The 130,440-nt window shown below is 42.5% G+C and overlaps 4 protein-coding genes across 4 annotated transcripts; all 4 read left to right on the plus strand.

The window, feature by feature from the left end:
* Positions 1 to 15,113: 15,113 nt before the first annotated feature.
* Positions 15,114 to 15,674, plus strand: LOC123230547 (zinc finger protein 2 homolog). The gene has a single exon (XM_044656678.1). It carries the CDS (start codon positions 15,114 to 15,116, stop codon positions 15,672 to 15,674), a length of 561 nt encoding a protein of 186 aa, XP_044512613.1.
* A 19,333-nt stretch (positions 15,675 to 35,007) lies between these two features.
* LOC123232500 (vomeronasal type-2 receptor 26-like) lies at positions 35,008 to 72,862 on the plus strand. The gene is made up of 6 exons (XM_044658950.1): positions 35,008 to 35,087; positions 37,113 to 37,404; positions 51,079 to 51,882; positions 64,647 to 64,874; positions 65,987 to 66,110; positions 71,940 to 72,862. Exons 1-6 carry the CDS (start codon positions 35,008 to 35,010, stop codon positions 72,860 to 72,862), a joined length of 2,451 nt encoding a protein of 816 aa, XP_044514885.1.
* A 25,086-nt stretch (positions 72,863 to 97,948) lies between these two features.
* LOC123230548 (zinc finger protein 471-like) lies at positions 97,949 to 99,514 on the plus strand. Its single transcript, XM_044656679.1, has 2 exons — positions 97,949 to 98,744; positions 99,477 to 99,514. The coding sequence occupies exons 1-2, from the start codon at positions 97,949 to 97,951 to the stop codon at positions 99,512 to 99,514; spliced, it is 834 nt and encodes a 277-aa protein (XP_044512614.1).
* A 19,178-nt stretch (positions 99,515 to 118,692) lies between these two features.
* Positions 118,693 to 119,933, plus strand: LOC123232501 (protein FAM81A-like). Its single transcript, XM_044658951.1, has one exon. The coding sequence runs from the start codon at positions 118,693 to 118,695 to the stop codon at positions 119,824 to 119,826; it is 1,134 nt and encodes a 377-aa protein (XP_044514886.1). The 3' UTR covers positions 119,827 to 119,933.
* Positions 119,934 to 130,440: the final 10,507 nt, after the last annotated feature.

Genomic DNA, 130,440 nt, shown 5'->3' on the forward strand with positions numbered 1-130,440 from the left:
AAGGTATTAAAATCTTCAAGGTTGTACACAATTATCAAGATAGAATAAAAACTTAAGGCATGTGATTCTATAGTTGAGATGGCAAATCCAGTACACATAAGGCTTATGGGCTTTTTACAACTTAAAAAAATGTGTAAGATGTTCATAAATGGTACAGATAACAGAATTATATTAGGGCAGCTGGGGCAGGAGAGCAGGAGTCAGAGGAAAGAGTCAGCAGCAGCAGGCAGGGCACTGGCATTCAGGGGTAAGGGGGTCAGCGTTGGCAGGAACAGTTAGGGGTCATCAGCAGAGGCAGCAGCAGGTATCCAGCACTGGAACAGCCTAGTGGGAGATGGGATGGGCACTGGGGGGCAGGAAAAAGCTAGGGACCCAGGGAGGGTCTGGCGGGACAGGCTTGAACTGGCTCAAGCAGCTTCCGAGGTAATCGGAAAAACAAACTGCTGCTATCAGCAAAAACACGGCATTCAAAGCCCATTTCCTCTTTCCCTGAACAGCAGCCCCGTGGCTGGGGAGAACAGGGAGAAGAGAAAGAGCAAAACCAAAAACTCCAAAATGGCAAGAGCAGGTCCATAGCTCTGGAGAGGATTTTAAATGCTCTCAGAGTTTCATGGCTTCATAGGTTATCAGAAAAATTAAGTCCAATTTCCAAACTTCTGGTTGCCAAAACTGTTAAGAATAATATTGATACAGATGGATATATGCAATAATATATTAATGGTTTATGGTTACCCATATTGATAATTAAGCAGGCCACGTGCCTGATAAGATCTAATTCAAATCGCCCGCCATTACTTTCTGCCCACCTGGCTGCTTTATATGAAAGAGAGCGTCTCCCAATCACATCAGGAGTCTCATACATAATTCTGTCTACGTAATCACACTTCCTACTTAAGAGGAATCATGGGAAACGTAGTTATCAAGTCCTCTAAAGGGCCACAGGAAGTTTATATCATGGACCTCAATATTAAGGCTCAATAAACCCCAAATTTCCAGTAACAGAGGGCAGTACTGGATGCTGTTTTACCTTGTCCTGACAGGACCCAGGAGTCCTGCCTCCCAGCCTTGGAGCCCCAGACTCCCCACCCCCAGCTCCTGCTCCCCCGCCCCTTGGGCAGCTTCAGTTTCAGGCACCCCCAGCAGGCCCTATTCAGGCTAAACAGGCAATAATGAGCAGAGAGAGGGCAGAGAGTGAAGAGGAGTTCAGGAGGGTCACCTCCGAGGCTGAATGGAGGCTGGCAGGAATTGAGAAGAGAGCCCAGGAGGCCAGCAGAGCCCCAGGAAGACCCTGTAGGCAGGGATGCAGGGCTGAGGGAGGAGGAGGGCCTTCCCCAAAAGGAGGATCACCCTCTGGCAAAGGGAGGTCAGGGGAGAGTGCTGGGCCTGCCATGGGGAGGGCCTGGATTCCAGTCTGCCATCAGACCCTTCCTGTGCTCTTGGCAGATTCCCCTTTTGTCTTTGAACCCCAAGCCTGGCCTGGCCCCCTGGAAGAGCTTTCTGGCTGGGGGATCTCCCCCTGGAGGTTGGCTGCACTGGGAGGTACCCCCATAACTCTCCCCCAGCCCAAGGGGGCCTCCAGCAGGTACTTGAAGACTTCTGGGATGGGAGAGCTCCCAGGGGGTCCTCCTGCTGTCCCTCCCCCTCCAGAGCAGGGCTTTGGCTTTGGGCCAGTTTCTCACCAGATTGGACCCACCTTGGCCTCTTGGCCACATCCAGGCCCTGTTCCCAGTTCTCCCCCTGCTCTTCTTTCCCCTCTGCTTTTTCCTCCACCCTCACCTGCACTGACCTCCCATGTAACCTGCCTAATTCTCCCGAAATGATTCAACACCTCCCCAACCCCTCTCTTTATGGGCCTCACATTCCCTCAGCTGCCCCCCCCATGGGGCACTACTTTCCCCCTGGAGGTCTTTGCTGCCCCCACCTCCCTCCGGCTGTATCTAGGCAGTCTGGGGGGAGGGGAAGGGTGGGGAGGGTCCCTGGGATGGTGGGGGAGGGAAGGAGAGGCTGAATGCAGGGGGAGGGGGGGTTCTCTCCTGCCCAGCCTGGTGGGGGGTGGCCCAGGGGGAATCCCAACCCTGGGGTGGAGTCTAGAGGTCAGGAAGGTGTCTAGGGGCAGAGAGGGGCCATTCCAGGTGCTCAGGGATTCCTGACCCAGGTGTCCTGACCCCCAGCTCCTGCTTAGAGGTTCCTCTGGGCTGCCCTCAGACCCTGCCCTCTGTGAGGATCCCTGAGCTCTGCCTTCCCAGCCCCTCCCTGGGCTCCCCTCCCCCTGCTTCCTGCTCCCCCTTCTGGCAGAGCCCTCAGGCTCTTTCCCTGTCAGGGGGTTTTGGGCTCTGCCTGGGCCCTCCCAAGGGGGATCCCAAGACCCTGCTGCCTCTTGGAGGTCTGAGAGGATGGGAGAAGGGAGGGGGCAGAAGAGGAGGAACAGAGGGAGGGGCTCATCTGCCACTCCAGACCCTCTTCTCTTCCCAAGCTGCCCCCCTTCTTGTAGCAGGCTCTCCCCTGAGGGCAGGCCTGGCCCTGGGTGCCTCCTGGGGCCCTTCAGCCTGTGGAGAGCCCTGTGGGGCAGCCTTGGGCCTGGGAAGAAAAGGAAAAACCTCTGCCCTCTGGGTCCCTTTTCCCTCCCCAGCTCAGTGCAGAGCTCCAGGGCCTGGCCAGGAGGGATGGGGCTGAGCCAGATCCTGAGCTGGGAGGGAGAACAGGGCAGCCATTGGCCCAGAGAGGGAGCCCAAAGGGAGTGAAGAAGATGGGATTTTCAACACTGGGGGAAAGAGGGGAGGGAGGGCCTCCGTAGGGGGCTCCAGGCTGGCTCCTGCTGCTCAGAAAGGCAGAGAAGTCAGACATTCCCTGGGCCAGGAGAGGCCTGTTGGGAAACTCTTTGGCTGGAGCTCCATTCAGGGGGCCATAAAGTGGGGGTAAAAGTGGAGGAGGGGCAGGACCCTGAGTGGGGAGACAAGGCCGGGAAAAGATGGAGGAGCTTCCCCAGAGGGACTCACTGGGGCTACTTTCCTGCCTCTCCAGGGAGCCTGGAGTCCCCGGGATGGCCTTGGAGAGGGACAGACTCCCAGCCCAGGTAAGTGCATTCCAGCCCCAGATGGAGTCCCATCAGGCAGGGAGGCCCTTCCTTGGCTCTGACACAAGATGGGCTGTGAAGCTTCTCCCTCCTTCCTGCTGGGCCATTTCTGTCCCCACATACCAGGCAGGAGGAACAGCCCTTCCTGGCTCTCTTCTCGGCTTTGGGAGGGATTCCTGGGCTCTCGGGCAGCTCAGACCCCCAGAGCTCCCCCCAGGCTGCCTCCCATGTTGGGTTTCTCCCCATCACAAGTGAGGGACGAGGATGGCCATTGAGTCCTTCTTCTTCCCTGTCTTTGCTCTCTGCTTGCCTGGCAACACTCGCACCCTCTTCCTCTGCTGCTTCTCACTGTTCTCTCCCGAGTCTGGTCTGCAGCAGAGCCTGAGGGTGTCCCCTGGTCGGTGCCATCCTCAGGGCAGACATTGTCCCCTGGTGCTGCTCCCTGGCTTCTGCCTCACGTCCTCGAGGCTTCCTGGGTCTCTCCAGCTCCTTCCTCCCCCTTCTTAGCCCAAGTCAGCCAGTCTGGAGGAACAGCCTGCTGTGTGCCTGGCACTGCTCAGCCCAAAGGAAGGGAGAAGCCATCGGCCACCCTCCAGGCCCCTCAGTCTGACCGAGGAGACCCCTCAGCAGCTGGGATGAAGGGAGGCGTTGTGGGAGGGAAGCTCTCAGGGTTCTGGGGGAGATCATGGGTTCCCTGAGGGGAGGATTTAGCTGGGACGTGAAGGAAGCTCCCAGGCCAGAGGCAGGAGGGAGAACCTTCCCTGCAGGGAGACAGGCAGCCCCTGGAAAGGCCCAGAGTCAGACCAGAGAAGGTCTTGGCCAAGGCTCAGCCAGGAGGCCAGTGTCCCTGGGTCAGAGGAGGAGGAGGGAGGTGTGAGGGGAGAGGAAGGGGCTGGAAGGTCAGTATGTGCCTGTGGAGCCTCTTGTAGGAATGGTCAGGGTCCTTTCCAGGGACAGACAGAATCAGGCAGCTGGGGAGGCCCCAGAGAGCTCCCCTGTGGCTTTTGTATCCCCTCCACAGTGTTACCCCTCCACTGGCCTTCTGCTGCTGAGCTCCCTGACCAAGAGAGAGTCCAAGGAGTTTGGGGGGGGGCCCAGGAAGGGCCTCACACAGAAATGGGGCCTTTTTCTCAGGAGAGGAGCTCTGAGTGTTCTTGAGCAGAGCTGTTTGTACCAGAGCCAGCAGCTGGCCACATTCCTTCTGTGTTCAGTAGAATTCCTCACCGGTCTAGTCCTTCCATTGTTGGACAGTCTGGAGAGTAAGGAGCGAGTTTGTGGAAGGCCTGGGAGTGTTCTGTGCAAATAGGGTGAGGGAGGTCCTGAGGGAGACATCCTGGCCTTGTCCATGAGAGATCCGGTTCAGTGGAAAAGAATGAGAATCAGACAGACTGGAGTGCTTCATGTTCTCCTAAAAATCTGCTTTCACCAATCTGGGTAATAACACTCTGGTGTAAATATTCTTATTCTCATCATTTAATAGTTGAGGAAACTTAGGCAAACAGAGGTTAAGGTTCTGTGCAGAAGTTTTTTTTTGTTTTGTTTTTGGTAACTGTCTCTGTCTCGAGTTTGGCTAAGCATTTGTGTCCTTGAACTGCAAAGTAAAACACCTCTGAGGCATCCTCTCACGCCTGTCATTTTGGCCATTGTGCCAGAAAAAGAAAATGATCACTTCAGAGATGTGTGAAAGCTGGGACACTCATGCATTGTTGGTGAAGTTGTCATCCATTGATGGGCCATTTTGAACTCTGCCCAAAAGGCTTTCAACCTGTGCATACCCTTTGATTTAGGCATGTATCCCAAAGATCCCTAACAAGGGGAAAAGAATCTATTTATACAAAGATATTTATATAACAGATCTTTTTGTGGCAGTAGAGAATTGAAAAGGGAGAGACATTCATTAATTGAGGAATTGCAAAACAAGTTGTAGTGTGTGATTATAGTGTAACCCTGTTGGGCTATGAGGAATAACAGGCAGGATCATTTCAGAGAAACCTGGGAAGACTTCCATGAACTGATGCAAAGTATGAGCAGAAGCAGGAGAACATTTTGTAGGCTAACAGCAACATGGTGTGGTCAGAAGCTGTGAATGACTCGGCTGTTCTTAGCAACTAACCCAGTGTTTTAAGACAATCCCAAAGGACTAGTGATGAGAAAAACCATCTCCTTCCAGAGAAAGAACTGGTAGACTCTGAATTCAGACCAAAACATGTTTCCCTTTTTTCCTTACTTTCATTTTCTTTGGTTTGAGATTTCTTCCACAAAATGAAAAATAAGGAAAAATATTTTACATGATTGCTCAGGTAAGTCTAGATCAGATTGCTCTCTCAGGGAGGGGGAATGGAGGGAGGAAGACTATTTGGAACTAAATTTTAAAAATGAATGTTAGAAATTATTTTTACCTGTAATTTGGGAGAAAATAAATTATTATTCTACATATATCACCCTGTAGCTGTGAGACATGCATGAGATGTTTCTCTCCTACCTTCTTATAGTGTGATCTTTAATATTTAGCTCACATTTCCTTAAACCATGTCTAGTAGAGTATGGTGTAGGCTTATACTCTGAGCCTCATTTCCTTCTAGGCTGCATTCCAGTTTTCTTAGCAGTTTTTACCAAATAAGGAATTTTCTCTCAAATTGCTTGTTTGCCTCTTGGCAGGAGGTATTCTCTTTCATCTGTTCCATTGCTTTATCTCCTTATCTTACCAATACCCCAGGTTTAGAATGACTGCTGACTTGTGATCTGGTCTGAGCTCTGGCAGTGCTGTTCCCCAGTTATCCTGGCTTCTTTTCATCATTTTCTGTGATATGGTTGATCTTTTGTTTTTCCCAAATGAATTTTGTTATGATTTTATCTAGCCCTGTCAGATAACCTCTCCCTCATGGCAAGAGGAGCAAAATTACATTTTTTTCCTGGATTATATTTTTGGATTTGATTCTCTAAGCATTCTGTTCAATCTGAAGCTGCTTCTGTGAGGTTTCACTAGAGAAATTTATATGGACTAAAGTATGGAGCTTCCTGTCTCTGAGGAGAGATGCCGAGGTTGACATGGTTGCTGTATGTAGAAAATCTCTGTTCTCAGTATTCCATGCAGCATGGTCTCAGCATTTCCTGTAGGGTATGTGAAGAAGCTGGGACAAGCCAGCCTTGTGCCATCTACTGAGCTGATTCCCTCTTGGGAAGGGAGGGAGGGCTTTGGGGGCAGCAAGAGGTAAATTGTGGAAACATTCTCCATCTTGTGACTCAGAGCTGGAGCTGGCTCAGTTCACTTCTGTTCAGTTGTGTGCCTTGTCCAAATTCTGTCTGGAGAGGAAAGTTTATTCAATGGGGAAAATTGGGAGAAAGCTGCATTACATTATGTGAACCTCTTCCTGCCTGGCTGGGAAGTTGGACCGCCTGTTTCTGCTGTTTAGAGATATTCAGCTACGGCCCGAGCTTAGGTTGACCAGAAATACAGTGAGATTCTGAGACTGATGGAAGGAGTTTTCTCCTAATTATACATCTCAGGCATGCAGTGGGTCTTATCTGCAATCTGGGTCCCTATTGATCAATCAGTTATTGTTTCTTTGGTCTTTTCATTGTTTACAGATATAGGGAAGGAGGGGGACCCCTTTTCAGGGAACTGCCTCTGTCCCTCTTCCCATCCGGACTTGGCAAGCCCCTAATTTTTTCTCCAGTTAGAAAGCAGATGATCCAACATTGGATTGTTTCCTTTGCATTCATTGGTCTTATTTCATTCATCTCTTTTAAGGTAAATAAGTCTCTTTTCCCCCTGATTTTGATGTCCAGCCCTAAGCCCAAGAAAGGGCCTGGTCCTTATTGGTCAGGCAGTTGGCATATATTGCTTTAATAAATTGATGTGCTCAGAAGAGCAGAGCTTTGATTCCTCAGACATTTCATCTTTCAATTGTCACAGTTTAACCTCTTTCTTTTCTTCTACTTTTGCCTGGAAATCTGGTCCCTGGGTCAAAGCTATCCCAGTGCTCCAAGTGCCACACTGGACACCCCCACTACAAGTTGCAGCCTCCCCACCTCGGGACAAATAGACTGCAGACATCAAGTCTCTCTGGCCTCAGTGTGAGTCCTCATCTCCCTTTACCCATGAGAACATTCATCAGTAGAACTGCCATCCACGTCAAGGTAGGGCCTCCACCCCCTCTCCATCTTCTCAGGCTTTGCCTTCTCCTCCATATCTCCTCCCCTGTATGCTCTTCTCTTTCCAAGACGATAGAGACCACCTCCTGAATCCTCCTCTCAGTCCTGTCTGCAGCCTTTGATGCTGTTGGCCCACTCTCTCCTCCTCGATATTCTCTTCTCTCCAGGTTTTTAAGAGATGGCTCTCTCTCCTGGTTTAGCTCCTACCTCTTTGACCTGTGATTCTCTGTCTTCTCTGCTGGCTCTTCCTCTAGATCTCGTAACAGTAGGGTTAGAGTGAGGGAGTTCCTCCAGTCCTCTCTTTGGCCCTTTACTCTTCCCCTTCTGGTCTTCTTTACTTGGTGATCTCATCAGCTACCAGGGCTACAAGCACCATCTCTCTGTTGATGAGTCTCAGATCTACATTTTCTGCCCCAATTTCTGTGCAGACTTTCAGTCTTTCATCTCAAATTTCCTTACAGGGATTTCACACTAGGTGACCAGTAGACGTTGTGAGTTTAGTGTGTCCCAAACACATTGTTCTCTCTCACCTAGACAGAACCCCCACCTTCTCGACAGCTGTATCCTCCTCATCCCTCAGGCTCAAAACCAAAGCCCCCCCCCCTTGACTCCTCACTGTCTCTTACCCACATATCCAATATGGCGCCAGGACTTGTCAGTTTCACCTTTGCAGTGTCTCTCCAATATGCCCCCTTCTGTCCTGTGTCACTGCCATCCTCCTGGTGGGGGACCACATCACCTCCCTCCTGGACTATTAAGACAACCTGCTGCTGGATCTGTCTGCCACAAGGCTCTTCCCACTCCAAGGCCTTCTCCATTCTTCCACCAGAGTGATTTTCCTATAGCTCAGTTCTTATCCTGTCACTCCCCTACTCCATAAACCCCAGTGGCTCCCTTGTTCCCTCCAGTATCAAATACAAAGCATTGTTTGGTGTTCAAAGCCCTCTTTCCCGTCTTATTCATTACTCCCCAGTTTGTATTCTTGGATCTAGGGAACCTGGCCTCCTGGATTCCTTTACCTGCAGACTTTTTGAAAAATCCTTTACTTTCTGTCTTAGAATTGATGGTAAGCATTTGTTGTAGGCAGAAGATGGCTAAGAGATAGGCCATTGGGGATAGGTGGCTTACCCACAGTCACATAGGTAGGAAGTGTCAGAGGTCATATTTGAACACAGGACCTTCTGTCTCTAATTGTAGTTCTCTATTCACAGAGTCACCTAAATGCCCCAAAATGGAAACAGTTTTGGTTTTTTTAACCCTTATATTCCATCTCAGGATCAGTTCCAAGATAGATGAGTGATGAGGACTAGGCAGTCAGAGACAAGTGACTTACCCAGGATCACACAGCTCAAAAGTGACTGAGGTCACATTTGAACCCAGGTCTTCTTGATTCCAGATCTGGTATTCTACCCACCATATGATCTGGCTGTGTCTAGTTCCAGGCATTTTCAATGACTTTATCTCATGTCTTAGAATATTTTCCCTCTACAGGAAACCTTCCCTCATCCCTCTTAGTCAAAGTACCTTCATTCTTTCCATTCTTCCCTATTTCTCCTAGACAGAGCTCACTTTGTGCCCATGTGTCTGTGTATTGTCTCCCTCCCCAACTGGGCTGTGAGCTCCTGGAGGGCAAGGACTGTCTTTTGCACTCTTGGGGAATCCCCAGAAGTGCAGAACAGGTGCTGAATGTAGAGGGAATGGAAATGACAGTTTGTGGTCCTTGAGATGCCCTGCATGTGTCTCCATCTTCTCTGTATCTACCTCCTCTTTTCCCCTGTGGTCTTGCAGCCCAACACAAGAAGCAACCTCCTGGAGCAGATGGGACGCCACAAAATTCTTCCCATGATCCCCTCTGTCTTCAGCTTTAGCCCTCCTGGATTTCCTCTTTCCTCCTTGTCTTTAGTTGTTAAAAGAATCCTCTTTCTGCTCTCTCTGATGTGCTTCTGCTGCTCGGGGTGTTCAAGAAGCAAATGATCTCTTCCTTTCATGATCTCTTTCTAAAAATACTGCAGACTCCTCTTCATTAGTGAACATCTACTGTTCTGTCCAACATTGTGAAGCTCCCATTTTCAGATGTTGGGAGTGAAATTTAACCAAAGTGTAAACTGAGGCAGCTCTCCAAGGAAGACCAGCAGGGGAATTCTGCCTGTCAATAAAAGAGCTCATAGGCTTGTCTCAGTTAATGCTCCAAACCCTAAGCAGAAGGCTAGATCTCTTTGATAGGGTTGGGGGAGCACAGAATAGAGAACAGACAGGGTAAGTGATGTCTGTCATAGGATGGAGGATCCGAGATCAGCTCAGCCTTCTCCAAGGATGGGTCACCCTGGGTGGCATCCTGGGTCCTCGAGCTCTCTGGAACACATTCTCTGCTTTCTCATGCCTTCCACAATGTTATAAGTAAACACTGATAAGGGGGGGGGGGGAGAAGGAGAAGAGAAGAGGAAGAAGAAGAACAACAACTCCTCCTCTTCCTCCTCCTCCTCCGCCACCGCCACACCACCACCACTGCCGCCTTTCTAGGACTCTATTCAGCTTGCTCAGAAACTCCTCGGCTTCCTTCAGAGCATCCTAGAGCTGCTTCTCTCAAGCCTCCATTGGGCTCTTACAGACTCAGCTTCTAGTGCTGGCTCTGACACTGACAATGGGCGGGACCTTTGGGCCCCTCCCTTCTCTGTGTGTCAGTTTCCTCCTGTAACTGACCAGAGGTGGGCTCTTCATTGTGATGTAACTTTCAGCCCTCTGTGCTCTGCCTTGGGCTGCTCTAGGAGGTGGTGACTTTCAAGGATGTGGCTGTGGACTTCACAAGGGAGGAGTGGCGCCTCTTGTCCCCTCCCCAGAAGGAGCTGTACAAGGAGGTGATGCTGGAGAATGCCCAGAACCTGCTCTCTGTGGGTAAGGAGCCTCTCCCTGCTGCCCAAGTCTGCCATCCAAGGGAATATCACTCTCAGCAGCAAGTGAGGTTGGGAGCAGTTTTCAGTCGTGAGGAAGGGAGGAGGGCTGGTATGCTGAGTCCCAGATCCAGGGCCCTCCTGCTGCCTGGTTCTCCTATAAAAGGACTTTGCATTGTGTAATGGGACCTTGGGGGCTCCCTTTGGTGCTCTTGAAGTCCAAGATCCAATGCATGTTGGAGAATCTCAGATGTGGAAGTAATGTCAGAGCTTATTCCATCTTGCCTCTCCCTGGCCTGGAATTGAGTCTCCCAAACCCATCTGGGAAAACTGTTCAGGAGGGTTTTCCTCCCACCCTCTTCCCCTTTAGGATGGATCTACTATTGGGGATCTTTTTCTCTTTAACCAGCATAAACTCGTATCTCACAACTCTTGGGTGTCCCCAAGAGAGATGGCTTGTCCTTAGTCTTCCTTCCTAGTGCCCTAAGGCTCCAGCAGAGCCAGTGAAGAAGGGAGGGAAGAGAAAAAGCGTTTATAACAACCTGCTCTTGGCCCAGGTCTCTGCCAAGGTTTTTCTCTGTAATATTCTGGCACTTCTTCCTCACCTTTATCTTCCTAATTCAGTGCCACAATTATCCCCATTTTACAGATGAGGAAATAGATTCAATTAAGTGACTTATTCTGAGGCACCCACATGGGAATTGTTTGTGGTGAAATGTAAACTGAGGCCTTCCTCCCCCTAATCCCAGGCCCATGCCCCCTCCCCTTCTAGCTACCTCTCATTTCCAGATAATGGAAAACTATGGACTGAGTCCAACCTTTTCTGAAGAAAATGACCTAGAACCTAACATTCTGGTTCCAGATTGGTTTCCCACAGTTCTTCCCTCTCTTCTCCATACCCTAAATTCTAGGGAGACTCTCCTCCAGGAGCCCCAGTAAGCCTCCCCCAAAGGCCCTGCTTGCCGTCCTCTGTGATTGTTAAGATGAATGGACTGGCTGAGAGACAGATTCAGGCACAATGAGGATTGTTGAGTTCCCCAGGAGAGGAGGCAGAGACTCCCTGAGAAAAGAGTCTCCAACACTCAGAGAGGCATCAGGGAGGGAGGAGCAGGCAGGGTGAAGGGACAGAAGCCAATCTCTCAAGGTCCCTGTGTCTGGGGCTTCAGACTGACCCAGAACACTGACCCTCTGACCCAGTTTGGCAGTTTAGGAGTTTCTGCCAGAATGGACAAGAACAGGATGGGAGAGGGAGGCTGTTGCTCATTCTCGGTCCCCCAGTAGGGTAACAGGCACATCCTACCCTGGGTTCCTACATTACAGACAATGAAGGGGGAGGGCATACTCCTATGGAAACCCCTTGGACAGAGTGAGTGGAATCACTGGATTTCCCCAACCTTTCCCTAAAGAGAACTCAGTGACAAGCTTCTCTCTATCCTCCCTGACTGATTCTCCCTTGCCCAGGGCTTCTAGCTCCCCCAGAAGACGTGTTCTCTTCTTTGGAGCTGAGGGAAGCCCCGAGGAAGCTGGAGCAAGAAGGCCTGAGGAGCTGCTGCCCAGGTGAGGGAGTGAAAAGGAGGTGTGGGAGACCTGGGGTGACCAGAGGCTTCTGTGTGCTCTATTGAAGCCAGGGCTAGATTTTGGGGCAGGAAAACCTGACTTGGAATTCTTTTTCAGAGGTTTTAGCAGGGACTCCCTGGGCTAGTCACTGATCTGCTGTGCCTCAATTTCCCTATATGTAAAATGAGACTGTTGGACTCCTTTTCCTATCCATTCCTTTCAATGGATTAGTCTGTGACCCTCTAAGACAGTGATGGGCAAACTACAGTCCGAGGGTCAGATGCAAATGTTCTACCCGGGTGCCACTGGCTCCTCCCCAGATCAATGGAGCCTCCTCCAATTAGCTACCCCCTCCGCCTCGGCTAGATATAATTATATTGGCCCGCCTAAAGTTTTTTTTTCCTTTCCTTTGACCCCCCTCTTTAAAAGTTTGCCCATCGCTGCTTTAAGAAGTCAGTGTTTGGGACTGAACTGCCTGGAAGTATCCTGCAGGTGCCAGAAGGGCGAACTTATCCTCTCTCAGCTCTTTAGTATCTAAAAATACGTACGAGGGCTTGTTCTGTGCTGGGTCCCAGGCTAAGTTTTGGGGGACATAAAGGGCTATAGTGGACATCCCCTGCCCTCATGGAGCTCACCTTTTGCAGAAGCAGATAGCAGCATGCCAACAGTTCTGTAGAAGCCATCTAGATCCCAGCTCCAGGGCAGCCAGTCAGGAGAGGGAAGGCTTTGGAGGGAAGGAGCACTAGAGGGGGTCTAATAGGGGGAGGTGGCCTGGGGCTTCAGGAGAACCAGACTGAGAATTCTGGGGGAAAGTATAGCTGAGAAAACAAGGGAGAGGCAGTGGCACAACTCACTGCAAATGGCCATCTCTAGTAGTTTAGCCCTAAACCGGAGGGCAGACATTGGACAGTATCTCATAGGGATGAAGAGATCCAGTGAGAGTGTTTGGGGAAATGATTTGTTGGTTCCCAGAGGAAGAGAGTCATTAGCTCAGTGTGGGAAAGGCTGAAGATGAAAGAACAGTGGGGGCCTTGCAGGGAGGAATAGATTGGCATAGATGAGGGATGAGATGGACTTCTTTGCCTATGGAAAGAGATCTTCTTTAGCTAGAAGAAGAATGACCTTTTCCTCTTATCCTGAGGCCAGCAAGGAAAAGGAGGCAGCTGAGCTGGGTGAGATGTGGAAGATAAGAGAGCTCTGCAGAGAGGTCCAGGTTTTGTTCAGTGTAATATTAAACTAAGTTCTCAGCTCAGAAGATGAGGCAGACAGTGGGAGGAAGCCATGAGGGAGAGCTGGAGACCCTCATGGAGACGGAAATGTTTGGAAGGCCCATGTCCTGGGTGTTAAAGGGAATCTATGAGGGAGACTTCACAGGATTGCCTTGCCATGGTGAAGACCCAGCTGAGGTCAGGGAGCCTCGATGTAGAGTGGAGCCAGGCAGCTGGTTTCCTGATTTTCCTTCTCTCCATTGACTTGCAACCCATGAGCAGGAGTTAAGACTGCTGCCTTCCTTGGAAGCAATCCAAGGCTAAGCTTTTTATAAATCATCAGCCCAGGCCCTTTCCTGGGCTCTGGGGCTCAGTCTTTGTCCTGGTCTTGGACAATCAGGTGACCACAGCACCTCACTTTAGGAAGATGAGAGCCTGGAGAGAAGCCTCTAGGATCTTCAGGATTGGATCTGCTCAAGTTCCAATGGAGTTACTGTTGTCTGCTGAGAAATAAGGGCAAGAGAGAGACAGAAATACAGCTGAGGCCAGAGCATGAATTTGCCTTCCAGGAGAGAGACCAGAATGCAAGGATCCTTGTAGAGGTTGAGCCCGATATAAGCCCTGGGCCCAGTCAATAAACATGTATTAAATAATAAATATATTCTAGGAAAGATGCTAAGCCCTTAGCATACAAAGGAAGGGAAACACCATTCTGGGCTGTTCTGGAGCTCACAATCTAGAACCCAGACATGGAGGTAGTTCAGAAAGAAGCACCAGATCCTTAATTTCACTCTGAGATGATCCTGGGAGAAAGGAGTGTTGGGGAATGGAAATGCATTTAATTCAACAGGGAAATCAGGAACTAGAGGAGTGAAGAGGACAGTTTAAGGAGGAAAGCAATCAAAGGAGGAAATAATCCAAATTCAAATGATAAAAATAAACGCCATTTACATATGGCCCCTATTATGTGTCATACACTTTATAAATGTTATCTTCTTTGATCCTCTTATGAACCTTGAGAGTCACTTGATATTATGTCCATGTTATAGTTGAGGAGCCTAAGACCAAAAGAGCTCCTGTGACTTGCCCAGGCTTAAAAGTTCTAGCAAGTTTCCGAGGTACAATGAGAGTGCACCACCATTTTTATTGGGATTTTAAAGAAGAATATCATGAAAATGCCAGTATCTGTATAATGTGGAAATAGGAAGAGAACTGTACAAGTTTTTTGCCCATTTCCTTACAAAAGGATCATGATCAACTTACTGTATGAGACATATATTTAAACATGGAAAATACCATGTTTTTGTTTAAATTGTATTTAGTAGAAGGATTTTATTTTAGTGAAAAGAGGCATTTAAAGAAAAGCAATGGCTTCTCTAAAGGGGTAGGGAACAGAATAAAATCTTTTATGTCTTGGATATATGCAAAAAAGAGTACTGAATTTCTTCATCTGATCTCAGATACTGAAACAAAAAATATGGTTGAAAGCAATCATGAAAGGAATTACACAATGCTTATAGGGAAGCTAGATGATAAATAATAGGAATATTTAGTCTACATGCCCCCAGTAATGTCATACCTATGAAGAGAGGATTGAATGTATAGACAATGAAAATGAAAGCAAGAAGATTGAAAGTGAATAATCTAGTACTGTGGACAGAGTATGCCCAGCCACAAGATTTGGTCTCGGCCGCCAGGATTTCAGGTCATGTCACTCATCCAGCCTTTCTGAGGTCATGGTCTGAGTTAGTAATGTAATGAAGCTAGTCTGTTCAAAATCTTAATTTGTTATGAAAAGCCAATGAAATCACATGGGATGCTCTTTGTTATTCAAATTGTTCTTTAGCTTTGAGGTAATGGCGTTTTAAAAAGATGGATTTTGCCCATTTAATTTGGAATATTTGTTACTGAGGAAATAGGATATAAAGCAATTTATGTTCTGACAGTTGAGAAAAGGAGATAGAGTTATATATGGGTATATGTCACTCTACATGTATGTTTTACTGTTTGTTTCTTTTAAAAGGAGAGATCAGAACTGAAATGAAAAAGAATCCAACAGAGATGAGCCCTTCTGTGGAAGAAATAGACCTACAAAGATTCATGAGTGATGATCCCAATAACTTTGCTTTCAGAGAATTCTGTGTTGTATCTCAACATTCATCTTATATTGAACATCAAAGAATGCAAACTGAGGAAACATCTAGTAAAAGTAATCAGAATGGAAAGACTTGTATGCACAGGGCCAGTCTTGCTGTACATCAGAGAATCCGCATTGGGAAGAAACCTTATGAATGCAACCAATGTGGAAAGATGTTCCGTCACAGTTCAAGTCTTGCTGTACATCAGAGAATCCACACTGGGGAGAAACCTTATGAATGCAACCAATGTGGAAAGATTTTTGGTCATAGTTCCAGTCTTGCTGTACATCAGAGAATCCACACTGGTGACAAACCTTATGAATGCAAGCAGTGTGGAAAGACATTCATTCAGAGCTCCCGCCTTGCTGTTCATCAGAGAGTCCACACTGGGGAGAAACCTTATGAATGCAAGCTTTGTGGAAAGACATACAATCAGAGCTCCAGTCTTGCTGTACATCAGAGAGTCCACACTGGGGAGAAACCTTATGAATGTAAGCAATGTGGAAAGACATTCAGTATCAGCTCCTGTCTTGCTGTTCATCAGAGAATCCATACAGGGGAGAAACCTTATAAATGCAAGCAATGTGGAAAGACATTCAGTCTGAGCTTCAGTCTTGCTTATCATCAGAGAATCCACACTGGTGAGGAACTTTAATATGGTACTGATACCTAAGCTAGGAAGCCCAAAAATTATAAACCAATTTCCTTAATGACTATTAATGCTGAAACCTTAAATAATAGATACTAGTATTAAAATAGGGAAATAGGCAGGTAAGTTTGCACATGATACAGGGTACAAACCAAGTGGCTCACAGAGCTTTAGGATGGAACTCAAGGAAAGATTTCCAAAAGGAGTGTCGGGGCAGCTGGGTAGCTCAGTGGATTGAGAGCCAGGCCTAGAGACAGGAAGTCCTAGGTTCAAATCTGGCCTCAGACACTTCCCAGCTGTGTGACCCTGGGCAAGTCACTTGACCCCCATTGCCTACCCTTACCACTCTTCTGCCTTGGAGCAAGGTGGAAGGTAAGGGTTTAAAAAAAAAGAAAAAAAGGAGTGTCAGGAAAGAATAAAAGAGGACTTGAAGCTTGAAGGGGGAGCTGAGTTCCTCTTTGGAACTTGGAGGGTGAGGAGATAACTGATTTCCTGGGAGAAGCTATTTCACCTGACAGTTGAGGTCCTCTCACCAGGTTTTCTCTCTGCTAGGTGGAGAATCCCAAATTGCAGATTATATAACATCATTGCAGGACAGGCTTAAGGAACTTCATTAAATGGGCTTAATCCAGCAAGTTGGACCTTTAGATTTTTCTCTGTACAATATAAATCCTAGAGATTTAGTATTTTTGAAACATTAAAGACATCTGCAACAGAGTGGTCCTTTCCAAGTTTTTCTAACTACTCACAGCTATAAAATCCCCTCCCCATATACATGACCCTTCAACAGTGTAAGTCTGAGTCACTTGGTCCCAATGAGTCTGGTCTGAAGAAATATTTGCAGGCAGTGAGCCTCCAGCCTCCCAGGGTGGGGAAGGGAGGTAGTGGAGAGATAAAAGAGACTGGCAGGAGCTCAGCCCCAGCTCTGGGGTCTTGGGGAGCAGAATGTTTACACTATGGCCTTGACTCCTGATGCTGCTCATTCTGCCACTGTGGTGAGTTTGGGGGTGATGAGGGGAGAAATGGGATTAAGCCAGGGATCTTGGCAGTGATGCCTTTGATTTGTCTGTCCTCTTGTTCTCAGGGGTCACTTCTCAGGTTGTGGTGACCCAGGAGCCGTCACCCTAACCAGCAGCTCCAGCATGGGGGCCATCCACTACCAGGCAGTATTCCCATTGGTTGCAGCAGAAACCTGGCCAGTCTCCCCAGAGACTTATTCATGATACCATCAATCTTAGTTCTGCTGTCCCTGCCCAGTTCTCAGGGTCTTGGGGATGAGGTAGTCCTCACCCTCATGGGAAGCCCAGCCTGAGGACGAGGCCGACTCTTACTGCACCCTGTGGTACAACAATGCAGCTCAGGCTCATCATGAGAGCTTCATGTGGGGAACTGGGACAAAAACCTCAGTTCCAGCTCATACCCAGTTTTAGAGTGCCAGGCTGGATTTGTGAGGACCAGGATTCTAATATGGCCTCAGATATTTGCTAACTGTATGACCCTGGACAAGTCACTTCCTCCCAATTGCTTAGCACTTACCATTCTTCTGTCTCAGAATTCATACTAAGGCAGAAGCCGAGGGTTAAAAAAATAAGAATGTCAGCATGCTGAGGGCAGATTCTCTTGCTTTTTTATTTGTATTCCTAGAACTTAGCATGGCCTCTGGAACAAAGTAGATGTTTAATAAATCTTGGCTTTTTTCCATCATTTTCATGATGTCTCTTCTCACAGTAAGTGGTTCTCACTCTAGGATGCCAAATAGAAACATGCTGGGTTCAGAGTTAGGGAGAATCTAGTACATTAGACCTCGAGTCAGGAAACTTGAAGTTCAAATCTTCTCTGATACTTACTAGTAATGGGAGGCCAGCTAAGTCTCTGCATCTGTTTCCTTGTCTGTAAAAGGAATGGCCGGGGGGGTTCCCCAGTATCTTGAAGGTCCCTCATACTCTTAAGTCTACCATCTTATAATGACCTGGGTTCAGATCCCATTTTCCTCTCATTCTTATTAGCTATGCAATCATGGATGGGGAAGCTGGAGCTCTTAATGGATAGAGTGCCAAACCTGGAGTCAGGAAGACTCAGCTTTTTAAGTTCAAATCCAATCTCAAATATTTGCTAGCTGTGTGACCCTGGGTAAGCCACTTAACCCTGTTAGGCTCAATTTCCTCATCCATAAAATGATCTGGAGAAGGAAATGGCAAACTCACTGTGTGACCTTGGATAAGTCACTTAACCTTGTTTGCCTCCATTTCTTTATCTATAGAAGGAGCTGGAGCAGGAAATGGCAAACCCTTCCAGCATCTTTGCCAAGAAAACTCCTAAGGGGTTCAGGAAGAACCGAACACAAGCCATCACAACCCCTCACAGGCAGCCCATTAAAACTCTCCATCTGGTGGGGCAACTGGATAGTTCAGTGGATTGAGAGCCAGGCCTAGAGACAGGAGGTCCTGGGTTCAAATGTGGCCTCATTCATTTCCCAGCTTTGTGACCCTGAGCAAGTCACTTGACCCCCATTGCCCCATCCTTGCCACTCTTCCACCTAGGAGCCAATACACAGAAGTTAAGGGTTTAAGAAAAAGTTTTTAAAAACCTCTCCATCTGGGCATCCTCACTTTCTAGGGGAGGGAATGTCACCCAGCTCCCATGAGACAAGGGATGGGACACCCTTTGCAGACTGAAAGCTTCCTGCAGTTGGGAACCTCAGGACGAGCATCCTGAGCTAACGCAGAGCAGAGGCTGATTGGTTTCTCTCCTCTTCACCCAGAGGAATGACACAGACTTCAGGACAACAATTAGAAATAAAAGGCCCAAATGCTGAGATGATCCTTTCTTTTCCTCAGTGAAAAAACCCAACAACACATTTGACTTACTGTCCCTGGGATGAGCTCAGGGACTCAAACGGCTGCCCCATTCTGAGCCCTTTTTATAGGAAATGAATTTGGGTGGAGGCCATTAATTATGAAAACCCGCTGTGCGTAATTACGATAATTACTCTGATCCTATAAACATCACAGCACCCTGAATAATTTAATGGGAATTGGGCTCTAGGAGAGAATGGAAACCAGCGATGAACCCAAGGAGGGAATGGGGAGAATAGAAGAGGAGACCTTGCTGGGGTTTACACTGCAATATTCATTCCCAGAACTCTGTGGGAGCTACTCAAAGCTAGAAGAGGCCACTCATTTCAGGGGTGATCGAGGACTTTATAGAGGAGGAAGCTGAAGATAAGACAGTCAATGCCTTCCCACAGTCATGCAGGGAAGAAGTGATGGATGTAGGAACTGAATTCAGGCCGTCTGATTCCAATCTTTCCTCTTTTGTTTTCTTTGTTTCTTTTTCATGGAAGAAATATTTTCTGATTTTGATCCTCAATAGCTGAGTGTTTGTTTTTTTAGAAAACTATACTGACAAGGATGGGGAAAGATTGATTATTTCCCAAAGGCCTGAAGAACTGAGAATACTGGCCAAAAGAACAAACCATGTGTCAGATCTACTCTAATAAAATGACATCTAACCTTCCATATGGTGCTTACTATCTGCCAAGTGTTTTATAATTATTATTTTATTTGATCTTCACAACTCTGGAAGGTCGATGTCATTTTTATCTCCATTTTACAGATGAAGAAATAGAGGCAAACTGTTTAAGTGATTTGTCCAGGATTACACAGCTAGGAACTGTTCTGAGGCTACATTTGAACAATACAGATCTTCCTTAGAAAAGTTTAAGGGTTAATAGATAGGATTCTGAAGTTGGAACTGGCAAGATGTGGGTTTGTATCCATCCCTTCCCCAGACACTGCTAGCAGTATGACCTTGGGAAAGTCTCTTACTCTCTCATCTCAGTTCCTCCAGAATACTGAATTGTCAGAATGTTATTAGCACCTAGTAACTCTTAACTATGGGTCTCCCACTGTAGCCACAGTGCTCCACTCACTTTGTTGGATAAACTGCCTCATGGAAATCAAGGTAAATGTCTTTAGCTTCGTCATGAGCAAAAACTCTACCAAGGAACACATCTCCGAACCCCCCACCCCAGCAAAAAAAAAAAATGTCTTAAAAAAGTGAAAATTATTCAAGAGGCTCCAACTTAAGGAAGAAAAATTGCTTCCAAGTAAGGTAGCAGTCTTCACTCCTGCTTATGGACTACAGGACAATGGAGAGAAGGAAAATCAGGAAACCAGCTGGCTGGCTCTACTCTACATTGAGGCTCCCTGATCTCAACTGGGTCCTCACCATAGCAAGATGGTCCTGTGACGTCTTCCTCATGGCATTCCCTTTGCCACGTACCACAGCAGCCTTCCAAATATTTCCCTGTTCTCCAGCTCTGCCTTATGGCTTTCTCCCACCCCCTGCCTCAACTTCTGTTATAACAAAAAAGGGTCCTAGGGAGATATAGGTATACAGTGATGTGAATGTATCTATGCACTCTCCCTAGTTGCAGATGATGGAGGAACACCAACCCCGATCACCCTTGATAGTTGTTGTAATTTCCCCTTTTCTCTAACAGTTGCCCAGGGAGGACCCCAAAAGGTTAGGTGGATGGGTAACCCTTTCAGGTCCAACTTGAGGTTGGATAAATTATTATAGGGATTTGATTTGCTTTGGATCACGTTTGAAATCTGACTGTGTTGACTCCCTTCCCAATGGTTGTGATAGAAAGACCACTCAGGAAGGTACTTGTTAAATACTCTTTATCTATAATCTATAATCAGGGAAAGGATAAACAGGATAAGGAATGGAGATTGGAGACCCTGATAATCTAATATCTATAACTAGTTGACAATCAGGACTGGAGGCTATTGATTTAGTAAAAGCTGGAGCTTTGTTTTCCACTACCCTTCTGGCCCAGCCTGGCCACAGCCAAGCCAGAGAATAGGAACTGCTATTTATGCAGCTGTGTTGGTGATGTTATTCTCTCAGCTTTTCACTATCAGTGTTTGGTGATGCACTAGCTCTCACAGTCTTCAGGAAATATTCAGATTCTTCCTACCCTCTTCTTCATAGACCTCCTAGCCTCCCTTCACCACCCAGAGCCCAAAGACCAAAAGACCAAAGACCCCTTCAAGTGGCTGTCAGGGGAATTTATACTGCCATGCCAACCAACGTTTGCCCCTGGCTCACGGCATCTGGGAACATTCTATGCCTTCCAACTGCCTCCCCTGTCATTCAAGTTGACATCCATCATTTCCCAGGATATGAATATAAAACTTCTCACTTGAGAACTTGGCCTCATATTCCACTGCACAAAAACTGAACCCTCTGCAGAACTCTCTTATCCTCCACATCTCGCCCACCTCAGTTGCCTCCTTTTCTTCTCTGGCCTCAGGATCAGAGGAAAAGATAATTCTTCTCCTAGCTAAAGAAAATCTCTTTTCATGAACAAAGAATCCGATTCCATCTCCCATCAAAGGCCGTCTATTCCTCCCTGAAGGCCCCCATTGTTCATCTTCAGCCTTTCTCCCACTAAGGAGCTAAGGACTCTCTTCTTCTGAGAACCAATAAACCATTTCTCCCCAGTGTTCCAAACACTCTCATTTGATCTCTTCTACCGGGGAGATACTGTCTGAATACAAGCAGTCTAGGTGAACATGGAGGACATTTTCCAAGCCCTCATACAACAAAAGGAAAGGCAGAAATACAACATGGAGGGCCTTGACCAAGAATCATCCAGAAGGTCAGTATCACTGGGTCAGAGACAGAGTAGAGTTCTTGTGGGAAAAACACACCCAAGTTCTTAAAAGAATCGCAGCCCAAAAAGGAGAGACTCAAATTCCATTCAATTTGTAAGAAAATAATTTTATTTGAAGAAGTAGTTTATGGTTGTATAATAGCTGGTGGAATAACCTTATGGATAATGGACAAGTCCAGGGACTAGTAGAGTAGCAGCTTCATATACAGAGTAGCAGCCACAAGTGTAAAAAAGCAGCTTCCCAGCTCTGTGGATTAGGATTGGCATATTTATTAGGTCCAGGGAGCTCGTCATCCCCCAATACAGAGAAATCTTTAGCTTTCCTGAAAACCCTGGAAGGGGGGGCAGGGCCAAATTCAGGTGAAGGTGTGTTTCAGGGTGTGATGTCATAGGGAATAAGGAGCATGTGCAACTTTGGGGGATTCTTCTGGAATGCCAGAGCCCCAGTAGCAGGCCCTTTGTGCCACATTGTCCACCCTGTCGACACTGGTCAGAGTGGGAGATGTCTCCCTGTCCTATGAGAACATGGGGTGGGGGATGTGGCACACTGGAGGACTGCAATAGGTAGTTAATGATGTTACAGTTCTAAGAACAAAATGAGTATTTCATACAACCAATTAGGCACAAAACTGACACCCAATACAGAATATTACAGATTCCACACTCAGAGTTGGTAACAACTATCTGCAATTCATTTTTGATGGATGCCAAAACTACAGGTTTAGTAGTTGATGTTCAACCAGGTTTAGTGAGAAATGGCACATTTCAGAGTCTGAGGGTCCCTTTCCTCACTATCCCTCAGTGCCTACTATGAGCCTACATCAGAGTGAAGGATAAAAAGTCTGGAAAGAGGGTTGGGGAATTCCCTATGATGAAGGGCAGGGCTTGGCAAGTAGAGGCAGGCAGAATCTTGAGGTCTTGACCCAGGGTACCATTGGAGGAAAAGGCCCATCCTGGGACTTCAGAGGCTGGGTAGATTGGGATTCTTAGGTCTGGGAAGATCCACCCAGAGTGGGCTGGATTTATGCGAGACCCTAAGGAGCTGAGATCACTCTACCTTTTGGAAACCATCTCTTCAGGTGCAGGTCCCAGGTATGTCTGGGCCAGGAACCCAGAAGACACCAGACTTCTGCTGTCCCACCTTTCCTGTGAGCCTCATTCTCCACTTCTTACTTCGTGGTGAGCATCTTCTGAGGCAATCTGGAACATGGCTCTCTCCTAGAACTAGCTACTGGCTATCCACATTCACATTCACATCCCAAATGCCACAGGGCACCATCCCCAGTTTTACCATTGAGTCACACTTTCCCTCCCCACATCGTCTATACCAGCTCAGGTGTCCTATATCCTTACCCCAGCTCTCAGTTAGAGGTTTGGTGATACTACTGCCTCCATTATGGCACTGTGAGTTCATGATTTCTGAAATTGGGAAGGGCCTGCCTCATTCTTTGGGTCCTCAGTAGGAAAGATCAGGATTGGTATTCAGAAAGTGGCAGCAACCATTTTAGTAAGACCCAGAGACAAGTAGTGAAAAGTGGAAAGGGTAAAACTTCTTTGCTTATTTTGTCAAATAATTTGTATACTATTAGGATTAGTTGTTCTTTAAATGTTTGATAGAATTCACTTGTGAATCCATCTGGCCCTGGGGGCTTTTTCTTAGGAAGGAGTTTTACCAAATTCCTTTTATGACACAAATATGATACTGATTCCAAAGCCAGGCAGACCAAAAACGAAGAAAGAAAACTATAGACCAATCTCCTTAATGAATATAGATGCAAAAATCTTAAATAGAATACTAGCAAAAATACTGCAGCAAGTGATTATGAGAATTATTCACTATGATCATGTGGGATTTATACCAGGAATGCAAAGATGGTTTAATATTAGGAAAAACCATCCACATAATTGACCATATCAACAAGCAAACCAACAGAAATCACAATTATCTCCATAGATGCAGAGAAGGCCTTTGACAAAATACAACACTCATTCTTGTTTAAAAATACTAGAAAGTATAGGAATAGAAGGGCCTTTCCTCAAAATAATAAATAGCATGTATTTAAAACCAATAGCAAGTATCATCTGCAATGGGAACAAGTTAGAAGCCTTCCCACTAAGATCAGGAGTGAAGCAAGGATGCCCATTATCACCTCTTTGATTCAATTTTGTACTAGAAACACTAGCAGTAGCAATTAGAGAAGAAAAGGAAATTTAAGGGATTAATGTAGGCAATGAGAAACTAAACTATCACTCTTTGCAGACAAGATGATGGTATATTTAAAGAACCTCAGAAAATCAACTAAAAGACTAGTGGAAAAAATTAACAATTTTAGTAAAGTTGCAAGATAAACCCATATAAATCATCAACATTTCTATATATTTCCAACAAAACTCAGCAGCAGGAGATAGAAAGAGAAACTCCACTTAAAGTAAAAATACTTAGGAATCTATCTGCCAAGACAAACACAGGAATTATAGGAACACAACTACAAAACACTTTCCACACAATTAAAACTAGATCTAAACTATTAGAAAAACATTAATTGCCCATGGGTGGGACGAGCTAACATAATAAAAATGACAATCCTACCCAAATTAATATACTTATTCAGTGCCGTACCTATCAAACTACCAAGAAACTTTTTTCTGAATTAGAAAAAACTACAACAAAGTTCATTTGGAAGAACAAAAGATAAAAAATATCAAGGGAAATAATGAAAAAAAATGTGAAGGAAGGTGGCCTAGCAGTACCAGATCTTAAACTGTTCTCTAAAGCAGTTGTCATCAAAACAATATGGTACTAGCTAAGAGACAGAAGGGAGGATCAATGAAATAGACTAAGGGTAAATGACCACAGTAACCTAGTGTTTGATAAACCCAAAGACCCCACTTTTAGGACAAGAACTCATTATTTGATAAAAACTGCTGGGAAAATTGGAAAACAGGATGGGGGAAAATAGGTTTAAATCAATATCTTAAACCCTATACCAAGATAAACTCAAAATGGGTAAATGACATAAATATAAAGAGTGAAATATAAAGAAATATATTTATATTTATAAGTACATAAATATAAATATAAATTTATAAATATAAATGTGTATATATATCTATATTTATAAATACATAAATATAAAGAGTGAAATAATAAATAAATTAGGTGGATATAGATTCAGATCTGTGGGAAAAGAAGGAATTTAAGACCAAGCAAGAGATAGAGAACATTGAAAAAGGTAAAATGAATGACTTTGATTACATCAAACTAAAAAGGTTTTGTACAAACAAAACCAATGCAACCAAAATTAGAAGGAAATCAAAAAACTAGGAGAACATTTTTATAAGAAAACTCTCTGAAAAAGGTTTAATTTCCCAAATATATAAGGAACTAAGTAAAATTGACAAAAAAAAAAAATCAAGCCATTCCCCAATCCACAAATGGTCAAGGGACATGAATAGGCAGTTTTCACATGATGAAATCAAAACTATCAATAAGCACATGAAAAAGTGTTCTAAATCCCTCCTGATTAGAGAAATGCAAACTAAAACAACTCTGAGGTACTACGTCACACCTAGCAGATTGGCCAAAAGTTAGCAAAGGAAATTTATAAATGTTGGAGGGGATGTGGCAAAATTGGGACACTAATATAGTGCCAGTGGAGTTGTGAATTAGTCCAACCATTCTGCAGGGCAATTTGGAACTATGCACAAAGGGCTTTAAATGACTGTCAGCCCTTTGATCCAGCCATAGCACTGCTGGGTTTGTACCCCAAAGAGATGGTAAGGAAAAAGATTTGTACAAAAATATTTAGAGCTGCACTCTTTCTGGTGGCAAAAAAAAATGGAAAATGAAGGGGGGTCACTTGACTGGGGAATGGCTGAAAAATTGTGGTATATGTTGGTGATGCAATATTATTGTGTTAAAAGGAATAAAGAAATGGAGGAATCCCATGTGAACTGGAATAACCTCCCAGAATTGATGCAGAGTGAAAGGAGCAGAACCAGGAGAACATTGTACACAGAACATTATATACATTGTGGTAAAATCGAATGTAACGGACTTCTGCACTAGCAGCAATGCAATGATCCAGGACAATCCTGAGGGATTTATGAAAAAGAATTTTACCCACATTCAAAGGAAGAACTGTGAGAGCAGAAACACAGAAGAAAAACAACTGCTTGAACACATGGGTTGATGTGGACATGATTTTTTAAACGACAACCCTAGTACAACTATCAATAATATGGAAATAGGTCTTGATCGCTGACACATGAAGAAACCAGTGGAAATGCGTATCAACTACAGGGGGGTTGGGGAGGGGAGAGAGTAACCATGTAATTCTGTAATTCGAGACAATGTTAACTTGGATGGACAGGAAATAGCTGAACGTTTTTCTGATGTTACTGTTTTAGCTCCTGTGTTGGACACTTTCCAACCTCCCAATAGTACTGAACCATACATGTCTGTAACTATTGGAGATCAGATTTATGATCTCGTCAATACGGGAACTAGTAAATTAGTTTTGCAAAGTTTTCCTGAGAATTGTAGAGCTTTTAGTACAATGGATGTAATTGGTGCTACAGGCATAACTCAGAAAGTAGCTAAATTGCAACCAAAAATGGTAACTTTAGGACCCCTTTCTATAGAACACACATTTTTGTGTGTTCCAGAATGAATGAATCTTTTGGTAAGTGATTTGTTATATAAATTATGGGTTACTATCCAATGTACTGAATCTGGTGATATTTCTTTACATCTCCCAGAGGAATCTTTGAAGGCCTTCCCATTGCTTTTTCTTGGATTCCAGCAGTACAGAGGATGACCTAAGTACTATCTATCCAATACCTGAGGACTTGTGGTCAAGATCATCCAAAGATATTGGGTTGCTAAAATCAGCTACTCCAGTCAGGGTGAGGACAAAGGAAGGACCAGTTCCTCGTGTGCCTCAATATCCCTTGACTAAGGAGGCAATAGATGGTATATGCCCAATAAATGAGTCCATAATCCAACAAGGGATAATAATACCATGCTTTTCTGAGTACAATACACCAATTTTGCCTATAAAGAAGCCAAAACCAGATGAAAATGCCGACCTCTTTACCGATATATTCAAGATCTAAGAGAGGTAAATTATTATGTCATCAAAACTCATCCAGTTGTTCCAAGTCCAGCTGCTATAATTGCTTCTATTCCAAGTCAGGATAGATGTCGAAATCTCTTTATCATCTCTGATAATCTGATAAGGACAGTTTAGTTGGTAAGGAAATAAGGACTGGACAAGGGAGTTGTCTTTTACCTCATGCTTCCAGCTCTGGCTCCAGGAGCATGGAGTTTACTATATATATTTCAAGACTCATTTAAAACAAAAGAACCCCCTGTAAACTTTGCAGATGCGCAGAAGTTACAAATTATATCACATCAAAACACAAAACATTGACTTCAGAATAGACCAAGGCCAAGGCTGAATTTTGACTGGCTTCTTATCAGAAAGCCAAGTTGGGTAGTATCCCTCTCAGGGTCAAATTGCCCCCACTGATTTTGGCCTTGGCTATACCAGGCAGCAGCATTCCTTGCTGTGTTAACCCTTTAAATTCAGGTTTGATAGGAACTTAAAGCTTTTCAATAAGGCCACAATACTTTTCAACAAGAAATCACAAGGATCACAAAAGGGGTCAAAAGAGGAGTCTCAGATTTTTATCTATTCTCTTATTGGCTTCCCACAGCTAGATATTTCACCATGGTAGATTTATGCTCTGTGTTTTTCTCGATACCAATTCATGAGGATTCTCAAAAGATATTTGCTTTCACTTGGGAGAAGACTTAGTGGACATGGACTTGTCTTCCACAGGGGTATACGGACTCACCTAGCCAGTTCTCTCAAATTCTAAATTGAGATGTAAAAACGATTAAATTTAAAGAGAGTAAATTGGTGCATTTTGTGGACAATATTCTTTTAGCATCCCCAAATGCAAAGGTATGTCTTAGGGATAGCAAGACTCTTTTGATTGAATTGTATAAAAGAGGACATAAAATCTGCAAGGCAAAATTACAATAGGTTTTACCTCGAGAACATCTCTTGGATTTGTATTGTCAGAGGATTCCAGAAGTATCACACAAAAGAGAATAGCTGATATACAGAAATTGAGTGCACCTAAAACTAAAAAAAACAACTTAGAGCTATTCTTGGAACTACTGGTTTCTATAGACACTAAACTCCTGGATATAGTGAGATCATTAAGTGTTTGACACATCTGACCAGGAATACAGAACCAGAACCTTTGAAACTGAACATCACTTAGCCTTAGATAAGCTGAAAGAAGCCATTTTATCTGCACCTGCGTTAGGAATCCCAAACTATGAGAAACCTTTTCAACTGTTTGTCAGCGAAACAAAAGGTATAGCTTCTGGTGTGTTGACACAGACTTTAGGACAAGTTATCGTCCAATTGGATATTTCAGCTGTCAATTAGGTTCAATAGCTACAGGGACAGTACCCTGTCTAAGGTGGGTAGCAGCAGCAGCTATGTTAGTCCAGAAGTCAGCTGATCTAGTTTTGGGATGTCCTTTAATGGTCTATTGCTCACATCATATAGAAGCACTAATGAGGAAGTTTTGTACTCAAGCATATTCAGAACAATGAATATCTAAGTATGAAATTATTCTTTTAGGTAGTGAGAACATTCAGTTGAAGAGATGTAGCATACTCAATCCAGCTACTCTTCTTCCAGATTTACCAAAGAACAGTGAGCCATTGCATGAATATGCTGAGGTAGTAGATCTTGTGGATATGCCTAGGATGGATTTAAAAGATACTCCACTTGAAAATCCAGACTTGATATTATTCACAGATGGTTCATCATATTTATGTAATGGAATCAGATGTACTGGAGCTGTAGTTGTCATAGAATTTGAGACACTGTGGTATGGTTCATTACCTAGCAATCTTAGTGCTCAAGTTGTGGAATTAGTGTCATTGAAGCAAGCCTGTCTTCTAGCTGAAGGTAAAAGTGTAAATATTTACACGGACTCTCGGTATGCATTTTCTGTTTTCCATGCAACAGGAACGATCTGGAAACAACGAGGTTTTATTACTGCATTGGGAAAACCAGTAGCTCATGTAGGAATAATAACTGAGTTGTTGGAAGCAATCCAAAAGCCAAAACAGCTGGCAATAATTCATTGTCAGAGTCATACTCGTGGTAGAGATTCAGTCTCTAAAGGAAATCACAGAGCTGATATCACTGTGAAGTATGCTGCCCAGAATGCTCCAATTTATGTAATGAATTTAACATCTATTGATTCTGATTATCTAGAAAAAGCTTATGTAGACTCAGATATCCAGAAATGGAAGGATAAATTTGGAGCTAGGAAAGAACATGGGATATGGATTGCTGATACAGGAAGACCATTGTTTCCAAAAGATTTGTATACCTATTTGTGTCAAGCCATCCACACAAAAGGTCATTCTGGTACACAAGCTGTTGTAGATTCCATCAGGAGACAATGGGTTGCTCCTAGAATAAGTACTGTTGCAAATAAGATCTGTAATAGGTGTTCAGTCTGCCAAAAGTTCAATAAAAGTGCATTCATAAAGAACAGTTTGGGTGGTAGGCCTTTAGCATATTGTCCATTTGAGAGTTTGCAGATTGATTATATCTGTAAGCCTAAAGCTGGAAGATACAAGTATTGTCTTGTGATAGTTGATAGATTAAGTGGCCTGAAGCTTTTCCATCAAATACCAATACAGCTAGCTTTGTGGTGAAAGTGTTACTCAAGGAAATTGTGCCTAGATTCAGTGTACCATTAACCATCGATTTGGATAAGGGATCTCATTTCACTCAGGATATTCTTAAAAGAGTCTATAAGAATCTAGGAATACCACCTAAATATCATGTTTCTTATCACCCACAAAGTTCAGGTCAGGTGGAGCGTATAAATAGGAAACTCAAGACTATGGTTGGAAAACTCTGTGCCGAAACTTATCTTAAATGGCCAGATATTCTTCTCATAGCTTTGTTTTACCTATGTACGAGACCAAGAGAGGATCTGTATATATCATTGTATGAGATGCTCTTTGGACATGCTCCACTACAAGCAAAAACTTGTAAGGCTATTTATGCATCACTCTTAGGAGGCAATTGCCAAATTGCTTCATATTTAAGTGCTTTACAGCAGAGGCTAAGAGAATTACAAGATATGGGAGTATTAATTCACTCTGGTCCATTGGGTTATTCTCTTCATAATTTTCAACCACGTGATATATGGTCTATGTGAAAAATTTTGCCAAAACATTGGCAACAGAACAAAATTGAGTAGGTCCCTATACAGTTGTATTAGTTGTACCATCTTCTGTAAAAGTTTTAGGTAGAGATTCGTGGTATCATTGTTCTCATATTAAATTAGCACATGGTATAGATACTGAAAATGTAGAAATTATTAATAATGAAGAAGGAGAAGGAGAGGAGGAGGAGGAGGAAGAGGAAGAAGAAGAAGGAGGAAGAGGAGGAAGAAGAAGAAGGAGGAGGATGAAGGAAGAAGGAGGAGGAAGAAAAAAGAAGAAGAAGAAACTGTGTAATTTGAGATCTCCAGTCAATTAGAGTCTGCAGTCAGAAAGTTCAGTAAGGAGAGGACCATTCCGGCAGAAGAGGACGTTTGGATGGAAGAGGACATGGATTGATTAAGAGGATTCAGGATACAGGATTTATGAACTTTGTATTAAGACTGATGAACTTATAAAAAACTTCATTTTCAAGGATTTTCCTAAAGAACAGGATTAATCATGGACAATTTGGATAAATGGTTTAAAAGTATTTTGGGTAATGTAAATAGTATCACTACATACTCATATGCATCCAATATTGCACATAAAACTGTCAAGAACTTCGATGGAGAAAAGGAAAAGAGGAAAAACAGAGAGAAGATAAGATTTCCTTGAGGAATGGAACATCAGAAGAAGAAGGAGATCTGGAGTTTTGGTAGGTATCATACATCCAACAGTAACATGTTGCAACACAATATAGCAAAGAAACAACATAACAAATCAGATACATACGACACAAACATGTTAGAATACATTGTGTTCCTCATGGAATGAAATAATGTATAAATACTAACAAAATTAGAATTAGCTATAGGATAAGTAAGTATTAACAAAGGATAGTTAGTTACTAAAAAAGATTAGCTAGTTATTTAGGTAGATGTACCTAGACTAATATACTAATATCATAGGGATAGTCTAGAATAGTTTAGGGAAATAGTATTAGATGAAATTAGAGGATAAAATAAGCTACTAATGTACATTAAAGTGCAAATACAACAAACATAACAAAATTGCATTACATGAAAAACATAAAACACACTACAGATCACATATCAAAAAATAATGTAAATAGATGTATAAATAGTATTATGTATTGTAAATTTTATTATGTATTGTATATATGTAAAGGGTATGCATATGTATATTTGATATGTATATATTATGTGTATTATATATTGTAAATTGTATTATGTATTGTATATATGTAAAGGGTATACATATGTATATTTGATATGTATATATTATGTGTATATATGTATGTCATAAATATATAGTGTGTATATTGTATATATGTATAAATGTAAATTCTATGAATAATTTGATATAATTGAGTTGCAAACATGTAAATGTAATTTGCATGTGAGTTTAATGTTTTATTGTAATTTTGCTGTAAAACTTATGCAATGTTATGTTGAAAATGTATTTTTCCAAACTTGTTTGCATTTGTTAGTTAGAAGAATATTTCTGTATTAGAATAGGAGTTGTGTTTTGTTATATTGAATCTCTGGGAGCCAGGAGTTCACACTGTGATGGACAGGTGGATCCGTTGGATGTCGGAATGTTCCCAGAGAGGCATGTGGACACAGGGGAGGGCAGTTGGCCCAAAGGGGGGTATAAAACCACCCTGGCAGACCTGGCAGGGTTCTTTTTCTGTCCCTGAGACCAGAGATCAGTGGATCCTGGTCTTTGTGGGATTGAGACTTGCAGACTCAACCCTGAAAGCTCCTCCTGTTTGTTCCTGTACCATCAACAACCTGTACCCAGACCAACATCTCTGATTCTACTGCCCCTAGAAATTAGGAAATCCATCGTCTTAGTTATCTAGGTTTCCCAGGGCCCAGGATGGATCCGGGAAGTGGGCAGGAGAAGAAGAGGGTGGAAAGGGGTGGATGTCTCAAAATGGTTAGGCATATCATCTAGTGAGGAAGAAGTTGAAACATCTACAGCAGTTTGCTTACTCTGGTGTGGCTGTGGCCAGGCTGTGCCAGAGAGAAGCTAACCATCTTAATTCATTTACTTGCCTACAGGTTAGAGGTTCATCATCATTTAATTAGGGTCTCCCAATACCTCTATCCAATTCCATTATCCTTCTTTGTTAAATACAATCAAAGTTTTAAAGTACCTTCTTGAAGTGGTTATTCAAAGCTTCTTTGGGAAGGGAGAGACGTAGTCAGATACCAACGTTATCCAGCTAAAGAGCCCATTAAATAATATCAATTAACCCCAGGTGGGTCCTGAAGGGATATCATCCATTGACCTAAAGGATCCTGCCTGGGCAACTGTTATAAAGGAGAGAGGTGTCATCTTATCCTCTCTCTATACTTCGTCTACATCTACATCTAGTGGAGTGGAGTATCATTTTATTATAACAGTTTGGTATTTGTTTTGACTTTTGTGCTGATATTTCATATTTGCTAGTGATTTTGTTAATTGTGTTGGAAATTTTGCGTTGTTACTTGTTTTGTGCTTTGAACTATGTAACTGTTCAATGTATTTATCCCTTCACCTTTCCTTATTAAAATCCCTAGTGTAGGGTAGAGTAGGATAGTGTTAGATAGAATAGAGTTAGTGTAGGTTGTTATTTTGGGTTAAAATTTTAGTTTATTTTGTAGTGCACAAATACCAAAATATTGTGTGGAGCACTATTTGGCTTTGTGCAAAGGGGGGAACTGTAATAGGTATAGGCTTTTAAAGTATAAAGGCAGATTTTTGCAAGCATATTAGGGAAAGCCTTGGCTGGAAGTCATGGACATTCTGAATGGAATGCAAGGGGAGAGAGGAGAGAGCTAAGCAACAGACACTGATGTTTTGTGAGGGGTTTAGAGCAGAAGTGCAATAAGCAGTCCCTATTTGACCTGGGATCTTGGAGATTGGTGAAGGTTGTAAAGGCTGAAGACATCATCCTGCAAGTCAACTCTGAGTAGGGAAGAGGCCTGTGTTCTGGTGGACAGTTTGCAGACATCTCTCCCTACCTGGTTACTTTTGGATCATCAGCTGTGGAGGAGCTAGTTCCTGGTATCCTGAAGACATTTCTGAATCAGTTGTGAGAACCCAAATCCAAGCCCTCTTCCTCAGGTCCTTAGCCAAGCTATCAAACCTGGCAGAAGCTAGGTTGGCTAAGGAACTTACCCTTTTGACTCCAGTCCTGGGCAGTTAGACATAGTTTCATCTCACCCCTCTCCTATCCTCTCAAAAAACAAACTGTTTCCCTGTGTGTTTTCTTTGTACCTTAAAGTTCCCATAGTGTGTGTATTTATTATATTCTGAGTTTATCCCTTGTCTAGGTGGAGCAGGGTGACAGTTAAGGCCTGTCATTTCTGTCAACAGTCATTTCCCTTAACAGCTAAACCCAGTTTCCCTAACTTGTTACGTCCCCGCCTATTGTCTATTCCTGTCTTCTACTCACCCTTCTGAACCCACATATAATATTTAAGTTAACTCCCCTGTTTCCCCATAAGACCTTCTGTGCCATCACCTTTCTTCCCCTGGATTTCCCTGATCTGCCTTTTCCTCTAATTTTCTAACACTGAATTGTCCTTCCCTTCTATACAAGGACTGCATGGATAGAGGCCTAAAGAGAAACTGTACTGAGAGATGACATAGCCCTGAATTTTTCTCAAGTGATGGCTGTCATGTTATGGATTAGGTCAGATTTGAAGTCAGGAAGACCCGAGTTCAAATCCATTCTGTAGCCTTATGCAAAAGGACGTGATAGACAAGACATGAAAGATCTCTCCAGTCTTTTTCCTCCTCGATAAAATAATTAAATAACAACACCTATCTCATAGAATTGTTGTGAAAATAAAATTCAATAACATATGTAAAGTGTTTTGGACACGTGAAGATGTAGTTTTAACAGTAGCACACAGTACTTGTGCTGGCCAGTATTCAGAGTGGACTGAGAAATGGATTAACCTTGGGACCTTAGGTAGGTCATTTTACTTTTGGTTTCCTAATGATAAAAAGCTCATGTTGGAAAAACTTTATTTTTTCTGATATATTTATTATTTATTGCCTTTTAAAAAACATTTATTTTCCTTTACTGAACAAAGGGAATCCTGAAACCTGCCCCTAAACAACGCATCTCTCATTTTAGAGAAAATGATGTATGGTTCCATGATATATTGGATTCTGGGGATCATTTTGTTCAGATAGTCAGAGTAGTAGCATTGGCAGGAATGAGGTAGACAGCAGGAGGGCACCTTTTGGGAGGGTGTCTGCCAATGTTATAGAAGAAGCCTTGTTCAAAGTCCAGCACAAAATCAAGATTTCTTATGGGTGGTAAGAGTCCCCAAATGATACTATTTACAGATAGTGTTTTATGAAGAGTATCAAGTCCAGAAACCCTGAAAAACCTCATCAGTACTGAACTTTATTTATAAGGTTCTTCCTGGCTCTAAAAGCCACGATCCTAGGCTTTAGGAGGAAAATGGGCATTCCCAGAGCATGTGAGTATGGCGAGATATAAAGTGATGTAGGTGAGTGGTCAGGAATCAGAACTAATGCCTCTTCTCAGGTTCTTCATTGGACTGGGGAGTCTTTAAGGTTCCATTTGTACCCTCTGAAACTCTGTGATTCTGATATTGAGCATGGGGAGAGGATGAACGTGTGGATTGACATAGGGACACGATGGATACTGGTCCTGAATCTGGAAGCTCTCAGCCCCGCTGCCCTCTGTATCATGCCTGATGCAACATCTGCCCCTCCAGGTCTCTGCAGCCCCCTGGCCAGTACAGGGACACACAGACTCTCCCAGGAGGCTTCCTTTCCAGAAGTCTTTTGCAATAACAGGAACAGCAGATACAAAACATGTTTTTCCACTTTTGTTTTTACTTTGGTTGCAGGGACACAGCTGGAGATGCCCAGGGCAGTCCTGTTCCCCAGAACTCCTCACTGGCCAAATGTCTCTATGGACATCCTCTTCAGTGACTAACACAAGGTCCCCGAGAGGCAAAGGATGTCCTAAAATAGCTGCCCTTTCTCATAGGTCACTACCCTTCTCCTTGGCATGGGCGCTGCTAATACCCTTTTGAGTTTGCTCAGGAGGAGAGGGAGACCTGGAACCTGGATATCTGCCCCAGGACTTTTCTCACTAGACCAAGATGCAAACATTTGTCTTCTGATTCTGACAAGTGCTAGGGTTGGGGCATTATCCAGAATTTAGGAACATGTTGCCTTTTATTCAGAGGATGACATGTCGATTTGCTGTTCTGCTCTTGTCAGTGCTCCTGAGACTTCCAGATGCTAAGAACAGGACAGAGAAGCACCCGTGCTTCCCCAAAATCAGTCCCAGCCTGGTGAGACACGGGGATCTCGTGATAGGGACTTTTCTCCCCATGTATTCAGTTGAAGTGAGTGATGTCACAGGAGCAGAATTCTTTGGAAATAAGCCTGACAAGGAATGTAAGAATTACAAGTGAGTGTTTGCCTGTCTGTCTCAGAAAGGGCTGAAGTTTCTAAAGGAACAGAGGGGAAGATGGGAGCCTGTCTGAGGATCTTGGCATCTCGTCTACCCCCTTCTCTGACTTATTGCCAATTGTCAGTTTCCTTCCATCTGATCTTCTTTCAAAGCTAAAGAGTGAAAGAATATTGAATTGTTAGTCACACATGCCTCTAAGAAGAGAATTCTATCATTACTGGCATGCCTGTAAGGCCCATAACTAGTGTTATAAGAGAAGAGAGTGATCTGGATACTACGACTATTAGGCTGGTTATTAGTAGTAGTAATCTGAGATGTTAATCTAAGGGAGCTTTGGTTTGGTTCCCTAATGGCTGGTGCAGGGACACCTGAGTCCTGCCACCCAGCTGGATGTTATACTAACTGCCCTTCTTTATAACAGTGCCCAGGCAGGATCCCTAAAGGTCAATGGATGAGTAACCCTTGCAGGTCCCACCTGGGGTTGATTGATTATTGGTATTGGGCTCTATCAGCCTTGGATAACGTTCATCTGACTGCGTTGCTCCCTCCCCAGAGTGGTGATGGAATAACTACTCTAGGAAGGTACTTAATAATTTTATCTATGTTGTTTAACAAGGGAAAGGAATGATCAGGAATGGGCTGGAGAATAGGTGACCCTATCACTAAATCTATGATAATAATCCCTTAGGACTGTAGGCTGTTCAGTAATGCTGGGCTTGTTCTTCACTTCCTCTGACTCAGCCTGGCCACAGCCAAACCAGAGTAAGCAAACTGTTTGGATGATTCAAATATTGATGATGGTTTCTCTCAGCTTCTTACTGCTAGTTGTTCTGCCAGTTCTATAGCCTTCAGGAAATAACTCCCTTTACCACCCTCTTCTTCCTCTCCTAACCACTTCCCGGATTCCCCCCCCCCCGGGATACCTAAATATCTAGAGATGGTTTAGGTGCCTAAATATCCAGGGGCAATTTAGAGAGAATCAGAGGATCCACGGTCTGACCCACAGGTCAATCAATGTTCAAGATCAAACATCCAAAGCAAGAGTTTAGGCAAGGCTCAGCCAAAGCCAAGCCAAGGTCCCAAAAGACAAGGGGTCCAAGGGGTCCCTGTCAGGGGCTGCCAGGGTATTTATATCCTTTCTGGCCAAATGCCTTTCCTCCTGTCCTCATGGCCTCTGGGAACATTCTGATGTCCAACTGTCTTCACCTGTCAATCAAGGTGAGACTCAGCTCCCAGAGTTTGATTATGACACTACTTAACAGAACCAAAAGGAAGCAGAAAAAGAGAAACGGTAGAAGGAAGATTTGGGAAATCAAGGAGACGCTCACAAAGGTGTAGGGTGGGCAGTGGTCCTGGACACACTTCAGTCTTCTGGGGTCCTGGTTGGAGTTCGCTGCCTTAGCTGAGAAAAGAAGGGCTGAGCTGTATAGATTTACTTTCTGAGATAAGCCAGGTCTATTTTGAGGAGTTGGGGCCATGGGAGAACATCCTGTGTTGGGTGAGGTTTAGGTCAGATACTGAGGAAAGGCTGAAGAGGACAGGGAAATGGTGCAGGAGCTGATATGGCTTTCTGCTCTCACTTCTGGGCTTGTTCTTACTAGATAACTGAATTTGAGATTTATTTTTTTAATTTCCTGGGATTTCATTCATCTCTTGGGGGAGGATACTGCATTCCTTACAGGTAATATTATAGCAGGAATTATAGGACTTCTGGGCTGATTTAAAAAGTTCCAACTCTATGATTCTTCAGTGGTGGCGGTTCAGTGTTTGTGCATTGTTGAATGGAAGAAAGAATGAGCAAATGAGTCCCTGATTTTGGCACAAAGAGCCAAACTAGGAATTCAAAGCAAAGGCATGAATATTTCAAGAACCACAAGAGGAAAGCAGTGCAGGCACAAAGGAAGCTATTATCAACACACTTAAAGAGAATTGGGTTCCTTAGGGTTGGCTGACCACTCTCCTTCCTTATGCAGAGCCTTTCTTACAGGTTTTGCTCATGAGGTGTCCCTCTCTGCCCTTTAGGTGGCTGTACAAGAATTACCAACAAGCCCTGACGCTCATGTTTGCTGTAGAGGAGATCAACAGGGACCCTCAGTTACTGCCCAACCTCACGCTGGGCTACCACCTCTACAACACCTACCACAGTGACGCCAGCACCTTGGAGAGCTCCCTGAGGTGGCTGTCTGGGCAGGGCCAGCTCATCCCCAACTACAGCTGCTGGGGGCGGGAGCAGCCTGTGGCGGTCCTTGGAGGAGGCACGTCAGCTCTGTCTGTCCAGATGGGCACCCTGCTCGAGCTCTACAGGTACTCGCAGGTGAGTGATGCTGAGGCTTCCTCAGAGTCCTGAGAGGCAGCATGGAGTCATGGGTAGCAAAGTGGCCTCTGAGGGATGAGGTCCAATTTCAAAACGCCATCCCTTCCTCAGTGGCTGGGGGAGCCTCGTGAGCCTTCTAACATCTCAGAATTTCAGGGAAGAGGTGAACCTGCTCTAGTTGGAGCTGTGCCTGGCCCAGAAACTCCTCCAAGGAGGGCATCGCTGCACATTAAAAATCCAACACGTGGCAGAGAGAGAACTGCCCTCCACTTTATTGTATCCCAAAGACAAAAGTGGGGGCACCCAACTTCCATCCTATGAAGGAATTCTAAAGGCTTGGCAGGCCTGCTTCTCAAGTATCTGGAGGAAGTCTGAGGATCAGGGCCAGGGAAGTCTCCCCTGGAAGGAGGAGAAAAGCTGGGACTAAACATCTTCAGGACCAGTTCATTGTTCCAAGTGCTGCATCATAGAACCTGTGTTTCATACTCTGGGGATACGGGGATATGTAGTCTGTGAATATCACTATTGGCTTTCTTTTTAAACTAATAAATTCTTTCAATAAAAGGAATAGTGAGCATTGTTGTGGAAAATGCAGGTTTAGGGGAGCAATAGGGAAAAATTTTCTTAAGCAAAGGGAAAGGAAGGGCTCCCAAATAAGACACACTGACAAAAAAGCTTGCTAATACACAAAAATATGTACTCTTTCATCACACTCTTAAATGGAACCATGACAACAGAAATATCTTAAATCATGGAAGTGATTCTTCTTCAAGTCTACTTTGGCTTTAACTTCCAAGATCAATCACTGTAGCTTGTTCTCAAGGCAATAGAGAATATCAGAAAGAGTGTAATTTAACCTTAACCCTCACTAAAAAAAAGGCATTTTAAATACTTCCTTCACTCAAGGAAAACTATTTAGTTAGAGGTAGAGGGAGATGCTAATGGAGCTTTTTAATTTTTAACCTGAGTGCCTAATGGAATTAAAGAGAGCTAGTAAAGTCAGTGTTGAATTTAAATGAAGTATAAGGAATTTGGAGAAGTATACAAATATCCCAGTGTAATTGAAATCCATTCAGTCATTATCCAGTGTAAAATGGACTACTCCACCCATTGAGAAAGCAAGAATATGATATAAATTATAGATTTGAAATCATGCAAAATATATTCCTATGTTAGTCATAATTTTAAAAAGTAAGAAAATAAAGAAAATTGTGCTTTGATTTGCATTCAGATTTCATCGGTCCCCTCTCTGGAGATGAATGGCATTTTTAAAATCACGAATTCTTTGGAATTGTATGGATAATTATATTCATCAAAGTGGCAAAATCTTTCACAGTTGATCAACATTACAACATTGCTCTTACTGTACACAACAATTTCTCCGGGTTTTTCTCTCTTTGCATCAGGTCACATAGATCTTGTTGGTTTTTGTGGTGCAGAGAGGGTGCATAACAGCTTTGCAGGTTCTGCTACAGAGTTCTTCTGTCAGTTAATAAGGGGTTTAGAATCTTGGGAAGTTCAGTTGGCCCTAGGAAACTCGTGGAGAAAATCAGGGTCCATCTGAGCTCCTTCTTTGGATTGAAATCTGGCCTATATTTTGCAGCTTTTCCTTTAAAAATTGCTAATTCCTTTGAATCTCCCAAGCCTTCCTTATTTCCCACCTCCATTTCCCTACCTGAATGTCTGAGAAGTTTTGAAAGGAGAGTAGATCTGAGGGTTAGTTTCAAACTCGATAGTTTAGTCAAATAGGGCTCACCCTTGTGTCCAGCTTTCCTACCCCTTTTGTTACAAACCCTCTCAGAGCTGAGCAGGCTGGTCCCTATTCAGTCTCAGGTTCCTGTCTCCCTTCCCCCACCTGAAGCTTTCTCTAGGCGGCTGTTAGGGTTACCTAATATCCTCTGTCCTTCCAATCAACCCTGAAAAAACAATAAACCCCATTTGTCTTTAATCAAAGACAAATTTTGGTTGGCTACTTCATTAGTTGATTAACAAGAGAGGGAGGAGGAGAGAGAGAATAACATTCTCTCTGGAGTTTGAGGGAAGCTGAAGGTCTCCATTTTGGAGGAAGTGAAACTTCAATACTTCCTCTAGTCCTTCCTGTGAAACTGACTAAAGCCTCAAGTCAGTTTCAAGCTGTTCTTGGCTGGCTCTAACCTGGCTCTGTAAAGTGTTCTTTTACTTGAAGGGCTCAGTCTGTTTCCTTTAGTGTTTGTCTCTAACCTGAGTATCCAGTCTGTGTTTCCTGCTGTTGTTGTCTGCCTTAGATTAACTCATCCTCTCCCTTACAACTCTTTATACCTCCGTGTTATATTCCCTAAACTCAGACATTCCCTTATTTCTCCTTCCACCTCAACTACCAACCTTGACCATTGTACCTTCCTCATCCATTTTATTGCCTTAGGGATTCACAAACCCTATCCACAGTGCCTATCCTCAATTCCAACCATACCTCTGCCTTAATTTCCCTACTACCTAGCCTATTCCCTTGATTACCTCCAGCCTTGGGTCCCTTGCTTTGCCTTATTCCCTATTCCAACCAGCTACTACCTACAGCCTAATCCCCTTATTACATCCTAAAATTCCCTTATTACATTTTTTGGCTGAAACCATCCCCTTGTTATGCCTTAGAGCACAATAGTACTCCAACACAATCATTTCCAAAACTTGTATACCTATTTCCCAAATGATGAGGATCCCCTTAATTTTCAAATCTTTACCACCACAAACAGAGCTTCTATAAATAATTTTGCACATGTATCCCTTTCCTCTTCATCTGTTTGAGGTGTAGTCCTAGATGTTGATGACTCAAATGGTATTTTATGCATAGTTCTACAACCTTTTGGATACACTTTCAAATTTTTCTCCAGAAAAATTGAAACAGTTCAGTATTCCACTAATAATTCCTTAGTGTACCTATTTTTCTTCATCATAGCTAGACTTTTTAATTTATAATAACTGTCATGTGGAACCTCAGAGTTGTTTTAATTTGCATTTCTGTAATCAATAGTGATTTAGAATATTTTTTCATATGATTATAGTTTTTATTTCTTCTGACAATTTTCTGTTTATATCCTTCGACTATCAATTTGGAAATGGCTCTCATTTTTATAAAAATGATTCCGTTCTATGCTCTTGTATTTGAATAATAAGGCTTTTATATGAGAGACCTGCTGTGAATTTTTTATTTCATTGTCTATTATACCCTTTATTTTTTGCTTCATTTATTTATTTTATTTTTTAGATTTTTATTTTGAATATTTTCCCATAGTTACATGTTTCATGTTCTTTCCCTCTCCCCCAAACCCCCCTTAGCCGACGCACAATTCCACTGGGTTTTACATGTAACATTGATCAAGACCTAATTCCATATTATTGATAGTTGCCCTGGGGTGGTTGTTTAGAGTCTACATCCCCAATAATATCCCCATCAGCCCATGTGTTCAAGCAGTTGTTTTTCTTCTGTTTCTGCTCCCACAGTTCTTGCTCTGGATGAGGATAACATTCTTTCTCATAAGTCCCTCAACATTATTCTGGATCATTGCATTGCTGGCTAGCAGAGAAGTTCATTTCATTTGGTTATGCCACAGTGTATCCGTCTCTGTGTATAATGTTCTCCTGGTTCTCCTTTCTCTCTGCATCACTTCCTGGAGGTCGTTCCAATTCACGTGGAATTCCTCCAGTTTATTATTCCTTTGAGTACAGTAGTATTCCATCACCAGCAGATACCACAATTTGTTCAGCCATTCCCCAATCGAGGGACACCCCTTCATTTACCAATTTTTTGCCACTACAAAGAGTGCAGCTATAAATATTTTTGTACAAGTCTTTTACCTTATTATGTCTTTAGGATATAAATCCAGCAGTGGTATGGCTGGATCAAAGGGCAGGCAACCTTTTATAGCCCTTTGGGCATAGTTCCAAATTGCCATCCAGAATGGCTGGATCATGGAATACCATATTTTATCTGAAGCTTTATTTTAAAGTTATTCAGAGAGGATTATTGAGAATTCAGGTAGGTTGCTGCCTCTAGTCAGCAATCTTGGCTCCTTGATCCATTACCTTTGAGTTATTTCTTCAACAAAAAAATAGAGAACAGATCATAGAAAAGCAAATTAAAATAGAGAAGAGCATTTCAATGAACAAGGCACACACACACACACACACACACATATATATATATATATACACATATACACAATGTGCAGCTACCTGGCAGAGTGGGCAGAGCACCAGGTCTGGAGGCAGGAAAAACTGAGTTTAAATCCAGCTTTAGACCATAGCTTTGTGATCCTGGAAAAGTCACTTAACACTAACCTAGAGAAGGAAATAGTGAACTTTCTAGTATCTTTGCCAAGAAAACCCCACATGGATAATGAAATTAGATACCCCTGAAATGACTGAAGAACAACAAAAACAAAATATACGCATCTATGTGTGTGTACCTATGTGTGTGTGTGTATATATATATATGCATATGCATATACATACACATAATATATATACATGTATCTTTGTCTATCTGAATGTCCAATTCACTTATCTGTTCTCTTAAGTTTCTTTAAGAAATGACACAGGTGTAAATTTTTCTTTTAAGGAAATTCATAAAATTAAATTATGTAATGAACAAAAAAAATCACTACATAATAATGTACTCGTTTATATATAATAAACATTTATTAAGTAAGTATTATGTGCTAGTCACTGCACTAAATGTTTAAAATAAAAAGAAAAGAAAAAATACTTCCTGTTAAGTACCTCACAGTCTACTTGGGAAGACAACAAATAAAAAAGAAGTTGAAAGATGAGGGAAAGATTCAATAGCCTGCAGGTATTATGAAAGCATGCATCTGGAGTGGGGAATTATCTGAGCATGTGTGAGTTTCCAAGTTGATTTCAATTTGCATTATGATGAATTCCTAGACATCATGAAGTCCAGGAAAATAGCCAAGCAGAAATTAATTCTTTCAAAGAGCTTTGGATAGAAATTTGAGTAATATTTATACTTCTTATTCATTTGTATATAAGGTTTTTATTCCCCCCTTTCTACTGCTATGGGATTGATTTTTGGAAACATGCCATGTCTAGCTGAGAAATACTTAAGTTCAATTTTTGTTTCCATTCAGTACCTAAGGAAGATATGTTCTATGTAACTCATAGAATTTTATTCAGGTTCTTCACTTTTTTCTTTTCTTTTCTTTTCTTTGGTGAGAATTCTATAAGTCTGAGAATTGTACATTTAAATATCCCTCCTGGCAATACAATTTTAAAAAAAATTTAAGTGAACAAACATTTTAATAAAAAATGTACTATTTGCTAGTTACTGTGCTTAGTGCTACTGGTAAAAAGAAAGTTTTAAAAAACAGTCTTTGCTTTCAAGAACCTCACAGTAAAATGAGTGGGGCATGCAAAACATCATAAACAAATTGAATGTGTAGAGGATAAATTGGAGATGATCTCAAAAGGAAGATAATTGCAATAATAATGGACAGGAGAAGCCATCTGGTAAAAGGTGAGATTTTACCAGGGATTTGAAGGAAATCAGGGAAGTCAAAAGATGAAAATAATTTAAATGAATATTCCTGAAATAAGAACAGTAACAGTTAATAATTATTAAGTAGAGTGTTTCTTAAATGATCTCTCCTTCACTAATTCAACAGTTGAGTTGTTTTTAAAATCAGACACTTAATATTTTCCTTTTGCAGTATTTTTATTTTCTATTATTTCTTGTTCTCCTGCAATCATTGGTTTTTGTTTCTTTAGTTAGCTTTTCATGTAGACTATTACTTGGATAAGGAATATGGTTTCCTATTCTAAACTCTTTATTTTTCTTACAATGTTTTCATTTTTCTTTTATTTAAAAAAATACTTCATTTATTTTAGGTATTTTTGTGGCCTGTAGGGAAAAAAAAATCTTTTTTTCCCTTTGAGTAAGTTTTGTGGATGTTAGAGAAATATTCTCTCTTTACTTTGCAGTCTCTCTACATCACCAATAAGTTTAATATTACCCTGTGTTTCCTTTTTTTAAAATATAAGCTTTTGCTTTCTGTCCTAGAATCAAAACCGGGTAATTGGCTCCGAAGCAGAAGAGTCGTAAGGGCTAAATATTGAGGATTAAGTGACTTGACCAGGGTTACACAGCTAGGAAGTGTCTGAGTCTACATTTGAACCCAGGACCTCCCATCTCTAGTCTTGGTTCTCAATCCACTGAACTACTTCTCTGCCTCCAGGGTTTTCTTTATTTTTCTCTCTAGCCATAGCATATGCAGTGGGCATTACAAGAAACAGTATCTTCTTCATGTTCTGCATTTAGAAAAGGTGGTCAAGCCATGCTTGACCTTAACGAATTCCCTGGAGTGTGCTTGTGCCAATGTTGACTTCCTAAGATTAGGCAACTCCATATTATTAGCTTTCCTCTAGTTAATACTCTGTCCTTCATAATTCAATTGTTATTATGATTAATTTGCATCTTAATCTCTCCAGTACAAACATGAAAATTAGGACTTTTTTTTACTTTTGGTTTTTTTGTGTCCTCAGGTACTAAGATTAAGTAGGTGCTTAATAAATACATTTTGTTTGGTCTTCTTCCCCAAAACTTTATAGATCACATATTCCAGCTTCCCAAGAAATAAAGTAATTGATCCATACTTATCGGACAATGTTATGGTTTGAGGAAGCAAAGACACAAACAGAACCAACTCTCCCCATGAGGTGTTTGCGATTTGATTGAAGCAGATAAAAGGAACCTAGGTAGGCATGTAAAAGGAGATACAAAATAGATTTGAGCATACATAACGGGAAAGTTGCAGTAATTCAGGCACTTTAAGAAAGACTTCCAGGAGAAGGCTGCATTGAGTTTAGCCTTGAAGGAAACAAATGAACCTAAAAGTCAAAATCAGAGTCAGAGGATTCTCCCTAAGGGGACACGGAGGGAAAAAAGCACGGCGACTGGAGCTGGAGTCGCGTGTGTGGGGAGGGGCACGAAGGTCAGTCTGCTTGAACTTTTCTGTACACGAAGGGACGAAGCTGAGAAGACATCCAAGTGGCCAACGGGGCTCCGTTTTGATCTTACAGTCAAGAGGGAGACGTGAATTTACTGAAGGGGGAGGATAACATTTTGGGAAATTGTCTTTGATGGCTTAAGGAAGGGTACGTGGGAGTGGGAGAATCAGTAGAGATGGACACTAGATGATTATAAGAGTGTGCGTGTGAGTGATGGAGGCCCAACTAGCATAGGGAGAAACAGCTTGCCAAGAGCTGCCGAGGAAGAACAAATCATCCCATTTGGCAACTGATTAGAGATCTCTGGCGGCTAAGATCAAGGAGTCAAGTATAGCACCAGTTCTGAGAGCTTGGGTAGGCTGAGATGGGCTGACGCCTGTGTCGCAAATAAGGAAGTTAAAAAAGGGATGCATTTGTGGTAGAAGATGGCTCATTCTGATCTGGACACTTTCACTCTAGGATGGGCAGCTCAAAGTCGGGAACACGTCTAGCAATCCTCCAGAACTCGTTCTGTCCTGAACATTCACACGTTCCCTTTGGCTCACTGATGGACATGGAAAAGTGGAAGTACACTTTCTCCCCTATGAATGACTCCCATTTCTCCCTTGACCCAAGTTCTTCAGTAACCTCTCCCTCCACCTTTGAGGGTTATCCAATTTATATCTTTCATTTCATTAAAATCTTTGTATCTGTTGATGACTGGGTCATATCATTCCTCTTCCTTCATCACTGATTTCATGACCTAGCTCTCCATTTGTCTATGCTCTCTAAGACCCTTCATCATAAAAAGGGACTTTTGTATACAGATTCACTTTTTTTCAAACATTTTCACCATTTAGTTCCTTAGCCTACTCGCTTCCCATGAGCTGCTCCACTCACACCCAAAGATGATCATGCCATCATCCACGAATGTACCACCTCCTTCAAAAATTCTGAAATCCACTCATTTAACTACAATCTATTATTATTTCCATCTCTCTGGGCCTTTCCTTACCAAAACCTACTCTTCCTCCATGATATGCCCTCCAACCCTTTGACCCTTCTGTTCTCTTAGAGGCCGTGACTCTTATAGCAACAACTATCTTCTCTTTTCTCCATCTTCATTCTTTAGTGAACCAGTTTCACTCTATGCTATCTGTTCTCTTGAGTCTTTAGCATCTTTATCATATTGCTGATCATGCATTGCCAAATTTAGCCCTTGTGTCACTCTCCTACATGTATGCTGCTGAATGAAGATGAGGAAAACCAAACAACCTTTTAGTGGGCCCAGTGCAACTTCATGGTAAAAACCTCCACTGTTCCCTCACTACTGCTGTGCAACCCTTTTATACCTCACTTTTCACTTCATTGTCCACAACTATTCTTTCACTTCATTGTCCACAACTATTCTTCTAGAACTTTTCACCTCTTCTCAAACTTCTCATGGTTCCCATTCAACTCCCCTCATAGGTGAAAACTTTGTCTCATATTTTACAAAAACATATATAAGCTGTTCACCATGAACTCCCTTTTCTCCTCTTCATTTCACACCGCCACTGATGTGCCTCCTGCCAAGATCTCCTCCACTGCTGTCTTTCACTGAAAGGGGACTCTACCCTGTAGCAAGGCAAACGTCTCTGCCTGCACTAGTGCGTTCCCTCCCTTCTATGACAGATTGCTCTTCCTGTCATCCCAGTCCCTCACATCTTTCAGGCTCTTCTTGCATACTGGCTCCATGCCTATTTGCCTATAAACATGCTTCTGCTTCTCTCATTCTCAAAAGGCCCTTGTTTGATTCTTCCATATCAACTATTTTCCTATATCTATCTTGCTCTTTGTAGCTAAAATCCTTGAGAGGCCTGTCCATAGTAGGTGACTTTATTTCTTCCTTCTCTCACTCTCTTAACTTTCTATAATCTGGCTTCAGAATTCATCATTCACCTGAAGTTTCTTCTTCAAAGTTATCTGTGCTTTCTTTGTTGTCAAATTGAATGGCCATTTCTCTGTCTTTATTCTTCTTGATCTCTCTACAGTCTTTGACACTGTTGATCACTGTCTTTTCCTTTTTACTTTAATCCAGCTTTTTTAGACATCACTGTCTTGGGTCTCCTCTGAGACCACCCTTTCTCATTCTCCTTTGTTGGATCATCATACAGGTTATACTCTCTAATGACTGACTAAATGCAGAGCTCTGCCCTAGGTCTCTTCTTTTTCCTCAACATTACTTCATTTTGTGATTGTCATTATCCCCCCCCCGTGATTTAATTATCATCTCTACGTTGATGATTCTGAACTAAACTTTATGCTGACCTCTAGGCTTGCATCTCCTGCTAACATTCAGGGATCTTGGCCTGGATGTCAAGAGACATCAACTTTTAAAACCCTGAACTGACTAGATTTCCCACAATTATTTCCTTTCATCTAAACTTCTCTCTTACTAGGTCCAAGATGCCATCATTTCCCCAATATCCTTCTCTTGAAGTAGAGGCTATTTATCCCTTTTTGTATCCCCAGTACTTAAACATGCCATTTAACAAATACTATATATTTTTATGAATGCTTATTGGCTGATAGATCTACCGCATTCATATTATAATAACCCAAGCATTTCCTGATCATTGCTGGAATGTGGAGTTACCTTTTTTTTATTTTTAGTCAAACCTTTCCCTGCTCTACATTGATCATTATGATTAAGTTCATATTTAATTTTTTGAATAAATCTGCTTCCCTTTAGCTTCCACCCTTTTATTTATAGTTCTGTCATCTAAAATTGTGCAGTACTTCCGTATCAACATATCCTTTCTCACTCTTGTTTTCTTTTCTCTAGACTAGAGATTCTCAGGTCATGAACAGTTTATTTTAGTAAAGGTATTTAAGGCTGTTCAATACCTTTGTTGTTCTCCTCTGAACACGTTTTATTTTGTTAGTGTCTCTTTACAAAATGTGTTGTCTAGAACTGAAACTTATACTGAGGGTACAAAGTTTAGATTTATTTTGTTTTGTTTGGAGGGATATATTAGGGATTTAATTATAAGGAATTCCCAGCGAGGAGAAAACTACAATGCAGAAATGAGAGTAACCCTAAAAGTCCTAACAAGGTGCTTGGATCACTTAGAGTTTAAGTGGCTTACCTAAAGTAAAACAGTTATGTTTCTGAAGTGGGACATTATCCCAGGTTGTCTAAATCTAAGGACAGCACTCTATCCATTATACCTGGGTGGCTCTCCGATGCACAAACCAATAAAACTCAAATCCAATTTTCTGGAGAACTTGAGAAATTGAATTAAAACATATTTTAAACCTTTATTTTTAAATATTCTGGTCAAATAAAAATTCTAAGGATCATTCTACATAAATTGGCAATTGCCTAATTTATTAAGCTTTAATTGATTTTTTTAAACATTTATTAATATTCATTTTTAACATGGTTACATGCTTCATGCCCCTACTTTCCCCTTCATCCCCCGCTCTCCCCCCACCTATGGCCGATGCATAAATTTCCACTGGTTGTAACATGTGTCCTTGATCAAGACCTATTTCCAAATTGTTGATAGTTGCATTGGTGTGGTAGTTTCGAGTCCACATCCCCAATCATGTCTTCCTCAGCTTTAATTGGTTTTTTAAAACATTTTTTTCTTCCCAAACTTGAATGTTTTCCATTTAAAATTTCTTTTTACTGATATTTGCTAGTCATTCTAGTTTGGGAAAAATATTTTTGTCATGGTTCTTCCCTTTATTTTTGTCTTCATAAAAGCCATGAATATACATACTGAAATGAAAAGATCAATGAAGGAGCTACATGGCACCTTTAGATATTTTCCAGACTTCTATTCATGAAACCTCAATTTGAAATTAAGTATAATTTTTCACCCTTTCACCTAAGGGTCCTCACATCGATCCATATTATTTTATCATTCCCCACAACATGCTGCAGAAATGTTTATAAACTATTTGCTGAAATCAAGACAAACTACATATTTTACATTTCACCAATCTGTCAGTCAGGTAACACTATTTTTTAAAAAGAAGAGACATTGTTTAAATCTCATTTGTTGCTAGCAAATGCTTGCTATTTCTCAGGGGTCACGACGTTCTGTTTAAAGTGAGCATGAACCATCTGGGTACCAGTTCAGATGATTATATAGGATGGTGCCTTTTGTTGTCATCGTTCAGTTGTTTCAGTTCTTTCTAGCTCTCTGCCACCTCATTGGCAGTTTTCTTGGTAAAGATACCAGAGCGCTTTGCTACCTCTTTCTTCATCTCCTTTTACATCTGAGAAATGGAGGGCAACAGGCTTAGGGTGGCTCGTCTAGCATCACAGAGTGAGAGCCTGAGACCAGATCTGAATTCAGGAAGATGAAGCCTCCTGACTCCACATTGGGCTCTCCATCCACTGCACCAGTGATTCCCCAAGTGGGCGCCACCGCCCCCTGGTGGGTGCTGCAGCTATCCAAGGAGGCAGTGATGGCCACGGGTGCATTTATCTTTCCTATTAATTGCTATTAAAATTTTAAAAAAATTAATTTCCAAGGAGCTAAACAATATTTTTCTGGAAAGGGGGCGGGAGGCCAAAAAAGTTTGAGAACCATTGAGCTAGATGTTCTACACTTCAGGTGTGACTCAACATAGCATCTAGTTGTTACAGGTTAGGTTCTAGTTTTCTACTTGGAATTTACAGGGTTCAAAATGTAGTGCTCTCTGTGTGAAAATTTGGGGAAAAAAGTTATGATAGTGAGTCCTCTAATGACGATAATCACATTTACCAAACTCAGAAAAAAGCCAACACAATAGAAAGTGCTTGTTTTAGTGGAATGCCACAGTAAACTGACTATGAGATGTTTTTGTTGGTGGTCCTTCAACACTGGAGAGGACTAATAACATGACGAGGTGATGACTTGGGTGTGAACTGGACTTAAACGAGAGTTAAATGGAAGGTAACTTTTTTTTTTTGTTTTTTGTTTTTTTAAACCCTTGTACTTCGGTGTATTGTCTCATAGGTGGAAGAGTGGTAAGGGTGGGCAATGGGGGTCAAGTGACTTGCCCAGGGTCACCCAGCTGGGAAGTGGCTGAGGCTGGGTTTGAACCTAGGACCTCCTGTCTCTAGGCCTGACTCTCACTCCACTGAGCTACCCAAATGCCCCTGTAACTTTTTGACTAAATATGAAATCATTGTCCATTTATCCAGGGTTTTTTAAGTACTTGGCTTCATATTTGGGGTTCAAGTACATAAGCTCTGAATATGATCAGGTAAGTTAATATCTGAAACATCACAATCACAGAACTTGTGAATATTCCCTGTCTCTAAATTAAGTTACTTCTAAGTGTCTGAATGTGGCATATCCTAATTTCAATGACAAAATCACCGGACCATCAGACTAACAGGACATGTAAAGATGGCAAACAAATATGCATCCTAATTATAACATTGGCCTCATCAAAACACACACACATTATCTAGTTTTGTTTTGTTTTCCATAAAAGCAAACAGAATTCCCATTATAAATACAATTTAAAATTTTTAACCTGACAATCAATCCTGCTTTAAAAACTAATACAAGCAATATACCCTGGTGTCTTTAAGGAGAGTGAAGACACATTCAAGGAAGCAAAAATAACAGAAGAATTAGAAAAATTTCCATTAAATAACAACTGTTTTAGATGTCCCAAAATGAAGGATAAACTTGGAGATTTGGGGAAATAATATTTTTCTTTAACAATGAACGTATCCTTAAATCTACAAGTTTTCTCTAAACAAAAATAGGATGATAATGAGCTTGCAGTTTTCGACAATTCACTTATAAAATCCTGTTGTAATAAAAGGCATGTTTAAGACAATAAGGCAATAAAGTGGGCCTTAAGATCCACATGATTTCTTCTCATTAAGTTTAGATAGTTTATTTAGAAAAAATATTATTTCAGTCACATTTGCCCCAAGCCACCTGTTAGGAAAGTTTGAGGAGAAATTGTCCAGTTTTATATTTATATCGATCCCTAACTTGAGTTCTTTTTGGTTGATGGAAAAATCTCATTTCTCAAGTTTAATAATGTAGGACTCCCTGTGAATTAATTGTGGGGTGGAAAAGAAAATTTTAACTCAGTATGATTAAGTACTCTTGACTCTCTTTGGCTGCTGTACTAAGGAACCAAAGTCATAGATGAAAAGCTTTGGATGGATTACCTTAGCCAATAGGAATTCTGGCAGCTGGATCACTGGCAGATGAAGACTGGACTAAGTGAAATTGATTTTCTCCAAGTAAATCCTCTACCTGGATGCCAAAAAATTTCTCCACGAAATCCTGACTTTCCAGGGAAAATCTCCTAGAGCAAAATCCCTCCTTCAAAAATTGTAGGCAGAGAGGCAAAACCCACTACCAGCTCAGATGAAATCCAATAAGGAAGGGAAGTCCAGCTATTTTCAGTTTTAGACTCCCACGATTCCTTTCTTACCCAGAATCCTTTCCTAGGGTTTATCTCAAAATTCCCTTTTTTCAGCTAATCCTAGAAAACCAGATAATCCCCAACTATATTCCTACAGTTTCATACTTAATCTAATGTCTTTGATTAATTCAGATAAAGTCTCACCTTGTTAAAGCTTCAAATCTAAAGTAGAATGGATTAGTTTCAAACCCAGATTTATACATTCATCGAGTTCATGTTCACATATCTCAGGATTTCCCATATTTCTTTCACATCCAGATCATTTATGGGCCATTCAATCCCATCCTGAGTGACAAGACTCAGTTTCCTTCTCTATACCAGATGGCTCTGAAGGACTCTTCCCTCCACAAAGGGATGGTCAGACTGATGACTCATTTTCAGTGGACGTGGGTGGCTCTGGTGACAGTAGATGATCTGAGAGGGGAGGAATTTCTGAAAGAACTGACATTGGAGATGGCAAGTCATGGCATCTGTGTGTCCTTCACAGAGAAGATCCCTGTCAGTGAGAGAAGACACGCAGAATCCCAGGAGCCATTCATGCCCAGGATCCTAGCATCAACCACCAAAGTGATTTTCATTCATGGTGACACTGACTCGTTGATGATCTTGAGATATTCACAAGTTACTTATTTCCGAAGTTGGAAAGTGTGGGTCACCGCCTTTTATTGGGACATCACCATGAGGCCTCGACTTATTGATGGCTATACTTTCCACGGGGCCCTCACATTTTCACACCTAACAAGTGATGTTCCTGGTTTTAAGGCTTTTCTCAGGACGGTGAACCCTGCGAAATACTCAAATGATATTGTGCTCAGAGAATTCTGGCACTCAGCCTTTGGATGTACAGATGAACCGAAAAAGCTGAGACAAGAGAAATGTTCATTAAATGCTTCACTGGAGACTCTGCCTTTGCTTTTCTTTGACATGGCCATGTCTGACTTGAGCTACACCCTCTACAACAGTGTATACGCTGTGGCCTGGGCCCTCCATGTGATGTCCTTGATGAAATCAGGAAAAAGGCCCATTGTAGAAGGAGAAACCTGGGGGCCTCATCCATGGCAGGTGGATTCCTTTACAATTACCTCTTTACATGACCAGGCAATGGCAGCCTGACCAGGGAGTGTTTGGCTGGAGTTCTCCCAAAATTTATTTGAGTTGAGACTCAATCAACAAATATTTAAGTGCCTGCTAAGTGTCAGGCACTCTTTTAAGGGCTGGGAATACAAAAAATGTAAAAAAGTCTCTGATCTCAAGTGAAGGAGATTATCAGGGAAACTACATTTTTCTAAAAGGTACCATAGATAATGGGCAGCTGAGTGGCTCAGTGGATTGAGAGCCAGGCCTAGAGACTGGAGGTCCTAGGTTCAAGTCCGGCCTCAGACACTTTCAGCTGTGTGACCTTGGGCAAGTCACTTGACTCCTACCGCCCACCCTTACCACTCCTGGGTCAAGGACGAGTCCCTAGCCTGGAGGAAAAAAGGAGGAGGGTTGGGCGTGGGGCTAGCAACCCCACCCTGTAAAAACTACATCTGCTAAAGAAACTGCAACCTAAAGTAGGGGCAGCTGGGTAGCTCAGTGGATTGAGAGCCAGGCCTAGAGACGAAAGGTCCTAGGTTCAAGTCCGGGCTCAGACACTTCCCAGCCTAGGTTCAAGTCCGGGCTCAGACACTTCCCAGCTGGGTGACCCTGAGCGACTGCGTCCCATTGCCTACTGGTTGTGGCCCTATGCTCCTAGAATGGAGTCCCAGGATAAAAAAAAAAAAAAATAGATAATAACATATTTTTTAAATTACAGCAAATTTCTCTAAAAAAGGTCTTATTTCTCAAATAGATAAGGATCTGTATTGAATCTATTTTAAAAATTAGTCATTCCTTAATAGAGCAGCCAGTTTTTGGAAAAAAAAAATCAAAACTATTTATAATCATATAAAAAATGCTCTGAATCACTATCAATTAGAAAAATTCAAATTAAAATAACCCTGAGAAATGTGGTGAAAATGTATCACTCCAGTATAAAAACTCCAAGCTAAATAGGTTTATTGAGAGGAGGCCAAACTCCCAATAGAGCTGCACCCTGGTCAAGATCAAGTCCAGAGACCCCAAGTCTCAGAAGATGGCCAAGATACCAAGAAAGCTGATGATGAGGTGACAGAAAAAGACAATCAAAATTAAAATCAAATGGATGCAAAATCCTTCATATGGGCAGTGCTTAATTTATGGCACGTGCTGATTAAACTAGTAAGTGTAAAAAAGATCAATATGGGTATAACTTAAGTCTATTATTATTGCTGACCTTTCTAAGGCCTTTGCAGTGCTCAGTCAGGGTCTTGGTGTTTTAACTGACAATTACGGTGTGATATTAGGAGTCAGCAGCTCCGTCAGCTGATATGTGCCCACCAGAGGAGCCCTGGGCCTCCTGTTGGACTGTCTTGTTACACAAACAAGGCCATTCGTCCTCTTTCTGTCTGACCATCTTGTTACCTGCCCAGGAGGGCTGTGGGAGGATGGATGGCATCTCCTGGGCCTACAGGCTCAAGGTCAGGATGCAAACAAGAGCTGATGGCACCCCAAAGTGTCATTTTCTTAGCTAGTGTTTATCATTTTTGTAAAGCAAACTAGATGGTTTGACCACGAACTCAGAACGAACGACTGTGTTAGGAAAATAATCATCAAGGCTAATAGTATTACAGTCATAAAGGGGGGAGGGCTCTCAGCCTCACAGGGACCACCACACACCTGTAAGAAATGATCAGTGAGGTGATAAAGGAAAAGGGGAGCACTGTTGGAGAGCGGGCAGCTGCGCCCACTTTCTGGAGAATGTGAACCCAAAGGCCTCTGATACTGTGCATACTATCTGATACAGTCAAATCACTCCTAGGTCTAATTCCCAATTTGATGAAAGAAAAAGGGAAAGGGCATTTATGCAAAAAAAAAAAAAAAAAAAAACCGCTCCTTTTTGGTAGCAAACAATCATAAACTGAATGAATGCTCATCCACTGGGGAATTACTGGGTTTTGCCCTTTTTGCTGGAAGAGGATGAACGCGGCATCCCAGTACCGCGTTCCTGACTGGCGGATGGGCTCAGTCGCAGTTCGGGGGGCTCTGCCAAGGGCTGGTAAAACAGTGCGTGAGAACGCCGGTGATGACGCCGGCTCTGAATGGGCCTCTCCTGCTCTCTCGGGGCTGCTTCCATCCTGCTTCGCGCCTTCCTGGAGGCGGCCCTTCCACGCTATCCCACCGGAGCGGCGTGCTCGGGGCACACGGGGGATAGCAGAGTTCTCCGGAGCCACAGGAGAGGCGGCGCGTCTGTTCGGCGCGTCTGTTCGGCGCGTCTATCTGGAGCGTTTATCCGGGGCATCTATCCGGCGTCAGTCCAGGGCGTCTGTCCGGGCATCTATCCGGTTATATCCGGCTCTATCCAGTCATATCCAGGAAATGGCCTTCTAAGGAAACGCGGGTCTGGCGTCCAAAGGGCCATGCTGCGAAGAGCAGAGTGTGAGCGCCCGGCGGCGCCGCCGGGGCAACCGCTGCGCACCCAACAGCTTCTCTTAGCGGCGAATCTCCGTCACTTCCTCAGATGTTCTTCTGCTTCCGGAAGTCAAGATGGAACAGGAAGGAAAGAGCGTTCTGGGCCCGCCTGAAGCCCCTTCCGGTGCATTCTGGGGCGAGAGCGCCCACCCAAGACAGCGTGAAGCGGGGCTTCGTGCCGATACAACGGAAAACATGGCAGGGAAGGCCTGTGTCACTGGGGCAAGAGAGAGCAGCCCCGGGCGGCATCCTGAAAAGCAGACCGTGGGCGAAGTGAAGCCAGCTCCATCCGGCGCAGGCCACAACAGAGCATAAATGGCTGTGAGCTTCCCCGCGGCAGCCCACTCAGACCACCCTCAGGACACACCTGCACCACGCAGAGGCAGCCCGCCTTTCCATAGCATGGAGCATCGGGCAGTCACAACAGAAGGCCTTGAAAGTACCCCTTTGAAAGCACGACTAGACCAACTTTAGTCTATAGGCAAGATCACGAAGCAGACGGTAGAAACATAAATGACAGACGATCAAACTCAGAAGAGGACAAGGCCAAAAAAACTATATGTGAAGCCCTAAATGGGAAATGCTATCGGGCCAAAAAAGGACACCTGAAGGAGCTCAAAAAGGATTTTGCAAATTGAATGAGAGAAAAAAATCATTGGATCAAGAAATGAGTAATGCAAGAAAATCATGATGAAAGAGTCGTTTCATAACTGAAGAAAGCAATTTACTAAAAATTAGGATGGGACAATAGAAAAGGAGATTAAAAATTGCGTGTAGAAAATAATTCCCCCCAAATGAGAACTGGTCGGTTAGAAAAGGAAGTACATACATTCAATAAGAAAACAACTTTCTAAAAGTTAGACTTGACAAATAGAAAAGGAAACACAAAAAATCCAAGGAAGAAAACTACTCTTTAAAAAGTAGAATCAGCCAAAATTGAGAGAGATAAAAAAAATCTCAACAAAGAAAATAACAAATCATCAAAGAATATGAATAGGCAGTTTTCAGATGAAGAAATTGAAACTATCTTTATTTGTATAAAACATGATCCAAATAACTATTAAATAGGGAGATGTAAATTAAAACTATTCTGAGGTACCATCTCACACCTCTTCAGGCTGGCCAATATGACAAAAATGAAAGTGATAAACGTTGGAGAGTATGTGATAAAATTGGAACAGTAATAAATTGTTAGTGGATGCGGGAACTGATACAATGATTCTGGAGAGCAATTTGCAACTATGCTCAGAGGGCCATAAAACTATTTGACCTGATAACATAATAGATCTCTAACCCAAAGAGCTCAAAGATAGTGGAAAAGGATCTCCTTGTACAAAGGTATTTTATAGTAACACTTTGTGGTGACAAAGAGTTGGGAAGTGAAGGAATTTCCATCAACTGAGGAATAACTAAATAAGGTATGGTATAAGATCAACTGTGAAGGACTTAACTATTAACAGCAATGCAAGGCTCCAAGACAACTGTAAGGAACTACCCACCACTACAACACCATAGAAGGAACTGATGGAACCTGAATGCAAATTGAAGCACACTATTCTTCACTTTATTTCCTTCATGAATTTTTCTCTAGGGTAATCAATATGTTGTCTCCCTTCACAAAATGATAACTATGGAAATATGTATTGCATGATAACTCATAGAGAACCTATGTCATATTACTTGCCATCGAGTAGGAGGGAGGGAAAGAACATGGATTGCAAAATATCAAAAAATGATTAATAAAATTGTCTCTATATACAATCTTAAAAAATATAAAATAAAAATTAGAATTGGGCAAATAGAATATAGAAATTCCATGAGATATCAAGAAACAATAAAACAAGATGAAAAGGATGAACAAATAGAAGAAAATCTGAAATCTCTCATTGGAAAAGCAATTGATCAGGAAAATGGATGCTGAAGAGAAAATGGAAAAATTATTGGACTACCTCTAATCCATGATCAAAAAAAGAGCCTGGACATCATATTACAAGATATTATCAAGGAAAACTGCCCTGATGTTCTTGAATAAGAGGGATAAATAGAAATAGAAAGAATTCACTGACCACCTTCTGAAAGAGACCTCAAAATAAAAACTAACAAGAATACCATAGACCAATTCCAGAGCTCCCAGGCCAAGGTGAAAATACTATAAGCAACCAGAAAGAAATCATTCAAATATCATTTAACTACACACTCAGGATTACACAGGGCCTTGCAGCTTCTACATTAAAATATATTCCATTGAGGTAAAGGGTTTCTAAGAGAATTTCTAAGCATTTCTAATTAAAAAAAAAAAAAAAAGACCAAAACAAAACAGAAAATTTAATGTCTAAGCACAGTACAGAAAAGAATGATAAAAAGGCAAAAAGGAAAGAGAAATCATAAGGAATTCAATAAAATTAAGTTTATATTCCTACATGGGAAGCTGATACTTGTTAACTCTTAAGAACACTGTCACTACCAGGGTCACTAGAAGGAATATACACAGACAGAGGGCATGGGAATAAGTTGATTATGAGACAATATGCAAAAAAAAAAAACGTAAGGAGTAAGAAAGGAATATTTTAAGAGGAAAGGAGAGAAAGAATGAGGTAAATTATATTACATGAGAAAGAGTTAAATCAGTGGAGGGGAACATGCAGGGGTAGTGGGCATGCTTAAATCTTATTTTCAATCAGAATTATCTCAAAGATAGAATAACATCCACTCTCAGATGGGTATAGAAATCTATCTTACACTATAGGGAAGAAGAAAGGAAGGGGAAATAAGTGAATGAAAGGGACTTACAGAATAGAGGGTGAACTGAGGGACACAGTGCTCAGAAGCAAAACATTTCTGAGGAGGGAAAGCCTGGAAAGGGAGAGAGAGAGAGAAACAGAGAGACAGACAGACATTTAGACACAGACTCAGAGAGACAGAGAAAGAGAAGGATAAATTGGGGGGGGGGGGGATAAGGTGAAAAGAAACATTCAATTAATAATCATAACCTGGAATATGAATGGAATAAACTCACATATAAAGTGGAAACAAATAGCAGAGTGAAATAATAACCAGAATCTCATAATACACGGTCTACAAGAAATCCATTTCTAATTAATTTTGTATCTTTCATTCTACAAATCAGTGAGATATACATTAAAAGTAAAGGCCTAGAGCAGAAACTACTATGCTTCAGTTGAAGTTAAAAAAAAAGGGGGGGGGGGTAGGTAGCAATCCTGAACTTAGACAAAGCAAACTGAAAATAGATCTAATTTAAAGAGATAAAGAAGGAAAATACATCTTAATAAAAATACTACAGACAATGAATCATTATCCACACTAAATATTTGCACAAAATGGCTGAGTACCTACGTTCCTAAGGAGAAATTAAATGAGTTACAAATGTAAATAGACAGTAAGATTATACTAGTATGGGGATCTCGACTTTCCCCTCTCTACTAGATAAAGCTAAAAAAAGAAAAAAGTTAAGTAGATGAATAGAATTTGAGAAAACTTAAATGGGAATAGAAAGGAATATACTTTTTTCTAAGGAATAAATGGCATCTACTAAAAATTAAACAAGTTTTAGGTATCTATGAATATTCTTGTACGAACATTTTTCATTATTATCTCTTTGGGGTACAAACCCAGCAGTGGTATGGCTGGATCAAAGGGCAGGCATTCTTTTAAAGCCCTTTGCGCATAATTCCATATTGCCTTCCAGAATGGTTGGATTAATTCACAACTCCACCAGCAATGCATGTGTCCCAATTTTGCCACATCCCCTCCAACATTTATTATTTTATTTTACTGTCATATTGGCCAGTCTGCTAAGTGTAAGGTGGTACCTTAGTGTAACAAAGTTTTAGGGCATGTAATTCTCACAACCAAATGCAAAAAAGCAGAAATATTAAATGCATCATTTCATATCATAATTTAATGCAATAAAGACTGTGTTCAATAAAGTGCTGCGGAATGAAAGATAAAAAATTAATTAGAAACTAAATCACTAAATTCTAAAGAATCTGTAAGTAAAGGAATAAATTATAGAACTAATAAATATTTTTGTTAAAGAGAATGACAACCTGAGACAACATACCAAAATTTATGGAGTTCAGCCAAAGAAGTGCTTAGGGGAAATTTTGTATCTCTAAAAAGTTACTTCAATAAACTCAAGAGCAAATCAATGAAGAAGGCGTTTAACTAAAAAATAAAAAAATAAAAAAACTTTTAAAAAGAAGAAAGCAAAAGACAAAAATTAAACAACAAATTGGAAATCCTGAAAAACCAAAAGAGAAGTTAATAAGAGTTTTTTGTTTGTGGAAAACCCAACAATAAAATAGATAGGCCATGGGTAAATTTTGTTAAAAATAAAGAAGAAAATCAAAATCAAATTACCAGTATCAAAAATGAAAAGGTTGAATTTAACAGTAACCAAGAGGAAATTAAAGCAATCATTAGGAGCTATTTTGTCCAATTCCAAAAAAATTTCAAAATATTTAAGTGAAATGGATGAGTATTTATAAAAATATAAATTGCTCAGTTTAACAGGAGAGGAAATTTAATACTTAAATAACACCATCTCAGAAAAAGATCTTGAACAAGCCATTAATGAATTCCCTGAGGAAAAATTTCCAGGGCCAGATTCAATCAAACATTAATGAGCAATTAATTCCAATACTATATACACTATTTGGGAAAATGGGCAAAGAAGGAGTTGTACAAATTCATTTATGATAAAAAATATGGTTCTGATGTCTAAAAAAAGAAGAAAAAAAGAAAACTACAGACCAATTTCCCAAATGAATACTGATGCAAAAATTTTAACTAAAATACTAATAAGGATGTTACAGCAATATATACAAGGACCATATACTATGATTAGTTGGGATTTACACCAGAAATACAAGAAAGGTTCAACATTAGGAAAACTATCAGTGTAATTGACCATATCAATAAAAAAACTAACAGAAATCATATGACTATCTCAATAGAGGCAGGAAAAGCTTTCAAAATTATCATCTATATTCCTATTTAAAACACTGGAGAACATTGGAATAAATGAAACATTCCTTAAATGATAAATAACAACTACCTATAATGATCAGCAATCAACCAGATACCTTCCCAAAAAGATCAGGAGTAAAGAAAGGATGACCATTATCACCACTATTATTCAATATTGTACTAGAGATGCTAATTCTAGTAATAAAAGAAAAGGAAATTAAAAGAATTAGAAGAGACAATGAGTACACAAAACTATCACTCTCTGCAAAGTACATCATGATATATATATATATATATTTGTTTTAAAAAGAAGAGCTCTTAAAAGTGCCCTTTTAATATACTTTTCTTTTCCAGGTTACAGGTAGATATAATTTTAATAAGTTTTCTCATATTTTAGACCCACGTTCTCTCCTCTCATCCTTTCCTTCCCCCTCCCTGAGACAGCAGGCAAAAGGATATAGTTCATACAAGTGATATCAAGCAACACATATTTCACATCTACCATGATGTGAAAGAAGACATTACTTATGCAAGAAAAAATACTAATGAAGTAAATGAATTTTAAAATGGGATGCTTCGATCTGCACTCGGACTCCACCAGTTTCTTCTATGGTGGTGGAGAGCCTTTTGACCATGCATGACTTGGCGTTGTCTTGGATCCCTGCATCACCAACAATAGTTCAGCCATTCACAGTTGATCATCTTACATTATGGATGTTAGCGGGTACAGTGTTCACCTGGTTCTGCTCATGTCCCTTTGCATCCCTTCATGGAAGTCTTTCCAGGTATTTTTAATGATTGCTATGACTGGCATTTCTTATGGCACAAAAGAACTCCATTCAGTGTTTTCAGTCATCCCCAACTGAAGGATATCCCTTCAGTTTCCAATTTTTTGATATCACAAAAGAGCTGCTATAAGTACTTTTGCACAAATGTCTGTTTCCCCTATCATGGATCTCTTTGGGATACAGAACTAGTCGCCATAATGTTGCTGGGTCAGAGGGCTCGCACAGTTCCCTGGCCCTTCATGCATGCTTTACAAATTGCTCTCCAGAAGGATTGTATTAGCTGACACCTCTACCAATGGTGTATTAGTGTCCCAATATTACCACACCACATCCAACATTTTTTATTTTCCTTTTTTGTCCTTTTAGCCAATCTGATAGGTGTGAGATGGTACCTCAGAGGTCTTAATTTGCATTTTCCTGCTGAATAGTGATTTGGGTCATTTTTTTCATAGGACTAAAGAAAGTTTTTAATTTTTTATCTGAGAACCATTTTCAAATTAAAGGATGTCTTGTATTCTTGCAAATTTGACCCAGTCTTATTTATATTTGAGAAATGAGGCCTTTGCCAGAGATACTTGTCATAAAATATTTTTTCTAGTTTTTTTTGTTGTGTTTTTTTTGTTTCCCTTCTAATATGAGCTGCATTGGTTTTGTTTGAGCAAAAAATTTTTTAAATATAATGTAGTTAAAGCTACCTATTTTATATTTTATAAAGCTTTCTACATCTCATTTAGTTGTAAATTCTTCCCTTATACATAGGTCTAACAGAGGCACTATTTTGTACTGTCCTGATTTGTTTATGGTATTACCCTTTATTTCTAATTCCTGTGTCCATTTTTACTTTATCTGGGTATAAAGCATAAATCATTGCTCTATGCCTAGTTTCTGCCATATTGTTTTCTAGGTTTCTCAGCAACTTTTTTCAAAAAGTGGATTTTTCTTACAGAAGTTCAGATCTTTGAGTCTGTTAAACACTAAATTACTAAGATCATTTGTTACTGCATGTTGAGCGCCTAACCTATTCCATTGGTCCACTACTCTATTTTCCAGTCAGTACCAGGTTATTTTCATGATTACTGTTTTATAATACAGTTTGAGATCCACTAAAGCTAAGCCTCCTTCATTCATATATTTTTTCATTAATTCCTTTGGCCTTTTGTTCTTTCAGATGAATTTTATTGTATTTTTCTAGCTCTTGGAAATAATTTTTAGATAGATTGATTGATATGCCACTGAACAGATAAATTAATTTAAGTAGAACTGTCATTTTAGTTATACTGGTCCTGCCTACCCATTCACAATTTTTTAATGTTTTTTCCAATTGTTTATATCTGACTTTTCATGTAAAAAGTGTCTTGTAGCCATGTTCATATAGTTCCTGAGTTTGTCTTCACAGGTAGACTCCCAGATATCTTGTATTGACTGCAGTTATTTTGAATGGGGTTTCTCTTTCTATCTTTTGCTGTTAGACTTTACTGATTTCTGTAGGCTTATTTTTATCCTACAACTTTGCTAAAGTTGTTCATTGTTTTTATTAGATTTTGGTTGATTTAACAAAATATTCTAAGTATACCATCATATCATCAGCAAACAGTGAAGTTTTATCTCTTCATTGCCTATTCTAATTTCTTTTTCTCTTATTGCTATAGCTAGCATTTCTAGTACAATATTGAATAGTGGTGGTGATCATGAGAATCCTTTTTTCATTCCTGATCTTTTTGAGAAGGGTTCTTTTTTATTTACATACAAGTAATGCTCACTGATGGTTTTCAATAGATACTGTTTATCATAATAAGGAATGTAACATTAATTCTAATGTTTCTAATAGGAATGGAGGTATTTTGTCAAAAGCTTTTTCTACATCTATTGAAAAAAAATATCTTTCCACCATCTTGTTTGTCAAGTTACCCAGACAAGACATTCAGTTTAAATTTCTAAGAGACAATTAGAGATGTAAGCCTGAAGGTCAGCAGAAAGTTAGGGCTGGTTAAGTATATCTGTGAATCATCAGCAGAGAGCTAATGTAGTGAATCCCTGGGAATTAAAACATCACCAAATGACAGAGTAAAGTAAGAGAAAAGAAAGCAGGAGTGAGCCCTGGGTGATACTCTAGACTAGAGGGCATGAACTGGATGAAAATCCTCCAAAATCAACTGAGAAAGTATGGTCAGGCAGGAGAAACAGGAACAAGTAGAGTCGTGAAGATATACAGAAAAGAGAGTATCAAGGAAATGTTGATTTATACAGTGTCAAAAGCTACAGAGAGGTCAAGATGGGAAATATTTTTTTTAAAACCCTTAATTTCTGTGTATTGACTTATAGGTGGAAGAGTGGTAAGGGTAGGCAATGGGGGTCAAGTGACTTGCCCAGGGTCATACAGCTGGGAAGTGTCTGAGGCCGGATTTGAACCTAGGACCTCCCGTCTCTAGGCCTGGCTCTCAATCCACTGAGCTACCCAGCTGCCCCAAGATGGGAAATATTTTAAGCATGATGATGGCCAATATAGATGAGAACAGGAATCTTTTCTACCAGAACAGCAACAAAATTTCCTTTCAGCATTGTCCTAAGACCTCTAAAATCTCAGGGCAGACAGGAATCATCCCCTCAAGGCAGCCCGTTCCATTGGGGAAGAGTTCTAATGGCCAGGAGTCTTGTCCTTTCATAGAATCTAATCCCTTTGTCCCTTCCATTCATTGTTCCTAACTCTGTCCTCTGGAGTCAGAGACAAGTTGATTCATCTTCCATGTAATGCCTTTCATGTACTTAAAAAGTCCTTGTGCCTTCACTAAGCCTTCCCTCTCCAAAAATGAGCACCCGCAGTTCTAGAAACATCCTTCATATTTCAAGGTCTAAATAGAAATCACGGTTATCCTGTTTTGAAAAATCTCTACTTATTGTTCTCTTGCTAAATTATATGACTTAGAATCATTATAGCCAGAATTTGTGTAGCCTCTCAAGGTGTGCCTTTCAATGATTCATTCCATTCTCACAAGACCCTTGCGACTTAGCTGCTATTATTCCCCTGATGTTAGAGATATGAGATAGCTGAGGCTGAGGAAGACTGAAAAGCTTCCCCAGTTTGGCAGGGCTGACGCAGCAACAAGACTCGGGGCTTCCTGACTGATGCTCTGTCCAGTCTGTCACACGGCCTCACACTACAGGCCCTGACCCAGGGAGCCTCCTCAGGGCAGAATGCAATGGGACCATCTCCTGTCGTGTTCCGGAAACCAACTGGAAATCTCTCGTTCTCGATTCTCAAACTATACGCAGCAGCAAAAGCGGCTGGAGTGCCTTGAATCTGGAGACGCAAGGATGAGCACTGTTTACATCAATACGCTAGGCACGAACGAGCAAATGTCTGCCTCACAACCGACAACATTATTTTCCCACACCTGAGAAGGATGACAGTTAAGCCTGGCTTCGATCTAGATAATTTAGTAAATAATAAATGAATTTATCATCTGAATTAACCCAAGTAATTTGGAAAATTTTAATATTGGGCTTAAAGTCTGCATAAAATGTCATCACAGATCTCTGGACTTTGTGTTGGGGTAAAGTAGTATGAAGAGACCAATACAGTTTTTGAAGAGTGACCCAAATAGCATCAAAAGGTCTCCCATCACCCTCGTCATCCCAGTGACAGTGATTCCACAAATAGTGGCAGAGGTTGATGAGGGTCTGAATATGCTCACAGGTATCCTCAGGATCCAAGTGGCTATTGTTAAGTGAGACAAGCAGATTGATGGGTATAAAGTAAGGGTTTACATTGGCAAAAGAAGACCTACTGGGTCTTTGGGGGCATTAAGGAGACCATCTGGGCCAGGCGCAGGGAGGCGGGTGAGGGCTGGTCCTTTTGTTCTGAAGTCTCAGGAGTGGTGAGCAGAGGGAGCAGTGAAGAAGCACGCTGAAAAGCAGCAGTCCGTTGTTTGCAATTTTCAGGAGGCGGCATGGAAAATGGAGAGGGGGAGGGCACCCAAGGCAGCATGACTCGGCGGCAAACGCCTTCATCTTTGAGCCACACTTCCTAGGGATGGAAGTCCTGGAAATGGTCCATCTGCCCCTATCTCGGGGAAAAGGGCGCTGTAACATTTTGTGAAAGTTAGCGGATGGGAATAGGTCAAATGAAATGGGGTCGCAATCACTGGTGACTAACTCTGGGGAGCGCCACAGAAAAGGGGCTGCTTAACCCGGCAGCAGAAGGCAGAGAAAACAGGAACTTCTCAGTGGAGGGGAAGCTCAGCAGCAGCCACATAGGCATGGGGCCAGGGACAATGCTTGGAGGAGCTCCTGAGGCTCTGATTCCCACACCTCCTCTCTAAGTGGAATAGAAGGTCCTGGAGAACAGGGAATGGGTTTGTTTTTCTTTGTATCTCCACGTCTTTGCACGAGCCCAAGATAGACCAGGCACTTAACGAATCCTTAGTGACCCCGGGCTCGTTTCCCAAACCCCCACAGGGCTTCCTTCGGAGGGGATGATCAACCTCCAGAGAGGCACTGATGAACTTTCCTCTTCTCCCACAGCTCCACTCCTTCCTAAAGAATCTCCAGTTTAACACCAGCGCCGGTGACTGGGTGTTCCTGGATGAGAACAGGCTGCCTGAGTCTCAATATAACATCCTGAACTACGTCATCTTCGATACCGACACCGAAACTCTGGTGAAGGTGGGGCAGTTCAGCCCCAACGCGGAGCCTGGCCAAGATTTCACCATTAATGAGGAGGCCATAGTATGGGGCTTGTCCGATTTCAAGGTCAGACACAAATTATAATAACCTTATTATCTAATCACAGAAACAAATTTTACTCTACTTGGCTCCCTCTACATTCCCATTTTATGGTACAAAACACTCCCTAGACACAATTCTTTTCTCTCTGAAGCAAACTTCTGGGTGAAAAAAAAAAACCAAATAAGCAACCCATGGAATGGTTTTATACTTGAGATCATTTGGACCAATGGCTACAGAACAGAGATAGAATGTAAATGATCATGCTACTTAGCTTTGCCATTTGACATAAATAAGAAACTGAGACATAAAGGAAATGACTGGCCCAACGCCCACTGATTCCAAGGTCACTGTTTCGTCTACTACCTGGCATTTTTGGTGAATGGCACCCTACCATTCCTATGGGATGCAGTGAAAATAAAGTTACTTTCAGCCATCCAAAGACTGTCCAAATAGGGAGCTGAGCAATCACTGGAAATCTAATTTCTGAAACTTATTGCATTTCTGAATACGACAAGTTGTTTCTCTGGAGGACTGTGGCATTTCTCCTTTCCATTATAATGAGCAATAGAACAAGGCTCATCTCTGAGTTATCTATGTCAAGCACGCCACATACAGGCAGACGAAGTCTATTTTAGGGAAGTCACTTAAATTTCCTTCAGTAACTTGGGTCATAACGGTGAAAAAGACAGAGCTGAGGGAGGGAGATAACCTAAATTGCCAAATGTCGGAAACAAATATTAAAAAATATATCGCTGTAATCTTGAAAAAAATATATAATTTTTTTAAAAGACAAAACCGGCACGGAGAATTTAAAATCATAGGAAAGTGAGCGCCCTGGGGTGGCATCCTGTTCAAATTGCTCCTCTTACATGGGATTCACAAATTTTAAAAGATGCAGTCAGTCTTCTGCAACCAGCGGCAGAGGCGGGACTAGAAAGTCCACCTCTATTTTCAGCCCAGTTTTCTCATTATTTCGTACTTCCATTGATAGATGACCTAGGCACAATTCTTATATTTCTCCTACAGAATAAGCTCTTTTGGGCCAAATCAGCGTCACTGACTCTCTAACAACGAGCCGCCACCCTCTGGCTTGCTAACTTCCAGAGCCATCATGCCTCTCGCTCTTTTGTCACTAGATTCCCTGTTGTTCGTGCAGTGAGAGCTGCGGCCCCGGGTTCAGGCAAGCCCCTCTGGAGGGGGAGCCCATCTGCTGCTTCGGCTGTTCTCGGTGCCCAGAAGGGGAGATCTCCAACCAGATGAGTAAGTGCCCACAGCGAGCTCTCCTCCTAAACTGTACAGAATCACTTGGTGTTCTGCTTTCGGGTCCCCACGATCCCATCACTTCCTGAGCAACAGATGGAATAGGAAGAAGGCGAGGAAGGGAGGAGTGAAGGGCTAAGAAATAAAGGGAAAAAAGCCATCTGGTTAGAACACATCGTCCAACCTCGCTGTACTCTTCAGAAGGAAAACAACAACCTAGAAAAGCAGAACCTGCTCTCTGCAGGTCCTGTTACGGCTTGCCTTGCAACGGGACGGTGCGAGCCGGGGTGGGAAGGAGCATGGACTCTGCCGAATATCTGCTAGGGCTGAGCTCAGCTCGTGGCTGTCCGAGATGAGAGATCCAACAGAAACTGCAGGCATCGTTCCCAGGGGAAATGGGTGCTAGCAGTCTCGGTATTTTAAAGTTAGGGGTGGACAAATCATGTCGAAAGGGAAGTCTGTCCTGACCGCCGTGCCAGAGCCTCCGCACGTCCTCCAGGAGCCAGTTACTGAGAAAGGGACCGAGTGTCGGGCGAGCCGGGAGTGCTAACGCGACAGCACGACAGCCGGTGACGTTTACACACCAGGCCAGTCACCCTTCATGCTGAGAACGTTCAAGCTCAAAAACCTTTGACTAATACGGGAGAGAGAACATTCGGCTCCTTCCGGGCCCCCTCCAGGAACGGCGGCCACAGGATGGCCAAAGCATTTCGGAGCTCAGTGGGCCCCCCAGTCAATGGAGAGAAGCCACCTGAAGACGGCTCACGGAGAGGCGGGGAAGGGGCTCTTCTGTGGCCGAGAGGACCAGAGTAAGGAAGCTTCCCACAATTCCCCGGGATTCTCTCGGCGGGCGAGCGGCGGGGCGAGCAGTGCCATTACCTCGAGACCCTGCTTCTGGGGAAGACTCTGTCTATCAGTTATATCGTGCTTACTGGCTAGGTCAGAAGCATAACTGAGCTCTCTTGTGACCAGGGACCATCAAGCCAGCCACACAGCTTAATAAATAGATTCTCTTTTTTTAAACCCTCACCTTCCGTCTTGGAGTCAATACTGGGTATTGGCTCCAAGGCAGAAGAGTGGTAAAGGCTATGCAATGGGGGTCAAGTGACTTGCCCAGGGTCACACGGCTGGGAAGTGGCTGAGGCCGGATTTGAACCTAGGACCTCCCATCTCCAGGCCTGGCTCTCCATCCACTGAGCTACCCAGCTGCCCCCAATAAATAGATTTTTAGGAGTTCATTATTCAGCCGTTCCCTTGAACATCCCTAGACATGCTTAATTGGTGAATAGCTAATTAAGAAGTGGTCCATCCACCCACATCATAGGGGACACATACAAGAAAAGAACTCTTGTCCCCTTCATTTAATAACCAAATTTGGTTAAAAAAGGAAGACACCAGGCAGGGGGTACAGATGGAGAGCCAGGCCCAGAGACGGGAGGTCCTCAGTTCAAATCTGGCCTCAGACACTTCCTAGCTGTGCAGCCCTCGACAAGTTCCTTCACTCTCACTGCCTAGCCCTTGTTGCTCTTCTCCCTTGGAACCAATACATACTACTGATTCTAAGAAAGAAGGTAAGGGTTTAAAAAAGGGGGGAGACATTCCTGGATATTCCTAAGGGCAAAGGCAGTGCAAAAAGCAGCAGACTGAATGGTTTCTCTAAGCCAGGTCCCAGACACCAGAATTCACTGTAATTCTCCCTAATATACAGGAATTAACACAGTACAAGAAAAAATAAATTCTCCTAGTAGTTGGCTCTGAAATCTAATATGGTTCATGGAGCTAGATGTACCGCCCGAGGAGTCGGCTCCCTTTATGTGGGTTTAAACACTTGCATTATTATTCCCGTTTGTTCCATTTCTTTTTCTTATCTTGGTGTTTGCCACAGAAAAAAGCAGATAGACTACGGCATGCTAAAAGCCAGTGCGATTCCCTTTTTACATTTTATTTAGCTCAACCCCAGATGGGCATAAACTGTAGCTCGATGTTAGCACTCTGGCATGTGAGAGTGTGTCGGCGGGCCGAGGGAAGAGGGCAAGGAGACCCCTGGAACTTGGGGTGGGGTGGGGGCACCAGAGAGCTCTTCTTCGGGTCTAAAGGCACATGTAAGCTGGAAAGAGATGCTTTTCAGGACATGGAAGCGAATGAAACGTTTGGTGACACTGAAAAATACTCTCTGCATGGTGCACGTGGCTGTGCGTCGGACCTTCACCTCTCACTATTTTGTTGTCTTGGAACTCCTACCTACATCCCATAGACCAATATGGTGGTGAGATGGGCAAGGATTAGGGGCCTGGGAGGTAAAGACAGATTTGGAGCACAGGGTCAGTCAGGGAGACGACAACTAGGCACCGGACTAAGTCCAGAAGATATAAAAAAAGGCAAAAACAAGCCCTGGATTCAAAGAAGGCACAGTGTAAGGGAAAGACAATGTATAAATAACGACATATAAATATAGAAATAGAAAATAGAGAGAGGATGAAGGTAGTTGTAGAGAATATGGCAAAAGCTGCCACTGGGATGGCAAAAGGCTCCTACAGGAGTGAGGAGCTCACAGAGTCCGAGAGCTCGAGGCCACAGAGAGAATGTTCACGACATGAGGGAATCTTAAGGGAAGTGAAAGAATAAGGAAATTAGTTCTAACAAACTGATTTCTTAGATAAAGGTTTGCTCTGCAGCCAAAGTCTCAAACTCACGGCCTTTGGTCTACGTGCGGCCTAGTGTGGCGAGAACCAGATTAAAACATCACTGGGAAATGGTTACCAAAATACACGAGAATATCCCCCTCCATAAATAAAGCCAATCTGTGGTTTTCTGAGTCGACGTGGGACCTGCAGGCATCTGCTTCTGTTTCCGTAGGACACCACCGGACACAGTCAGACACACTGGCACACATATGTGCACGCATGCATGTCTATGGTGTTCATGTATGTATATTTGCACACGTGTGTGAACACAAGGTGTGTGTGTCTATATGTGCACACACACATTGATTGTGTATGTATATTATACTGACACACCTATTAAATCAGTTCTAAATAAATGGCTAAAGGAGAGAATGACAAACTATTATCTACAGCATAAAAGAATACTCTAAATCACTAAGAACAAACGAATAACAAAAGAAATGTAAAACAAAACGACACAGATTGGGCCAAGTTGAGAGCATTCTTTTTGGAGGAGTTGTGACAACATCACGCGCTACATGACTTCAAATGGCTGCTGAAGCTGTGAATTGGTGTTACAATTTCTGAAAGCAATTTGCAAAGACTTTTACCCCGAGATTCCAGCACTCGTCCTATACCACAAGGACATCACTGGTGAGAAGAGAGTGAAGGTGTGCACCAAAACATTTACAGTAACACTTTTGTGTGTGTTTTTGTTTTTTTAAACATCTTTCTTATAAGGTGTTGTACAGACTCCTGAAAAGAGAGTCAAGTCCCTTATGTGAGAAGTAAAATTAATATCCAATATTCTACATATTACATTTAATATGATTTATTAATAATAACTAAAATTAAAAAGCTAGAGTAAAAAGCCTGCTTTCCCAGTCACACACGCGGAAAAAGAGAGGGTGAGGCTTACGGCAAACTTATAAACAACACGTGAAGACGCAAATGTGGGGGCACAGGGAAAGGGATGCTGGGAGATGAAAAAAAAATTCTGTGAGATGGAGTCCAAGGGTTCAAGATTTTCTAACTAATACACTTAATTATGCCAAACTAATTTCCAGCCCCATCTAGAGATGTGTCCATTCACTACCCACACCTGGGGAACAGATGAGGCTTGATACCACCAGATGAAGGAATCGGGGTAAAGCATGTTATCACTTAACTTGGTAATGGTGAATGTTTTGACTGGTTTACTCTATTTGACCCCAACATTTACACATGAAGGATGGAAGTCAGTAAATTTGCTGGACATCACCGTAAAGATTATTTTGCAAAAGACAAGCTGCATCATTACCTACATGCTCTTAGAACGCAAGGTCCTTATGGGATGGTTTTGCTTCATCTTTTCCATTTGCAACTCAAGCACCTTACAAAGTTCTTGGTCCACAGTAGGTACTTACTAGTTTGTTGATATATTTGATATATATATTTGATATATTTATTGCTCAATATCTAAAAAACTCTGACTATATACATCAACAGTTATTGCAACATAGTTGATTTAGAAAGGATTAAGAGAACAGTATGAAAGGGCTCCAATTTCTGTGTTCATTGTACTGTGGCAAAAGTCATAAAGGAAAAATTTGTACTGAATACTAAAAAAAAAAAAAGAAAATTAACTTTAAGAGATAAGGAATAAAAGCATAGGCATACTAGGCACTAAGTCACTTATCTATGACTGTCTCTCAGCAAAGTAAAAGAGAAGATGCCTTCTAAAATAAGCAAGAGGAAGCCTATACCAAGATAAGATCAAAATGGGTATATGGTTTAGTCATAAAGGGTGAAACCATAAGTAAATTAGAAGAACAGAGAATATCTTACCAATCAAGTCTTTGGAGAAGGGGAGAATTTATCACCAAACAAGAGAGAGAAAATTATTAGATGTAAAATGTATAACTGACTATGTTAAATTAAAAAGGTTTTGTACAAACAGAACCAATGTAAGCAAGATCAGAAGGAAAACACCACACTGGGAAAAAATTTTACAGCAAATTTCTCTTATAAAGGACTAATTTTTCAAATTTATGAAGAACTAAATCAAATTTATAAGAACACATCACTCCCTAATGGACAGATGGTCAAAGGATATGAACAAGCAGTTTTCAGATGAAGTAATCAAAGCTATCAATAATCACATGAAAAAAGGTTCTAAATCCCTCCTGATTAGAGAAATGCAAATTAAAACAACTCTGAGGTACCTCCTCACACCTATCAGACTTGCCAATATGACAGTTAAGGAAAGTGATAAATATTGGAGGGCATGTAGCAAAATTGGGAAAGTAATGTGATGTTGGTGGAATTGTGAAGTGATCTAACCACTCCGGAGGGCAATTTGGAACCATGTTCAAAGGGCTATAAAACTGTGCAGACCATCTGATCTTGTAATTCTACTACTGAATCTACATACCAAAGAGATCCTAAAAAAAAGAAAAGGACCAACTTGTACAAAAATACTTATAGCAGCCCTTTTTGTGGTGGCAAAGAATTGGAAATTGAGTGGAAGCTCATCAATTGGGAAATTGCGGCATATGATTCTGATGGAATACTATTGTGCTATAAGAAATGAAGAGTAAGATGGTTTCAGAAAAAGCTGGAAAGACCTACATAAACTGATGCAAAGTGAAAAAGCAAAACCTGGGGAATATTGTACACAGTAATAAAAATATTACATAGTGATCAACTGTGAATGACAACTACTCTCAGCAATACAATGATTCTGGACAGTTCTGAAGGACTTATGACAAAGAATGCTATCCACCTTCAGAGAAAGAACTTTTAGAGTTAAGATGTGCATCGAAACATACTATTTTTCATATCGGTTTTTTTAGTTTGGGGTTTTGGTTTTATATGAGTGTTCTCTTACAACAATGACCAATATGGAAGTATGTTTTGCATAATAATACACATATAACACAGATCAAATTGTTTACCATCTCCAAGAGAGGATAGAGAAGAGACAGAAGCAAACAATTTGGGCCTTATAATGTCAGAAAACATACCATGAAAATTTTCTACATGTAATTAAGTATATAAAATATCTCTTAAAAAATAAATAATAAATAAGCAACAGGACTCTGAGCATTTGTACCTATTTTCTCTGTATGGGGATAGAAATAATTTGTTTAATCAAAAATCCTAAAAATGTGTTTATCCCTTTCAGATATGAAGCATTGTGTGAAGTGCCCAGAAGATGAATATCCAAATAAGGAAAGAAATCAATGCCTCCACAAAATAGTGACTTTCCTGGATGCTTCAGAACCGCTAGGGATGATTCTGACCTGTGTGGCTCTTTCCTTTTCTCTCATGACAGCTCTGATTCTCTGGGTATTTGTGAAGTTTCAAGACACCCCCATAGTCAAAGCCAATAACCGGGCTCTCAGCTACACTCTGCTCATCTCCCTCACCTTCTGTTTCCTCTGCTCCTTGCTCTTCATTGGCCGTCCTTCATCAGCCACCTGCCTCCTCCGACAAACAACATTGGGGATTGTGTTCACTGTAGCCGTGTCCTCCATTTTGGCCAAAACCGTCATGGTAGTCCTGGCTTTCAGGCTCACAACACCGGGGAGCAGGGGGAGAATGTGGGTGCAATCCAGAGTGTCCAACTCTGTTGTCATTATCTGTTCTGGGATTCAAGTGATTCTCTGTGGAATCTGGTTGGGAATTGCTCCTCCTTTCCCTGAGATGGATACAAGCTCTGAACCAGATCGGATCATCATTGGGTGCAATGAGGGTTCTGTCCTTGCCTTCTACTTTGTCCTGGGCTACATGGGCTTCCTAGCCCTCTGCAGCTTCACGGTGGCTTTCCTGGCCAGGAACCTGCCTGACACCTTCAATGAGGCCAAGTTCATCACCTTCAGCATGCTGGTGTTCTGCAGTGTGTGGGTCTCCTTCCTGCCCACATATCAGAGTGCCAAGGGGAAGGCCATGGTGGTGGTGGAGATCTTCTCCATCCTGGCCTCCAGTGCTGGAATAATGAGCTGCATCTTTATTCCCAAGTGTTACTTGATCTTGTTGAAGCCAGAGAGAAACACCCAGGAAAGTATAAAGAATAATAATGCAAATTCCAAGGGCAGGAATCATTAAGGATCATTTCCTGCTAATTCCTGTTAGAGTTATAATAAATTTTAAGGATATGTATATCAATATGGAAGGGACCCTGGGACATTCAACTTCTTGCCTCCTGTCTAGGATCACAGAATTCCACACCACACTTCCTTCTGTTTTTGCCTACCATAAAACAAATTTCTTGAGCCTTCCCAAGTCAAGGAAACACAAATTACCATAAAGTCAGGACTGAAAAATGACACTGACCTTCTAATCACCTATGCCCTCCAGCAGACATCTTGACATTCGCGAATGTGCTGCCTTGACTAATAATAAACTGTTCTGGACATCACCAAACTCTTTTAACAATCTGTTATCCTGAACTCCTAGCTCCCAAATAAATTTCCCTAACCAATAGCACATACACCCTTCCTCATTTCCATCCAGCTGAAAACTCCTGTCAGTGTCCTACTATTAAATATTTGATGTTCCCCTTCCACTGCATAATTAATGAACTTCCTTTCATCTTTATCTCTTCTTTCTCACTCCTTTCATTCTTGCTCACAACTTGAGACCTAAGTTTCTCCAGAAAAAACTCCTCCTTTATCACCCTTTCCAGTATTTATTGGATACACCTTCTGCTATGTGCCCCCATCACCTAATTCATGTGGGGCTGATAGATAGGAATAGAGAATGAAACCTACATTGTGAGCCTGAGGGACTGACATCTTGGTTGGGAAATGATCATGATTGATTTTGTATTATTTTTTATTAATCCTATTTACAGTTAATGGGTTTTATCCTGTACCTGCTTGTCATGGTTCTTTTTCTCTAAACTTAAGAGATCAGAAATTCAGAATGCAATGAGTAAAATCCAATTCTATTGATGATCGCTGTTCTTGCCTCAAAGAATTCTGCTATCCTTGAGGGTGCATGTAGAAATTATAGTCTGGCCTAGTGTCTTTATACCACCAAGCAATCCTTCAAGAATGTCAAGTTTGCTATCCAAAGAAATCTGTCCCACTATCTTCTAACCTTGCAGATAAACCATGAATACTTCTTAGTTATAGGAGGGAATGTTGAGGGGTACTATGGATAATAAAGTACTATCAATATTGCATCTGTATGCACCAAATGTTATAGCATCCAGAATTCTAAAAGAAAAACTAAAGGAGATAGAGACAGAAATAGGTAACAAAATAATAATAGTGGGGCCTTCAATTTTCCCTTCTCACAACTAAATAAATCTAACTGAAAAATGAGAAAGAAGTTAAAAGGATAAACTGAATATTAGATATGTTAAATATGATATAGAGAGAGACCCACATACTTACATAAGACTAACAGTAGATCTTAGCCTGATCACACACATAATCCAAACATAATTTCTGGTCAGACAAGGTTGAAAAAGTCTTACTTTAACACTCATCATACTATGGAGATATTGCTTTCCTGAGGGGTTGTGGCATCAGAACAAAAGTTCCACTGGGTATGACCCAGGTTTTGGAAACAGTATGGCCCTGGCAACAGATTGTAACTGCTGCCTAAGGACAAATTAAGTTAAATTTGGTCCTGGTAATGTATGTTAACTAAGAACCACATAGGTTAAGTTGATCAGATTAAATGCTAATAGGAATAAGAAATGCTAGCACATTTTTTTTTTTTTTTTAGAAAATAAGAAGGAAATAGACTTTAAGAGTTGTAAAGCTCTCCATACTTATCAACCCTAGGGACCCCATTACCAGGTTTAAGCACTAGGGGCATGACTGAGAGGATAAAAAGCTGTCTATGTATGAATATATTCTTGGAAGCTTTGTTTTTAATGACAAAATAACAGGAAGTAATACCATTGCAGTGATTGCGTGAAATGGCTGAATAGATCATGACATATGAATGTAATGGATTGTATTATTATTATTAGAAATGACAAATTGTTGAGATCTATTTATCATCTCTGATAAGGACAGCTTAGTTGAAAAGAAAATAACGGGACACAGGAGACGATCTTGACTGTTAACTCATAGCTGCTTCTCCAAAGTGCCATTGAGTCACAAGTTTATTATATATGAAAATTCAAACTCCCTTTCACCCCAAAAGCACAGAGAGTTTTACAGCTTTACAGACATTGCAATAAGTTTAGACAACACCCAGAAACCTCAGAAACTTCAAGGTGAAGATAAGAGTACAAGGTTGGATTGTAGCTGCATGATTATCAGCCAAGTCTGGGAATATTTTGCTGGGTCAGGAAGTCACTGAATTTTTCAGCCTTGAATGTCTAAAACCACTTTTTGAGACCCAGCAGCTGCATTCCTGACCAAAGGGGAAGAATGTTAACCTCTTGACTGCTGGTTTGCTAAGAGCTTAAAGCTTTTCAATAAGGCCACAATACTTTTGAACAAGAAAGGGTGTGGATCATAAAAGGGGTCAAAGAAGGAGTCTCAGATTTTTATCTATTCTCTTATTGGCTTCCCACAACAAATGTTGGAAATATAAAGAAAAATGGGAACTATATGAAGAAATGAAAAGAGAATAAAAATAATACATACTAGGATTACATTAAAAAAATAACAGCCACAAAATCAAGAGATTAAAGTATCAAAGTAAAACAAATCCAAAGAGAACTCAAGGAGAGTATATATTACTATACATGTATAATTTACATATTTTAAACAAATTGTTTTGTACTTCTTTTTTTTTTTTTTTGGCATTTGTCCATACAATTTTCTTTTTTGGTAGTGGTGGTTATTAAGCATATAATTGAAAAATGAAAAAAATAATTTCATTTAATTTTAAGAAAAGATATCTGTGAACTAAAAAAAACAACCTCTGCTTTATTAGAATCCAAGGTCTTTAGAAAAGACTGCTTTTTCATATCTATCTCTAACAGAATATTGCATATAGTGATTCTTTAACAAATATATTTGCAATAATTCATTCAACCAGTTACCCTTGATGAAGTTAGGTCTCTTAGCTGAGATTAGTTTCTGAATCATGTCCTGAAAAAACCTGGTAGATGCAATTACTGAGTGACCAGCAATGGGTAGAAAATGAGTGAAAAATGCACCACAGGACTGGAGACAAAATAATACTGTCCCAATTTCAAAAAAGAAAGGAGTCTGAACACTAGATACCAAGAAGATTATGTTAAAAATCCTGGCAAAATTCCAAAGCTGATCATCAAAGAGATTATAAGTGGTCATCAAGAAACAGAAACATTGGTTCCAAAGAGCCACTGTAGTGTCATATCAAGAAAAAAATCAGAACTGAACTATTTCCCCTTCTGAGAAGGTTACTAAACTGAGATCAGGGAGAAACTGAGCATAGTTTATCTGGATTTCAGAGACATATCTGAAGAGGCATCTCATATTATTTCCATTGAAAAGATGAAGAAAATGCTACAATTTCCTAGACAATGATTCAGTTATAAAGAATTGGAATAAATTACATGTTTGGACTAAAAAAGTAGTCATAAATGCAAAAATGGCATGCTTATCGAATTTACAAATGACACAATGTTGGGAAGGAGAGTTAGCACAATGGAAAACAGCCATGATCTAAAAAGATATTGACTGTCTAGAAGACAAAGGTGACTCAAAATGAAATTTAAAAGGAATACTTAGGTTAAGTCTTTAGAAAGCCTTTGACAAAATACAGCATCCATTCCTATTGAAAACACTGAAAAGTATAGGAATAGAAGGGCCTTTCCTAAAAATAATAAACAGTATATACCTAAAACCATCAACAAACATCATATGCAATGGGGATAAATTAGAAGCCTTCCCAATAAGATCAGGAGTAAAACAAGGATGCCCATTATCACCTCTATTATTCAACATTGTACTAGAAACACTAGCAGTTGCAATTAGAGAAGAAAAAGAAATTGAAGGTATCAAAATAGGCAAGGAGGAGACTAAGCTATCACTCTTTGCAGATGAAATGATGGTCTACTTAAAGAATCCTAGAGAATCAACTAAGAAGCTGGTAGAAATAATCAACAACTTTAGCAAAGTTGCAGGATACAAAATAAATGCACATAAATCATCAGCATTTCTATACATTTCCAACACACTAGAGCAGCAAGAAGTAGAAAGAGAACCTAGACAATATAAAATACTTAGGAATCTATCTACCAAAACAAACACAGCAATTATATGAAAAGAACTACAAAACACTTTCCAAACAAATAAAACTGGATCTAAACAATTGGAAAGCCATTGATTGCTCATGGGTAGGACGAGCTAACATAATAAAAATGACAATTCTACACAAATTAATTTACCTATTTAGCGCCATACCTATCAAGCTACCAAAAAACTTCTTTACTGAATTAGAAAAAACTATAACAAATTTCATTTGGAATAACAAAAGATCAAGAATATCAAGGGAAATAATGAAAAAAAATGTGAAGGAAGGGGGCCTAGCAGTACCAGATATTAAACTATACTATAAAGCAGCAGTCATCAAAACAATATGGTACTGGCTAAGGGACAGAGAGGAGGATCAATGGAATAGACTTAGGGTAAATGACATCAGCAAGACAGTGTATGATAAACCCAAAGAGCCCAACTTTTGGGACATGAATCCACTATTTGACAAAAACTGCTGGGAAATTTGGAAAACAATATGGGAGAGATTAGGTCTAGATCAACATCTCACACCCTACACCAAGATAAATTCAGAATGGGTGAATGACTTGAATATAAAGGGGGAAACTATAAACAAGTTAAGTGAACACAGAATAGTTTACTTGTCAGATCTGTGGGATAGGAAAGACTTTAAAACCAAGCAAGAGTTAGAGAAAATTACAAAATGTAAATTAAATGGTTTTGATTATATTAAACTAAAAGGTTTTTGTACAAACAAAAACAATGTAGTCAAAATCAGAAGGGAAACAACAAATTGGGAAAAAATCTTTGTAACAAAAAACTCTGTCAGGGGTCTAATTACTCAAATATACAAGGAGTTAAAGCAATTGTATAAAAAATCAAGCCATTCCCCAATTGATAAATGGGCAAGAGACATGAATAGGCAATTTTCAGGTAAAGAAATCAAAAGTATCAATAAGCACATGAGAAAGTGTTCTAAATCTCTAATAATTAGAGAAATGCAAATCAAAACAACTCTGAGGTATCACCTCACACCTAGCAGATTGGCTAAAATGAAAGAAGGGGAGAGTAAGGAATGTTGGAGGGGATGTGGCAAAATTGGGACATTAATGCATTGCTGGTGGAGCTGTGAACTGATCCAGCCATTCTGGCTGGCAATTTGGAATCATGCTCAAAGGGCTATAAAAGAATGCCTGCCCTTTGACCCAGCCATACCATTGTTGGGTTTGTACCCCAAAGAGATCATAGATAAACAGACTTGTACGAAAATATTCATAGCTGCACTTTTTGTGGTGGCAACAAATTGGAAAAGGAGGGTATGTCCTTCAATTGGGGAATGGCTGAACAAACTGTGGTATATGCGGGTGATGGAATACTATTGTGCTAAAAGGAACAATAAACTGGAGGAGTTCCAGGCGAACTGGAGAGACCTCCAGGAACTGATGCAGAGTGAAAGGAGCAGAGCCAGAAGAACATTGTACACAGAGACTGATAGACTGTGGTAAAATGGAATGTAATGGGCTTCTGTACCAGCAGCAATGCAATGACCCAGGACAATTCTGAGGGATTTATGGTAAAGATGCTACCCACATTCAGAGGAAGGACTGCACGAGAGGAAACATATAAGAAAAACAACTGCTTGAACGCATGGGTCGGGGTGGACATGATTGAGGGTGTGGACTCGAAACTACCACACCAATGCAACTACCAACAATTTGGAAACTGGTCTTGATCAAGGACACATGACAAAACTAGTAGAAATGTGCATCAGCCATGGGTGGGGGGAGTGCGGGGGGCGAAGGGGAAAGGAGGAGCATGAATCATGTAACCATGTTAAAAATGAATATTAATAAATGTTTTAAAAAAAAGGGGGGGAGGCTACAATCTACAATGAAAAGAGGAAAAGGAAATTTTTTAAATGGAAAAAAAGTCTTTAGAAAAATAGAACAAGGAGGACAGAGTTTGTTGTTTTAGCTTGGTCTTTCTATTGTGTCTGACTCTTCATACCCCCATTTGGGGTTTTCTTGACAGATATAATAAAGGGGCTTATTTCCTTCTCTAAATCATTGTAAATGTAAGGAAACTGAGGTAACCAAGGCTAAGTGGCTTGCCCAGGGTCATACAGCTTGTGTCTGAGGCCAGATTTGAATTCAGGAAAATGAGTCTTCCTCACTCTGGGCCAGGTATTCATCCACTTTGCTATTTAGCTGCTCCAAGCATGGTTAGACAACAGTGTATCTGAAAAAGATCTGGAGGTTTTAGTGGATTGCAAGATAAGTATGAATCAGTAGTGTGATGTGGAAGTCAGAAAAGATAATACTCTCTAGAGCTACATCAAGACTAAAACGATAAAAGGGCAAAATGACAAATGTTGGAGAGGATGTGGAAAAATGGGGACACTAATACACTGTTGGTGGAACTGTGAATGATCCATCCATTTTGGAGAGCAATCTGGACTCATAAAACTGCTTATACCATTTGACTGCAATATGACTAGGAAGTTTGTTTCCTGAGGTGATCAAGGAAAAAGGAAAAGAATCTATATATTCTAAAATGTTTATAGCAGCTTTCAAAAAACTGGAAATCAAGGGGATGTCCATCAGTTGAGGAATGGCAAAACAAGCTGTAGCATGATGGTGATGGAAAACTACTGGACAACAAGAAATGACAAGCAAGTTAATTTTTTTAAATGGAAAGAAAGACCAATTTAAAACTTATGAAGAGTGAGATGAGTAGAACCAAGAGAACATTATACACAACAACAGAAATATTATTAAGAATAATTTGTGTATGTCTTTTTTTTTTTTTATCCTGGGACTCCATTCTAGGAGCATAGGGCCACAACCAGTAGGCAATGGGTCGCTCAGGGTCAACCAGCTGGGAAGTGTCTGAGCCCAGATTTGAACCTAGGACCTTTCATCTCTAGGCCTGGCTCTCAATCCACTGAGCTACCCAGCTGCCCCTACTTTAGGTTGCAGTTTCTTTAGCAGGTGTAGTTTTACAGGGTGGGGTTGCTAGCCCCAGGCCCAACCCTCCTCCTTTTTCATCCGGGCTAGGGACCGTCCTTAGCCCAGAAGTGGTAAGGGTGGGCGATAGGGGTCAAGTGACTTGCCCAAGGTCACATAGCTGGAAGTGTCCGAGGCCGGACTTGAACCTAGGACCTCCAGTCTCTAGGCCTGGCTCTAAACAAGCAAGAGTTTTTGTATGTGTGTACACATATATACGTACATATACTCAAATGATGCTTTCTCTAATTCAGGGAGGGGAAGGAGGGGAGATACTTGGTAACTTTAATATAACAAATAAACAAAAAATAAATATTTGAAGGAGTTAAAAGACACACTTTACACACCAGAAATAAGAATATAATCTTTCAGGACACAGCCTTGATCAGATTATATCTGGTGAATTGTGTCCTTCTAGTCTTTTGTTTAGCTAAGTGTAAGCTTAAGCCTGAAAGTAATTTCAGCTTCCCCAGGACCCCAGTGCATTCCTTCCATTCATCTACATTTGGCAGACTGTTTGGTCCATCAATTGATCTGTTGAACTTTCACAAATTCTCTAGATATGGAATAAAATGGTAAATAAATGTTAAGGACAAAAAATTGGTTTCTCTTTAAGGTTTACGCCAGTCCATCCTGAGCTGGCTATGAGATAAAGTGTCTTTTTGAGGAGTGAAACAACTTTTAAAAAAACATTATTTAGAATGTAATGAACTTCTGTATTAGCAGCAACGCAATTCTGAGGGACTTATGGAAAAGAACATATGTATCAGCTTGGGGGGGGAGGGGGAGTGTGAAGGGTAAAGTAAGAGCATGAATTATGTAACCATGTTAACTTTTCTAAAAAATAAATATTAATAAATGTTTTTAAAAAACCATCATTCATATATTCGGTTACTCCAATTTATTTTTGGATTGTCCATATTATTAAGCACTATTAAGCATTTTACATCTGCTGGATTTTTTTTCCAGCATGGCATATTCTTTTGTCCCTTTTTAAACTCTTCTTTCTCAGCACAGTCAAAATAACTTGAGAAGCACCACAAAATATATTAGGGACAAAACTCTTGTGCCCATTAGCGCCCAGAATTGTAAAGTGCTTCTTTTCTGTTTCCAAGAAGGCAGGACCCACTTGTATTGTTTTACTTGTCTTCTTGATCTGTATCTAAAGCTATGACAAGTACAAAATTTCTCTCTTATGCTTTAGTTTTACTCAACTATTTCGGTCAAATACAATATTTTTCTACCAATAACTTACCTTCCACAATCTACTGCCCAATGAATTCTCCATTAACATGTTCTTTATTAGGAATACCTAGCAGTGGTATTAGAGATTAGATATTTCTTGTCCTTCCTCTATTGTCATTTTTCAGGCTCTCCATCTGCTGGAACCACTTCCTGGTTCTGCCTATCACAGATTCTGAAACTTCCACACTAGGATCTGGATTTGAACTTTCACACAACACTGACTGTTCTTGGAAAGGTTACGTGGGTGCTTTGAGGCCAGCAGGCTGTCTCCTCACCTGCCTTTTCGTGAAGTCCTGGTCGTTCTTTACAATCTCTTCTTCCCTGCTTTACCAATGAAAAATTGTTGAAAAAACATCCCTTTAAGGATCTATTCTGGAATTCTCCTAGGAATTGATGTCCAACTCGGGGACTCGCAGTAGGCAGAATCTGTTCTTTTTCTGAAAATCAGGGCCACATTTGCCCGTCTGTCTTTGTAGGGCCTCTTTTCCCCGCTCCATTTTCCCTCATTTCCAAGAGCCCGACCTTTTAAGGAGGCCTGGCATTCCTCCGGGCAGCAGGGGGCGCACTCACGGCCTCGTCTCTGTCCTTGGGCGTTAGTTCTCCGGGAGTCATTCATTTCCAGAGCAAAGGTCACTATCTCAGCACAAGAAACAGCTCCTCATCCCTACGATGTCCTCCTTCTGGGAACCTCCTCTCCCAGCCACTAAAGTTCGGGGCTTAAGGCCTTTAAGCCGCCGGGAGGAGGAAGAAAAGCCCGGCCCCCTAGGCGCCTCCGCAGGACACGTGACGCAGCCAGACAAGCAGTCATTTCCTGCCTTAGAAATGTCATTTCCGTTTACCGGATTCGTGGTCACTTCCGGTCCATCGGGTCATGCGTCACTTGTGCGCGTCTCGCGCGTTCTGTAGACGCCTCTTTCTCCTGTGTTGGGCCGTCTAGGCTCCGTTTCGCCTTCAGCAGCCGGCACCAAACTACGAATCCTGCGTTCTGGGTCCCAGGCAGGGGTGAGTTGGAGCCGGGGCCCACAGGAGACTCGGACCTGGCGCCTCGCCCGGGCTGCGGAACTCTGCTGGAGGGCGAAGGCTGGAGGCGCGCTTGCGCAATTCGGCACGTCGCCCCGCCCCCCTCCTGGGATGGAGGTGTTCATTGGCCATTCCCAGTGGTGGGGCGGGGCGTGGGAACCAATCAGGGGTCGCGGCTCTTCCTCAGGGTTCCGGCCCCACTCCCCGTTTATTTGGTCCCTTCTGCGGTGCCGGGCACCTCCCTCTTCCCCTCGGCCTTGGGTCCTGCTGCCTCTTCCCCACTTCTGGTCCATGGCCTCTGAGCAGCTCCCCCCACCGCTCCAGCACCCCGGAGGGCTGCCCCAGGCACCCCCTTTGGCAGCCGATCCTCCTGCAGGCACTTATGCGGCCCCTGCTGGGTGCTGCTGTGGGGCAGGGGAGCCGCGGAGCCCCCAGCCCTGCTGCGAGGGGAAGGGCTGGCCGCCCTAGGGGTGACGGTGCTGGGGCGCCCTCCTCCAAGCGCTGGGGCTTCCTCTGCTTTCTTGAGCACGTGGCAGACGCCAAATGAGGGGTCCCTGAAGACGGAGCCCCAGGACAGCGGAAGCGAGAATGCTTCGCTCCACGCCTCGCCTTGCCAATACGGGCCGGGCACTTAGTAGGCCTGTCGTATTTGTGTCCCTTGAATCCGGGCCAGTGGCAAGTGGCTCGGGAGCTCCCGGGACAGCCGCTCCCGCAGGGAGGGGGGAGGGGCGGGGGGCCAGAGGCTAGGGCCCGCCTGGCCTGACGGGGGCTCTCTTCTCTCTCCAGCTTGGCTCTTCCCCAAGAAGGAGACTGGCCGAGCTCAGCATGGGCCCCGTGTTCCTGACAGCTGGGACCTGCCAGGTGAGAGCCTTCGGTCTTTCCCAGCCCTGTCTGTGGCCGGGGCCCCATTCCAAGCTGGGGCAGATGCCGGGGATCCTCTCATTTTACACAAGGGGAAACTGAGTGAACTAAGAAATGCCACATGTTAGCAGCAGAGTTGGGGAGTTTCCCTTCCATCAACCTTGCATAGCCAGGCAGTATCTATTAGAGGCAGCCAGCAGGGCACTGGAAAGGGCCCCCAACCTGTAGTCAGGCACATACAGCCCAAGAGGCTTCCTAGCTGGGTGACCCTGGGCAGATCACTTCAGCTCTGTCTGCCTCTGTTTCCTCAGCTGTAATATGGGGGTGGGGGTGGGGAGGGAGTGACAGTAACCCCTACTTCCCGGGGCTGTCAGGATTATAGAATAATGCCTGGCACATGGTAGGTACCTAATACCTCCCTTTTGACCTCTGAGACAGTCTTCTTCCTTCCTCGGCTAGCTCAGTGCTGGGCTCACTGCTTCCATCCTGCCCTCACGTTGGAGTCTTTGACATACTGGGAGGCGACTAGACTGTTCAGTGGATAGAGGGCTGGGCTTGGAGTCAGGAAGAAATGATTTCACTTCAGGCTGCCTCTGCTTCCCTCTCTGTAAAGTGGGGATAATGATAACAAAAGGGTTGTTCTGAGGATCAGATGAGCTACATTCGTAAAGCACTTTGCAGGCCTTGAAGTACTTCCTGAATCAGGGCCGTATTTGTCGTATGCATTGCTACTCTCACTTCCCATGATCACCTCAGCTCTGCAGAGATGAGTTTGACCCTTGATTTCACCGTCACCCACAAATCTTCACTTGCACATTCAGGAACTCGGAAATCCCCTTATCCAGTCATAACCTTTTTGCTTCCCATCCTGACTCTTACCCTTTGCTGTCCCCACGGTGTTCCTCAACCCTTTGGTTCCTGCCAGGCCTTCACCCCTGCACGGGCTGTCCTCACTTTCTCTAGCTAGAGCGCTTGGTCAGTTAATATAGCTCTATCCTATCATCTGCACGCAAATCTCTGTCCTTTTGTTACTGCACAGCTTGTTCATTCCTACTCATGTGCTCCCCGATGGAGCTGCAGAGAGTCACCAAACCCTGCTGACTGGATCCTCTACGGGTGTTTGAAATAATCACCGCTCAGTCCTCACTGCAGCAAAAAAGTCCTTTCATACCATCCCCTCCAGCCCCAAATCAGTTTGCTTTTCCCTCCCACCATGGGAGCTGACTTAAACGTCCTCCTCTCCTGAATTCCCTCCCCAGCACTCCTTCCCCTCCTCCCAAAGTGACCAGCTTGCCTTGTGCTCACACACACAACCAATTAAGAGCATTCCCTGTCTGCTCTTTCTTTTCCCCTCTTCCTCATCTAACCCTCCCCTAGATATCTTCCCCAGCTGGCTTCATTACTTCTGCCTCACATGAAGAAGTGATCCTTTTTGCCCAGACCAAGCCCTCTAAATGCATAAGTGGTCCCAGTCCATTCGGTCTTCTCCAGCAGATGACCCCTCTGGCATCCCTGCTCTCTAATCTTAAGGCTCTTCCTGTTAGCTGGCTGCTTTCCACCTCCCAGTAGAAACATCTGTGTTGCCCCATCCTTTAAACCTTCCTCACTGACCAGTGCCCTGTATTCCTTTTCCTCTTCTCAGCTAAACATGAGAAGGCCGTCTACAGTGTGTGTCTCTATCTCTGCCCACTCCTGGTTTTCTTCCTGCCTGTTTGACTGCTCCTTCCCAAGCATTTGCTGCATCTTCCCCTAGCTCATACCCATTAACCATGGGGGGCCCAAAGGGTCTATTTAGAGCCATCATCTCTCCTGAAAAGATGGCCTTATACCATTTCACTTGGTGACTTCATTTGCTTGCTTAGGAGTAAGTTAACTAACTCTTCATTAGGTCTTGGAGGTTTATGCTTCGTTAGTATAAGTTCTTTTCTGTCTGTCACCTACATTTTAGGAGCTAATGCTCTATTTTTTTTTTTTAAGCCCTTACCTTCCGTCTTGGAGTCAGTACTGTGTATTAGCTCCAAGGCAGAAGAATGGGGGTTAAGTGACTTGCCCAGGGTCACACAGCTGGGAAGTGTCTGAGATTAGATTTGAACCCAGGACCTCCCGTCTCTAGGCTTGACTCTCAATCCACTGAGCCACCCAGCTGCCCCTAATTAGCCCAGCTAATGCTCTCTAAATGGATGGTTATGTAAGGCTACCAACACACTAGAAAAAAGGGGAGTCGGCTCCCACACAAAATGTCTGCAGAGCTTATTGGATGCTGTGTTGTGCGTTTGTTTGGGGCCCCTATTAAATAATAGAAAGCCCTCTGTTTCAAGAGGCAATTGGTTTTCTTCCAAGTGCTCTGAGGACAAATTGATTTTCCTCTCAGACTCTAAGCCAGATGCCATCCCAACAATCTGTACCATCTGAAGGCCGTCGTCCTCAGATGTCTTTGGCAGATGGTCTAGCCACGCAAACAGGCTTCCCTCTTCCCCCTTCTTATGTAGACCTGGGATGCTTCAGCAGGTAAACGTGTTGCCCAGGAATTCTCTGGCACTGGTTGGTGGTGTGATAAGATGAGAACCTCTCAGTCATCTTTTTGCTGTCAAAAGAAGATGTCTGCCCCTACCTAGCCCCTCCAGCATGGAAGATTTCCATCTTTTGTCATGTTTAATACTTAGATTGGAGGTGAAACAAAAGCGGATTTAACATGCGTGTCTCTTTATGATCATCTCTATTCCTTTATTGTTTATTAACCTATGTTTCCTTTCCCCTCGTGTTTACACTCTTAGAAAAAACTCTGTTCATTGCCATTCTCTTTTCCTATCACTGATCAGTCCTTTTGTTGTCTGGTTTCAGCCACATCATTTAATGATTCCGCCTTCTCCCAAGGGGCCTGGAATTTCTTGATCTCGTCGAGGCTCTTCCTCAGTTGTCCTCCTTCTTGACCTCTTTGCACCCTCTGACCCTGTTGGTTGAGCTCACCTTTTCTCCCAAATATTCTCTGGGTTTTCATGGCTCGGCTCTGCCTTGGTTCTCCAGCCTGCCTGCCTGACTGCTTCTTCTCAGTCTCATTCACTGTTTATCATCTTGTCCTCAGGGTCTGGCTTTGGCCTTCCTTCCTCCTTTTTCTCACTGGATAACCTCAGTGGTCACTGTGAGCCCAGCTATCATCTCTCTGCAGATGACTCCTAGAGTCAGCCCTCCTCATTCTGCCGGGTGCCAGCCTACATCTCTCCACGTCAGACAGGATATGCCAAAGATATCTCCAGTCCAAAGAAGAGCTTGTCTTTCCCCCAGACCACTTTGTGCCTAGGGCCCCCCTCCTCGGGGTCCCCTGTGGGCCCAGCTCTGAAGGCAGCTTTGACTCCTAACTCTCCGCCTTCACTTCACAAATCCTGTTAGCGAGTGGCCACATATTGTCATTTCTGCCTCCACAGTTTGACTTGCATCTGTCCCCTTTCTCTGCTTTCTCCCCTTGGAGCCGCCACCCCCAGGTCCTTGTCCCTCCTGACGTCAGCGGGTCTGATAGGCTCCCGGTTGGTGTCATCACCTGTGGCCTCTCACTCAGGTGCCAGAGGTTCAGTATGGCTGTGTCATGCTCCAGGGCTCCCTGTTACATCAAGGAACATCTGTAAATTGCTGTTATTAAAGGCTGGCCTCCCCAGCCTCATTGTACAGGCCTTCCCTCCCCAGGCTCTGTGGTCCATTCTTGGCCTCCCACATGATATCCATCTTTTATTGGCCATTCCCTAAGCCTGAGTCTCCTCAGCTCAGGGGAAACTGCCTAAGGCCTTTCCTGGTCCCCATCCAGAGTTATCTTAACCCCTAACTCTGCCTTTATACATACCTGTGGGTAGGCTTGTCTTTGGATCCTAGCACCTAGCACGCTGAGCCTATAGTAGCCACTTTTTAATTTCTTGTTGTGCGAGTTTTGTAGCAAACTCCCATCATGCCCAGCAGTGCATAAAGCACTTCATCTTCATTGGCAGCGTGCTAGAGAAGGGTAAACTTGAGCTAGGCTGAGAGGGGGCAGGAGTTATGGAAAGAGCATTGGCCTGAAGTTCAGAAGATCTACTCTGAGTTCTAGCTGCATGGTCAGGGGTGCCTCTTGGCCTTCCTTTGGTTTCTCTTCTTTAACCTGGAGATAAATGAATACATGCACTGTGAGCATGAGCCTCTCCTACTGTTGTGGGGTTCAAATCTATTACAACGTGACCCACATGTAATGGGTGCTCCCACACTGTCTTCAGAACATTCCAAAACCCTCCTTGCAAGGCCTGTCCATCTCCCTGCCCCCTGGGACCTGTAGGAAGGTTAGTGGCTGGGTCAGCTCACATGTATTTGGTGTTCCAGGAGTCAGTGACCTTCAAGGATGTGGCCATAGACTTCACCCAGGAAGAATGGAGACACTTGGACTCTTCCCAGAAGGAGCTGTACAGGGAGGTGATGCTCGAGAACTATAGCAACCTGGTGTACCTGGGTAAGGTCTGCTTCCTCTAGGACTCACAGCGTGTACACTGGGTCCTTCGTACAGTTACTGCTTGGCCTAGAAGGACTAGAGATCCTCTCTCCTTTGGGGAGCAGAAGTCACTGGGGCTTTTTGGTTTAGTTTTAAGCAAATTATTTCCAGAAGAAAGGTATTTGCTTTCTACAGCTGGATTATTGTACCTCCCTCCCCCCACCTACCCCCTCGGTTCTATGACTGTCCCCTAGAATTTCTCTGCAGATCCCTGAAGGTATAGAAGGTTCCTGTCCTCTTAAGTGGGACTGTGTCAAGTGAACTGTTTTCCTTTTACATCCAATTCCCTTTTGTGACTCATTCCCCGCATAATACAGCGTGACTTTCAGGGACCCTCTGAACCACCTTGTGGGTCTTAGCTGGGCCTTGGCCACATTTTCTCCAAAATACAAGGCAGAGGAGAAATGGATTCTGAGGTGTCTCTTTGTCACCTTCCTTTTTCCATTTTCAATGACCAGGACTTGCAGCCTCCAAACCAGCCCTCATCTCCCGTTTGAAGCAAGGGAAAGCACCTTGGATAGCCAAGAAAAACCTCAAGGCAGGCCTGTGGCCAGGTGAGTGAGGGAGGGAAGGAAATGAAGCCTGGTGGGGCATCTGCAACAGGAGAAAACGCTTGTAAGATGTGAGACGGGGGCTCATCTCCCAACTACCCCTAGCCCTGGCCATCTGGGGCTCTGGCTATAAGCTGCTTTGTAGACCTTATCTGGACCTCCATAGATCACCTCCTTCCCCTCACTTGTCTTCTAGACTCAGAGAAATAGGTCCCTTTGAAGAGTGGGAAAATATTCACTTCTGTCTTTGGGATCATCTTGTCGTCAGCTCTGTTCATGAGCAAAGCTTTAGCAAGGAGCTGCCGTGGGCCAGGGATGGCACTGAGCGCTGGGCCTACAAAGGCAGAATGTTAACAGCCCTCGTCCTCAGGAGCTTTAGGCTCTATCGTGGAAGGCAGCCTGAGCACAGACAAGTAGAAGCAAAACTGAAGTGAAGGTTTTCTTGGTGGATGAGGAAAGAGGCGCTGAGGGGACCAGGGAAGGTTTCATGGCGAAGACGCTACTTGATCTGAGCTCAGAAGGGCAGAGGGGGGTGCTGAGGTCATCAGGGCTAGGCTGGGCACAAGGCCCAGAGGCAAGAGATGGAGCAAGGTCAGTGTGGACAGGCCAGAGAGTGTAGAAAGGGGCGTATTAGAGAGACTGGAAAGGCAACTTGGAGCCTAGATTGGAAGAGCTTTCAGCTCCTAAGACGAGTTCACTTGATCCTAAATGTAAAGGGGATTTGGAGTTGGCCATGGCAGTGATTTAGGTGAGTCCCTCCTTCTCGTAGAGGCTAGCTTGGAGGAGAGAAAAGCCTGAGGCCAAGGGCCCAATTTGGAGGCCATTGCAATTGCAGGCCAGGTCTGCTTTTTTCACCTGTTAATCCATATCTTTCCATATGTCTTTGATTTCTTCCTATTTACAATTTCTTCTGGCACAATAATTTTCCTCTACGTTCCTCTATGACAGTTCATGCAGGCATTTCCCAGTCGCTGGGCAGTTATGATTTCAAGTCTCCTACAAGAACTCAGTAGCTCACTTAATCATAGCCACCCAAGGAGAAATATTACAGAGTATGCAGACCCCCAAGTTGCCCAAAGCCGGTGTTTACTGAATCTCTACTGTGAATGGTTCACTTGGTACTAGATTTTGGACACATAATTTAATGAACTAGCAAGGAAAAATGAAACGATAGGTTGTACACAATTAGAGGAAATATGATACCTGTGCACAAAAGTCTAAATTAAATGCCCACATGAACAAAGCAGGAAGAGATCCTGAATAACAGCATAGAATGAATTAGGCAAGCTGTAAGGGGCTGACCATGTTGGGGAGGAGAGGTGGATTGAAAAGAGAAGAGGATAAAACACTTAAAAATTCATACCTCTGCTAGCAAATGGGTTCTCCATAGAAAAGATGAAGCTCTTCCTTCCCTCTTTCTTAAGAAAAATAGAGATGGGATAGCAAACCCGAAAGGTGTAAACCGAAAAGAAACCAGATTGGTATCGATGGATATTGACACAAAACATTAGAGACTACTGAAATTCCCCAAGTGATTGAGTAACACCTGGTCAGATTTATATCAGTTACTAGGATCATTTCAAATGGGACATGATTAGCATAGTTAGGACCCCCTTGACTTGGTTTTCATTTCCTGAACCACAAGTAAAAATTGTGATTTGGCAGGGAGGAGGGGAGACAGAGGACAGCAGGGAAGATGCTGTGGGTATGTCTGCCTGATGGGCAAGGCCAGGCCTTGCTAGATTCACAGAGTCTGACCTCCAGCCCTTGAGCCTCATTATTTCCCTGTTCAAGAAGCTTCAGTAGCTCCCTGTTGCCTTCTCTTTGACATTCTGGGCCTTTCCTTCTGAGTGACCTTGGGCAAGACACCTGGAATCAATTTCTTTCTTAGCAAAATGAGCCAGGGGATTAGACTTCCCAGGCCCCTACCAGCCCAGGATTTGGGGCCCTTTAACCTGTTTTCTATCTGTCCAAGCTGTTGACTTTGTCTTCTTCCTCAGGAACTCTCTTCTCCTTCTAAACTGTAAGATTAAAATTAATATCCAATAATTCCCAAGTATTCTATTTTATAAGATGTATTAATAATCACTTGAAGTAAAAGAAATAAAAGGACAAAAGTAAAATCCTGAGTAAAGAAAAGGTTTCCCAGCCATATTCACGGGAAAATAGAGAAGAGCAGGGTCACACAAAGCTTTATCTCCAAAACGTAAAGATGTAACATGAGAATGAAAGTGGTGTGCTGGGATTTGGAGTCCCGGAGAGCACATTCTAATTATACCAAACTGACCTGTTTGGTGGCCCTCTGCCTCCAGTCTTTTGCACAGTCTGTCCCCCGTGCCTGGAATATTCACCTCTGATATCTCTATCTCTTGGATCTCCTGGCTATTTTGGACACTCCCCATCTTTTATCCTGAAGAAGTCTTGCCCAGTTCTTTTGGGGGTTAGCTGCCCCCTCCTCTCCCTACCATAATCATAGTATTTCATACATTCGTAAATATATATTCCACATGGTGGCATTTCAAGTATATACCTGTATATTTTGTATTCATTTGTGTAAGCTCCTTGGTCTCTGTGGCCTGGTCCCAATATGGCGGCTAGCCAATATTCACCATAAATACAGATACTTTGGTGAACTCTTAAAGTCATGGACACAAGGCCCTTCTCAAATTGATCCCAAATCTTGATGCAAACTGATGGTATTTACAGTGTCAGCATCACAGATCAGATCTGGAACAGACCAGAAAGGTTAGCTCCTCCCTTTCAGACATTGAAGCACATTGTTCTCCTTGGCCTGTGTTCGGAACCTCACCCAGAGCAATGAGAGACAAGCTACAAAGAGGCCAGTGAAGGCTAGGTGCCAGGAAAACCATCCTAAATAGTAGAGTTGTCTAGAATGCAATGGCCTGGCCTGGGTGCAGGGCAGAGTCTGGATGATAGCTTCTTGGGCCTGTTATTAAAGGGTCTCCTTTCTAGAATGGGGTTGGACTAGGCCAGATCCTCATGAAAAGATTACTCAGCATCATATGAGGAGTAAATGGCCAGGCTGGGATTTGAACCCATGCCCTCTGTCTGTGTCCAAATCTAGAATTCTTTCCAAAGGACCTGGAAATCTTTCTCTAACTTTAGAGTTAAGTCAGTGCTGTCTCCCCAGTATGGTTTGTCCCAGGACTAAAAACTCAGCTATCATAGTAAGACAGGATTAAGAAATTAATTGGGGGAATAATCATTGATAAAGAACGGACTATTTTTATTTGCACCTATGAAAGGAACCTAGAAAACCTCACAGAATCTGATAAAAATAGCCTCTAGCATTGTTTCCTAGTGGTAATAAAAACCAAAAGACTAATAAGAGAAATTCCAGCATAATAGTGGAAAACATATGGTGGCATTTCTTGTAATTAGCTCACTGAGACACAGAATTTTTCGAGATAAGAGAGCTCCTCTGTCCATTTTTTATAAATGTATACAGGTTGGCTTTGATTGGTATGGCTTTGCAATGTTGTTTGGGCAGGTCCATACCCAGTCTTTAGGGGCACAGTGATGACTCATGGTTGTCCACTTAGGTGGGGCTGCATGGGATTGGGAGACATCATCTAACTGGGCTTCCCAGGCCTCAGGGTTCCCAGTTCTGGAGTAGTCAGGGCTGAGAAGATCTTCAACATTCTTTGATAGAAAACAAGCCAAAGACCTGTCAAGTCCTATTTTTTCCTCCACCCCCTTTAGGCCTTGTTCCCCAGCCGCTGAACCTCATCAAAACTTGTAAGAATGGGCACTCGTGCTTCATAGACACGTCCGCTTGGTGGTGTCCTGTTTGGGAGCTCTTAGAAAGGAAGCGTGAATTCAGGATATTTGCCATCTGACTGCCACAGTGATGGATTACAAGACCCATAGACATGAAGACCGTGTCTCTCTCCTGAGTTTTGGTCCTCCGTGACAGATGACCCATTGGATATTCCAAACTCAACATGTCCTATACAGAGCTCATATCTTTCCCTTCACGCTGGCCCCTCTTCCAGACTTCACACCCTTCCTCTAGTCTCCTAGGTTCACAGCTTCTGAATCATTCTAGCCTCCTCACTCTCCCTCACAACTGCTGTCCAGTAAGTGGCCAGATCTTGACGGGCTTCCACATTTGTCCATTGGGTCCCATCTCTGTACTCAGAGACCTTATGCAGGCCCTCTTTACATCTCGCCTGGATCATTGCAGTGGCCTGCTTGTGGTCTCTCTGACTCAAGCCATTCTTCTCTTTGAACAACCTTTAAATGCCATGTTCTCGTTCCCTCCAAGGCCCCTCTCGTCCCTGGGACACAAAGGCCAAGTCATGTTTTCGAACCCTTCGGAGACGTTCTCTCCTTTGTCCTTGTGGTCCATTCTCACCTCATACTTGTGGGGGACTTTGGGCCTAGTATCTTTACACCACCCAGCTGTCCTTTGAGGATGTCTAGGCTGCTGTCTTGCACCTAGACCAGTGATGGTGAACCTTTTAGAGATGGAGTGCTAGGCCCCACCCCCAGACTGAGTGCCGTGCTCCTCCCCCCACATGCTGGGTCATTCCACTCCCCTCTTGTACCCCACACAGAGGAGTTCCCATTGGTCCTCTGGGCGGAGGGGTGGGGGAAGTGAGGAATGTCCTCCGTGAGTGTAGAGGGGGGAGGGGCCCCAGTGCTCTGCTCCCCTCCAGCTCTGCTGCCTGTGAGCCACCCACCTTCCCCCTGTGAACCCCCTTTGGGCTGCTAGAGGCAAGATGGAGAGGGAGAGGGGAGTAGCTCTGCCCATGTTTGTCTGCCTTTTGTTATAAGTAAATAAATTCCTTCTAACACTTTCTAGTAATGAAATCAGGGAGGGGGCAGCCGCGTGCCCACAAGAGAATGCTCTGCGTGCCATCTTTGGCACCTGTGCCATAGGGTCACCATCACTGACCTGGACTAACAAGGAGCACTTAGTCTCATGAGATGAGGGAGGGGCTATTGTTATCCACACAGCCCCCCAAAAACTTCCAAACACCTGCATACCCAATCCTATCATGTCATCTGTCTTATTCTGTTCTTTGTTCTATAGTGGGAGAGTCAGTCATGCCCTACCCTTGAGGCAGACGCCTCTGATGCCTTCTAGGAAGCTTTGTGGCCTTGGGAAAGTCACTGGCCCTCTCGGACTCAGTTTCCTCAACAGTAAATTAGGGATAATTCTAGCATCAACTTTGAAAGGTCATTGGGAAGATATTTGTAAAGTGCTTTTCAGACCTTAAATTTCCGTATAATTATTGGCTATTCTTAGTCATTGTTCTAGGAACTCTGTGAACCAGCCTGACTGCCCTTGCTTCTTCCTCCATTTTGTTCTATAGTACCGTGATACCAAATGGCTTGTATTGGGGCTTCACTTAACTGACAGATTTTATCTGCAAGTTCACCAGCTTCTCTCTGCCATGGTTTGTAAAGAGCTATGAGAACTTTATTGATTAGTGCCCCTTACAGGATTTTGGGTGGTGTGTTCAGTAATTCTCATCTGTTATCCTTTACAGCCCTGGGATCTTCCGGTATTATGTTACACATTTCATTCTCTTTTTGGTGAGAGGGGTGGGGGGGTTGGGGTGGGCATTATCTCATCTTTGGCTTATTTGACCTTCAAGAAGGAAATGATCTTGGCAAGACTGTTGTTCTTTTAGATTTGATTTTCTGCAGACTCTTAAAATTACATGAAATACTGGCTTTTTGGAATTGAATGTGAGAATTAAGAAACAAGGTCGCCCTTTGTAGTTCATTGAATAGATCCTCTGTATAACAGCCAAGTATGATAAGGACCTCATCCTATTTCCCATATAGTTTTGTTCCCTTCTGCTTGGCCTGTAGATTTTGAAAACATTTTGTTCCATTTGGCTTTGTTTTAATTTAATTTGAACTGAAGAATAAACTGAGGCAGAGCTCTAAGCAAGATCACATTTAGGGAGCATGAGACTAAGAAGTGTTCCTTGTTTGAGTCTAAGTGCAAGATGGCAGCCCATAATACTAAATCCTTAAAGGAGAGCTTGGTAAAAATACTAGGCCTCAACTCCTGTGCATTTTCCAAGATCAGCAAAAATTCTCCAAGGCAGAAAAATTTAGATTGGTGATTAGCAGGAGAGCTGGATTTCTAGACTTAACCAAATACAGAAAAATTGAATTCTGAACCACGTTCAGAGACAAAGAACCATGACTTAAGCAGTTACAGGACAAAATCAATTACTTGTGAATAAGATCCATAAGAAAATGCCCCAGGACCACTTTAATCTTCTCAGCTTGGGAATAATGAGTATTTGGTAGGGCAGGATCTGCTCCAAACAGTGCTCTTCAGTGTTTTTAAATCAGGGCTCTATTTGGGACATCTTGGGCAGTAGGGGGATCTGGGATCATGGTCTAGTCCAGTGCCCAATTGGGCTTTTACAGGGTATTTTGACTCGAGTGGTCACTAAATTCCAGTGGCTCCCCATCTCCTCCAGGATCAAACACCAAATGTTTTGTTTGGCTCTCCAGGCCCCATCCTACCTTTCCAGCCTCTTAACTCCCATCCACCCTTTCTCTGATCCAATGTCACTGGCCCCCTTTCTGACTCGCACACAAGATCCTCCATCTCTCAGCTCCAGCCATTTTCTCTGATCTGGAATTTCTGCCCTCCTCATCTCTACCTCCTGGCTTCCCTGGCTTCTTTCAAATCCCAGCTAAAATCCCACTTTCTCTTAGAAACCTTTCTAGTACCCCTTCATGCTGGCATTTTCCTTCTGGTATCTCCAGACACCTATTAGACATTTCATACTGGACGTCTGTCTCTAAGATATCTCATAGATATCTTAGACTCAACATGCCCCAAACCCAACTCAATATCATTCCCTTCCCCCCCCCCCCAAGACCCTCCACACTCTTACTGCTGTGGAGGGTCCTCCTAGGGCTTCCCCCCGCTAACCAGCCAGACACAGCCTTCATGGCTGTCCCTTCTTTCCCCAATCACCTTCTGTGGCTGCTGTATCCTGCCGCAGGTCTGCTTCCCCTGAGTCTCCCAGGCCTGTCTGTCCCCCTATCCAGTACCAGAGCGATTGTCCTAAAGGGCAGATCTCAGCACCCCAGTCTGCTCCCTCAGTCCTTATTATTGCCTTCAGGATCAAATATAATAAATGTATTCTGTTTGGTCTTCAAAGCCCCCCTCCCACCTTTCTAGGCTCATCCCTCCGAGCACACACACACTCTCCATCAAGTCACTGCATCACTGTAGAGCCTCAGTTTCCTCATTTAAAAATTGAAGTATTTATATGCACCGTGTTTGACTATTGGTGTGAAAGGTGTTTTGAAATTTAAGAGGCCTAGTGGTATTTCCCCCCAAACCCATTCTTCTGAACCTTTTGCTTTCTTTTGAACCTGTCACTGTCCTTGTGATCTTCCACATTCATAGCTGCGGAATTATCCTTACTCCATTTAGCCTTGTCCCTAGCAGCCAGGTGGTACAATGAATAGAGTCAGGAAGAACTGAGTTCAAATCCTACTTCAGACATTTTTTAGCTCTAGAAAGTCACCTCTGCTTGTCTCAGTTCCCTCTGCTATAAAATAGGTACAATAATGAGATCCATTTCACAGGGTTGTTGAGATAATCAAGTAAAAAATACTTGTTAAGCTCTGAGCACAGTACTTGGCACACATAGTAGGAACTTGAAAAATTCTTGTTTTTTCCTGTCCACATACCAATCAGTTGCTGAGTCATGTCAGTTCTGCCTCTTATTTCTTATTTCCATCAGATTTGCACCCCCTCTTATGGCCCTCAACACTTTTCACAAGATGGAAACAAAAATGCCACATGCAGGTTAACAAGGGAATCATTAACCCAGGGAAGGCGCTAGGATTAAGGACCTGGAAAAGACTTCCTCTAAAAGATGGAGTGTTAGTTGGGACTTCAGGGAAGCCAGTAGGCAGAGATGAGGAGAGAGAGTATTCCAAGGATGGGAAATAGCCAGAGAAAATTTGGAGCCAGAAGAAAGCGGGTCTTGCTCATAGAACAGGTAGGAGGCTGGTGTGATTAGATAAAAGGCTCTGGCAGGGTCAGGTGTAAGAAGCCTAGAAAGCTAGAGAGGGGCTAGGTTGTGTGAAGGGCTCTGAATGTCTTTGATCCTAGAGGCAATAGAAAGCTGCTAAATTTTTTTTTATGATATCATTAGACCTGCAGTTTCAAAAGCTCTGTTTGATAGATGAATGGAAGAGGAATTGCCTGGGAAAAGACTTTGAATAAGGCAGACTCACCCACAGCTATTGTAATAGTCCAGACTTGAGGTTGAAGGTCTGCACCCAAGTGGTGGCAGTGTCAGAGGACAGAAGGGGGCAGGTTCAAGTGATGTCACAAAGGTGGAAATAAGTAGGTGTGACAGCATATTGGATATAAGAAGTGAGAGTGAGGAGTCAGAGATAACACTGTCATTGCAAGCCTGAGGTACTGGGAGCAGGGTAGTGCCCTCTCTAGTAATAGGGAAGTTAGATGGAAGAAAGAATTTGGGGAAGAGATAAGTTCTCTTTTGGATATGTTTAGTTTAAGATGTCTGCTGAACATCCAGGTCAAGATATCTGAAAGGAAGATGGAGATGCAAGATTGAAGTTTAGTAGAGAAGTTAGGACAGGATAGGTAGATTTGAGTCATCAACAGAGATGACAGTTAAATCCATGGGAACTGATGAGCATCAGCAAATGAAATACTTTAGAGGGAGAAGAGAAGAGGGCCCAGGATAGACCCCCAGAGATACCTACAACTAAAGAGCAAAATCTGGGTGAACCTAGCTCCTACATACCTTTCCAAGATTATCTTCCTCTCTCATTTATGATTTCTAGCCAAACCAGTGACTATCCCATACTCCACAGTTAATGAAAATTCCCCAATACCAAAATTCCCTTAAATTTTGAGAAAATATTCTCTGTATTTACATGATCATATTGTTTCCCCAAATAAAACATAATCACCTTAGAGCAATGATGGGCAAACTTTTTAAAGAGGGGGCCAAAGGAAAGGAAATGCTCATCTGTTAGTCTGTTTCTAAGGCAACTCTTTTGAAGTTTCATTGTACTGTATCCTACTCATTGTATTCGTCAGATTAGGAATAATGTCGTGGGGCCAGAATAGAACATTCCAGGGGGCTACATCTGGCCTGCAGGCCCTAGTTTGCCTATCACTGCCTTAGAAGGTTGTTTCTTCTTTATTTGCCTTTTTTCTTAATGGAAGAGACATGAGGTAAAATTAAGTGTGGAACAGCATGACTGAGGGATACTGACACTTTTTTTTATCTCTTTCAGATTGTGAAACTGAGATTGAAACAAAGATGTCAGCCATAAAGCTGGATATTTCTTTAAGCGAATCATCCTCTGAAGGAATCACAAAGCATTATTCCTGGGTCCCCAAATTTGGAAATGTTTGGCAATGTTCTTCCAGTTTAGGGAAACAGCAGAACAATAAGGAGGAATATGTTAAGCCAATAAAAATCCCTAGGAGCAAAATTTCCAATAATGTGAGAAATCATGAATGTTGCAAATATGACAGAAGCTTAAGTCCATCATCCATCCTTTTTCAACAAAGAGTTTCTCTGGGGGAGTGTTCCAATCAATGTGATTCTCAAAGAAAGATCTTCAGAGTGTGTTCAGACCCAAATAAGTATAATAAAATTGACTCAAAGAAGACATTTTGGAAGCCTAATAAATGTGAGAAATTTGTCGCTCACAATTCTGGCCTTAATGACTATGATAGAATACATGCTGGTGAGAAACTTTATGAATACAAGGAATGTGAAGGAGCTTTAAACCAGAGTTCATCCCTTTCTATACCTCAGACAATTCATATGACAGAGAAAATTCATAAACATAATGAATATAAGAACTTCCCCTGTATTTCAGAACTTGATGAACAAGTGATTCATGATGGAAAGAAAACCTATCAATGTAATGAATATGGGAAAGCCTTCCATCAAGAAACTGAACATACACCAAATCAGAGAGTTCATTCTGAAGGGACATTTTATGAATGTATTGAATGTGGGAAGGTCTTTGCTTGGAATTCAAGACTTGCTTTACATCGACGAATTCATACAGGAGAAAAACCTCATGAATGCGGTGAATGTGGGAAAGCCTTCAACCAGAGAATACACCTTACTCAACATCAGAAAATTCATACTGGAGAAAAACCTTATGAATGTAACGAATGTGGAAAGAAGTTCAACCAGAAAATACACCTCATTCTACATCAAAGAATTCATACAGGAGAGAAACCTTATGAATGTAATGAATGTGGAAAGGCCTTTCGCAGGGGAGAGCAACTTACTCGACATCTGGTAATTCATACTGGAGAGAAACCTTTTGAATGTAATGAATGTGGAAAGGCCTTTTGCCATAGAATACAACTTTCTCAACATCAAAGAATTCATACTGGAGAAAAACCATTTGAATGCAATGAATGCGGAAGAGACTTCAGCCGGAGCACATACCTCACTGAACATCAGAGAATTCATACTGGAGAAAGACCTTTTGAATGCAATGAATGTCCTAAAGCCTTCCGCTGCAAAAGACTACTTACTCAGCATCAAAGAATTCATACTAGAGAAAAACCTTATGAATGCAGTGAATGTGGCAAGACCTTTTGTCAGAAATCAGGACTTAATCAACATCAAAAAATTCATATTGGAGAGAAAAATCTTATGAATTTAATAAACATGGGAAGTTCTTAAGTCAACATCAGAAAAATATTGCCAGAGAAAAACCTTATCAATGCAATAATATGCATGTAAATGAATATGGAAAGGCCTTTGGCCAGAGAATAATCTTTATTCAACATTACTGGAGGAAAACATTAGAAATGTGATGAACAGGAGAGTTCGAGTTATTTTACATCAGAGAATTCATACTGGAGAAGGAACTTACTAAGTTATGGCTTAAGATGATGAAATCAGAATTAGAAAATTTCAGAGTTGGAAGGGATCTCAGCAGCCATCTTATCTGGCTCATATCTGAAAGTATTCACCACTATAACATACCTGAAGAGTGGTTGTGTAGTCTTCTTGATTACTGGGGGGAACTCGTGACTTGTGGTGGTTCACCATTCTACTTTTGGACAGATTTCTTTACAAGATGTTCCTTTCCTGGCATTAAGGCTATATTCTCATCTTTACAAAATTAACCTATTGCTTCTTAATCAGTCCTTGCAGACCAGAACAAGTAATCAACTATCTACATTATATCCTTCAAATACTTTAACTGAAGTGCCAGATTAGCCCAGAACCTTCTCCAGGATAAATATCCTACGGTTTTTTAAATCTTTCTTTTTATAACATCGGCTAAAGGCTCTTCAGTCTTGTAATTTTATCTCCTCTCTAGGCTCTCTTAACAATGTCCTTCTGAAGCTATGGCACTGAGATCTGAACTGAGTCTTCCACATATAGTTCAACTAGGACTTGAATACAGAACTATTAGTTTTCTATTTCTCTGAGATAGTACTCTTAATATGACTCAAAATAAGATTTTGCAACTTCTAAATGATACTCCTGACTCATTTTAAGTTTATAGTCTATTCAGGTTCCCAGACCTTATTTTCATAAACTGCTATTCAGCCATACCATCTCCATTTTGCTTTTCAGAAAAAAATTTTTATGTCAGTTTAATTCCACTTTAGTAGATTTCGCCCAGTTTTCTATGCTTATGAGACATTTTTGAATCCTGACTTTGCTGTTCCCATGTTTTAGGTCTCCCTCCTTGCTTTCTTTAAAGATTTGATGAGACATTTCATTCATCAAATCTGCTCATTGAAACTTGAGCAATGTCAACTTCTAAAGCAAAATATTACTCTTGAATTTATCAATATTCAAATTATGTACTGCATATGATTTAATTCAAATTTAATAGGCCTTTGCATTTTAAAGCTGTTATTGATTGAAACAAAATATCCTACATGCAAATGGTAGTAAACTAATAAAGCATTAGAAAATACTGGAACTTTTATGGCTTGACCACATTCAGCCTGTTCTCTTAAAACTACTGTTTGAATTTTTGTGGTTCCAAATATCTATTTCATTCTGGAAGTCCTCGAAGCTATATAATACCGTTGTAATCTCTGCATGTATCTTTGGCTTGTTTTCTCTTTCCATTTGATATGTAGTCCTTTCTTAATTCTGTTCTTTAGGGTAGTTTTTTGCAAATATTTCCCCAAGACCTAAGATTAAAATGACCATGTGAAAGATAGTAGAGGAGCCCAATTCTCCCACATATACTGCAGCAGTGATTTTTAAATGTCACCAGATGGAATGATTGACAAAATCAATGAGAAATGGCAGCAACATCCTCCTTGGCTCAGCCTGTACTAAACTGTGGCCAAAAGACTAGGATTGATGAGAGAAATTAACCAGGAAGCCAAAATGATCTTCTGACCAATGCCTGACCGCCTATGGATACTCTATGTGAACCCATCAGAGGAAAAGTCAGTTTAGGAATTTCTAGTTCTTGAAGGTCTCAAGCCAGCAGTATATCAGCCCTACATATCAAAACAGAATCAATGGAAAGAAACAGATACCAGATATTACTACACTGGAAAACTGACTTGTTATGCATCCCTCAAAGCACTGGAAGCCAAAGATAGGAAAATTCAGACAAGTTCTTTGAAATGAGATTAGCTTAGAACAGAAAAATGGGGAAAAACTGAAGTTGTAGGTTCTCTACAGAGTGGAAAGGAAGAAATAGATCTTAATCAGTTCATGAGATAGCAAGATATATTAGAACAAAGTTTCAGGACTGGGGGGAAATAAACATGTTAAGTATTTACTATCAGAGATAACAGACTTGGAAAATAGGTTAAGAAGAAAGAATTTAAGAATTATCTAATTTCCCGAAGACCATGACCAAACAAAAATCCTGAAAACTTTATTTCAAGGAATTATAAAAGAAAACTGCCCAGATCTGTGTATCCAAAGGAAGTATCACATTAAACTAAGTTGCCATTAAGTAATGAGCTATGATATTCCTAAAGATGCAAATTTACAATTATGGTAACTATCCAGAAAAACTCAGCATTGTTCTATAAGAGGAGACATCAACCATTAATAGAATAGAAGGTATCTAGAGTCATGATAAGCCTGGAAAGATAAATATGCTTGAAAATTGAAGTTACTAAATGGTGATGAAATGCTTACATTCAAATTGAGAGGAGAGAAGGACCTTTCAGGATCTTAAAGCCTTCTAGGGCTACAGATAAAGGGCCCTTTGGGATTCATATTGTTCCATTTTTTTGTGTTTTGTCTTTTAAGATGAGAGGAAAAGAAATATACTAGGAGAGAAATAAGGAAACTAGTATTTTGCTTAAATGAGATTACAGAAGAATATAGAAACATGGAGATAGGAACAGAGTAGAGGGAAGGTCAGGCATGTGTATGACCCAAGTTTCATCTGATCTGGAAATGGTGTTGAACCAGAGAAATATAATTTTGCATAGAAATACACAAAACTCAAGAAAGAAGCCAGGAATGTAAGTGGTTTTGTTTTGTTTTTCAAAAAATTCTTTATTAGAAGGGGTGATGGGGTTGGATGGTGAAGAAGGTACAGGTGAAAGTTTAGGTGGTATTAAAGTTTTTTAAACAATTTAAATAGCTAGAATATTCAAGGGAAATCCTTAAAAAAAAAAAGTGGAAACAAAGCAGATAAATAGATCAGTGGAACAGACTAGATAAGGAAGAAACAATAAATAACTGAACTCAGGCTATATTTTTAGTAAACCTGGAAATGTATTATCTAGAAAAGACCCACCCCCCCCCCCAACTGCTGGGGACATTAGAAAGTATTCTGGCAGGAATTAGACCAACATTTTTGTATTATATTTCATGATGTCAAAATATATTCCTGAGCTGAATATTTAGGATCATAGAAGGAAGAGCAATTCATATGCCTTTCATAGCAATGACCCAAAATTGGATTCCTAACCAAAAAAAGCATAGACAATTATTTAATTTGATCATTTTGTTTACATGAATTTGAAAAGCTTTTGCATAAATAAAATTAGCACCTTAAGGATAAGAAACCAATCAAATGATTGGAAATCTTTGTATCATGTATCTCTTGCTTGACAAGTGTTTGATATTCAAGATATCAGTAACTAACAAATATGTAGACCAAAAGCCATTCCCCAATAGTTGTCAAAGATTAGGAAAAAAAAAATTTTTAAACCCTTACCTTCCATCTTGGAATCAATACTGTGTATTGGTTCCAAGGCAGAAGAGTAAGAGTGGTAAGGGCTAGGCAATGGGGGTTAAGTGACTTGCCCAGGGTCACACAACTGGGAAGTGTCTTGAGGCCAGATTTGAACACAGGACCTCCCATCTCTAGGCCTAACTCTCAATCCACTAAGCTACCCAGCTGCCCCCAGAAATAATTCTTAAAAAAAAAAAAAAAAGACATTGCTAGCTATTAGCAACCATAGGAAAGAATGTTCCAAATCACTAATAATAAAGATGCAAATCAAAACCACCCTGAGGTTTGTTGTCCAGTCCTTTTTAAGTTGTGAGCAACCCTCATTTGGGATTTTCTTGGAGTGGCTTGCCATTTTCTTCTCCAGCTCATTTTACAGATGAGGAAACTAAAGCAAGTGACTTGACCAGGGTCACACAGTTATTGTCTGAGATCAAATTTGAATTCCCAGAGATGAGTTTTCCTGACTCCGTTCCTGGCATTCTTATCTACTGTGCCACCTACCTGCCCGTACTCTTAGGTTTTACCTCATACATATTGGTAGAGAAAGCAAAAGGAGAGAATAATTGATGTGGGACGCACTGTACATAAAGTATAAATTTATAAAATAAATCACTTATGGAATTTTGTTAAGAAAGTTACTAAAATGCCCATATACTTTGGCCCAGAGTCCCCTGTATCTCATTGAGCTTAGTGCCAAAAAGAAAGGCCCCTTATACACTGCAATAATAATTTATAGCATCACTCTCATCTTGATTTAAATTTACCAAAGGATAAACTGAGGTACATATGAGCTAGAGATTATAAGGAACATGTATCTTCATAATTAAAAAATAATAATGACCCTCTAGGTTGAGTGCAATGCATTTTTATAAGCATAGAACAAAGAACAAGACATCTAATTGGCCAGCATCACAGACAAAAGATAATTTTGGTTGCATCAGAGGAAATAGTCATGGCTCTCAATTGTCATGAAGATCATCTATCTAGGAATGTTGTGGTAAATTTATGGGTCCTAACTACATCCTGATGTGCTAATCTAAGACAAAACTAGAGATTGATGATTTTAAAAAGCCACCTACTCTGAGAACTGATGATCTGAATGCAGACTGAAACATACTATATTTCATTTTTTTTATTTGAGATCTCTTCCACAAAATGACCAATATGGAAAAATGTTTTATATGATTGTATATGTGAAATCTATATTAGATTGCTTAGTGTCTCAAAGAGGGGAAAGGTTTGGGAGGGTGGGAAGGAGGGATAGAATTTGGAACTCAAAATTTAAAATTTATTTTTAATTTAAAATATAATTTTATATAAAATATAAAATTTTAAATATATGATTGTTAAAAATTATTTTTACATGTAATTGGGGAAAATATTGTTTTTAAAAACTAAATGGAACAGGAAGTAGGCCAGTGAAACCATATCGTAAGGGTATTTATGGAAGGCAGTAAAGTGCGAGAAGACTGAAAAGATACAAGGGGTCTGTGTCGAGAAGAGGAGAAATTCGTTTTATAAATGTAGTAGAGAACCATTGGAGTTTATAGAGTAGAGGAATGACATGGTCAAACCTGCCTTTAGGAAAATTACTCCATCTGCTAAGTGAATTGACTGGAAAGGAGGACCAACGAGCAGGCTATTGCAATAGTCCAGGCATAAGATTTTGAGGACCTGCACAAGGGTGGTGGTATTGTTAGAGAGAAGAAAGAAGTATAAACTAGATATTAAGAAGGTAAAATCAACAAAACTCGGCAACTGATTGGGTGCAGGGTGAAGAGAGAGAGAATGACACCTTGGTTGCAACCTTGGGTGACTGGGAAGATTGAAATGCCCAAGAGTGCTGGGAAAGTTTGGATAAGGGAAGGGTTTGAGAAGGAAGATAATGGTAAGATTAGCCATCAGATGGGAGCTCCTTTAGAGCAGTGACTCATTTCTATTTTTCCTATCCTGTGAGTAGCACATAGAAGATGCATATTAAATATTTGTTAAATTGAAACATTTATCCAATCTTCGACTTTGCCACGGGGTGAAAATGGATGGATCTTGTGTTTTGTCAGTGACCTTCTCTGCATCCACTGAATTTTGATCAATACTTTAAAGACAGTTTTTCATCAGTGCATTGCACTCATTTTCTGAATATTTTGAACCATTCTTATTTTCCTAGTAAAAAGGCTGAAATTGACACTGTATCATTTTCTTATTGATCCTATCAATAAGTAATTGATCTTGTTCTGTAACTGCTTGTCATGTTTATCTCTGAACTTAATTCGAAATTCAGTTGGTCCATAATGGGTTAAATTTAGAAATCCAGTTCTCCTGCTAATCACTGATTTTTTTTCTTGTCTCAAAGAATTTTTGCTGGCTTTGGAGACTGTGAGAAAGACAGGGAGCTGGGCCTGGGATCGTTGCATGATCAAGCTGCCCTTCAAGGTAGCTGTCTAAAAATTCACTGTCTAAAAAGTATAAACCTCTGTCTTGCTCATCAGTAAGCCCTTCTTAGTCTCTTGGGAGAAGAAAGAGGTCATTGCTATCCCCCAGTGCCAAATTTCCAACCAATAGTGCTGTTCCCTGTGCCTCAGCCTATATCACACTCATTCTCTCAGGGTAAACAAGTCCTGGAACTCTGTTCAAATCTCCTATGACTTTTTTGTACTCAGATCACATTTATTAGTATGTCTGAATCTTAACTGAAGGCAACAGTTGTTATAAATTTATCCTGATGTGAGCAAATATGAGGATAGAAGCATGAACATGTGAGCACGTATTGTCCGTACATTCAAAAATCCATCTTATTATGGTAGAATAATGCGATGGTCCTGCACCATTGAGAGTGGATAGTTCAGTGGAGAGAGTGATGGGTCTAGATTCAGCATGACAGGAGTTTAAATTTGGCCTCAGACATCCACTAGCTGTGTGACTTTGGGCAAGTCTCTTAAATCTCTTTATTTGCTTTATGTTTCTCATTTGTAAAATGTGATAATGAATGTCACCAACCTCACCCGGTGAGAACATGCCTTATTTCTTTCTCCATGCTCTTTTGGGGTTTTCCCAACAACCACATTGCCTGTTTTGCACAGTGCTGTTTGCAAGAAATGCTTAGGAGAAACCAGCCATCTTTAAGAAATCAGGGTCCCTTCTATTAGGGATCCAGGCAATCACTGGAATTCCTGACAAGTGCCATTGAATACAGCGATACAGCCAGAAACGTGTGAGCAGCACAAGATGTTTTTCCAGCCATCTCTTATAGAAATCCCTTACTCTGAGGCTACTCCAGGAGAAAATGGCACATGGAGGAGGAGCTCCCCAGAGTGGCTTCTGGGAAAGAGTGTGGCCATCTGTCTACTTCCTATCTTAACTAGTTTCCCTTGCAAGTTAGGTACTCAGATCTCCATATGTTAAGACCAAAGGACTGAAAACTTCCTCTAGAGAGTTCAGCCCTGATTGCTCCACCCTGTATGACAATGACTCTTTTTTAAATTAACCTTTCCCTTCCCTCTTAGAACAATATTATGTATTGGTTCTAAGGCAGAAGAGCCTTTTGATTCCATTCCTGCGTCTTAATCATTCCATAGGGTGAAGAGTGAATCAAACTCTCTTTGTCTATCAATCAGCAACTTTTAAGTTAATCAAAAACTTAAGTACCCCTACTTAGTACCTCACCATTCACTAAGTATGAGAGTTCACAAGTCACTAGAGTGGGTGACAACTCCAAAGGCCATAGCCCACCCCCTGGGCAGTGCTAGGCAAATTGAAAGACAGTGATTTGTTCCTGTAAAGTGGAGGACAACAGGAAGTGACATCAAGAAAACTGCTTTAAAAAGGCCAGCTCAAGGATTCAAGCATTTCTGTGTTGGTGAGCTGGACTGGAATAGGAGACTCTCCCTGGATCCTGTGTCTGCTTGCAGTGGTGAGTGGAGTGATTCCTTCCTTGGTTCTTTGGTGAGGAGACTTTCTCTGCTCGTTGGTGCTATGTTGGGACAGCATGAGTTCTGGCAAGATTCTTGACAATCTTAGCCTTGTGTGAACTGAAGATTCTCTGAGGATTCAGCAACTCCTGGCTCTTTGGGCTTCAGCTTCCTAATTAGGACTTTGAATTCTGCTGAGATTCACTTTTGGATTCATATTTGTGGTCTGGCGACATTAGCATTAAACTTAGGGTATTTTGTAGCTAGGCAGTACTTGCTGTCTCTTTATCTACATTTTCCCACTTTCACTCTTTCCACCTCTTTGCAAATAAAGCTGCTAAAAGTCAGTTTGATTTGAGCTGTAATATTTTTAAATTGGTGACCACAATATTTCTTTAGAACTCTCATATTTAGTATAAAATTAAATTATTTAAATTTTTTAAATTTAATTTTAAATTTTTATTTAATTTTTATTATTAATTAAAATTTAATTAAATTTTAAATTTAAATTTAAATTATTATTTAAAAAATTAAAATATTAGGGAGCATCTGGAGTTTATTGACTGGAGAGGATGAAGAGGCATGGCTAGATAAATGTCAAGTACCCAAGCACACCTTTCTGAATACCCCCAGCCTCTAATGGCCTCTCTCTCAATCTATCTCACATTTAATTCCTTTGCTTTTATTTGCCTGTATTTATGAACTTCATATGTATTCTATATATCCTTCTGTAGCTCCACTCCAAGACAGACTTGGAGTTTGCCCAGAAGACTGCCATATGACAATGCACTCTGTCCTTTATGGCAGAGAGATTTCTGATAGAAAGAAACAGAGGAAAGAGAGATAAATGGCAAGGGGAGAGATTGTACAGACTTAGACTGGCCAATGGGAGCCTCCTTGCAACCAAAGGCATGTGGGGAAGAGCCAATACCTTGCCACATCCTTGAGTCTCAGTGCCTGTGGTCCCAGAGATTGCTAAGAGAGGATTCTTGGGTGAGATCATTCTCCCCACAGTTGATCTGAAATCTCAGCTCTCTCCTGAATCAAAGTGTCCTAACTTGTGTATTCTATTAACTAAACAAATTTGTACTATTTATCAGATTACTGTTTCACTAATTGTTTCAGTAAATATTTGCTTTCTAGCCATGATTATCTTTTGTGAAATAATTGATTAATAAGAAGGAAACAGAGCAGGCCTAGATTTAGCTAATCCTAAAGAACTAGAGTGAGATCTCTGTCCACCAAAAAAGATCTTTGAGAGCAGAAATTGTTTCCATCTTGGAATTTTTGTGTTCAGTGCCTTGTACTATGCCTACTACATTCTAGGTTCTAATGTAGGTTGCACATTGGATGGTGGAGTCAGGAAGGCTTGAGTTCAAATTAGACCTCAGACATCTACCAGCTGTGTTACTTTGGACAAGTTACTTAACCTGTTTGTGGCAGTTTCCTCAACTCTAAAATGAGAATAATAATGGCACCTACCTCCCAGGTTTGTTGTGAGAATAAAATGAGAATATTTGTAAAGTGCCTAGCACAATCTCTGTCACATAACAAGTGATTAATACATCCTTGTTCCCTTCTCTTTACTAAATGCTTGTTGAATGACTGAGTGATTGATGGATTAATGGGGGACATGGCTAAACTGTAGATTAGATTTCCTCTTCATTACTTCAGTACAATAGTAATCATCATTAATAAAAAAATGATAACTGGAATTTATATAGTGCTTTAAGTTTTACAAAGCACTCTGCATGTTATAAGTCCTTTGAATTGGGTACATGCTATTATATCTCCATTTTATAGATCAGGAAAATTAAACTAAGCAAAATTAAGTGCTTTATCATGGGTAACCTATGTAGGTATTTGAAATAGGATTTGAACTCAGATCTGCCTGATCCCAAGTCCAGGACTCTACTACACCACTTAATTACCTCCATATAGGGTAGATTAGATATATCATGAGGTTGGGAACCAATCCCACCTAGAATGCAAAAACAACCCTAGTGACACTTGTTATATTGAATCTCTGGGAACCAGGAGTCCACACTGTCAATTGACAGGTGGATCCGTTGGATATCAGAATGTTCCCAGGGGGCTGTGAGAACAGGGGAGAGAGAAGTTGGCCCAGGGGGGTATAAAACACCCTGGCAGCCCTGGCTGAGGCCTTTCTTTCCCTAAGACCTGAGATCTGTGGATCCTGGTCTTTTGAGGATTGAGACTTGCAGGCTGAACCTTGCAAGATCTTCCTGTTTGTTCCTGTTAACATCATCAACCTGTACCTAGACCATCATCTCTGATTCTACTGCCCCTAGATATTAGGAAATCAATCATCTTAGTTATCTAGGTTTCCCAGGGCCCGGGAGGGATCCGGGAAGTGGGCAGGAAAAGAAGAAGAGGGTGGAAAAGGGTGGATATACCAAAGACTGGTTAGGCATATCATCTAGCAAAGAAGAAGCTGAACATCAAGCAGCAGTTTGCCTACTCTGGTGTGGCTGTGGCCAGGCTGGACCAGAGAGAAGCTAACCATCCTGATTCATTACTTGCCTACAGTTTAAGGTTTATCATTACCAAATTAATTAGGGTTTCCCAATACCTCTATCCAATCCCATTATCCCATCTTGGTTTAAATACAGTCAAAGCTTTTAAAGTACCTTCCTGAAATGGTTATTCAAAGCTTCTTTGGGAAGGGAGATAAGCAGTCAGATACCAACCACTACCAAGCTAAAGAGCCCATTATATAATATCAATCAACCCCAGGTGGGACCTGAAGGATATCATTCTTTGACCTGCAGGATCCTGCCTGGGCACTGTTATAAAGGAGGGAGGTGTCATATCATCCTCTTCCTCTCCATCTATACATCTACAACATCTAGAATTTATTATAACACACTCCCTACTAATGAACTCAGGATGCAACAATATCATACTCTTCCCTCTTCTATCCCCTGGATTTCTCCCAGATGCTGGAATTGCTGATTAAGGCTCTATTATTCACTTGATGATATTTGTGACCCTTGCCAGGTCTTGACTTCTATGAGTCAGTGGTTCTTGAACTCTCCTGACATAGAGGGTCATAAATGGATATAGACTCTGAGGGGAAAGTTATTAATAGAAGAGATATGCTTAGGTACTTCCACCCTTAGTGGAGGGAGGCTCGAGGTAGGAATTAGATACCCTGGATTTGAATTGTTCATCTGCTGCTTACTAGGTAAACTGAGGTAAGTCACTTTACCTGTAGGGACCTCAGACTTTTTATCTTTAAAATGGATATGATGAGGAGCTAGTTGGTACTCAGAAAAAGTACCAGGCCTGGAGTCAGGAAGACCTGGGTTCAAATCTGTCCACAGACACTTCCTAGCTATGTGACCTTGGGCAAATCACTTAACTTCCAGTTGCCTAGCCCTTGCCATTCTTCTGTCTTAGAGTTTTTACTAGGAAAGAAAGTAAGGATTTTTTCTTCATGAATGGCTTTAAGGATGTTAGATTACTTTGAAAGTTCCTTCCCATACAAAATCCCATGTTCCTAGAATAAAGGGGGAAAATGTGCATCCCCAGATTTTTATGAGTATGGCTCTTCCAATGCAGAGGACCTGAAGTTGTGATATATCTGTAATGGTGGTCATTGAAGAGTGAAATTCTGTCTGGTACAAGGTGGACTAGGCACCCTCCATCTCTAAGCTTCTTTGATCTTGAGCATCGTGAGAAAGGAGTTTTAAGAACACACCCAGAGATAGGATTTAGGGAGAGATTACTCTGGATCCTAGATACATGAGTCCTGGTACACTTGGTCTCTGGCTCAGAGAACATGGTATACAGTGTGACCATGAGTGGTCAGCTCTCAATCCAACTGTCTGAATTAAAAGTTTCTAGTTTTGTCTGTTCACATTGGATCTTATCTGATACAGCCAGATCAAGGAATCCCTTCCAGAGTCTTCTCCATGAAGCCAGACCCATCTTCTGATTCAGGAATGCACAAATACCCCAAGCTGAGAAGTGGTCACTGAGACTATTTTTTATTCCCCCTCATAAAACCAACCCATTGTCTTATTTATTAGTACACTAGTTCTCTTACTTTCAAATGTGTTCATTTTCCCTTTGATTTTTAGGATTTCCAATTTAGTGTTTAATTGGAGGTTGTTAATTTGTTCTTTTTCATTGCATGTCCAATACACTGATTAGCTTTTTTCTTTTTTATTGATATAAATTGTATAAAAATTTCCCTAAATACTGCTTTGCCTGTATCCCATAAATTTTGAAATGTTGTCTCCTCATTGTCATTCTCATTAATTAAACCATGGATTATTTTGAAAATTTGTTCTTTGACCCACTCCTTTTGAAGAATTCGATTACTTCATTTCCAATTAATGTTTTGTCTTTTCATGAATTGTTACTGATTATAATTTTTATTGCATCACGATATGAACAAGATGTGTTTGTTATTTCTGCTCTTTTTGCACTTGGTTGTGACGTTTTTATGCCCTAGAATATGGTCAGAGCAAGAGGGCGTGGCTAGAGAAGGACAATGACGAGGGGCGTGCTTAGAGAGGGCACGCGGAGAGGGTGGGAATAGACACTCCACAGCGAGAGAGGAGCGTGGCCAGAGACACCTGGGCAAAGAGTGTCTCAAAAACCCGCCTCAAGCCTCAGTAATTATGAAGTGATGGCTAGGAGGGCGGACCAAGAGGCGGGGCTTTATCCTACTTTCTTCTGCCTGTGGCTCTTTCCTGGAATCCTCTTGCAGACCTCCAGTAGGTGGCACTCCTCGCCTGCCTCTGCAGACCCTCCGGAGCCTGGCCACGCCCACATTTCTTTGGGGGGGGGGAAGGGGGAGGAGAAGAGAATATTTCTGCCACCCTCAGAATGTCTTAGGACCAAAAGGAGCCTGGAACTCGGACCGCCGGACGGCCCGGGACCCTCTTCTTTGATCCGGAAAGCCAGGAAAACAGAGAGCCCTAACCTGAGCCGCGGGAGCCCAGGCAGCCATGGGAGGGGCGGGGACGGGGGCGGGGCAGGCTCACAGTGGGTGTGGAGAAATAAAGGGGAGGGGCGGGGTGCGCCCTGGAGGCTAGGAAGGGAGGAGTCAGGAGGAGGGGAGACCAGGATGGTCAGCCCCAAGGGTCGGGGCGGAGCAATCTAGTCCAGGAACAGGAAGCACAGAGGCCTCTGGGAAGCAGGAAGTGAAGCTCGTACCCATCCCCCCTCTCCTCCACTTACGAAGATTTTCCCGCCTTGGCCCCATAGCCGGCCATAGAACTTCCTCCGCCCCGCCTCAAGCCTCAGTAATTATGAAGTGATGGCGGGGGACAGCGGGAAAGGGGGGCCGAGTGGAGAGGGGCCTGGCTCCTGCAGGGGGAGAGGGAGGGGGAGGGCGGGAGGCAGAGAGCATCGCTTCCCGCCCGACAGGTGAGAGCTGGGAACCGCGTGGGGCATGGACCCCGGCTGGGGCTGAGTTCAAATTCACCCTTTTGCGGGTCCCTTTGGGGCAGGCCACCTCCCGCCTGGGCCTCCTGGAGCTCAATTCCTGGATCTCCCCCAAAGCCGGGAGCCCCTCCCCTCCCCCCACGTCCTGGGACTCTGCCGCTGGGCGGGGCTGGCTGGGGCTGGCCGCGCCGGGCGCGGATTTCCTGCGGGGTACAACTTATCCGCGGGGCTGCTACTGGGGGCCAGTAGCGGGTGCAGTTTTACCGCGCTCTATAAGGACTCAGGAGTCCTGCCTCCCAGCCTCGGGGCCCCAGACTCCCCCCCGGACGCTCTCTAGCGTAGGGGTTAAAATGCGGAGCCTGACCCCGCTCGGAGAGCAGCTGAACATGTTTTTGTTTGAATTGGGGGAAAAGGGAAAACATGGAAGAGATCTCGCTCCCTGCCTTCATGCCGCCCCCTCGGAGAGGCTCACTAAGGCCTGTTGGGCGCGCTGCACGCTGGATCTCCACATACTTTCCGAAGCCCGGGCAGAGCGGGCCCAGCTGCCCCGCCCACAAGTCCTCCTCCAGTCAGATTCTCCGGAAGCAGCCAAACCCTCGGATAATCTTGGAGCGACAGGCCCCTCCCCCAATCCCTCCTGCCCTTACCTCACTGGCTGAGCGTCCTTCTGACGTCACTTCCTCTCCGAGAGCAGTTTCTGTGTCCTTTTCCTGGGAGCTGGTCTCCGAGGCAACAGAACCTCTACTAGGGGGCCTGGCTGGCCCTCCACTGAGCCAGCCAGCTCTTTCCCAGTTAAGTTAGAGCAAGGGACTAAGAATTCCCCTTGACACTGGCTAAACAGGCAATAATGACCAGAAAAGGCGGAGAGTGAAGTCCTTGGAGTTCAGGAGGGCTTCCTGGAGGAAGCGAGATTGTTTGGACTGTAGGGAAGCTGGGGAGGGGGAGCCTGTCAGCCGCCGGTGGGGGATAGCCAGAGAAGGTGCTCCTGGCCGGGAGCTGGAGGTGCTGTTCATGGACCCCCCCCCAGAAGGCAGGTGTGGCAGGGAGGAGGGGGATGGGGCCATTAGGGCTGGGAGTGCCGAAGAGCATCATGGGGGATTTGATGGGGGTGTGGAGAGGCTTGGCCTGAGGAAAGTCACCTCAAAGGCTGAATGCAGGCTGGCAGGAAGTGGGAAGAGAGTCCAGGAAGGCCCTGCAGTCAGGGAGGCTGGGCAGAGGGAGGAGGAGGGCCTTCTGCACAGGGAGGGCCGCCCTCTGGCAAAGGGAGCCCCACTTGGGCGGCTGGGTGGCCTGCAGTGGGGAGGGCCTGGGTTCCAATCTGCCCTCAGACCCTTCCTGGGCTCTTGGCGGCTCCCCTTTTGTCTTGGAACCCTGAACCTGGCCTGGACCCGGGAAGGGCTTCCTGGCTGGAGGATCTCCCCCTGGAGGCTGGCTGCCCTCTCCTGGCACTGTGAGGGACGCCCATGACGCCCCCCCCCAGCCCAAGGGGGCCTCCAGCAGGCACTTAAGGACTTCTGGGATGGGAGAGCCCCCAGGGGGTCCGCCTACAACCCCTCCCCCCAGAGCAGGGCTTTGACTTTGGGCCAGTTTCTTACCAGATTCTGCCCACCTTGGCCTCTTGGCCACATCCAGGCCCTGTTCCTGGTTCCCTTCCCCCTCCTCTTCTTTCCCCTTCCCCTCCCTTTTTCCTCCTTCCCCTGCCTGCACTGACCCCCCTTCAGCTGCCTAATTCTCCTGAGATGGTTCAACCCCCCCCCAAACCCTCCTCTTCATGGGCCTCACATTCCCTCAACCCCCTCCACCCCCATGGGGCCCTGCTCTCCCCCAGGAACTCTCTGCTGCCCCCACCTTCCTCAGGCTGTACCTAGGCAGTCTGGGGGGAGGGGAAGGCTGGGGAGGGTCCCTAGGATGGTGGGGGAGGGAAGGAGGGGCAGGATGCAAGGGGAGGGGGGCTCTCCTGCCCAGCCTGGTTGGGGGTGGCCCAGGGGGAATCCCAACCCTGGGGTGGAGTCTAGAGGTCAGGGAGGGATCTGGGGGAGAGGGGGGCCATTCCAGGCACCCAGGGTTTCATGACCCAGGTGTCCTGACCCCAAGATCCTGCTTAGAGGTTCCTCTGGGCTGCCCTCAGACTGGACCTTCTGTGAGGATCCCTGAGCTCTGCCTTACTGACCCCCCCAGAGCTCCCCTCCCCCATGCTTCCTGCTCTGCCTGGGCCCTCCCATGGGGGATCCTAAAGCCCTGCTGCCTCTTGGAGGTCTGAGAGGATGGGAGAAGGGAGGGGGCAAAAGAGGAGGAACAGAGGGAGGGGCTCAGCTGCCCCTACAGACCCTCTTCTCTTCCCAAGCTGCTCCCCCTTCTGGTAGCAGGCTCTCCTCTGAGGTCAAGCCTGGCCCAGGCCTTTCACTTCATAGAGATCCCTGTGGGGTAGCCTCAGGCTTCACCATAAAGACTCACTGGGGCTACTTTGCTGCCTCTCCAGGGAGCCTCAAGTCCCCGGGATGGCATTGGAGAGGGACAGACTCCCAGCCCAGGTAAGTGCATTCCAGCCCCAGATGGAGTCCCATCAGCCAGGGAGGCCTGAGAGTGTTCTGTGCAAATAGGGTGAGGAAGGTCCTGAGGGAGACATCCTGGCCTTGTCCACGAGGGATTTGGCTCAGTGGTAAAGAATGGGATACTGACAGACTGGAGTGCTTTATATGTTCTCCTAAAAATCTGCTTTCAGCAATCTGGGTAATAATGCTCTGGGGTAAACTTTATTATTCTCATCATTTAATAGTTGAGGAAACTGAGGCAAACAGAGGTTAGTCTTCTGTGCAGAAGTTTTTCTGTTTTAAGGAATCGGAATTTTCATTTTTTTGGTGATTTCCTCTGTCTCGAGTTTGGCTAAGTATTTGTGTCCTTGTACTGCAAAGTAAAACACCTCTGAGGCACCCTCTCAGGCCTGTCAATTTGGCCATTGTGCCAGAAAAAGAAAATAATCAATTCAGAGACGTGTTAAAGCTGTGACTTATGCATTGTTGGTGGACTTGTCCATTGATTGATCATTTGGGGGGGGGGGTCATTTGGAAGTTTGCCCAAAAGGCTTTCAAAGTGTGCATACCCTTAGATCTAGGGATGCGTCCCAGAGATCATGGAAAGAATCTATTCATACAAAGATATTTATATAGCAGATCTTTTTGTGGTGGCAGAGAATTGGAAATGGAGGGACATTCATTAATTGGGAAATGTTTGAACAAGTTGTGGTGTGTGATTATGGTGTAACCCTGTTGGGCTATGAGGAATAACTAGCAGGATCATTTCAGAGAAACCTGGGAAGACTTTCATGAACTGATGCAAAGTATGAGCAGAAGCAGGAGAACATTTTATAGGATAACAGCAACATGGTGTGGTCAGAAGCTGTGAACGACTCGGCTGTTCTCAGCAGTTTATGTTGTAAGACAATCCCAAAGGACTCGTGATGAGAAAAACCATCTGCTTCCATAGAAAGAACTGATGGACTCTGAATTCAGACCAAAACATGTTTTCCTTTTTTCCTTACTTTCATTTTCTTTGGTTTGAGATTTCTTCCACAAAATGAAAAATAAGGAAAAATGTTTTACGTGATTGCTAAGGTAAGTCTAGATCAGATTGCTCGCTCTCTCAGGGAGGGGGAATGGAGGGAGGGAGACTATTTGGAACTCAATTTAAAAAATGGATGTTAGAAATTATTTTTACCTGTAATTTGGGAGAAAACAAAATATTATTCTATATGTATTTCCCTGTAGCTGTGAGATGTGTATCAGCTGTCTCTCTCCTCCCTTCTTATAGTGTGATCTTTAATATTTAGCTCACATTTCCTTAAACCATGTCTAATAGAGTATGGTGTAGGCTTATGCTCTGAGCCTCATTTCCTTCCAGACTGCATTCCAGTTTTCTTAGCAGTTTTTACCAAATAAGGAATTTTCTCTAAAATTGCTTGTTTGCCACTTGACACGAGGTATTTTCTTTCATCTGTACCATTGCTTTATCACCTTATCTTACCAGTTCCCCAGATTTAGGATGACTGCTGACTTGTGATCTGCTCTGAGTTCTGGCAGTGCTGTTCCCCAGTTATTCTGGCTTCTGTTCATCTTTTTCTATGATGTGGTTGATCTTTTGTTTTTCCCAAATGAATTTTGTTATGATTTTATCCAGACCTGTCAGATACCTTCTTCCTTGTGGCATGAGGGGTGAAATTACATTTTTTTTCTGCATTATACTTTTGGATTTGATACAATAAGAATTCTGTTCAATCTGAAGCTACTTCTGTGAGGTTTCACTAGAGAAATTTGTGTGGACTAAAGTGTGGAGCTTCCCCTCTCTGAGGAGATACACCAAGGCTGATATGGCTGCTGTTTCCAGAAAATCTATGTTCTCAGTATTCCATGCAGCATGGTCTCAGCATTTCCTGTGGGGTATGTGAAGAAGCTGGGATAAGCCAGCCTTGTGCCATCAGCTGTTGTTATTAAAAATGATTAAGGCAGATATTAAAAGGGAGAATAGTATTTTAATAAAAGCCATGCTGATAGAGATAAAAATCATTAGACCACGCGCCTGTAAGTATTCAAACTGCCACCTCAGCCATTTTACCTTTTTGTATCTTCCCGCTCCCAGTAGCTAAAGATCAAGGTCAAAGTCACTTCCCCCCTATTTAAAGCCGTCCCTCACCTTGAATATGTAATCCAAAACAGGAAACCCATTGGACCACGGGAAATGTAGTTCCAAATATCCCAAGTGATTTTAAATAACACATTACCCCCCTGAGATCCGTTGAAAAAGACTGGTCTTTTTCAGTGAATCTTAAACCAAAAGAAAAGAGGACAAAAGCTAGCCGCATTGACAAAAAGCCAATTTGGGGCAGTCCCCCACTGGCATAAGAGTGTCCATTCAAAATAAATGCATTCAGTCCATTCAACTCCCCATAGTTGAAATCAACTGTGCCCCAAAGTTCAAATATGGATCTTCATGATCCTGGGAATGATCTTTAGGCATCTTCATAGTGTCTTCACCAAACAGGTTCATCATCTGGATTCTGGGGAGATGGTACAATCCTTATCCTGAAATTACCCTCAAAGAATTTAAACTTTATAGATTACAAAACATACATTTTCTTCTGAGAACTAACATTACCCCTCTGAGATTACTCCTAAAGGAGTAAAATTAACTTGCATTATAGATTATAATTCAGACATTATGGTTATAAAAACTTAACACCCCCCTGAGGAAAATTTTAAATAACACATTACTCCCCTGAAAAGGTCAGCCAAGGATGCATGGCTGAGTGAGTCACGGGGGTGCATGAAATCAATTGGCAAAAGAAATAATAAAAAAAAAATTAAAAGAATAAAATTCAAAAAAAAGGAGAAAAAATTAACTTGTGAATGAAATGTAAAATGTGCAAAAAATGTAAGGAAAATAAACTTATAACAGGCCTTTGAATCAAGGCCTAATTAAAGTGATTTAAGCAGTTTGCAATTATCCATTCAGGGACAGGACTACAGAAAAATTGCCATTTTCTCTCTATATATAGAGGAATAAGGGAAATGCCTTTCTTTGATCTGATTTTTCCTGCACCTTCCCAGAGAATGAGCCATAAAATGATAGCCAATCTTAGGTGCTTCACTAGGAATTTAAGTTGAGGGGGACTGAGCCTCTAAGCGTTAGAAAAGCTGACTCCAAAACTCAAACCCCAGTTTCAAGCCCTTCAAGTATTGGCATAGAACTCCTGCAATTCATGACCTGTATGGCCTTCTGCCTGGGCAGATTCTCAGTCAGTCTCTATGGTCTTGTGGCTCTGCACTTCTGGAATCAGAAAGAGAGGCATTAAATCATAGTCCCATAGTCTCTTCAGATATTTGCATTAAGCTTATATCACTGTAAAATTTAAAAAAAAGGATAAATAATGATTATATATGTACTTCCAGTACAAGATGAGAAAAAGGAAAAATCAATTGCTCTCATTAAAAAAAGAATGTTTTAAAAATCAAATATATATATAGCTCAGAACTAGTGAAAGGGTTTTTTTTACTCAAAAATGAGATTTCCTATGAGTGTAATAGCAGATTCACAATGCACATTCAAATAGAGTACCATAATTTCTAATAACACATTTTAAAACAATAAACAATGATGTTAAAAAAATCATATACTTGTTACAACTTGTAAACCTTGGCTAAGAGTTTCTCAACAAATTCTGTTACTGCTTCCATATAAAAACCTGATATTAAAAAAAAAAAAAAAAAACGACTTCTGGCCTAAATTATCCTCAAGAATTCTAGACCCTTCTGATAAAAGAGGCTAAAACATAGACTAATATCAAAAAAATATATGACAACAATTCTTCACAATAAAATATATAAAGCTTATCCTTTAAGACAACAATTCTTTAAAATAAATACATAAAAACCTTATCATTGATACAGAAGGGTACTAGGCATCTAAAGTAAATTTTTTTTTAAAGACCTCTCATAAAATTACAATTTAAATCTCAAGGCAGGCATCAAACTCTCCAAGGTGGAACACAATTACCAAGATAGAATAAAAACTTAAAAGACATGTGCTCCTATAAATCCGGTATACATAAGGCAATTTACAACTTTAAAAAATGTGTAAGATGTTCACATGGTATGAGAACACAGCAATGTTTTGATTACAGTAAAAATGAAACCTGAAATAAATTAGGAAATATAATGTGAGTACCAGATTAAGAAGCTGGTCAAAACCTCTTACCAGTTCTAATAGATTTTTTCTCATTATTTGGGAGTTACAATAAAATTATAAACAGAATTAGTCTAGCAGCCACAAACTTCATTAGCTTAAAATGATTCAGTGCAACAGGAAAATCAACAAAATTAATTCATGAAACTAATCCGCAGGAGTGGGGTCGGTGGCGAGGGGCGCGTGCTCCGCTTCTGGATCGCCTAGGTCCGGTCGCCGCCCAGCAGGGAGGCTGGAGGAAATGGGTAGCCGCATCCCGCCCGCCCCCAGTGCCGATGTGAATTATTGAAAAGAAAATGGCACAACGAAGCACTGTACTTCCTTCTCTTGTCACCGAGGAAAGGCGAGTTAGAACCATGCCACGACATAGCCAGTCTTTGAGTGTGGCTCCATATTCATCTGCAAGCCTAGTAGACCAGTTGGAAGATAGAATTCTGTGCCATGAGAAAACAACTGCAGCACTTGTGGAACATGCTTTTCGTATAAAAGATGACATTGTTAACAGTTTGCAGAAAATGCAAAATAAAGGTGGAGGAGATCGATTGCCTAGACTGTTCTTAGAAGAGCACATCAGAAATATCACGGCAATAGTGAAACAACTTAATCGGGATATTGAGGTCCTACAAGAACAGATACGTGCCAGGGATAACATTAGCTATGGAACAAATTCTGCCTTAAAGAGTCTGGAGATGCGACAACTCTCTGGTTTGGGAGATCTTCGGGGAAGAGTAGCAAGATGTGATGCTAGCATAGCTAGATTGTCTGCAGAGCATAAAACAACATATGAAGGTCTTCAACACTTGAACAAAGAACAGCAGGCTGCCAAACTTATTTTGGAAACTAAAATCAAAGATGCAGAAGGACAGATTTCTCAGCTTTTAAGCAGAGTTGACCTGTCAATATCAGAGCAAAGAACAAAGCTGAAAATGACCCACAGAGATAGCAACCATCAGCTTCACCTTTTGGACATTAAATTTAAAGGTACAGTGGAAGAACTTAGTAGCCAGATTTTGTCTGCACGGAATTGGTTGCAGCAGGAACAAGAACGGATAGAAAAAGAACTTTTACAGAAGATTGATCAGCTTGCATTGGTTGTTAAGGAAAATAGTGAAATTAGTGAAAGGACCATGGAGAAGAAGTTCAGTCAAATGTCAGCAAAGCTTGATAAAATAGAAGAGATACAAAAGAAAAATATGGATTCACAGAGGCTAAAATCTGATGATGAAAAGATGAATGTCCGAATCAGCAAAATTGAATTGCAGATGAATGAAGAGATGAAAGAAATGAAAGCAGAAGTCAATGCTGGGTTTGCAGCCATCTATGAAAGCATAGGATCACTCAGACAAGTTCTTGAAGCCAAAATGAAAATTGATAAAGACCAGCTACTGAAACAAATTCATCAGCTAAAGAAACAAGAGCCTCCCATGTAAAGAGATTTGGAACAGTAACAGTGTAAAGAAAGAGTTATCAGCGGGGCTAGGAGCCTGAATGCTTATACAGTACGGTTTGCTCTCTGCACGATGTGCATGTATCAAACAGTGTGTCATGGGGCTTAATTTTTAACTTGAGTTGTGATGACAATCTTTAGGTAAGGAGAGTAAGTACATTTTTTACAATTTAATTTCATTTATAAATCTAAATTCTATGGAATTTGTTCCGTTTTTGAAAGACTTTTATTTATTTTAAGACTAAACATTTTAAAGTATTTTTCTTCTGTGAATTAAAATTTTAAATTATCATAGTTATGCTTTAGCTAAGACTGTTCATCATTTAAAAAATGTCAGTATGGAAGTTTATGTTAGTAAACTGAAATGAATTTGTTAGAGCAGTTGATATGCAAAAGATATCTCTAGGCAGAAGAGATAATTCAGTGTTTGAGTCCCTATTTGGATTTTGTTGTTGTTTGTTCATTTCCTGCTTTGCTTCCTCTAATTCTTCTTTCCCCTTCACTTGGAGTTTCCAAGATAATTTGAGTTTTCAATTAAAAGAAATTACAATTCATTCTCTGAATCTAATACTATTTGAATAACATTCAGATAGTAAAAGGGATTGAAAATATTTCTTTCAACTGCCACATAGATTGTTATCTACTTGAAAATAAAGTAGGCAATCAAAGATAATTTTCTGGAAAATGTAGAGCCAAAAATTGCTTAAATTATCTGGATATTTCAGATGTCTTTAAAATAAAATGAGTTATCTCAATACTTTTCAACTCTCTACAGCTTGCTTGATGAGAACCATATTCTGTATAATAGAATTATGGCTCACAGTAAGCTGTTTATGTAGAACTGCACATTAACCACAATACGATGTGGAGATTTTTCAGAATTTTTACAAACCTTTTCCTAAATGTTTCCAAAATGAAGATCAAACAACTAGAAAAATGCTTTGTATATTATAATAATTATTGTAAGTGAATTATTGTGCCTTGTTTTTATGTCATGCACTGTACACTGAAGGTTTTGCTGATGAAATAGAAGGCATGATATTTCAAAAATGTGATGTAAAAATGAGATAATGTGTATTTTAAAATTATATAATGTACTAGAAATTTTATCATTGTTAAAATATACTTCTGTATATTCTTTAATGAAATAAATAATTCATACTTTTGTATGGAAAAAAAAAAACTAATCCGCAAAATGCAGTAAGATACAGTCTTTTTAAAACTCTGAGTTCTGAGGTTTTAAACTCCTCCTCTGGTCCATTTTAAAATTCAAATTCAGGGTCTTTATAATCAGTCTCTGCTCTTAGTTCAAAGTTCTGAGCAGGTATGGGATGAATTTCTTTTCCCCTGAGTTTGAGTTTAATAATTGCAAAAAGTTTGAATAGGCCATGCGCCTGATGAAGAGTAATCCCTAGTTCAAGGTTCATACACTAGCGTCCACATGGGGTCGTGGGCTCGGGGCTAGAGAAAAGCTTAGGTCAGTTTTGTAGAAAAATACCCACGGGGAGAGCTTGTGGCGGGGTGGGGGGTGCCTAAATTAGGCCTTTAGAGAAATCACATGGAGGCTAGAATGCAGGCCATTACCAAGAGAGAGAGTGTGTGTGTGTGTTTGGTGGGCAATAATACTTCTCAAATCTCAAGCGGCAGCAGCTGCAGCAGTTTCCAAGTCAGGGCAGGGCTGTAGTGGAAGCGGTCAGCACCATTGGGGTTCATCGCTGTTGGGGCTGGGGATTCTGGACTCAGGACAGGACAAGCAGCACCAGCAAGGCATGAATGTGAGGCAGCGGTCTGTACTGGCGGGCTCCAGATTCAGGATTAGGCAGAGAACAGGAGTGGAGGAAGGGAGGCCAGGTCAGGACCCAGGTCAATCAGCGTCAGAGGCAGCAGGAAACCCAGCAGTCCATTAGTGTCCGTAAGGGCCACCAGGCCCGGGGCATTGAGCAAAATAATTCACAGCCCAGCGGCAATTAAAACCATTGTCCCTCTTCCCTAAAAGGCAGCCTAGAGGCTGGGGGAAATAGGGAGAGGACTGGGCGAGGAAAAAGATCGTTTCTGAGACTCTGGGTCCCAGAGCCGCATGGCTTCTTCTTAGGCTATCTAAAAAATTTAGGGTCCAAATTTCAACCTTCTGGTTCGCCAAACTGTTATTATTAAAAATGATGAAGGCAGATATTAAAAGGGAGAATAGTATTTTAATAAAAGCCATGCTGATAGAGATAAAAATCATTAGACCACGCGCCTGTAAGAAACCTATTCCAACATCGCCTCAGCCATTTTACCTTTCGTATCTTTGCGCACCCAGGTAGCTAAAGAGGAAGTTCAAAGTCACTTCCCCCCACCCCCATTTAAAGCCTTCCCTCACCTTGAATTTCGTAATCCAAAACAGGAAACCCATTGGACCACAGGAAATGTAATTTCAAATATCCCAAGTGATTTTAAATAACACACTACTGAGCTGATTCCCTCTTGGGAAGGAAGGGAGGGCTTTGGGGCAGCAAGAGGTAAATTGTGGAAACATTCTCCATCTTGTGACTCAGAGCTGGAGCTGGCTCGGTTCGCTTCTGTTTAGTTCTGTGACTCGTCCAAGTTCTGTCTGGAGAGGAAAGTTTATTCAATGGGGAAAATTGGGAGAAAGCCGCTTTACATTATGTGAACCTCTTCCTGCCTGGCTGGGAAGTTGGACCACTTGTTCCTGCTGTTTAGAGATCCTCAGCTACGGCCCAAGCTTAGGTTGACCAGAGAAACAGCCAGATCCTGAGACTGATGGAAGGAGTTTTCTCTTAATTGTACATCTCAGGCATTCAGTGGGTCTTATCTGCAAACTGGGTCCCTATTGATCAGTCAGTTATTACTTCTTTGTTCTTTTGCTTGCTTACAGATATTGGGAAGGAGGGGGACCCCTTTTCAGGGAACTTCCTCTGTCCCTCTTCCCCATCTGGACTTGGCAAGTCCCTGATCTTTTCTCCAGTTAGAAAGCAGATGATCCAACATTGGATTGTTTCCTTTGCATTCATTGGTCTTATTTCATTCATCTCTTTTAAGGTAGATAAGTCTCTTTTCCCACTGATTTCAATGTCCAGCCGTAAGCCCAAGAAAGGGCCTGGTCCTTATTGGTCAGGCAGTTGGTCTACATTGCTTTAATAAATTGATGTGCTCAGAAGAGCAGAGCTTTGATTCCTCAGGCATTTCATCTTTCATTTGTTAGTTAACCTTTTTCTTTTCTTCTACTTTTGCCTGGAAATCTGGTCCCTGGGTCAAAGCTATCCCAGTGCTCCAAGTGCCACACTGGATACCCCCACTACAAGTTGCAGCCTCCCCCCCTCAGGACAAATAGACTGCAGACATCAAGTCTCTCTGGCCTCGGTGTGTCCTCATCTCCCATTACCCATGAGAATATTCATCAGTAGAACCCCCTTCCACATCAAGGTAGGGCCTCCATCCTCTCTCCATCTTCTCAGGCTTTGCCTTCTCCTCCATACCACTTCCCCTGTATGCTTTTCTCTTTCTGAGATGATAGAGACAACCTACTCAGTCCTCCTTCTCTCAGTCCTGTCTGCAGCCTTTGATGCTGTTGGCCCACTCTCTCCTCCTCAATATTCTCTTCTCTCTAGGGTTTTAGGACACGGCTCTCTCTCTCCTGGTTTAGCTCCTACCTCTCTGACCTGTGATTTTCTGTCTTCTCTGCTGGCTTCTCCTCTAAATTTCTTAACAGTAGGGTTAGGGTGAGGGAGTTCCTCCAGCCCTGTCTTTGGCCCTCTACTCTTCTCCTTCTGGTCTTCTTTACTTGGTGATATCATCACCTACCAGGGATGCAAGCACCATCTCTCTGCTGATGAGTCTCAGATCTATATTTTCTGCCCCAATCTCTGTGCTGACCTCCAGTCTTTCATTTCAAATGAAAGTGACAAGTAGACATCTTGAACTCAGTGTGTCCAAAATACACTGTTCTCTCTCACTTAGATAGGACCCCCACTTTCTCTATAGCTGTATCCTCCTCATCCTTCAGACTCAAAACCAAAGAACCCCATCTTGACTCCTCACTGTCCCTTACCCACATATCCAATATGGCACCATGACCTGTCAGTTTCACCTTTCCAGCATCTCTCCAATAGGCCCCCTTCTGTCCTGTGTCACTGCCAACCTCCTGGTGGAGGCCCACATCACCTCCCTCTACCACCATCACTTAATAAGACTATTAAGACAACTTGCTGCTGGGTCTTTCTCCCATGAGGCTCTTCCCACTCCAAGGCCACCTCCATTCTCCCACCAGAGTGATTTTCCTACAGCACAGTTCTGATTGTGTCACTCCCCTATTCTGTAAACCCCAGTGGCTCCCTATTCCCTCAAGGGTCAAATACAAAACATTCTGTTTGGTGTTCAGAGCACTTTTTCCCATTTTCTTATTCATTACTCCCCAGTCTGTATTCTTGGATCTAGGGAGCCTGTCCTCCTGGATTCCTTCAGCTGCAGATTATTTTAAAAATCCTTTACTTTTTGTCTTAAAATTGATGGTAAGCATCTCTTGTGAGGCAGAAGATGGCTAAGAGGTAGGCAATTGGGGGTAAGTGGCTTACTTACCCAGGGTCACATAGGTAGGGAATATCAGAGGTCACATTTGAACCCAGGTCTTCCTGACTACAGATCTGGCACTCTATCCACTGTGTGATTTGGCTGTGTCTAGTTCCAGGCATTTTCAATGGCTTTACCTCATATCTGGAATATTTTCCCTCCACATTTCAGATCACTGACCGCTTTGAACTTCCTGTAAGTCCCAACTAAAAATATTTTAAAGGAAACCTTCCCTCATCCCTGTTAATGCTCCAAACCCTAAGCAGAAGGCTGGATCTCTTTGCTAGGTTTGGGGGAGCCCAGAACAAAGAACAGACTAAATGATGTCTATCATAGGATGGAGGGTCACCATTGGTGATAGAGCTGGAATAATCAGGGACACTGTGACTGCCTGCAGTAATAAGTAATAAGGGGCCAGCAAATGCCTTGGAATGAGGCTAGAACAGCGATGAAGTGCCCCAGAGCTGGATTCTGCACTTAACCTATAACAGGCTGGCTGAATGTGGAGCTGAATCATGAAGCAGAGAACCAGGACTCGGGCAGGTACCAGACAAAAGCAGTTACTGGTAAAGAGGATCCATAAGTAAATGATCCTCATGAGATCAGTTCAGCCTTCTCTGAAGATGGGTCACCTGGGCTGCGTCCTGAGTCCCTGAAATCTCTGGGACACGTTCTGCTTTCTCATGTCTTCCAGTGTGTTATAAGTAAAAATGGATCTGGGGGCTCATTACCAGATTGATGAGCATTTATTAGTAAAGACAGAGAGAGAGAGATGTCTCAGCCTTTCTAGATCTCCTCAGTTCAGCTTGCTCAGGCTGGGCTTGTCAGAGATCAAGAGATCAGGAAAGCTCAGAGACAAACCCCAAGCCCAGAGAGCCAGTGAATTCCGAGGGAGGCACCAAAGCCCCCTCTCCTTCCCTCGCCTGCCTTTTACCTTCCCAGCTCCCCGCTCTGTGGCTCGGGCTCTGGCACGTTGGTAACTTTCACACTGATGCTGGCTGCCCTGGGACACAGTATCAGGGCCATAGACTGGTGACTGACACCTACATCCCACAGTGGGTGTCCTGGGGATCCAGGCTGCACTGGGGGTCCCCTAGAGATTTCTTTTCACACACTAGAAACTCCTCAGCTTCCCTCTGGAGCATCCTAGAGCTGCTTCTCTCAAGCCTCCATTGGGCTCTTACAGACTCAACTACTAGTGCTGGCTCTGACATTGACCAAGGGCGGGACCTTTGGGCCCCTCCCTTCTCTGTGGGTCAGTTTCCTCCTGTAACTGACCAGAGGTGGGCTCTTCATTGTGATGTAACTTTCAGCCCTCTGTGCTCTGCTTTGGGCTGCTCTAGGAGGTGGTGACTTTCAAGGATGTGGCTGTGGACTTCACGCAGGAGGAGTGGCGCCTCTTGTCCCCTCCCCAGAAGGAGCTGTACAAGGAAGTGATGCTGGAGAATGCTGGGAACCTGCTCTCTGTGGGTAAGGAGGCTCTTCCTGCTCCCTGAGTCAGCTATCCAAGAGAATATGGCCCTCAGCAGCAGGCGAGGTTGGGAGCAGTTTTCACTCATGAGGAAGGGACGAGGTCTGGTATGGTGAGTCCCAGCACCAGGGCCCTCCTGCTGCCTGGTTCTCCTGTAAAAGGACTTTGCATTATGTAATGGGACCTTAGGGGCTCCCTTTGGTGCTCCTGAAGTCCGAGTTCAAATGCATATTGGAGAATCTCAGATGAGGAAGTAGTGTCAGAGCTGATTCCGTTTTGCCTCTCCCTGGGCTGGAATTGAGTCTCCCAAACCCATCTGGGAAAACTGTTCAGGAGGGTTTCTCCTACCCTTTTCCCCTCTAGGGTCTCTTTTTCTCTTTAACCAGCATAAACTCCTAACTCCTAGGTTTACCCAGGAGAGATATTTTGTCCTTAGTCTTTCTTCCTATTGCCCTAAGCCTCCAGCAGAGCTAGTGAGGAAGGGAGGAAAGGGAGGAAGCATTTATAACAACCTGCTCTTGGCCTGGGGCTCTTTTCTTTGTAATATTATGGCACTTCTTCCTCACCTTCATCTTCCTAATACAGTGACACAATTATCCCCATTTTACATATGAGAAAATAGATTTGATTATGTGGCTTGTTCTGAGGCACCCACATGGGAGCTGTTTGTGGTGAAATGTAAACTGAGGCCTTCCTGCCTCTAATCCCAGGCCCCTGCCCCCTCCCCTTCTATCTGCCTCTCATTTCCAGATAATGGAGAACTATGGACTGAGTCCAGCCTTCTCTGAAGAAAATGCCTTAGATGTTATGTTCTGGCTCCTGATTGGTTCCCCGACCTTCTCCTCTCCCCACCCTAAATACTGTGGAAACTCTCCTCCAGGAGGCTCTGTAATCCTCCTGCAGTCCTCCTCGGTAATTATCAGGATAAATAGACTGGCTGAGAGACAGCATTGGGTCCAATAAGGATTGTTGAGTTCCCCAGAGGGGTGTCAGAGAGGGATGAACAGGCAGGGTGATGGGACAAAAGCCAAACCCTTGAGGTCCCTGTGTCTGGGGCTTCAGACTGAACCTGAACCATGACCCTCGGACCCAATTTAGGAGTTTCTGCCAGAATGGACCAGAATAGAATGAGGGGAGGAGGGCTGTTGCTCACTCGAGTTCCCCCAGAAGGGTAACAGGCCCATCCTACCCTGGGATCCTGCATTACAGACACTGAGGGGTTAGAGCAGACTCCTGTGGGAACTCCATGGATAGAGTGTCTGAGTGGAGTTCCTAGACTCCCCAACCTTTCTCTAAAGAGAACTCAGTGACGATATTCCCTCCATCCTCCTCCCTGACTGATTCTCCCTTGCCCAGGGCTTCAAGCTCCCCCAGAAGACGTAATTTTATTTGGAGCAGAGGGAAGCCCCATGGATGCTGGAGCAAGAAGGCCTGAGGAGCTGCTGCCTAGGTGAGGGAAGGAAAAAGAGGTATAGGAGAGCTTGGGTGACCAGAGACTCCTGTGTGCTCTGGTGAATCCAGGGCTATATTAGGGGGTAGGAGGACCCGACTTGAAATTCGTTTTTTGAAGTTTTATCAGGGGCTCCCTAGGAAAGTCATTGAACCCCTGAGCCTCAGTTTCCACATCTGTATGATAAGGCTGTTGGACTCCATTTCCTATCAGCTCCCTTCATGGGATCAGTCTGTGACCCTCTAAGAAGTCAGTGTTTGGGACAAAAGGGCCTGGAAGTCTCCTGTAGGTGCCAGAAAGGCTGAGCTTATCCCATCTGAGCTCTTTAGTATCCAGAAACATGTATGAGTGCTTGCTCTGTGCCAGGTCCTAGGCTAAGTTAAAGGGGACATAAAGGGCTGCAGTGGACATCCCCTGCCTTCCTGGAGCTCACCCTCTTCTGGAGCAGATAGCAGTATGCTAACAGTTCTGTAGAAGCCCTCTAGATCCCAGCTTCAGGGCAGCCAATCACAAGAGAGAAGGCTCTGAAGGTAAGGAGCACTGGAGAAGTTTAGTGGGAGGAAGTGGGCCTGCGACTTCAGGAGAACCAGACTGAGGTTTCTGGGGGAAAGTATGGCAGAGAAAACAAGGGAAAGGCACCAACAGGGCTCACTGCAAATGACCATCTCTAGCAGTTTAGCCCTAAACCCGAGGACAGACATTGGACAGTATCTCAGGGGGGATGAAGAGATCAAGTGAGAGTGTTTGGAGCATTGGAGAGAAATGGTTTATTGGTTCTAGAGGAAGCTCATTAGTGTGGGAAAGGCTGAAGATGAAAGAACAATGGGGACCCTTCAGGGAGAAATACATTGGCTTAGATGAGGGATAGGATAGGCTTCTTTGCCCATGGAAAGATATTTTCTTTAGCCAGAATGACTTTTTCCTCTGATTCTGAGACCAGAGAGGAAAAGAAGGCAGCTGAGTTAGGTAAGATGTGGAGGATAAGAGAGCTCCAACTTTTGTTCAGTGGAATGAGGCCAAGTTCTTAGCTCAGGTGAGGCAGGGGATGGGAGGAAGCCATGAGGGAGATCTGGAGTCTAGAGAAATATTTGGAAGGCTGCTGTGGTGGGTGGCAAAGGGAAACCATGAGGGAGACGTCACAGGAATGCCTTGCCATGGTGAGGACCCAGCTGAGGTCAGGGATCCTTAATGTAGAGTGGAGCCAGGCAGCTGGTTTCATGATTTTCCTTCTCTCCATTGACCTGCAGCCCATGAGCAGGAGTGAAAACTTACTTGGAAGCAATCCAAGGCTAAGCTTTCCCTAAGTCATCATCTCCAGGCCTTTTCCTGGTCTGTAGGGCTCAGCCTTTGTCATCTTCTTGGACAATAAGGTGATCAAAGCACCTCACTTTAGGGAGATGAGAACCTAGAGAGAAGCCTCTTGGATCTTCAGGATTGGGTCTGCTCTAGTTCCAATGGAGTAACTATTGACTGTTCTAGAAATAAAGGCAAGAGAGGGACAGAAATATGGCTGAGGCCAGAGCATGCATTTGCCTTCCAGGAGAGAGGCCAGAATGCAAGGATCTTGGTAGAGGTTGGGCCTGACATAAGCTCTGGGCCCAGTCAGTATACATGTATTAAATAATAAATATCTTCTAGGAACTGTGCTAAGCCCTAAGCATAGAAAGGAAGAGAAATACCAGTCTGGGCTGTCCTGGAGCTCAAAATCTAGAACCCAGATATTGTGAAAGAAAATTCTTTATTGTCCATCTTGAGTTAACACTAACTTAAATACCCTTACTTAGTACCTCACAAGGCTGAAGACGGAATTAACTATCCTTTGTCTACTTTTAAATTAAATCAACCAAAGATTGAACACCCTACTTATTAGTAGGTGAGATTTAGAAAATTCACACCCTAAGCTGTGAATTCTTTTGATGAGAACTTAACCTTCAGAAGGTGAGAAGGTTAATCCCACAGGCACTGCCCCCTATGGCAGTGCTAGACAATTTGGAAATTGTTATTGACCCCTGTGAAAAGGGGAAGGGACAAAAAGTCACCATAAAAGCAAGCACGGAACTCCCTCAGAGAAGATTGTCTTTGAGAAGATTGTCTGAAGACATTGTCTTCTGGAAATAGTCTTTTGACTGGGGAGAGTCTTCGAGGGAGCTGCGCTAGAGACTATGGCTCGGATCGTGGGCTTGGAGCTTGGCTTCAATTCTGATTCCTGGACTACTTTGTTAAGGAGTGAAAGGCTGACTCCTTTCCTAGTTTCCTAAGAGACTAGCTCCCATCTTGGAGGAGGCCATGTGGTTACTCACCACCAGCCTTCCTGGTTCAGAGCTAATTAATCTCTGCCTGGATTAAGCTGACCAAAGCAAAACATTTAGGCTGATAAGATAGATAACTTCTCTATCCCCCTCACATTTCTCTTCTTTATTGTTTCCTCTCTGTAAATACATTTCTGACTCAAGATATAATATTGGCTACCACATGATTTCATAAAACATGAAGGTGGTTTAGAAATAAGCAACAGATCCTGAATCTCACTCTGAGACAATTCAGGGAGAGGAGTGTTGGGGAATGGAAATGCATTTAATTCTACAGGGAATCAGGAACTACAGGAGTATAGAGAATAAAAGTTTAAGGAGAAAAGCAATCAAAGGAGGAAATAATCCAAATTCTAATGATAAAAATTAACATCATTTGCATATGGCCCTTAATATGTCATACACTATAAATATTATCTTGTTAGATCCTCATAGGAACCCTAGGAGTCACTTGATAACATTGTGTCCATGTTATAGTTGAGGAGCCTGAGACCAACAGAGCTCCTGTGACTTGCTGAGGCTTAACAGTCCTAGCAAGTTTTTGAGGTATAATGAGAATGCATCACGATCCCATATTGGGATTTTTTTTTTTAACATTTATTAATATTCATTTTTAACATGGTTACATGATTCATGCTCCACCTTTCCCCTTCACCCCCCCCCCCCACCCCCCCACCCTTGGCCGATGCGCGTTTCCACTAGTTTTGTCATGTGTCCTTGAACAAGACCAATTTCCAAATTGTTGGTAGTTGCATTGGTGTGGTAGTTTCGAGTCTACACCCTCAGTCATGTCCACCC

This window comes from Gracilinanus agilis, chromosome 1 (genome assembly GCF_016433145.1).
Source record: "Gracilinanus agilis isolate LMUSP501 chromosome 1, AgileGrace, whole genome shotgun sequence".
Lineage (NCBI taxonomy): Eukaryota > Metazoa > Chordata > Mammalia > Didelphimorphia > Didelphidae > Gracilinanus > Gracilinanus agilis.

What these genes read in the sequence shown, in the direction of transcription:
- LOC123230547 (XM_044656678.1), top strand. Translation starts at nt 15,114, where the DNA reads ATGCACAGGGCCAGTCTTGCTGTACATCAGAGAATCCGCATTGGGAAG.
- LOC123232500 (XM_044658950.1), top strand. Translation starts at nt 35,008, where the DNA reads ATGTATTCAGTTGAAGTGAGTGATGTCACAGGAGCAGAATTCTTTGGA. An exon ending in AGCTCTACAGGTACTCGCAG is followed by an intron (nt 37,405 to 51,078) that starts GTGAGTGATGCT and finishes TTTCACATCCAG; the next exon opens with ATCATTTATGGGCCATTCAA. An exon ending in GGGGGCCTCATCCATGGCAG is followed by an intron (nt 51,883 to 64,646) that starts GTGGATTCCTTT and finishes CTTCTCCCACAG; the next exon opens with CTCCACTCCTTCCTAAAGAA.
- LOC123230548 (XM_044656679.1), top strand. Translation starts at nt 97,949, where the DNA reads ATGACAGAGAAAATTCATAAACATAATGAATATAAGAACTTCCCCTGT. An exon ending in TGAATGTGGCAAGACCTTTT is followed by an intron (nt 98,745 to 99,476) that starts GTCAGAAATCAG and finishes TCTCCTCTCTAG; the next exon opens with GCTCTCTTAACAATGTCCTT.
- LOC123232501 (XM_044658951.1), top strand. Translation starts at nt 118,693, where the DNA reads ATGGCACAACGAAGCACTGTACTTCCTTCTCTTGTCACCGAGGAAAGG.